At 40.3% G+C, this 144,179-nt stretch overlaps 3 protein-coding genes and 1 long non-coding RNA gene across 6 annotated transcripts in view; 2 read left to right on the top strand and 2 right to left on the bottom strand.

The window, feature by feature from the left end:
- PLXNC1 (plexin C1) overlaps positions 1–43,417 on the top strand; it is a 71,606-nt gene extending 28,189 nt beyond the window's left edge. Inside the window, exons 10-31 of one of the 2 annotated variants that reach the window (XM_075057963.1) lie at positions 2,459–2,598; positions 3,669–3,848; positions 5,141–5,228; positions 6,726–6,932; positions 7,045–7,236; positions 10,709–10,808; positions 11,829–11,930; positions 12,316–12,419; positions 16,269–16,310; positions 16,803–16,927; positions 17,477–17,675; positions 19,061–19,207; positions 26,598–26,775; positions 27,948–28,051; positions 32,339–32,393; positions 33,454–33,485; positions 33,574–33,681; positions 35,609–35,772; positions 36,218–36,365; positions 38,211–38,351; positions 38,441–38,515; positions 40,219–43,417. In XM_075057963.1, the coding sequence (XP_074914064.1) occupies positions 2,459–2,598; positions 3,669–3,848; positions 5,141–5,228; positions 6,726–6,932; positions 7,045–7,236; positions 10,709–10,808; positions 11,829–11,930; positions 12,316–12,419; positions 16,269–16,310; positions 16,803–16,927; positions 17,477–17,675; positions 19,061–19,207; positions 26,598–26,775; positions 27,948–28,051; positions 32,339–32,393; positions 33,454–33,485; positions 33,574–33,681; positions 35,609–35,772; positions 36,218–36,365; positions 38,211–38,351; positions 38,441–38,515; positions 40,219–40,323 (2,736 nt within the window). In that variant the 3' untranslated portion in view covers positions 40,324–43,417. The remainder of the gene's footprint in view (positions 1–2,458; positions 2,599–3,668; positions 3,849–5,140; positions 5,229–6,725; positions 6,933–7,044; positions 7,237–10,708; positions 10,809–11,828; positions 11,931–12,315; positions 12,420–16,268; positions 16,311–16,802; positions 16,928–17,476; positions 17,676–19,060; positions 19,208–26,597; positions 26,776–27,947; positions 28,052–32,338; positions 32,394–33,453; positions 33,486–33,573; positions 33,682–35,608; positions 35,773–36,217; positions 36,366–38,210; positions 38,352–38,440; positions 38,516–40,218) is intronic. The other variant, XM_075057964.1, reaches the window with a different exon arrangement.
- Positions 43,418–44,607: 1,190 nt separating this feature from the next.
- Positions 44,608–72,438, bottom strand: CEP83 (centrosomal protein 83). 2 transcript variants are annotated; one of them, XM_075058117.1, is made up of 16 exons: positions 72,366–72,438; positions 66,368–66,624; positions 65,871–66,021; positions 64,518–64,610; positions 64,109–64,240; positions 60,146–60,397; positions 58,692–58,823; positions 54,834–54,948; positions 53,215–53,359; positions 52,931–53,080; positions 52,212–52,287; positions 50,962–51,119; positions 48,050–48,179; positions 47,068–47,171; positions 46,190–46,370; positions 44,608–45,491 (listed from the first exon to the last, which is right to left on the bottom strand). In XM_075058117.1, the coding sequence occupies exons 2-16, from the start codon at positions 66,514–66,516 to the stop codon at positions 45,300–45,302; spliced, it is 2,160 nt and encodes a 719-aa protein (XP_074914218.1). In that variant the 5' UTR covers positions 66,517–66,624; positions 72,366–72,438; the 3' UTR covers positions 44,608–45,299. The 2 variants fall into 2 exon arrangements, 1 of the variants encoding a protein (XP_074914218.1); XR_012654495.1 differs by lacking the exon at positions 47,068–47,171 and having other exon boundaries at positions 45,469–45,491; positions 46,190–46,366; positions 48,046–48,179.
- A 130-nt stretch (positions 72,439–72,568) lies between these two features.
- Positions 72,569–82,392, top strand: LOC142045016 (uncharacterized). The gene is made up of 3 exons (XR_012654496.1): positions 72,569–73,156; positions 80,497–80,779; positions 82,261–82,392. It is a non-coding gene; the product is annotated as an uncharacterized LOC142045016 (long non-coding RNA).
- Positions 80,733–133,061, bottom strand: TMCC3 (transmembrane and coiled-coil domain family 3). Its single transcript, XM_075058118.1, has 4 exons — positions 132,872–133,061; positions 88,973–89,871; positions 87,335–87,470; positions 80,733–84,561 (listed from the first exon to the last, which is right to left on the bottom strand). The coding sequence occupies exons 1-4, from the start codon at positions 132,947–132,949 to the stop codon at positions 84,259–84,261; spliced, it is 1,416 nt and encodes a 471-aa protein (XP_074914219.1). The 5' UTR covers positions 132,950–133,061; the 3' UTR covers positions 80,733–84,258.
- Positions 133,062–144,179: the final 11,118 nt, after the last annotated feature.

Raw genomic sequence — 144,179 nt, 5'->3', positions numbered from 1 at the left:
GACCCTGCAGCCATGCTAACCGCACCTCTGAGGTTGTGGCTGCCACTGTTTACCCAGCCCCAGGGAAGCGTTAGGCTGTCCAGGGAACCGGGGGCTGCAGCTCAGAAATGCGGAGCTCTATCGAAGTTGACAGGGCCGCGCTGATTTACATTACCTGAGGACGTGACGCACGCTTGCTGTAGATCTCTCTGCGTGTTTACGCTGCTTTCATCGCATGCCTCGCAACTAGTGATTTTTATAAATATCCTTCTGCCTCTCCGCTGTCTCCCTTCCCTCTGGCTGCCGGGCGTCTCTCTCCCTGCCACGCAGCGACGGGAAGGTCAGCGGCTCTCTGGCCCTGTGGAAACGAGCATGGCAGAGCCCGGCGAGGACGCTTGGTCCCTCCCGCGTTCCGTGAGGAGATCCGTGGTTTCTCTGGCTGCTGAGGAAAGTATCACGGACCAGGGTGGTCGAGCCGGGAAGCAGACTCTTGAGCAGCCGAGGCCAGCTCGCCTCAGCGCTGCGAGTGACTGCGCTGACGCCATGAGTCCGGGGCGGGATGCAGCAAGGGAGACCGTGTCGTGTAGCCGCAGGGAAGGTGTGATTTTAGGGGGGTCTGGAACTTCCAGAGTGAACCATTCCTCCGGTGATTTCTTCTTGGTGTAAGAAAAGAAACAAGGCAAGCTAAGCCGAGCGCCCTGTGGTGTGTGGTGCCTGGCAGAGAGACCGGTGGGAGGCCTGAAGTGCTGCTGCACCCTTGGGCAGGAGATGTCTGGCGTTGCCCTCTGTGTGTTTGTGTGACACTGTGTTATTCCTGGCCCTCGGGGCTCCCGGCTGGTTACCAGTGAGAGCCCCAAAGCAGGGGTTTCCTTCTTTCCGTAGTACTTGGCTTCTGGGTTTGTGTGGGGATATTGACTGTCCTTTGTCTGCTGGAGGCTGCGCACAAGCGGAGGGATGGGACGCGGGTGGAGAGAAGCACTGGTGCTTCGCTGGCTTTAGCCTCTCATTTCTGCTTCAGTTGTCCTGCTCACATACTAAGGGTTAAACTGATCGCCAGATTGCGGTGGGAGTGAATTCTCCCCCTCGGGCTGTTTTTGTCAGGGGTTTCCTTTGCCCTCCTCCATTATCCGTACCAGAGGTCACCTTGGAGGCCCTTTTGCAGGCCCTCTGGCCCCAGCCTTTGCACTCTCTTAAGTTGCAGCTTTCCATCAGCTGTGACAGGTCTCACATTTGCTCCGGCGTTCAGCAGGCTGTGGTAGCCTGGGGACAATGTGCCGGGGACCTTTCTGAAATGGACAAAGGCTATGTTTGCAGAGGATGGTGATGTGACCCCAGTGGTCCCCTCTGGCCGCCGGCCCGAAGTCTTGGTTCTGCTCTGGGTACATGAAAAGATCAGCGGGGAGAAAAACCCTGTGGAAAGGACTTTCCTAGAGATTTTGCACCAGCGCCCTTCTCGGGGTCTGGAAGGCTGAACTGTCCACAGGTGCACAGCAGGAATTGGGATGATCACAATACTCTAAAAACTCACTTTAAACTAGTATTATAGGCAGTCTAAATGCAAGCTAGAAATCATTTCCTTGAGAAGGTCCCAAACAGTTTCACATGCAGATTTTCCTGGTTTTTTGAATGTTTTCAGTTTGTCTGAAAGATACACAGAGGGGAAACCGTCTGTGTGATTGTAAAACTGTGGAAGCAGCAAAACTGATTAAACATGAGATGCTGTCAAATGTATCAAGTAAATATGCTAGGGAAAAAAATCTCTCTTCTTGCTTGGTAGTGTTAGTAAGTTAGAATAAGTAAATATAAAGATACACAAAGAAAAGCATGGTATAAAAATTGGCCACATTTCTGCAAGATGGTGACAGCATCAGAGCAAACTAGGATTACGCTTAAATGCTGGAAAATAGATTTGTCAACTTCTTAGCATGAGAAATGGGATACCAAAAAATCCCTGCAGTTGTGTTGTACCTTTAGTTCTATGTATGACATTGAAAAGACTTTTTAGTAAACCTAATTCTGGGGCTCTCTCTCAACTTTTCATTGTAGGGTTTGACCCTGCTTTCTCTTTTCAGGTCATGAGAGATACCACCATTTGTTTCTCTGATCTCTCATAGTGACAGCACCATGGGTTTTGTCTTGCGTTGTTTCTTAGTTCTTCAAAGGTTACACAAAATGTATTATTTCAAGCAGGGTTTTTATCACACTTACCTTCCAGTATTTCAGATTGTGATTCCTTTGGGCAACTTTGTTATGAGATAAATTGAGATATAAAATAAGTAGGTAAAAATTGTTGGCTTGTAAATAAGTTGTAATTGACAGTACTTCCCAGGATCAAGCTTAACAAGATTTGAAATTAATAAGAAAAATGTATTCCAGTGCCATAAAACCCGCATTCCTGAATGGTGGTTGTTTTTGCAGCTGTTGTTTAACTGCCTAGGCTTTTTATAACCCAATTTTGTTTTGCTTTGATTTCTAATAGCATATCAGCATTCATTCCATTGAACCTCTGTGGATTTCTACATTAGGCAAAAGCGAAGTAACAGTCAAAGGAGAAAACTTTACACATGCATCAGGCATAAAACTGATACTGACTGGAATCACTGGCTGTAAACCAGACGTGTGAGTTAACTATTTATTTTGCATGGTGAAAATTATGCCCATTTTGCCCTAGCAGTACAGTTGCGTGAACAGTTGTCATGGACCTCTCCTCAGCAAAGGGGGGATGTTCTGCACTCCTTTAGTTATACTTCCACTTTAAATGCCCGAAGGATAGAAATGAACTTGGTGTTTGGGTACACTATAAGGGATGGGTAGGTAGGTGGGCAGCTCTCACCGGTAGTTATGGCAGTTCTGTACCTGTGGCCCTCTGTGCCTTGCAGCAGGCAACAAGAAGTTAGGTCACAGGAAAACCTCAGCTTTTGTTCAACTCTCCTCTGCTTCAAAATATCCCCCATATATTCCAGGATTTTGCTTGTGAAAGCATAGACATCGTGCCAGGGAAGGGAATCTCTCATGCAATAGCATGTACTTTTCTCTGTTGATGATTGCACAGTGTAACCCCCTAGATAATTAGGCTATCTTATTCTGAATCAGTTGTTTTCAGGTGCAGCTGCAATGGCTGCCTGTGATTACCAAGCCCATTTTACACAGCTAGCGCTTGAACAAGTATTCATGTGGTACAATTCAATTTTTCGTTCAACCATTAATTTCTTGGGGATCACAGAAAACAAAGGAAGAGAAGGGTGGAGAGTGGGAGAGGAGGGAGAGAGAGGAAGTAGAGACAAAGAGGAAGGAGAGAACGGGAGAAAGGGGGGGGAGAGAAAAAGAAGGAAGAAAAGGAAACTGAAGATTCTCACTCTCGACTAGCTAATGTGTTGGTAGCACAGAGAAGTACACAGCAAAGTACACCGTTTACACAGCAAAATCACACATTGCATTACGTAGCCTCATCCCAAGGCTGTACCATCTTCTGTGATTATTGTGACACATAGCAAGTTCATTCAAAAGATGCCTTACTTCGTCTTTTCAACTCCCTGCTCTCTCTTTCCACCTCCATCTGGCAGCTCAAAGAGAGATTCATTCCTCTTCTCTCATCCTTTGCTTTAGGTTATAGGCTTTGTGTAGTAACACCAATGCGTGGCATAGTGGCATCTGTGTTTCAGCATCTGACTGTTTTCTTTCTCTTCCAGCGTTAAAGTTAGAAATGTGCTAAACGATACACAAATGACATTTGCTCTCCCACCAACACGTAAAGAGGCCAAAAGTATATGTATACAGGCTAATGGGAAAAAATGTTCACCACCAATGACTCTACATTATGTTTCACTGCCATCGTGTTTTGGAATCACACCAAATACCTCCTGGATCAGGTAAATTTGTCTTTCTATACTTTTTATGTATTTATTAAAAAGTGGTCCCACTGAGTCAATATGACCCTCCTTCCTTGGCCAGACTGCAGCTGATGTAAACTTGGATGACTGCTGTAACCTGTTGTGGGGGATGAATTTATGCTGGTGAACTGATTTAATGTTTTAACATACAGATAGGATCATGATAGCTCCAGGACGGATTCCATGTTCTGCAGGATTCCGTAAACTTCTTCCTGCCCACCCTAAGTCTCCTTTGTAGAAGTCAAAAATAGTCTCTTCATACAAAAGCTAAATCCAAAATATGGGTAGCATGCATAAATTCAAACTCCAATTAACTTTGATTTCTTGATACTAATATACCCTTCACCTCCACAACAGTGTAAAGTATCAGTGAATTGGAAATGAAGTGAAAATAATCACCACTGCAGTGATACATGCAGACTTGCTTTAGGACTGAGTTCCCTAAAGCCAAAAGAGCCCTTTTCAAGCCTCTGCTCTGTTCTGTGGGAGACTCACAGCTCCGGTGAAAGACTTCCAGGGTGGTTTTAAGATATTCCCAGGCACAGGTTTCCACCTGTCCCTCTGCCTGCACAGCTTTTACCCACTTTCACATTCTTAATCTGATATCTTGGTGTCAAGCAGTGGCAAGTGTGGATTTGAGGTAATAAGTTGGGCTAGCAGCTGCAGCAGCTGAGCAGCTAGGATGCATGCCCTCATTTCCAGGTGAGAGGCAGCTCAGGCAGCTGGAAATTAATAATATCTTAAACCACTGCAACTGTGTTCAGCAGAGATTGTGAGCCAGAGCCCTCAGACACAAGCACCATTGTGTGTGCTGAGACAGATGGTCTGAACACTGCCGAGAATGTTTCCTGTGAGGTGCCCGGCACCATCAGTTCGTCCTGAAGAAATCAAGAATTAAGCACAGGCAGGGCTCCTCTGAGGCAGTGAAAGACCATGATGCTCTTTCTTCAAGACAGATTATTAAATCATGGTCTAGTTCTTTGGCTGCATGAATAGAAAACAAGGTGGAAAGTCCGTGAAAAGGAGTATGCGTGTGTATGCTATCAAGTCTTTTGGTTTTGTGGTAGCAAAAGTATTTACCATTACATTATGAGGAAAGAATATAGCTCAAATTATCTTGTCCTGCAATCTGACTTTATTATACTGGCTGCTACCAAAGCAAAATGCACATAGGTAGTTTATTCACGGCTGAAGCCTTAATGCAGGACTTATCTGTTGGAAAACAGGTAATATTAACCTCCCTTTCCCCCCCTCCTTTTTTTTTTTTTCAGTGGTGGTCGCAAAATTACTACTATTGGTAGAAATTTTAATGTGGTGGACAGTGTGATTATTTCAGATGACCAGAGATCAAACCTCACTGTAAGTCTTAATCTCCTTTACAATACCAGATTGAGGACTCTTGAGGGATTAGGCTTTGTTCCTATGGTTTCAGGAGAATCTCAGTATTTTTTAAACACTTGCAGGCACACATCAGTCACCCTGCTGAAATAAATATGACCACTTGTAGGATTACAGTTTTTTGTGGTTTAACTCCAGCCAGCAACTAAGCACCATGCAGCCACTTGCTCACTTCCCCCCCCCCCCCCCCCCAGTGGAATGGGGGAGAGAATCGGAAAAACCCCTAAAACTTGTGGGTTGAGATAAAGACAGTTTACTAGGACAGAAAGGAAGAAAATAATAGTGATAATAAAAATAATAATAATAAAATGACAACAATAGTAATAAAAGAAGTGGAATATACAAAAGAAGTGATGCACAATGCAATTGCAGACCACTCAGACGAATTCCCAGTTAGTCCTTGAGCAGCGATCCACCCCTGCCACCTCCCCCCAGTTTATATACTGGGCATGACATCACATGGTATGGAATACCCCTTTGGCCAGTTTGGGTCAGCTGTCCTGGCTGTGTCCCCTCCCAACATCTTGTGTCCCTCCACCCTTCTTGCTGGCTGGGCATGAGAAGCTGAAAAATCCTTGACTTGGTCTAAACACTACTCAGCAACAACTGAAAACATCAGTGTGTTATCAACATTCTTCTCACACTGAACCCAAGACACAACACTATACCAGCTACTAGGAAGAAAATTAACTCTATCCCAGCCAAAACCAGGACACAGTTGCACACATTGTCAGTACAAGATCATAGGTGCACATAAGGTACCCTCCTGCATTTTTCTATGCTCTAGAGACTTGTTCCAAATCTGTCCTTTTTGAGTCTCCCCAACCTCTGTATATGGGTCTGTTGGAGGAGGGGGTGGCATACTTCTCTCTGGCTTCGTGTTGAGAACCCAAATGGTGCCACTGCCTCAGCAAGCTGTGGCAGACTGGAGCTGATGTTGGGATGAAACCCTTTCTCTGAGGCTATAAGGAGGTAAGCACCCTGTTGACACCTGGGCTTGCAGCACAGGGACCAGAAAAGAGCAACACCATCCCATGGAGTAGACAATGGGGTGACTGTAGCACCCCCCCTCTCTCAGGAGTTAAGTCGGGGAGAGCCAATACTCGGGGTGCTGGAGAGCTTGTCCTGCTCTTCTCTTGTCACCTGCATGGAGGGGAAGGAAGGAGAAATCACTGTCGCTGTTCCTGTCTCACTGCAGGAAATAGCTGCCTTAGCAGTGTGCAATCAGCCTTAAAGCAGCGTGCAGAGTGTGTGATAAATGTGCTTAAAGGTAGACACAGGCTCGACACAGAAATTTTCCCAGGTGCTCTGCATGCAGCCCTGATCGCAGAGAAGAGGTTTAGCAGATACCTGTGTGAAATCAGGAAGACATTAAAATGATTTTAAGTGCTTCTGTTTGTAATTGTACCCACTGTTGAGTACTTAATGACTGTTACAGCTTTGTTATTGCTTTTCTAGGTGTCTAGGTGTCCTGGAAATAAATCTGAATATCATTACTTAACGCCAAGCCTGAGCCATGCAACAGAGGGTAAAGTTGTTGATATGATGTTAAAAGTGGAAACTACCTTTATACCATGTGTCAAATTACACTACCACCCTGACCCAGTGTTCATTAACTACCAGCTGCACACTGAGCTGGATCCTGATCTGGAATTAAAAATATATGTAAGTTTGAAAGTAATAAACTATAATTCCTTATTTTAAAAGGTTGTTGGGGATCATTTTATTTCTTACTGTAGTTAGTGACTGTTTATTATCTTCAATTTTTTCCCTCTAGAAAGAAAATGACAACTTGAATATTTCTAAAACTGAGGTAGAAGTTTATCTGTCATATATGAATGGTGCACAGACCAAAAAGATATGGTTCAGTGTCCAAAATATTACCAAAAAGCCAGACCGTAGCACCATACTGTGCAAATTCAAAAGGGAAGCAACAGACAAGATTGACTTTTCCACGGTGAAAGTTTTTGTAAGTAGAATTCCCTTTTGTTGCAATTCAACAGTGTTTGGGTGTTTGTACAAATGTAGTAAAATGTAACAATAATGCTCTTGTCATGAACATTCTTTATAGAGGGAGGAACTGGATGCATTTTCTGCTCTGCTGCTACTTGCTAGTACAGTTCTCTTCCTCATATCTAAGCATGCCTGCCTAGCTTAGGTACCACTAACAGTACTGAGTTCATTTACTGTCTCGTTACTGCTGTAGTGTCAGAGGGTAGGCTCTGCAGCCCAAACTGAGCTCACTGCTGCTGAGCTCCGGGAGAGCAATAGCTTGTCACACCTCTAGATGCAGCATAGACATCACCAATACAGCATCACTGGCTCCAGGAGAGCCCCTCATCTTAGATCTGTAAGCAATCTGCTACTGCAGTGTGGCCGTGAGGAAAAGGATTGTATCCTTCCATTCACTTTTTCCTACTAAAGTAGATAAGGATCTTGAACACTGCATAGGGATGACCACTGAGAAGAAAAGGCATTTCTGGATGAAAAAGGGGGTGAAATTCAATGTGCACTGGGAAGGCCAAAATGCTTTGAACATATGGCACAAAGCCAGGCCCAAATATAAGAACATTAGCATGGATGTCAAAGCTAAATGGCAGCTTAAGATATTTGCTCTGTGAATAAGGTGAAGATATGAATTTTTTAAAATGCAATCATCACCATTTATGAGGGAGAAAAATTATGCCAGACTTATTGCGGTGTATGGTGGTATAAAACTGAAATAACTCTATTGACTTCAAGGCATATGGCTCATAGTAAAGATTAACGAAGCTATTCTCGATTTCATATCACTGTTAACTGATCCCCCATCTGTGGATCCTGCCGTCTGAGCCAGTTATGGCATGGAAAAGCCTTTCTGAGATTGGTGTTGCATTTAAATATTAACATTGCCTTGCAATATCACATGCCCATCCTGCAAGCTTCGTAGGAGTGACTGTCATAGAAAGGTCACCACTTCACTAAGGCAAATCAAATGCAATAGTTATAATGTAACGTTTCATTTCTGGTACCTTAAAAATTATTTTTTCCAACATCAAGAAAAATGTAAAAGTAGGAAATCATCATGTGTTTTTTCAGTCTTATAAATAAATCATCACAGAAGAAGTAGGGCTGCTCTGAAGAAAGGATAAGCTGGGTATAAAAGACAGGTATGGCCCAAGAATAAATGTATCTCTTGCCTTAGTTTTCAGGAAGAAAGAGGATATTGAGTGTGGGGTCAAAGACAGGATGATCAGTCTGAATGGAGGTGTCAAAGAGGAAAATGCCGTTCATGTGACAGAAACAAGATTCAGATAGATCAAGGGGCTTAAGACAGCAGGAACAGGATCATTCCCATCACAGCACAGAGAATGAACTGGCACATGATATTGTAGGCTTTGCAGGAAGATTTTAAATAAAACTGCAGTCAGGAGACATACAGTATATGACTGGAGAGCAGCAAATATAAAACCAGTATTTAAAAGAAAAAAAATAACTAGGCAAATGGAGGCTTGCTGATTTAATCCTAGCTCTGTGTAAAGATTTGTAATGTATTTTGAATGAGGGACTCATGAAAGACCTGGAGGTAAATGGAAAATGGTATAATTGTCAACTTCTTTTTAATAAAAGGAGATTGTGCTAGATGTCTTTATTTTGTAAGATGAGTGATTTCCACAACAAAAAAGTGGTAGATCACATGTACCTGGAAGTCATTCAGTAAACTACTTAACATGGTGATTATGAAGATGCTAGGGATTAGAAGAACTGGATGCTGTGTATGGGGAGCTGCCTCTGGGCAATGTTGATTTTCATACAGATACTACTTAATATCGCTAGTGATGAGCACCAAAGTAAGGCATGCACTAATAACGTTTGCTGATGATATAAAGCTCAGAGGCATTACCAGTCTAGAGGAGGTTTTATAATGTCATGCAGGAAGAATGAAATGAATTTAGGAATAGAAATCGGATGTATTCAGGTGTACCTGATTTAGTCCATGATTCATAAGCAAGATAAATAAAAGATAAGGCAAGAAATGGGGCCACTAAATAGGAAGGTTATGGTGATGATTAAAGATAATCTAAATATGAGCAGAAAACTAAACGAATGCTTTGTCTCAGTTTTCAATAAACAGGGATGAGTAATAGGAATTTCTGCTTCAAGAATGCTTTGGTTGGACATGACAAGTGGAGAAAGACAGGTGTATTAGTCACGGGATGATTAACGTATTTAGCCACCAATGCATTTCAGCCTTGGAAAAGGCAAATGGAATCTAGGAATGCTCAGACCAAGAGTACTTTGTATAGAAATTGTGAAAACACATAAGCAACTGAGGAAAAAATAACATTTGATGAAGGAAATAGGTCTGCTTTGTCTTCTGTTCTTTGTAGCCCCAGAAATACGAAGGCAGTGTCCTTCCAGCCCTGTGGGGTTTCTCTGCTTGGTCGTGTCCGTGTAGCTGTGATGTGACTATCCAGTTGGCAGACTCCAGCTGCCCTGGCTGCTCACCTCCTGTGACAAGCCAGTGATTGAAATCACCAGATCTCTGCCTTCCCTGCTGTAACCCAAAATAATTTCAGTTCAACTCTCCTTTTCAATTATCTCAGGCTCATTTCTATCCCTGGCACTTGGTGGTATTCTGTTTCTGTGTCAAAGCATATTTTTACTTCTAGTCTGTTTATAGGCTTAGCTACCCTTTATTTATGTGTTTTCATAGTCCTCTGAGATCCTCCTTTGTGAAATTTCTTCTGCCATAATTATCAGTGGTGAATGCTCCAGTTTGGCATCTGGCGGACCTAAGCACTTTCATGTATTCCTAAGAATTAATGCCTGTCCTGCCTTTGACAAGCCCAGTGGCTGTTGGGGGATGTTGTACATGTATTGTACGTTGTATTTGTTCTTAAGGAACATCCTACACAAAGAGGTTGAAATTTCTGCAAAGAAATAGGGAAGAGGGCTGTGGGCCAGGCATCTATTAAAAATTTTACTTCCCTCATTATCAGCTTGAGTCTTACCTTGCTTTTCTGCTCAGCAGAGTAACACTGAGTGCAAAGGAATGTTTTTAATTATCAGCATGTGCCCTCATTGCTTCAAAATGCCAGAAAGTTTAGCAATAATTCTGAAGTGCATGAGCTACTTGGCCAGCTGAAGGTGAGATCCTGCCCTTCATTTGAGGGCTCTTGTTTGCAGTGAGAGCAAAATTTGGTGCTTCATGAGGACCTCCAAAATTTTCTCTTGTCAGTGCTTTGTTATCCTGCTTAAACATAAAATACAGCAAAAGCTAAGTTCGTGTTGGTTTACATATGTTTTCCTAAATTGCTGCTGTCTTCCCAATAATCTGGAGAACAAGGGTCCTTTACGTGCCTCAGATACATACATACTTCTTTTTAATACATCAAATGTCAGTTTAAGCACTGATATAATACCTGTCTTCTATTAACACAGACATTATTTTTCTTCAGGTCAAATTAGGAAATTTTGAGCACGAAGTCAAACCAACATCATCACACATATATTTATATGTTCTTATTTTGCTGCCTATTGTAGTGGGTGTCATTATAGGTAAGTACAGTAATGTGTTTTCAGGTTTTGATTTGCTGAAGGGTATACTCATGATGCATAAACACATATACACACACAAGTACGTGTGTGGAACTGTCACAGTCTGGTGGTTTTTCCCTGTTCCAAGTAAGAGTGGACAAAGTTAACTCTGGTCTGGTGACGAAGTCCATCTTGTCAGACTACAGCATGTTACAAGGCAGTCGTTTTGGCTGTTCTGCTGGGATTACTAGCCATCGTTTAGTGAGGCAAGCCACAGGACTGACATCCTTGTGTCACAACTTGGGCCCTTCCAGCTGTCAGAGCTGGGCTCCCCTCCTGTCCCTGGGGCAGATGTTCCCTAACAAACTGCTTATCCTCAGGCAGTGTTTGTGGTGTTTCTGCTCAGTCTCCTTTGGATCATTCATGAATTTGTAGGTCATTACTAAACTGAGGGGGGGAAATAGTTATCCCCTCCTCTTTTTGTCACACCTTTTTTCTGAATGTTTTGGCCTGCTTATATATTTAATAAATTTCCATTTATTGTAATAAGTTTAGGAGTTTGTTCTTTGGTTGGGTTCCTTTTTAAAAAGCACATTACCTTTACAGGAACCATATCTCATGCCTTTACTCTCTTAAAATAAACTATAGAGAAGTTAACAATTTGGAAGTGGATTTCCTGTTCAAAACAACTGTTTTTCCTGTTTAATCAGTGCTACTTTAAGTAGAAGTGGTTGTTAGATTCTGTGTCTCTCTGTGCAGGTTGTACATAGCAGGGTGTGCTGTACTTTCAAATAAAGTTGGATTGACAATTCTAAGACCTTGTTAAAAGGAATGGTTTTTATTAAACATTGGAGTTTAGATCCAGATAACTAGGGCTCATGCGTACTAGCACACTGACAACAGTAGAAGCAGTAATCCTCCTGCAGAGTGCAAGTGTATGTTAATCTTTCTGTTTCTTAAAATAATATTAAAATATGTCTTGTATAGGGGTTGTCTGTTCTGCAATTTCTGTACTCGGAATCATTTTTTCTTCCTTTTTAGCGGCATTCATAGTTACTAGATACAAATCCAAAGAGTTAACTCGTAAACAGAGTCAGCAACTTGAACTGCTGGAATATGAGATTCGGAAGGAAATACGCGAGGGTAGGTCTAAAGAGCTTTATAGTGCTTAAGTACAGCATAATTTCTGAACTGAAACTGTCAAGAAGCTCACATGTAAACATTTTAATTTTATAGCTGTTAGAATATTTGTGTGTTGTATCAGAGTTCCTCTTTAATGTTGGTGCGCACTGCAGTAGCAGATAGCACTGAGCTAATGGGATTGCATGTAATATTTCCTTTGACAAAAGTGGGGAAAAAAATGGATTGGTACTTTTCCGCTCATAAGAGCTTCAGCTAGAAAAACAACCTCTCTTCCCTGAAAACTGTTTTTTAAGGAACAGCTATTGGGGCCAATTTATAATTGTGAAGATGACTTTGTGTCAACTAAACTAACTCTCTGGGTTGGGGGTGGGGTGTGCTTTTACAGGATTTGCTGAACTGCAGATGGATGAATTAGACGTGGTGGATAGTTTTGGAACCGTTCCCTTCCTTGACTACAAACACTTTGCTCTTAGAACTTTCTTTCCAGAGGTAATTATTTACAAGTCTTTCAGCTGTCAGCCCTGCCTAATAATGAAAAAGCTGGGAAGGTCAGGATCAAATAAGTAAATGCTACACAGTAGTTGCACATTGTTTTCACAAGAAACTTTTCTTGAATCAAGAATTACTAAAGAATACTTAAGGCTGTACATCTCTATATTCAACCAAGTCTAAATGTTGTAGATAAAGCACCGTTGTTGAATTTTCAAGGGTTGTGTGTGCATCCATTTCTTTTTTGCCCAGCCTCACTAAGCTGCTTGCCTTTCAGGCCATCCTAACTAAGCTATAATTTATCCATTGCTTTTTTTGTTCTCATGCTTTCACTTTCCATGCTATAGCTAATTAAAGTAACAGTCAGGTTAGCTAACATGCTAGCTAACATCATGACACTTCCTAATTAGACCTGTGGGATGAAGAAATGGCTCTAAGGTCGTGCTGACTTTCTACTGCAAGCTGTTAACAGAAATGGTAAGACCTTGATTCAAAGGAATGCAGGTCAAATGCTCTAAAAATTGCATAAGTACTTAAGTGCTGTCCAGTTTAGAGGTGGATATTTTAATTGTTCTTTGGAGCAGTTTGTGCCACTGTGTCAGAGGACCGAAGAGGCCTTCTCTTCAGTGTTTTACTTCTCTTGCTATTTTTTTGCATATGTGGCACATTACGATGCTGATAAGTGCATTTGCCACAGCTTTCAAAATTCTGTCATGATGGTAACCAATACTTACCAGCATTTACTGATTGGCAGAAGCTGTGATCTCAGCTGGTGATATTGTGCTGTGTAACTGACACCAATGAGTAGAAACCTTTGGTTAGTGCTGTTGTGTTTTAGTGTATAGCTTGTATGTATGTGAATTATCTGCTAGTCTTCATGTGTTACTCATCACTGCTGTGGCCCAGTCCTGCAGTCTTATCTGCACACTGCTTCACTTTATCGCTGTGTGTGATCCCACTAAAAGCTATTGTGATACAGTTAAACACATGTGATAGTGCAGAATCAGGGCCTTTTTTTGTACACCACCAAATACCAGATACTAAGGCAGAATAGTGTTTAACAATTATATATGCATCATCTTTGTGCACTTTGAGTCCAGTTCTCACTGGGAAGGAAACTGGGATTATTTCTTCTGGTACTGCTGTGATGCCCCCACTCTAATTTGTAAGGGGTCACTAGTAGGTTTGAAAAAAGTGGACCAAGGAAACCTTATTTTCTGCATCTCTCTCCTTTCAGTTTATTTTGTTGCCAGGCATATTAGCATTAAAATAGTGGTTTTATTTTTAGGAATATATCTTTCCTTAGCGATAGTCCCCTGTCAAAACAGTAACAATCTGTAGAAGCTGTCTGGGTGGAAATGCTTTGCTTTATGCAAATAAAAAGGAAAGAAAAAAAGGCACAAAGTCTGCCACTCTGTTGCATTATGTAAGGTCAGAAAGGAAAGGGCTCCTGTTTCGCCTTGGCGAGCCTCATGCCACTGCACATCCTGGAAATGGTTTCAATTAGATTTTGTCTCAGTTTGAAATACTGATATCGCGAAGGTAAACTTGCCACTGTTAGCTCTCTACAGTCAGGCAAGTTATTTAAGGTATCGTGTACCAATTTTTCCTGCTAAGTACTTACCGTTTACATTGCAGGAGTGTCCAAACATGCCTTGGGCTGAGAGCAGTGCTCTACTAAACAAATATTACAGATGAACAGAAAAGGCAATGGAGTAGTAGATTGCAACTGGGTATCAGAAGGGTCGAAGTGACAAACCATCACTTCCCTCACTGACCTCATGTGTTTGAATGATGTCCGTATTGTACTCTTTCTGCCTTCCAGTGTGTTCAATGGGCTTTGTCTCATTTAATCTAAGCTGTTTAAACACAGACATCAAAGATGTTCACTGAGCATCTTCTGTAGTCAGTGCAGAGACAGGCAGCTCAAGAAAGTGATTCATCCCATTTGCCTGAGACATCTGTCTCAGGATGGGATGAGTTGCTTAAAGAGGGAGTCAGATACCTAAAATTGAGTGATGGACCCCATCTTCATTTTTAGTTTCTCACTTCCCGCTGCTTCAATTTTCTATATTTAATCTGGCTTGAAAACTTTTGTTTTGTGCTTAATGCTTGTAGGTGTTAAGTGGATATTACATCTATTCTTAAAATATTCCTTATGTTCAGCCTGATTTTTTGCTTTACTTGTTAAATTTGGATTATTGTTTCTGTTTGCCCTTAATTTCCCACATCGTTTGGTTTAATGCTACCATGCTTGTTCCCTGTTCACAAGCATTTTTAACCTTTAATGTAGTTCTGGTTGTTTCACTCTGTGTGTGTGTGTTTTATTGGTAGGTGGTGTTAGGGATGCTGAAGAAGTTCTGGAAAAATGGGAATAGCCAGTGGAGGAGGAGGAAGAAGAGTATGGTAGGGGAGAAGAGAACAAGAGATATGAAGAAAGGGAGGGATGAAAAATCAGATACGTAGATGAAAAATTAGATGTGAGCCGGCAATGTGTGCTTGCAGCCCAGAAAGCCAGTCGTACCCTGGGCAGGCCAGCAGGTTGAGGGAGGTGATTCTGCCCCTCTACTCTGCTCTCGTGTGACCCCCCCTGCAGTACTGCATCCAGCTCTGGGGTCCCCAACATAAAAAGGACATGGACCTGTTGGAGTGAGTCCAGAGGGGGGCCACGAAGATGATCAGAGGGCTGGAGCACCTCTCATATGAAGACAGGCTGAGCAAGTTGGAGTTGTTCAGCCTGGAGAAGGGAAGGCTTCAGGCAGACCTTATTGCAGCTTTTCAATATAAAGGAGGCTTATAAGAAAGCTGGAAAGATACTTTTTACCAGGGCCTGTAGTGGCAGGATGAGGGGCGATGGTTTTAAACTGAAAGAGGATAGATTTAGATTGGACATAAGGAAGAAATTCTTTATGATGAGGGTGGTGAGACACTGGAACAGGTTGCCCAGAGAGGTTGTGGCTGCCCCATCCCTGGAAGCATTCAAGGCCAGGTTGGATGGGGCTTTCAGCAACCTGGTCTAGTGGAAGGTGTCCCTACCCACGGCAGGTGGTTGGACTAGATGATCTTTGAAGGTCCCTTCCCAGCCTAACCATTCTGTGATTCTATGATTCTATAAGGAAACGAGGGGCTGCCAGCATCACAGATATAGCAGATGGCAGTAAATGGTACTAGTGTGAATTTATTGCTCAAGGGTGCTCCTTTGGGAACATGCAGCTGTGTTGGGACCTTACAGGCTGTAAGTGTGGGACAAGAGGCATTGACAAGGTATTTGAGAACTGGAGGCTTCCCTTTGTTGTGAGAGCTTTCGCTGGGACTGGAAGTGTGGTGGCACCTGTGCCTCTCAGGAGACTGACAGCATGGACCTCCTGGAGAGTTCATTAGTGAACATTCACTAAATGCCTTGAAGTGAATGGAGGCAGATGAACTCAAGTGTCACTGTTACAGAAGCCCTGTATGCCAAAGGGTATCATTGCCATCCAAGAAGGATGCAGCCTGCAGTGCCCCTTGCCCACCAGCACATTTGCAGATGGGGCTAATAAACAGCTTTTTCTATGGAGTGTTAGATGATGGCTGTGTTAGTGCAGCTCAGCCCCATAGGGTAACATACACAGTAACATGGAAGTCAATACCAGGTCACCTTTGAGAGTTCACTTTTCAGTGAACCTTGACAGCACCTTTGCAGCAGTTATTGTAGAGTGTTTATATTGTAGCTGCATTAGAAGCCAGCATTTCCATGGTTTTATTTCAAGTTGTATGCCATCAGGAACATGCTTGGCATGTTTAACCTACATGTGTTAGAAACTTTTGGTATACGTAAGAATGATAAATATCACCTGTCTTATATTTTAGTCAGGAGGCTTTGCATCCATCTTCAGTGAAGACATGCCACAGGTAAGTTGATGTAGTGTGATATGCCTTAATTAATAAACATTTTTTCAAGAGTGATTGTATCTCTTATCTCAGTGTTGTCCTAGAACACATCAGATTGCATTTTCAGTATGCTCCCATTCCCCCATGAGGAGGGTTACAAGGGTTTATACATAAAAAGAATTTGATATATAAGATGCTGTTATCCAGTGTATACTATGACTTATTTAAATAAAATAAACAGAATCTAGTCATGGGAAATGACAGGCAAACTTAACTATCAGCATTACTTTGTATATACGACAGAAAATGTGTGCTCTGCATGTGCGTACTCTGTTGTACACAAGCGCAAATGCATCTTTGGTAAAATCCTGAGACCCATGAAATAAATGCAAAATTCCCACTGATTTGAATGAGGCTAGGATCTTATCCCATATGTTGCTTACCATTATTCTGAGCATTAAGAATCCATCATAGCCAAACTACAGTTTGCTTATTTTTGTTTAACTATTCCAGAGCAGAGACCAAACGAGCAAGGATGAAAGCTTCAACATGTTGCATGCTTTAATTTGTAACAAGAACTTTCTTGTTACTCTCATTCACACCCTTGAAAAGCAGAAAAATTTCTCTGTGAAAGACAGGTATAGTATGATTATGCTTATCATCTTCAAGACAAAGAATTAGCAAGAAAAACCAACATGGATTGTAGCACACAGATGTAATTTCTACTTCTTGCAAAACAAGCTTGCATTACTCCAGAGAATTTTTCCATCTTCTCCATCTGCATACACTGAGGAAGAAAAAACATTGCCTTTAAAACAAGCCATTAAAGAGAAATCAGAATGTTTGTACGTGTAAACAAAGAGGCAAAGGAGCAGGAAAACTCACTTCAAAACTGTAAACACTTCCTGCGGTTAGATAAACAGTTCTACAGTTTAGAAATGTTCTGTCACTGAAGCAGGTGTTGTTCTGCAGAATTAAATTTAGAGACACAAATTCTGTGTTTAAAAAATAATCACAAGAGCAGATGGACTTGCATTTTTATATTTTTTTAGAGATCAGTGGACAGTTTCTGTGCCTGAGGAGGGAAAACTTAGAATATGAACTGCACTAAAGTGTGTTTCATTTATTAAAGATGACTGGGAAGAGAAATTCCAAATATTATAGCATTCTTTTTTTTTTTTAAACAGGTGCTTGTTTGCGTCCTTCTTGACTATTGCACTACAAACTAAGCTAGTTTATCTAACCCATATTTTGGAAGTGTTGACAAAGGACTTGATGGAGCAATCAAGTAATGTACAGCCTAAGCTCCTGCTCAGACGAACCGAATCTGTCGTCGAAAAATTGCTGACAAACTGGATGTCAGTCTGCCTTTCTGGATTTCTCCGGGTATGTGTTCATCTTTTCACTGCATAAGATACACAAGATTTTAACTGATTTCTTCTGCAGGAACTGTTAGAGGGATCAGTTTAAAGCATTCATTCTAACATTTAACATTAATAATGTGTGCTCCTCTAGTTTAGGTGACTTAGCTAGCTGTCATCAAAGGGATGTAGGAAAAGAGCACGTCTGTAAGTGATGATCATGTCATTTATTTGGCTGAGATTTGGGTAATTTTGCCATTCTAGCATATCCTTTTCTCATGTCAGACATTATTTCATCTCCATGAGATGAATTGTGCTCATACTAAAAGACTGACACGCTTGTTAAAATGCAGCTGTACCTTTCTGTGCAAGCTGTTGGAAAGCTACCACATAACTAGTTTTAAGGAATACTTTCTTTTGGAAAACTAAACTTCTTTCCAAACTTTTTAACCTCCAAACAGCATTGCAGATTTTGAGACCTAAATGATTTCCAATGAAAATAAAATAAGCATTTTCTTTCATTTTACTGTTTGTTTATTTTGGCCCACTTGGTAGCACTTCGTTCTTGGTTTCAGTGCTTGGTTATGCTTCCTGTCTCTCTTATCGGTGTGATGATATTGCAGTGTTGGTACCAGTCATATCAGTCCTTGCATTAATACAGCAGCAGAATTGTTTGAGGCTCAGCAGCTCGCACCGGTTTCCTGAAACCCCAGGAGCGAGCCAAGGAATTGTCAGAGATCTGTTCTCGATACACCAGTCATCTTTACAGAGCTGTGCTAGTGAGATGCCTTAGCCAGGCTGCAGGAATGGTGTCACGTGGAAACAAAGATCCAACCTTCCTTTCTCAGGTGCTTTCCTGAAGCCTGAGGTTCAGGCAGGAGAGGGAAACCCCAGTTTCATTCCCTCCTTCGCTGATACACCACTGTATGTCCCACCACCTTGCTCCCAAGGCTTTTTTCAGGAACAAGGAGAGACACCAATTCAAAAGGAAACTAGTTGTTAGCTTGTTTTGTCGCAAGACTGAAAAAGGAAGAAATAGCTGAAGTAAGCATGTGAACACATGCACGTCTCACCCCCCACCCGCTCTTTGGTGGAACTAGGAAGCGTCTGCCAGGTGGAGTAGGAGCAGCTTGTCTGTAGTGTGCTTGTGCGCAGCAAGGGGCTGTGAGCTATCTTGCCGCACACTCCAGCTGTCCCTTGCTATTTGCGTGAGACTTTCACACCGAAAAGCAAAGGATGGAGGTTAAACAAATAACTGGATAAATCTGCTTAGAGGGATTTTCTTTTCTAATTGCAAGACAACAAGTTAGTTAAAAGGAAATACTTAGTTACACTAGATTTTTTTATAGTTATTCATGCCCATTTAATGATTACAAAAATAAACATGTTCCTTGCGTTTGCATGTCCTAGGAGACAATTGGTGAACCTTTCTATTCACTGGTGACAACCCTCAATCAGAGAATAAACAAAGGACCTGTTGACGCGATAACTTGCAAAGCCCTGTACACGCTTAATGAAGACTGGCTGCTGTGGCAAGTGTCTGAATTCAAAACAGTGGTATGTTTGCCAGTTTGTGTTCCCTCCAAACACGGACAACTACAATGTTTTCTCTTTTTCTAGGAAGTTAAATTAAGGCTTTTAGACACTAAGATGATGGTTAAGTACCCAGATAATAAAATTGTTATTGCTGACAAAGTTTCAAAATGCAATAGAGTTTAACTAGCTGGTATTTCACCAATATACATTTCACAAATAGCACTCACTCCTTGCTTCACAGCATGCCTTAATCGCCAAAGGTTAGGTTTAATGAAGTCTCAGGGTATTAAAATTCCTTCTTATTTTAAACTGTACTACAAAAATGTAAACATATGCTTAGAATTTAAACTAAATTACACTTTCCAATGAATGAAGGAATGGAATGCAGAGGTTTTATTTTTCTATTGTGTTTACTTGTGGCTACTCTTCAGGCAACAATAATTTGCTGTGGGTTTCCATGTTACTAGCTCCAAATTAGCAAGGCTACAGTGTGGTGGATTTTAATTAGTTGCTTGGTTAAAAACTAGGTATCTGGGAAGCCTAGCTAACTTTCTGAACTTTACCATAGATTTCTAGCCTTTCTTAAAGCAACTACAAAGTGCCTCCTATTTTACCGTTACACTCAGAATTCTTTGAAAGCTGGAATTCCCTTACTGATTGTCATTCTGACACTGAGAAGAGAAAGGACAGTGAGGATTATTGCACTTTGGAGCATGTAAAAATTGGTACTTTTTGAGTAGGAGGTCTGAAAAAGGTTTTCAGTATAACCAGAGCACTTTTTTTTCCCCAGAATTTCCAAGTGATTTTGAGTCTGAAATCTGCATTTCCAGTCATTTCCTTAGCTTCCTTGCTTCTTAACTCCTGGCTTCCTGTCAGAGTTACCAGACATACTTAGAAATATGAGAAGTGTGACTGAATAGTGGGCTTCAGAGCTTGGGAGCAGAAACTGCCAGGGTGGCAGGGACACTGCAAGCGCTGGCAGCTTTGGAGGAGAATTCAGTCCTTTTCAGAGCCCATATCCTGAGGTAGGGCTGGAGCTTCCAGATCTGCCCATCTTCCATTTTTGCAGGAAGAACCTGGAGGTCCTAAGATGCCACATGCTAGAGGAGACTACATGACCCTGGAAATTTTGGCTGGTCGGCAATCTGTTGGACTTAGCTCACTGGGTCACGTAGGAAGCTCACTGAAATGACAACCTTTCTGTGAAACATTTCTGAATTGTCATTTTCTGCTGAAAGCTCTTGGACTGACAAATTTGTAGTCAAATCTTCTTATAGCTATTTACAAAGCTGTTGTTGGAAGCTTCATGTGAAGGTACTTCAAGCTAAGTTACCACAGCGTGCCTTTGGAAAGGAAGTTGGTGACTAAAAATTAAATGCATAATACTGTATCTTTGGTTTCCTTGTTTGTGCGCTGCATTCTGGCATGCATTTAGGATCTGGGGTAAGTTTAAATATATTGCTATTTATAACCATAGGATACAAAACCCAGTAGTTATGCAGAGCAGCAATTTTCAAGCAAGCTCAATATGCCTACTACTAGTAGACTGTGCAGGAACATCTGGTCCTGTGGAATTGATTGACTTTTCTTATTTATAGCACAAATTCAAATTGAGAGTACCTTGGGGGGATAGCTGACTCTGAAACTGCTGAACACTGCCTTAAATACTTTTCCTAGTGCTACTTCTATGCCTGCAGTTGCTGATAGGGTTTTGTGGGCAGCCTGCAGCAAAGAGGAGAGAGGAGAAGTGGTCTAAAGGACTCGCTGTCAGTGGGGAAGGCTGTCTGTTAGATAGATGAGGAAGTGAGAGGGCAGATAGCCTTTCTCAGGCGCTGTTTGCTGCCTTTGTACTTTGTATTCCTGCTTTTAAATAGGAGATAATGATACTGTTACAGGGTTAATAAGTCAGCTTTCCCCGCTGTCCAGCAGTTTATTGGACTTTTAGTTGAGAAGTGGCTGAATGTTCCTTTTTAAAACCATCAGACAAGGAGAGAGGATCCTGCAGTAAAATTACAGAGATGGAGCCCAAGGACTCTAGCTCTGGCTGGACAGGGAAACAGTTTTGTTTGGTGTTTTGTCTAAGATTTATGCTGGAAACTAAAGCTGTGCTGTTAAAGAGATTTAGGTGGAACAGTGAGCCTTTCTGGGCTGGGGAAGCAGGCCAGCTGTGCACGTTTTCAAGAACAGCATTTAACAGGATGCTGAAGTGGAAGGAGTCAGCTTTTCTTCTCTCACTAACACCACTTCACATGCACTACAATGACATGCAGGACCTGTGAGCGTACAGACAGGGAACCAAGTATTTTCTCTTCTGCCTAAGGGATTGCAGGTTTTGTTTTCTAAATGGAATAAATTCTGAGCTGAGTTTTCAAATGCATTTGCACTTTTGCTCACTGCAGTTACATTCTGAGTCTTGCAGTATCTTGTTGGTATTTTATTTTGCCCATTTCCACAGCCCCACAATAGCAGTACATTAAAACCTACCTGTCCAGAGCAAAGTATAAAAACACAGCCAAAGAGAGGGTGATAGAAAGATACTGAAGCACATCTGGAGACACTCAGTGTCCAGATTTTTAAGCTATATAGGCCCTTGAAGATGCAGGGATGCATCTGATAGGGAGTTCAACTCTCAAATCAGTGGCAGGGCACAAACAAGGGTATAGGCACTCTGCATGCAAATCTGTCCTTTCAGGATTGGGACTTCAGTTCCAAACCAATAACAGCAGGATACAGACAGGCTCCTAAAGATCAGGGGGAGCTCCACAGCTCTCCTCCTGAACACACCACTATGCAGATAAACTCTTGGGGCAGGACAGGGAGGAAGCACTGGGCACAGAGAAAGAAGGAGAGATTTTCTAAAATTCAGGCCATTTGTAACAGGAGAAAAAGAGAACTTAGAAACGTGTTGGTTTTGAATTGTATTAGAGCTGTCTTTGGCTGGGCCCCATGCCTTATTTAAAAAGGCCACCAACCTTGGGACCAGCCAACCCCCTACTGTTACCCTCCTCTGCTGGAAGGGGTCAGATATTGAACAGAAATGAACTACTAAAGTAAATACTTGAGCAGAGGAATTGAAGGAAAGATGCTTCTAAAAGCACTGGTCCAGTATGAGCTGAGGAGCTGTGTGGTTTCATGCTGTGCTTATATTTGAGTATTGAGAAATAAAACTGCCTTGAAAGAGACTTGGATGTGTCGTGGAGCCTTTTCGCAGGCTGAAGAAACAAGCCTGCTTTCTCACAGGCAGACAAGCAGCTGCACCCCTCGGTGGATAATTTGCTCAATGACTGATGAAGAAGCATGGTGCACAGCTGTGTGTTAGTATTTCACTGAAGTGCTTCACTTTAAATAGAAAAGCTACACAATGCCAGCCTGGCATGGGAGAAGTTTTCGGTGGAATCTCTCCTGTGGAAAACCAGGGGAGACCTCTTCATGTGGTAGACTTGGTGCTCCAGCATTCTTTTGAATAGTCACTGCTTATTTTAAAAAAGGGATTTGGGCTGTTGAATTCTTTGCTGAAATGAGTTTGCATTTTTAGATGGGAAGAAATGATCTAATTCACCTGTTCAGCTGACAGCCTTTTATTGAAAGTGAAGCAAAGCTTTATGAGTTAAAAGAAGGGCGTTAAAAGAAGTGGGAGGGCTGTAAGGGAGTAAAGCAGAGACAGGGAACCCAATTTCTTAATAAGACGCCATGGTTTTGGTATTATTAGACACAATTTGGGAGAGATGAGGAAGCTATTAAAAGCATGTGACATATGGGGATTTTCGTCAGCAGAAAAGGACACAACAACCCTTGCTAGGAAGCGAGCAGTGCAGATGTTGGCTACAGGAGAGTCTTCTGAATTAGATACAGATTGAGTACCATACTGTAGCATCAAGAGTACAACCCTTGCTTTGTGTAGTGCCCCTCTAACCTAAATTTAACTCCTGTAACATTTTCTATGCCAATTTGTTAGCTGTGCTCTTCATGGTAACTGTTCTGGCTCCTACAGAAGGATCATACAATCAATCTGATTTTTCCTGTTTATTGTATTTCATAATCTGGGAGGCAGGAGAATAGGTTTAAGGCAATTTTGTTGTGTTGTACATCATTGTGCTGTCTCCTTTACATAAATTCTCTAACTTTTACCAATCAAAAGTTTTTCTTGTTTTTTCAGTCTGTCTGAGAAATGGAAATATGCCTTGTTCAGATGCATAGCTGAATAGAGAATAGGGTAATGAATAAGAGCACTTGAATATCCCAGATAATTCTTCTTCACTTCTAAGAAAATACAGTATTATCACATTTCTTTACTAAACCACACCTCATTTATTATCTGCTATGGTTATTAATAGCTTTACTAAATAATTCATTGTTTGAAATTCATTTTCAAGAAAACTACAAATCTGAAAAACCATCTGCAAACATTGTCTTCAAATGTCATTATTTCTGTCACTGCATGAGTGAAAAAATGTTTTTAAAATTTGTTCCTGTCTTTTAGCTGGGTTCCAAGCTAGTTGCTATACAAGTAGTTGCAAGATGCTTGCCTTGTTCTCCTTAAGTAGCCTTTAACAATTCTTGCAACCTGTGTTGAGCCTTTGCTGAAGAGCACTGAGACTTTGTGTTGCTAATCACTAATTTCTAGTGCATGAAGTCTCAACTCTAGATATTACTAGGTTGAACCACATGTCCTGTAATTCCTCCGGAATCTTTCCCTAAGTTATCTTGTACTTTCGTTTCCTTTGCAAAGTGAGAGAGCTTAGAAAAAGGCCTGATGATGTTTCCTCGTGCCTTCCATGTGTCCTCCTGTGATTTCTCTTAAATGTTTTCTGACCTTCAGAGCTGATCATAAAAAGGCTTTCATAATTTTACAGTCGTTTCTGATTCTTTTTCCAGTTCTACACTTTGTGTCTAAATGCAGTGATTGTGACTGTCAGCTGCTGATTAATGGTTTCTACAGCCAGGGATTGTGCTGTCAGACGGGTTGAATCTGATCTGTGAAAACTTCAGCTACAGAGGGAAGACTTAATAATAATTGGCTTTCCTAGCTCCCCATCAATTGCTTCATCACTTAAGATTAACCTCTGCAGGAAATCATATCAGCAAAACTGTCTGTCTCTCTTGGTTTAGAGACTTTTATGCATTTAAATATTTCTTCCCATCTGACCACTTCTTTGAGTCGTCAAGTGTTGTTATTTTCCTCACATTGTGGATACTTTTGATTAAGAAGTCCATAAATGACTTGTATTCCACCTACATAAAGGACTGCTGCTTTCTTTTTACAGTCCTGTCATCCGACGATGAGTTGAGTGGGGATGGGAGGACTCTCACATGCTAATAATTAAAGAGGCTGCACATTTATGTGCAATCTGTGTGAGAGCATGTGCTGAAAAGGAAATGCAGCAGAGAAAAAGACAGTTTCTCTTGACAGTCTGAAAGAAAGAGGAAATGAAGGAGAAGCAGGAACATGAATATTGCAGTGTAGGAATAATGTTAGGAGGAAAGATCAACTAAAGGAAGGAATGCTTCCAAGGATGTAAAGACAAATCAACATCAGCTGAAGTGTGAGTAGCTACTCCAGAAAGATCAGTTCGGAGACTAGAAGAGACAAAGAATTTGATTAAAATGAGTTTTCCAAAGACAAAATACAGTTAGTCTCTGTCCACATTTTTATCCTACAAGACCATGACCTCAGGGCAATCAAAATCAAGGACAGGACTGCTGTCTGTTCAGTTGGTCTGTGGGCCTAACCAAGCATGACTCCCTCATTCCTGTGCCAATATATTTTTTTATTAATTTTCCGCATGAAATCCCAACCTGAGGCATGGCATCCAGTCTGCTTCTCCTTCTGCAGGCACTGTTCCCACATACCCTCCTCTTCCATTCCGTCTGTCCTTTCCATGGACTCATTTTCCTCACAATTAAACATCTCGGTGTCCTGATTAAGTTATTCTCAGTGACTTCAGTTACATCCTAGTCTTTGTTGAATCCTGATCTTCATAGTTTTGCAACCCTGTTTTTAATACTACTCTTGATTCTGTAGAAACAGTAAAGTTAATTTCTGTCTCATTGGACTACTTTTTTTCACCACCAGTGTGTCATAATTTCCACTCTTGCTGGGTAATAAAGCAGAAAATAGCATTCTACAACTATTAATAACTACCAATTTTTCTAAGAAGAGAGAAAAGTTGTCCCTTCAGCAACCTGGACAGAAGATCTTTCCTTCACATGACAGCAGGGAGAAAAAATTTTTTTAGTTGCTTCCTCTTTTAATGATAGCTCCTTCACTGAGTCATACCCACAGTCCTCTCATTTCAGTTAAAAGATATGTATTATACCAGAAATGTCCAACAGCCAGAATGGTTCAAGTATGTAGGTTTTCCTTTGCCACTTGCGGTCAAGTGCCAGCACCTACAACACTTGTTTTAAGTCTGTCCCAAGGCATCTCCAGCAGAACATCTGTATCCGTGTAGCTGAACAGTGATTTCTCTGCAAGGAGCAGGCTGTGGCACTGGAAATGATTGCTGTTATCGTTTGGCACTAGCAATTCTGTGCTCATCCCTTTTTCCCTGCCTTTTGGCAGCTGAGCTGCCTGACACCACCAGAAATAAGACCCGACTGAAAACATTCCCTGGACATGGTCACCCAGTCTCACTGGCACCTCCCTCTAGCCCGTGCTCACCTTGTGTGCAGCCTAGCAGATGAGTTGTGTCCCAGCTAAGAGTAGGTGTGAGCTAAAGGGCAGGGGTGTTGTAACTGGGCAGGTTGTGTGGGTGTTTGACCTGGAGTAATGACTAACAGAATAAAGCACACTTTTCTGTGCAGATCTGGACCACTTTGGGTTCTGTCTGCTGCAGCATGCTTTCCCTTCCCACTGCTTCTGCAGTAGCCCTGTCTCTGCTGCCTCTAGAGACGCAGCTGTATGCAGACAGACACTGATGTTGCCAGGGGAGGTGTATTTTTTTGTATGATATAAGGCACTCAGCATGATCTGCTGGTGCAAATATGCATTTTAACACTGATTCCTATCCAGTCAAAATCAATCATGCTTACCATGACAACTTACTGAGCAACCTTATCAGATCTCTAGTCGCTTACCATTTTGCTTTTAAGGCATTCCTTTTAAATAAAATGCTTTTTTTAGAACATGCATTGTAATTCTTCCTGGTCTCCTGTCTTTTTTTGGTAATTCACTGAAATAGATTTGCACAAAAGCAGAATACAAAATACACTTTTGGAACTATATAGCTATATATCTTTGATTCTTCAGACATGAGGAATTCTAAATGCTTCATTGTGTAATTAATTAAAATAATCTTTGTTTGAAATAGCTTTAATAATAAATATGCTGAAAATATGCTCCCAGGAGTTTGTAGGTTTCCCATGCCAGGTATTCCCTGTAAGTCAGAATAACATGTGTTTCTTTCCCCAGACAGTGAACATTATCTTTGAAAAAATCCCAGAAAATGAGAGTGGAGATGCCTGTCAAACTATCCAAGTTAATGTTCTGGACTGTGACACCATAGGCCAAGCCAAGGAGAAGAGCCTTCAGGCTTTCCTTAATAAGAATGGCTTTCTCTATGGTCTGCAGATGGATGAAATTGGTCTTGGTAAGAGCATGTCACTGTGTTTTATATTTTCATGGAGTTCACTGGTCTGTCTGTGGAGTTTTCTTGTTAGGAAATCCTACCTTTGGCTTTGATTTTTTTTTTTAGCATTTAGGCAGAGCATAGTTTTTGTAAGGAATTTCTAGGGAAATACTAGATCATTTATGCTACCAGTTAGAACATTGGAACTACATCTGCTTCGCTTCTGCATGGGCTTCAGCATGCAGTTAACAAACGCATGTTATTTATTGAACATGTCTAATTTATCTGTTCCTTTTCTGAGTTAAGTAAGGTGGCCTGTCCACCTAAGTACAGCTGGTTGATAAATTTTGTCAGCAGGTAAGATGATACATCAGGATTACTAAGTACTTTAGTCTCTACCTATTATCCCTCCTACTGCCCTTCCTTCCAACAGGCCTACATTTGTGTTGATCAGGAGAACCCACAAATATAGTTTATTTACAGTCAGATTAGGTTCATATAATAGTTCACATATGACTCACAAAGATACATACAATATCTATAGATGTAAGTAAAGCCACTCCAGCAGATGAGTTGAGCTGCCTTTCCTTGTTGGGTTTTCAAGAGCCCAAGGTCAGATTAAAGTCAGTAGTTGCCATCATACCACTTCCCACGTGCTCCAGTAGGAAATCTAACAAACTCTACATTGTTGGCATTTGTCACCTCCTGGACTTGCTCCCTAAGGTGTTGATATTTCCTCACCTTCTCAGACGCTATGTTGGCAAGTGATGATAATTTACATTCATATCTGATGTTTATATCCACCGCCAGTACCTGACCACCCTTAAATACTATGTGAATCTTGTACAGCTTGTGAAACCTTCAAGTGCCAACGTGCCCGTAACATCAGGCCACGCTTGTGCAACTAGCTAGATTAGGTGAAAGCACCTCCAAAAATTCTGCTTTGACCAACACAAAGTGAGGCACCAATAGCCTGCAGTAATGGAAGCCACCCAGGCTGTCACCCCAGATAAGGAATCTGTAGTGTGGGAGTGCAAAACCACTCTTATGTGACCTAGCACAAGGACAGAGAGAAACAGCTTAGTTGGGAGCCACTGGTCCAAAAATAATTAGGTGTTGTTTTTCTTTACAAACATCTGTACAGTGAGAATGCCATTGGGATGTAATTGTTTTCTCTTGCTGTCATACTGCAGAACTTGTGTCTGAGGAGCAGCAAAGAGAATTGTTAGATATTGATGGTTCCTCAGAGGTGATGGAGGATGGGATAAGGAAGCTAAATACCATCGGTCATTACGAGGTAAGCACGGAAGCCATACCAATGAATCGAGAAGCAGTTTCTCCCCAACTCCTAAATGCTGTCTGCATAGAAGTATCTTGATTGATCAAAATCTTGAAGAGATAGCTGAGCATCGTCAACAGAAGGAAAATGTGTGACACACAACTTTCTTGCCAATGAGTCATATGTTTTCTGTTACTTTTCAGAGGTTTGCTTGTTGCAGGGTTGCTTGGTTCAAGCATACCAGGTAAACTGTTACCTCTGTTGAGCATTTCAGTTAAAGCAACACCTGATTTCCAGCTGTGAACATTGCTTTGAGTCTTTTCTAGTTTCTGCTGCTGAGGTTTTGTTGCACCATGAGCAATTGTTTACCTCTTCCCACCTCATATTTTGATTATCTGAACAGGTGGTAGTGATACTTATGAAAGCTCATTGGGAGTCAGAATAAAAAAGGACTGATGCATTTGCTTGCTCTTCTCTTGAGACCTCCCGTGTCAGTCTTCTTCCCTTTTTCTCTCTGTTTTTGCTTCCACCTACTGTCACCACTTGTACCACAAGTTTTCCCCTCCATTTCCAATTGCACCTGTCATTTTCAATGCTGCAATAATCTGTCCATCATTGCAACAACACACAAGGCTGCAACTGGTGGCAGAGCCCTTCTGGGTGTAGCACATTGCAAAAGATAGCAAGCAGCCTTGCCCGTCTAAGGAGTTTCTACTGGCACTAGTCAGAGGCTGAGGGGCTGGGGTGAAACGTGCAACAGATGATTGGCCTCGGGTGATATGGTAGCTCACATTTTGATGCTTACAGGTAGATTTTGGAAATGAGGTTAGTGTGCTGAGTGCTTTTGGTGAGCTCTCTTTGTGCCTCGTTGAATTTGAAAGCCTAGCTCTTAACATGGTAAACAATTTTTATTTATTTAGAAGTTTTGCTGATGAGTGTAGGTCTGTGTCATGCAATGCAGTATGGTCCTGAGAAGCCTGAGCCAGCCCTGAACATTGCTGTCTGCATGAGCAAATACAGTGCCATCCACAGAGAGGAACAAAGACGACTAGCAGGACTGTTTGTAGCTTGGGCAGAGCACAAGGCTGCTCAGGTCTGGAGCAAGCTCATTTGGATTCACTTTACAGATTTCTGTAGGCGTTTGTTGCTCTCCGTACCTCCTGGGGAGGCAGCAGTGAACCCAGATGTCCTGAGTCACCATCCAGTGTCTCAAATACAGCTTTTCCTGTGCCTCTCTAGAGTCTTGTGTATAGATTAACGTGGGACTTCCTCCACTCCACTTGTAAAGATTTTGTACAAATTAGGACATTGCAGTGTTGCAGTCAGAATCTATGCAGCAAAGGTCAACGTAGATTTGAATCTGATCAGACGTTTGAACTTCTGTCTAATGCGATAATACCCACCCTTCTTACCACAGGCAGCTATTGCAAGTGCTCCCTGATTTTAACTGGCAGCTTTTTGCACTTCCTGAGCTCATGGGTGCCATACCTCATGGCAGATGAGTCTGCTCCAGTTGGTCTTTGTCATCTCTGGGTATCTTTGTCCTAGCTCTTGTTTTTGTCTGAGGTTTCTACAGGCAGATGCAAGTTAGGTTGGAGGTTCAGTTGTTTTTGCAAAGCTGTAACTACACTAATTATAGCTTAGCAGCTGCCTTATGGAAATCGTGCTGGGTATCTCTGTTAGATATTTTAGTTCACTTTTTCTGACACTGACAAAATAATGTACATTTTAGGCAGAAGCTTAGTGGCGTTTTAGGCAGTGGCTTAGTGGCGAGTGTCAGCCATTAGCATATCTAGTTTATTTTCTTGTATGCATATTAATGCAAAAAGGATTGTGCAGGTGTCTAGTTAGCAAGAAAAAGGAACACTGCATACACAGTGTGAGAGTAGTAACATTGCCTGAGGAATTCCAACGTACATTTCAATAATGCCTGGAGTTTTGTGGCAAGCCTGAATTTTTCTTTTTGGTTGCCAGGCTTAAATGCTAGAAAATAACCAGATTTTTGAAACTGGGAAGTACTATCAAACCTTTTTAAGATACTGGAGCTTGAGGGTTGTGGTGTAAAGGTCCCAGAATCACCAGGGACTTTTGAAAAAGCAGAGGTTAGTTTCTACACTGATTTTTAAAATGCACAAGTAGGGGATGTTTGAGTTTTTGTGTGGTGTTTCTGAAGGGAAAAAAATTCGCTGTACTCTTATTAGACTTTCATGTGTCTCTGACTTTTGTGCTCCTTTTGCTCTTAATTTTTTGCTCCTAGTAGGGTTATTGATCTGATTATTTATGAGGTCTGCACTATGGTTTGCATGAGAATAACCATAAGCCTTGACAAGAAAGTTGCTGTCCTATGGATGATGTCCTATGACATCATGATGTCCTATTTCCCATGCAAGAAGAGAGCTGGAGAACCGCTTTCAGATCTGCTCTCCAGTCACAGATCTCCAATTTCTCAACCTGTAGCAGCATCACGCATTCCAGGAGCAGGCACAGTCCCGGAGAGTGAATTTGAATGCGTGATCCAAAGAGCTCACTGACAAGAACTGGATTATAGGGAGGACAGGGAGCCCGGAGAACAAGGAAGAGGCGTAGAGCCACACTATTCCATCTTCTGTTTTGCAAAGTAGCTGTACTCCATGTTGTGTGGATCTGAACAGATCTCCCCTCTCCCTGTTTGTCCCCCTCAGTAACGCAGCTGACAAAGGTGTTTTGAGGGGCCCATGGGAGCAGCCCACCGTGAAAATTGATTTAGGCAGCAGGACACAAAAAGGCGGCCTTGCTTTTTTTTTTTATTGGATCACACTGAAAGAAACAGCAAGTATGTCTGCTGCAGTAATGATAAAGGAAAGCATATTCCACTTTTTTTTTTTCCACTAAAAGCATCATTTGTACCAGAAATAAAACCTGAAGTAGGGGCTTGGATCATGGCTGCACTGCACCAACACCTCTGGTTCCTGGAGGGAAGCACGGTTCTTCCTCCAGGCTCTGCCCATCTCCCTCAGGACAGGAGCCAACACACTTCAGCATTGAGCTGCTCTCCTGCTTCTTGGAGAGGGAGTTGAAGCAGCATTTTGCCCACACCGCTCTGGGAGGGGGTAAGCTGCTGGGTAGCCCTGTTCCTGTTTACCTATCTTCAGGGCCAAGTAGGAGGACTCTCTAGGTGTTTGTGTCACCTCACAAGCTAGCCTTAGAGCATATTCCTACTTGCAGTGTCATTTTAAAGTGCTCTGTGTTATCTGAAAGAGCTCTGAAACACTGTATGATAAGTGGAAACGCTGCAAAAAATCATACTTATAAAATAGATTGCATTTACTTTCCAGGAGCAAGTGTAAGTGCAGATTTCTTTGGCACAAGACACAGCTTTTGATAGAGTATCTTAATGTTTAAACTGGTTTCTCACACAAGGCTGGCTGCCAAGGTTTAAAAAACACTTAAATTATTTTGGCAGAGATCCCTTCCTAGAACTGGCCAGTTGTTTTTGTAATTATAGAGGGAAGTACACTAGCACTTGGCAAGACCCAACATTTGACAGCAGAGCAGTGGTGTAGTTCTCAGTGGGAACCGTTTTTGAGTTACTCTTTGACAATAAAAGCATGACCTGCCAGTTTCTTTTAAAGATAATAGTTACCATCCTGGCAGCCCTATAAATTCAGGGAAGGAAGGGGGTAGATTTTTACTAGAAATCCCAAGGTAGCTAGATATGGATCTTGACCTTACAGTCCATGGAGTGTAAATATTTTGCTCAGTTTGAAAATAGTTCTTGGGAGCACCAGGCTAGACCCTCAACATGGCCCCACCGTAAGGCATGGGGGGAAATGGACTGAGCTGGAAGAAAGGGGGCTGGAAGAGAAATCATGCTTGTGTTCTCCTCCCTGCCTCACCTTCCCGTAAGATCCTATTGCACTGGAGCCAGAGAATTCAACCTGGGCAATCTGTAGAACGGTGGGTGCAAGAATTATAGAATCGTAGAATCGCTTAGGTTAAGAAGCAGCACAAAGCAGTACGTGAAAACAAAAATGGCCAAATAGGGGCTGAACCAGAAAAACCAAAGAAAGGGAAAAGTCTGAAAGGCCAGTTTGTCGGAAGAACTGCCTTCCCACCTTGCCAGGTAAGGCTAACAAACTGCAACTGCTGCCTGTGCCTGAAAGCCTGGCCCTGGCTGCCTGCTGAGAGCCGCGCACACCATGGTGAGAACAAAGCGGGCTGGCAAGCTCCTGCGCTGCCACGGACTTAAGGACAGAGGAAATGAAACTGAGGGTTTCGTGAATTGTAGACACTTTTGTTTCAGCATATGTTTGTTTTTGCTTTCAGATTTCAAATGGAGCAACCATAAAAGTCTTTAAAAAGAAGGCAAATACCCGATCAGGTAACAAAGGGACTTCAACCTATTTAATCTTTGGAGAATGGGCTGGGAATGCAGAGAGCTGAGTTATGACAGGTTGTATCTTGGTCAATAGGAGGTCAGAAAACTTGGCACTTTGATATAGCTGGGCCAAGTGAAGAGCCATGTTACCCTGGCTCTGGGCCTCTGGCAGGCACAGTGGGCATAGGAGGAGGGAAGAAGGCAAAGGAAAGAAGGACAGAAGGACTTAGAGTCCTCAGCAAATGAATGCTTAAAGATACAGACTCACAGGCAGGAAGGCAGGGCAGGGAAGCCCAGGTGACACAAAGTGCTGACTGCTGAGACCAACACAGGGAGCATGCCCTGGCATAATACAAAACCACAGTTTTGGAATTTTCCTTATTCTCTTGACAGTGTTTCTGAAAACTTTGACTCAGCTGTCTCAACAGCAGGTCAGGAGTTAAAGGGTGCTTACAAGGGGTCAGTTCATCTCACCTACCCCTGTGACGCAGGTTGCTCCAGCCCAGCTGGTGGCTTGGGGAAGGTGGACTTTCTGCAGCCCCTGGGCAGAAACAGACGCTTCTAGCCTGTGATTCACCTCCCCATCAAAGCAGACATCTAAAGTTAGGAGAGATGTGTCCCTGAGGTGCAAGTCCCTGGGATGGCATTGTTCTCTCCCTCAGCAAGACCAGGGTTGTCTGTTCTCAGCCGTTACTTTCAAGCCTGACCTCAGCCAGCCTGCACTGAGTGCTCTTACAGACTAAACCAATGCAATCGTCTCATCTGCTGTCTGTTGTCCTCCTTTCAGAGGAGCTGCGATTTACTACCAGCTTACCCCAGCAGCAGATGATGATGCCCTAGCTTAGTGGTCTGAGCTACAGGTTGGCACTGGGGAGGTGAACCAGGACCTGTGCATTTCTTAGAGGCTTCCCCCACGCTGCAGGCAGGAAAGCATGACACCCAGCCTGCTTGCTCGGCATCCTGGCATGTACCCTGCTGCACAGCCCAGAGCCCAGCAGAATTCACAAGCTTGTAGCTGTGTGTTTCATTAATGCCTGTTTGCTCTCTGCTTTCTGGTATTTAGATGTGGAGTACTCCGATGAACACTGTCATTTGGTGAGTTCAGTCATTACACTGTTAAGTGGTAGATTTAATGCTAAGCTGTATTTGTATCTGCGTAATCTCTCTAATCTCTTCACAACAGATTTTACCAGACTCCGAAGCAAACAAAGATGTGAAAGGAACAGGTCACAAAGGAAAGCAAAAATTCAAAGTGAAAGAAATGTATCTGACAAAGCTTCTGTCAACAAAGGTAAACTGTAAAGCCTTATTTTGGGGGAGGGCTGGTGTTAGGCTTGGCTAGTTTGGCACAACAGAAATAGAAATTAAAGCAGAAATTACGCAGACTTCCTGCATGTATATCAAATGTTAAATAAAAAGGTAGCCTACAAAAATCACTGTGCTAACTATGGATTATAACCATTTGCAGTGATAGACACATTTCATGTGTTCTAATGCTAGAGTTCTAAAATTGTCTATTACTTGCCCTCTCTATCTCCTCAGTAAGCACAACCTTTTTTCTCAGGTTAAAGAAAAAAGGTAGTTATTGAGCTTACAGAAAGTGAGTTTTGCCACTGAGTCCCATAGAGCTAGAACGATTCCTCTTGGAGAGACAGCTTTCAGTCAACAACCTCCTCACCCTCTACTACAGTTTGCCCAGCTTAGAGACAACTTCCAAGGCCTGAGTTTCACAACATGCTGCCCATGAAATGAAATAATCTTTTAGGGTCTCAAATTAAGCATCCAAAATAACTACATAAATTTTAAAACCAAGGTCCTTAGGATTTATAATACAATTACCTTATTTATACAATGTGCATTCCTTAGGAATAAGCCCTGCTCACTCCCTCCAGTAATGTCATCTTGTTTCTGACTTACTCAAAAGGGTTATAAAAACTCTTTGCAACAGCATAATACTTAAAATATTAATCAGTGCACAACACTGAGAGCTGTGCGATACAAGAGGCCTGAAGGGATGATGATTGTGGGCTTCTTGCATTTAAAAATCTATCAATCATTATTTAATTAGATTGTTGATAGCATCTGAAGTAATTTGGGACACTACCCAAAGTGAGAGTGAAGACTGGTCATTTCTCATTAGCTGTGGAAACTAAAATAAGCCCTTAGGAATTGCTGGAGTAAACCAGTAATATCTTATGGTGGAAGACTGAAGTACAAAAGAAAAGATCAGGCTCTAAGAAACAGTCCTTTTAAAGGGCTTTAAATTAATCATCTCCTTCTCCAAAGTAGGACAGTGCTCTGAACAACAGTGCTATAATATCCTTCACTGTGGAATTCCACCCATGATATGCCGTGCACTAAAGGAAATTGCATCGAACCATGTCTCCCTCACCCATACATGCACACAGACACAATTGCAGTGTTCACCACGTGAAATGAACTGGCCAGTAGCGCATTGAGGCCCTGGGATACACTTCAATCCTTCTCGTTGAGAGAAGATTGGGCTGAACTGAGCTTCAGAACAGATGTGAAGAAAAAAAGCGCAGAACAGTGTTTTGCTTTGTTTGCCTCTACTTATGAATACTCTGTGCTGATGTCAGCGAGTCCATCAGTAACTAAGTCCTTGCTTTCGTGAGCCAAATAGCTTCACTTCTGGATCAGAAATACCCAGTTTCAGTTCTTCTCTCTAATACTAATGTCTTTGTATGCCACCCAAAGCTGTTATCCTAGAATTAGATCGAGCGCCACAGTCACTTGACTGTGAAGTGTTGATGAGCACATGTGTTCAACATGTGTCGCAGATGGCACCACAAAGACCAGTGCCCTAGAAAACTGGTTAAACTCCTTTTGCTCACCTCCCTCTTCCAGTCACAAGTTCCAAATGCCTTTACCAAGGGTGCCAACAGTATCCAAACAGTTGATGTTGTCTTTGTTGGAACGAGTGATTCCTTCCACCTACGATTTATCACAAAGTTCACCACAATTCTCCTGAAGTGATAGGATGTGTGACATTTGAAAGCAGCTCATTATGGTGTATTTGTAGTTTCATTTTTGTTATTGACTGTCTTGTTTGCCAATAACCTATGGCCTAGATGTTTACCACAAGCGTATTGTAATTTCTGTGTGTGGTTGCCTTGCGGCAAGCTCAGCTCTCTGAGACAAGAAATCCTACTCTTTTCTTGTGTAATAGTAGCACTATTAATTTTCTTACTTTTCAGGTTGCAATTCATTCAGTTGTTGAAAAGCTCTTTAGGAGCATTTGGAGTTTACCCAACAATAAAGCACCCGTTGCCATCAAGTACTTTTTTGACTTTCTGGATGCCCAGGCTGAGAGCAAAAAAATTACTGACCCTGATGTGGTCCATATATGGAAAACCAACAGGTATGCCCATATGATATGCGCAGGAGTGCATGCACTCTCTGAAAATGTAATGTTGCAAAGATGAAACATGTCACCTGTGATCAGAAGAATAAGATTTTGGCACGTCTGGGTGAAGATGTGGTTTGGCTTTGTGGATCCTAGTAATTTTAGCATATTGATTGGATACCGATACAAACCGCCATAGCTTCCAGGACTTCAAAGTCTGCACACTGACTTCACACTCAGAAAGAAGTACCTGCAGGTTGAGAGCGTTATTTGAAGAGGGAAGGGTGACTAACTGATGTGTTTGCTCTGTAGCCTTTGTTCCCTGATCCGTTTTTTACATGAATAAGCAGCCCAGAAACGTGCTTCTTTCCATGAGTGCAGTGCAATTAAACTGCCATTTTAAAGCAGTTGTGCTACCTGAGTGGTTAATTTTAAAGATGCTTGTTCTTTCTCTCTCTAGTCTTCCTCTTCGCTTCTGGGTGAACATACTGAAGAATCCGCAATTTGTCTTTGATATTAAGAAGACTTCACATATAGATGGCTGTTTGTCTGTAATCGCACAAGCTTTCATGGATGCCTTTTCTCTAGCAGAACAGACACTGGGGAAGGTAATGCTGCCCTTCCAGTCTTTTGCTAACTTCTCAAGCAATGTCTTTTGCAACTGTATAATGATTTAGGGGATGAAGTCCTGGATCTGATGACATTGGAGGCCAAACTATCAGTGGTGTAATTAAGCTGGGTTTCCATTCCTTGTTGCTCCAACTCATGTGACTGAAGAATTCACTGGAGTAGCCAGATACAGCTACTAGAATGCCATATTGATAGTTAACTGCTGCTTGTCTTCTCTGCAGTTAGTTTCTGCAAAATGTGTTTATAGAATTTGTGGAAGAGGGTGGAAATTGTAAGATTTTAAGGAAGTTTTAAAGAATTTTTAAACACCGGTCTTAAAAGTATTAACGTTATTTGGTAAGTAGTCCAAATTTTGTCTGCCACACACCAATGTGCAAAAAACACACAGTAAGCTACTGGGAGCTATAAGAACACTTGAAAGAGCTCTGAAGTTTGAAACAGTTCCTTTCACATCTATGAGCTGGTCTGTTTTTATATGCAAAATTATTTGCTGGAGCAATGAGTCCAGAAATCTTACATTCAAAAGCTCTTTAGTACAGTGTCCAGAACTCTGGGGATCAGGAATACTTCGTTTTTCCCAAGGATATTTTCCTTTTCTTTGGACCAAAGCAGGAAGCATTTGTTCAGGTTCATACTACCAAGAAAAACAGGCTAGAGATTTTTTAGCCTAAAAAAAACTCATATAAAAATGGACTAATTTCCTATGTGCTCTGAACCAACTGCTCATCTGTTAAACGTAGATAACAAATAATGTGCTTATTTAACTTATTTTAGGAGTGAAGTGCCATGAATTAAAACTAACCACATCACTTGATGGAAAAACTGCAAATGGCCTCTTAGGTTTCTGTGCTTAACATCCAATGTGAAGTACTGTTGATACAACAGCTCCCATTAGCCATGTGAAAAGGGATGCTGAAACCTGATAAAGGTTTGCAATGCAGTAAACATCTTGTGGCCTTTTAGTACTATAATGTATTTCCTTTCAGATTTTTAGCATTTTATCCTAAAACATTCTTTAGCCACTTAGAAAACAAACATTTAAATTATTTCATCACACAGTGGAAACAGTAGTGACAAGATATCACATGGTTGTGTCATTTATTCCCCAGAATTTAAACTAGAGCAGTGACAGGAAACTACCAGCCCCCACTTTTACATTCTGAAAACACAGTTTCCAGGTGGGGCTTTGGCTCCTACCACAAACATAAGCATTTACGATTTCAGATGAGCCTCATGCTGCCTGGTAGGTCACTGCTGACCTGGGTTGTTGAAGCCCCCAGGGGAAAGAATAAATCCCTTTGGCTGTGCATGCCTGGCAGTCAGCTCTCCATGCCCTCAAACCCCCAAGCGAAAGGAGTAGTAGGGACCAAAGAGTTTCAGGGGAACCTCTGCCAGGACAGGATCTAGCCAGGTTCTCTGGCATGTTACCCTAGGGGAACTTTCCACAGCACTGCTTTATCCTGTACATTAAATAGGGTATCAGCCTCAAGCCCTTTGGTTCAGCTTTCACAATCTTTCAGTTCCGGGGAGGGGTGAGGAGGAAGGAAGAAAGAAAACTACATCTAAGGGACAAATGTTCATCACTCCTGATACCAGTAGAAATAATATGGCAACTGTCGTGAAACACAATGCACTGTTACTGAGGTCCTGCGTCTGTTCTTCATCTTTATTTCATAACCTTGATTCCTTGCATACAATCACTGCAAAGAGAAATGAGTCACACAGAGAACAGACACAATTAGATGCAATTAACTATGTGGAGGTGGAACCTTAGGAAATCTGTGCTGTGAAAATTGACAAGGCTTCAAATGTTTTCTTTTAAGGAAGCACCAACAAATAAACTTCTGTATGCTAAGGACATTCCGCTCTACAAGAAGGAGGTGAAAGCGTACTATAAAGCCATCAGGGATCTGCCTCCACTGACCACTTCAGAGGTTGAAGAATTTCTAACTCAGGAATCTAAGGTATGGTTGAGAAGCAGCAACTTCATTTGCTTTTATGTTAAGTTGTTTAAAAAGGAGAACTATCTGACCAGAACTGTTTTCTGTTTTAGAAACATGAAAATGAATTTAATGAGAAAGTGGCCTTGATTGAAATCTACAAATACGTAGTGAAATATTATGATGAGGTAAGCATGTCTGCTATTCCTGCTTAACCCCTTAATGTTAACTTGCTGCCTCAGGCTGGAAAGTTGGGCTCAACAAAGTAACCAGGGGCTGGCCTGGTGTGTGACTTAATGGCTGACACTCCAGAGACAGCCCCTCGGTGTCAGAGCCGAGGCCGCTCCTCCTGCTGAGCTGGGGGGGACCAGAGCAGTGCGGCCCCCGGGGCGGCTGGAGCCCCCGCCTCTCAGAGGGGTCACAGGCCAAAGGTCTGTAAATGCACCTTTACTGTCACCACTCTGATTCACAGGGACAGTAGCAACGAAATCTTCCCTGCAGTTTCGAAAGAGTTCCTATCTTGTCTAGACTTCTTGTTTTACTGTGTGTGCAGAGTATCTGCTAATGCCTGTCACAACTCCGGTGCATGTGCTCCATTTCCCTCCCGATTCAGAAATCAGATTAGACTGTAGCACCAGGCCTTTCGATTTAACAGGCAGTACAAACACCTCAACGGAGCACACTCAGCCTTACAGCAAGAGGTCTCTGCCTCTTTCCCATCACAGCCCTCTTACGCTCTGCTCTAATAGTCTTTCCCTTGAAGAAAAGAAGCTGTAGCTTCCAGTCCCTGCTATTGCTAACAAAAGAAATCTTTTCTCAACTGCAAGCACTTAGTCACAGGCTACCTCTAAGCTGCTTTGTAAGAAAATCCCTGCCCTCCGCTTTGCATGATAGGATTCTCCACTCCATTTTGCTCGGCAGCATCCTTGACAGAGGCTGCGAGTGCCTGCGCAGGGACGCAGATAAGAGCCAGCTGGGGGGGTGTTGCCTGAAGGCCTCCTTACCGCTTGCAGCAGGTTGTCTGGGTCTCCCAGCAACCAAACCTTTCTCTCTTTCATCCCCAGCAGCACAGCATCAGCACTTGCTGTAATCATCCAGCTCTCAGTCACCCGTTAGCTAGCTTACCACTTCTGGTCTCTAGTATCTCAAATTATCTGGGCTTGGCATCAAATCTTTGCCTCTTAAAAAAGCTTGGGATGATGCTCAGAATGGCACTACACTTTATTAAGCTCATTAGAAATGTTGACAGAGGAGACTTCAGAATACTTTCTAATCTTAGGGCCCATTTTTGCGTTTTTTAAGCTAGTACTGGCTAAACTTACTCCATCCTTAGAAGGAAACCCTCCCTCTGCTCTTCCCTCTCTGGCTTTTGACTGGGAGCAGCTAAACCTCATTCATTGTTTGCTGAGACCTCAGTCACTTTGTAGAGTTGCCAGCAAAGAGTTTTCAGACAGCAGTAGTGCTCCTTCCTATCACCTGGGCCGGTGCCAAGTGGGCCAGTTAGAGGAAGAGAAGCAGTTTATTGCCCTCAGTTTATAGGGCAGAGGAAGAGAAATAAAATACCATTTGCAAATCTGCTCTCGGGTAAAACTGGAGCACTGGCCTTGCCTCGCACATCAAGAGATGAGCATGTGTTGGATTTGTTTTGGTATTCTTGCTTGGCTCTGTCATTCCTTTGTGGAAGTGTTGCAAATCCTGTAATCACAATGACTTGAAAGGAAAACTACCAAAATAAAGCGTTCAAGTCAGAATAGAATGTTTACATATAGCCAGGCATTCAGATGGATTTTTCTGCCACTAGTTGTTGGAATGCAGAAAAGCAGGCTTTAAAAACAGCAAGTAAAATAAGCACTAAAAAAATTATTCTCTTTTTTTTGCTAATTGTTAACAGATTGTCAGCAAACTTGAGCGAGAACGGGGGTTTGAAGAAGTCCAGAAACAGCTCCAGCAAGTAAAAGTGCTATTTGATGAAAAGAAAAAATGCAAATGGCTTTGAGCAGAGCACTGACTCACAGCGTCACTGTGGGGGATTTTAAATAAGCGCTGCTGCTCCCCAAACTGTTTTGACTGACTATATGTACAGGGTTTGAAACATTTGGACACTCTTCTCCACTCTGACCATTCCAAGTAATATCTACATTTGGGAATGAAGTACGGGCAGGGGTAGATATTCAAACATGGGCATGTGAAAGCGAAAGTGAGTCTAGTGTTGGCCGGGCCAGCATTTTTAGGTACTTGAACACATGTACCTTTTGGTTCAACAATACTGCCTAAAAGTAAGCTTTCTGCTTACTTAAAAACAAGATTGCAGGAGATGTGCAAACCACATTGCAAGGTCAGAGTTGCCCATGTGAACTTGTAAGTTGCTTAGCTCTTTTGGTTTTTTAAGAGAGAAAGCTGATGTTTTGCCACATCCTTTCAGCAGCCTTGGCAAACTGTGAGGATGAGCTCCGGCTTCAGAATACGGGTCAGCTGCAGTTTCCTTCCTTCCAGACAAATGTACACTGGTTCCTGTTCGGGGAAAAAAAAAAAAACAACCAAACCAGCACCAAAGTGACACTTAGGACAAGTGCGTTTAGCAGAAAAAGTGGGTCTGAGGTTTGAAGGCCAAATGCCCCATGGCAGGACTTGACTTACTTACCTTCCTGAGGTTAGAAATTCCACCTGCAAAGTGAAGCCAACCACTGAGCGGGGTGGAGCGGGGAGGCTTTTGGAGAAAGGCGCTAGGTTGGCATCAGTCTGTGTTTACATTTCTACCTTTCCATCCTTAAATAAGCTGTGAAACACTTGTGAGCAGCTTCACGTGTGAAACCTCCGTGCAGCTGCACCGCATCGGAACGCCGTTGTGATTTGATGAAGCAGCTGGCGATGGCTGCACTTTGGTGCCCAAACCTGGACTCTGGCGCACGATAGGCCCCGATGTATCAGTGCTGACAGTCCTGGCCAGTCTTGCCATGGGTGTACAGGGGCCTCACAGATCTAAAGCCAGCGTTTTTGGTTTTTTTTTTTTCAGGTTGTCCACACAAAGGATTAGTTTAATATGTAAGAACAGGAGGGCTGGTGTATGTAACCTCTGGCTGTGTCTGAGAAACTGATACAAGTGTGCTAGCTAGGGTTGGGGGTGGGGAGGGGGTAACTAACTGCCTTTTAGTGCTGCTGGGGTGTTTTTTTGAGGCTTGGCAATTTTAAAAAAGGAGGCTGTCCATTACATTTGCATTGATGGCTAAAGTTAGCCCAGCTGGAAAGCAGGTGCGTGGCCATGCTGCTGAGACGAGGCTGGCACAGTGGCTACCATGCACAGCCACGGAGGAGCAGCCGTGGCTCTGGCTCTGGCACGGCATCAGCACGGTCCTGTCCCCCGCTACGGAGCTGAAACGTTTTGTGGCCGCCAGGCTCTGCTTCGGTCACGTGGAGACACTTAACTAAGGCTGCCGCCTGCCCTTAGAGCTGAGGTAAGGTGTTGACGAGACGTTTCCACATGTTCCCGGAGGGATCCACCATGGGAGGTGAGCGGCGTAGCGCAGTGGCCCACGGGAGAGGGAAGAGCTGTCCCCTGCCTTGGCAGTGCCACGGGCTGTGAAGGGCAGAGGTGGCCCAAGTTTGGTATAGAAAGCCTGTGCCGGGGCTGTGCCGGCACCAGGCACGGTGCCCCGGCATGCGGCCGGCCGGTGCCGGTGAACGTTAACCATGCTTTGGTAGAAGCAAGGTCGCCTGTTAACGTGGAAGAAAAAGCAAAACCACAAACATTGCCTACTGGTCTGCCCCCTCCCTACTATGTGATTGCACAAGTTGTACCTCTTGCGTAGCCGAGAGGGCAGCCACCAACCCATACTGTGATGGCTTTTTTTTTTTTTTTTAAAAGTCTTACACTTGCTCTTAAGTTTACACTTTATACTTGATGGAATGTATGGCTTTGTTCAGGAAACTGCACTACAATGTTGCAGTACTTTCAGCAGTTCTCTTCTCTGCCTGGCACAATAGATTTTGGTAAGTTTAATTTTGATTGGGAAAGAACTCACCCCCAACCCTAACCTATCTTGCCCTCTGTCCTAAGGAGTGGACTATGGCTTAAGTAGCACTTAAGCTTAGAATACCTGTACTTAAGGGCTTGATTTTTATCATTCTTAACATTTTAAAGCAACATCAAATAAATTAAAAAAAAAAAGCACAGTAATTTAATTAATATTAAAGGAAGGGCATGAGCAGATTACTCTTTCCAGTTAGACATCTCAGCAGTTCTGTTCCACTTCAGGTGTTTGCTGGCAGTGCATTTGAATGAACTGCGATAGTTTTGTTCAACAGTAACCTTCTGTACAGGCAGAAACCACCCCCTCCCCCTGCAACGTTTCTGCTTGGAAAGCTGTAAAATATAATCTGTTTGCGTGGGTCTGATCCTGTGAACTTCACTGTATGTGTTTATATGATGAGGAAATGAAAATCAGTCCTATTCTGTATTTGTACTACTGCTTGTTTGCTACACTAGCTTTAATGATTTCTAGAGATTAAGTATGTGTTGAAGCAGGCCCTGTAGCCTTAGCCTACAGCCTGGAATAGGATTATTGCCTTTTATTCAAGCCTCCTAAACAGTGTCACTCTGTTAGTAAACCATTTAAAGTCATGCTGGGACTTTGTAACCCATCGAGTGGATCTCACAAAGTGATGTGAAGTATAATTAAGTGATTGTGGCTCTTTTGGTAGGTTTGGGTCAGCACACAAAACATTGGCACACCTTCCATATCTGCAATTCGCCGTTACTGTTAACACAGACAAAAAGAACCACCTCTGACTAAAGCTGTATGACGGCAACCCAACAATTCTAACAGCGTTCTCCGAAATGAAAGCAAACTTCTCTTTAACTTATTTTCACATGTTTACAGGCAAACTACTATGGCAAACAGTATATTTTCTAACACTAGCTTACAGAGCATTATTTTGCAGTCATCTAGTTTAAAGTCAAATCTTACTAACATGTAAAGTAATTCCTGTTGTACAGAAGTTAACCTGTTGTTTAAAATGAATGGTTAAAAAAAAAGTGCAAATGACAAATACATGTTGGTGTTTGTAAGGGTTTATCTAGAATAAAATGCATTTGGAGGTTATTTTGATTAACTTGTGTATTTTAAAGTGTTTAAAAGAAAGCAAGCACAGCTTGTGGCGGTCCAAGTCGCGCAAGGAACAGCAAGCGAGACACTGACTGGCGTTGGCTGAGGAGGACCACGGCCGTTCCAGCCCTGCAAGGCTCCAAGGCAGAGCCACCCACCTCAGCACCGTGTGTTACAAACCACTTCCACCACTGAAAGTTTTGTATTTGTTGGGAACTACAAAAAAAGGAAGGTACGGTGCTGGGGGCAGAGGGGTACTGGCCTGAAACTCAGCAGCCGGCCCTAGGGCAGGGGGGATTCCCAGGGTGGGGGATTCCCGGCAGCCTTCTCACCTCTGGGAAGCTGTGCAGGCCAGAGCCACACTACAACTTCATGCTTTAAGGCTCTGAGAGTATGATGATACTTCTAAAAAGCTGTTAAAATAATGTTAAAAACAAGGAGCTGAGACAGACTGGGAAGGGGAGCCCACGAACCCGTAGATAACCATCATTCTTCCTCCTGCTAGTACCCTTTTTCTGCCCTCCAAGGCTTCCCCAGTTTGTCTAACCCACCCTCCGACATCGGATGAAGTCTTGCTGAAGACCACGTAACCAGAGCCAGGGACAGAAACGCCAGGCTGCTGCGCGCCAGCTCTTTGCAACCATGATATACTGGTTAAGTGTTAGTGCACGTTACATTTGGCAAAGCTGGCTCAGGCACAGAGAGTTACTTTTTCCAAATTAATCCTGCAGGAGACAATAGAAGTAGCTGCTGTTACTTCTAATAGTTACACTGTTTTCCTCAGAGAAGTCTAACAAATTCCCCAAGAAAGTACAGTACAATCCTTATGTACTGCATGGAAAATCAAAAATGCAGCCTTCGGATAGAAAAGTTGAATCAATAACAGTATCACCATATGCAACGTAGTTAATCAGTTGTCATTAGACTGTAGTAATAAAGCATACCTAATAAGCTATTAAAAAGAAATCACACTGCATATCTCACTGTCTCATACTTTCACTGCACTATTTAAAAAGCAAAAACCTCATACAACAACCAAACAAACAGAAAAAATCACTCCTACACTTCCAAGACAGTTTTCACTGTCAAGTCAAAAAAATTAATTGATCATTTACAAGTTTCTGTTAATAAACTGATAGTGAAGGAAGAAAAAAGATTTTAAATAAATACACTAAACCTTGAATAAATAATTTAATTGTAGTTAAGTAAACAAATTACAGTAGCAACAAATAAAAACTTACATTTTCATAACGTGAAGGCACTTTATTATACTTCATCTTGACTACATCATATTAAAAAACCTGATTATTGCTTATTCCCATTACAAAAATACAAGAGGCAGATTGTCAAGGGTAGCCAATAAAAGTTTCCAGCACTTCCTACATTTCATTTCATCCTCTCTGTCTGCCTGGGAACTTTGAAATAACAATCCGAATGTGGATTACAGCATTGTTAATCAAAACAGCAACCCAGCAAAACTCCACACTGATACAGTAACTTCTACATTGAAGGAGTAAGAGGATATTATCAAATAAGTTTCAAAGGATTTACCAAAAAAAATTTATTTTAATTTTTATTTTAAATGTCAGCATAAACCAAACCTTGGTAAAAGTTTTTTAAAGTTTCAGGTGATAAGATTATTTCCTATGTTTTGTCTTCTAAATAATTTTACATCATTTATATAAAAACATTTTAAAATGTAGTTAACCTTTCAATGCTTTTGTTTTGAACCACTATATTTGATAATTTATGACAGCCTATCAAAAATAAATACAAAACTATGCAGAATATATTTTATGCTATGTAGGCACATACAAACATGTTTTTGGCAAAATATTAAAAGCACGTACAAAGGAGAAGCTACTGAAAACTAACAGCATTTGGAGTCCTCGCTTTGTGCATCACCTTCTCTAGCATGCTTGGTTCCAGCCAAGTCCCTGTATGCACCCACCATTGCTCGCTCTCTAGATGGTCCAAGATCTTGCAGCTGTTTTCTCTGTGTGGTTTCTAGTTCTTCCAACCGCTTGCGAAGCAGGGAAAGCTCTCTTTGATGCTGTTCCTCCTTGAAATTAAAACAACAACAACAAAGTGGCTTTATTATGTTTGCACACCTACAGGGGACCAAAATGGGCACTAATTTCCTTTTCTTTAATTAATGATTTTAAAATAAAAATTGTGAAGTCCAAAATATCCTCATTTGTTAAATTTTACTCAGCAATGTTTTGTGGGTATTGTTCTGACGTTCGTGATGAACAGCATCGGCAAGAAATACACGTGTAAGCATTCCTCCTCTCAAATGAAGAGGCACGCAGACCTGAGGTCACTGTTACCAAGAATCTGTGATCAGCCTGGTCAACCTCAGCCAGAGATATTCGCCCTCAGAAGCTCACCAGAGTAAGAAAAACTCTTTTAACTACACAAGAAACGAAGAGCAGCAATACTGCTTTTTAGTAATGAAACCATGGTGTGAGAACACCACTATGGTATTTCTTGCCCAGAAGGAGCCATTTAAAGCCTCTCAGAAGGACAAAGTATGGAGAACTAGGTTAAAACTGCCCATTTGTTACATTCTATAACGTATCATTTATCTTTCAAGAACTCCTTCCTCTTGTGAGGAACAATGCTAGAAGCATTCCTCAAAGTTTCCTTCCTCTGCCTAAAGATCAAATACTCTTTCGTTAAGACTGAAGTCTGTAATAAAGGACTGTTCCAGTACCCTCTTTTGTGCTATTATTTTCACAACTTGTAATACATCACCACCTGAAGAAGGGGGAAGGACACTTCAGGACCAGGAGGCAAGGCCGATGATGACATTATACTGACTGGATTGAGTGACGGTATGTTAGGATTCAGAATTAAACTCCGGAATTCATTGTGCCTACGTTGCAAGTCCTTTAGTCTCTTCTGGAGGCGTGCATATTCTTCATGGGAAACATTCTGCCTAAAATAAGAGATTGTTTATTGCTCAAAATCTTTATTACCCCAGCACAGAAGCACACCTCTCCACGCGTACTCTGCTGTTTACTATCACTATGAGGGAAAACTATATACCAGAAGAACTGGAAGGTGGAAGAGCTGTGTATATTCTTCTGCCTAAATGTCTATCTAAAAGTCCCTCTACATATTAAGGTATCTGCTGTAGTACAGATTAGAATTTACATCGAATAAATTAAGCTTTTAATAGCATTCACAGTAGTGAGTCACAGGAGCCACATTAAATTAAATATTATCAAGCCACATTAAATATTATCGAGCCCTCCGTAGGCACTCAAGAAAGAGGAAAGGAAAAAAAAAGAAAAAAAAAAGAGTTTGTCTTTCAAAGAGGATGTTAAATATGGTTCTTTCGCAATTCTGAAGTCTTTTTCACTTCCTTCTTTTGAAGGGATTCCTGCAACTGCATCTATCAGATATTTTTCCTTTATTTTTTCCTCAAGAGACAGCCCTGCAGTTGTCTTATAAGCTCTCAGCTGCCCATCCTAAATGGACTCCATTCAAAGAATTCTAGTGCTGAAAATGCCATCAGACTGGACACCAGTTACTAAACTAAGAGTCATGTATCTTCAAAAATACTTCGTATTTTTAAGTCAGATCTTGGGCATATATCATTTTTCAAGCCAAGAAAAAGCAAAGTTTATTACCTATTTAACACCTGATTTTCTTTTTCTAGTTCTTCTATCTTGGCTTCCAAAAGTTCTAGTTTCTCTTGCATCCTCCTTTGTTTATTATCATTGAGAGTCTTTCTCTGTCAAACAGACATTTCAAACAGCTAAGTAACACCTTGATAGATTAGATCCTGTAAAAATTAAATCTACACTGTACATTGTTTCAAGCTATGAGTTTTTAGGATTTTCCTTCCTTAAGAAGAGGTGATGTGTTGTTCGAAAGTTCTGAATCCCGATGATGAGAAACAGAAGAGATGGGAAATGATCCATAGCTGTGACTGAAAGATGCACAGCTGTCAGTCACTTGTTGGGTCAGTGACTAACTGTACTAACAAACACTAACTATATTTGAGAATTACAAAACTCGTTCTTTAAATGACCATGTATAAATAAGTATAAACATGACCAAAAAAAAAGTATGCTTTTTTGTTGTTGTTGTTTTTCCTCATGTTAACCTCAATTTCTTACAACCTTAAGAGCTACTGGTAGGTTTCATAACCTGTGTATGTCCAATGTATAAAATTGCCAATTAATCTTGAGATTTTATAAACAATTAGCTTTTCCTTTCAAGTTATTTCATAAAAAGCAAGCTTAGGAGAAGATATAATATTTCAATATTCCATCAAGGAAAAGTAGAACATCATTTGTCTAGTATCCCAAACATCATCCTTACTAATCAAGGAGTCCACTTCTTAAATAACCGTATACAGACACACACATGCATGCAAAAAAAGCCTCACAAAATCTTTGATGGCATTATAACAAAGTAGTTGGCTGTAATATTCTTTTGCTTATCACTTCAACCTATTTCTATGCTAATCTTGACAAACCTGATATATTTTGTTATTATTATAGAGTAGACTGCAAATAACCCTTAATATTAAAACAATTCTAGTTGGCCAAAGTAAAGCTGGACTTCTCATGAGCTGGATCATTCATAAAGGAAGAGTCAACATGCCTTTTTTTGAGCAACAGCAGCTCGACATAGCTTGTTCTTCACTTGGTTGTATTTCTCTTCTTTCTCTGTGATGCGCTGAGTAAGCACATGCTTCTCCTCCAGCCATTCTATACGTTTGTATTCTAAAGTCCTTTGAAAAAATCAGGTTAAAAGATTAAGAGGTTATATAGACAAACAGTGTGTTTGATTAATGCCTTAAGGCTCTTAAAATAGATGCATCTTTTCACAACTCCTACTTTTATATACTTGAAGGATCTGATTTCAATTTGATTGTGCTAACAATCCAATTGTGACTAACAACATTCAAACCTGTGCATTATCATCCTAGGTTTTGTTCAACTATGAGGCAAATTTTGAAAACTGATTCCAATAAGCTAGTTAATTGTTGGCTGCTTGTTGGTTTGGCAGTGTGCCACCTCATCCACGGAAAATTTCTAAATTCAGATCAAATAATCACACTGGAACACAACAGTAGACACCTATGCCAAACATCAGTGGTCAGAAGGGCTGACAACTACCTTCTCTGTTCGGGAGGTAAGATGCAAGAGAATAGGTTGCTGCCCTGTGCAGTCTACTACACCGCTGTAACAGAGAAGTACAGACTTGACTAGTATGCGCTCACGGCCAGAACAAACACCAACACAACAGGAAGCTCCACCGACGTAGTTCCTAGACAACATTTCAGCTGAACACGCACTACTGACGGCATACGTTATCTGTTTAGGTCTTTGCATGGTTAAAACATACTAAAATTAGGCTGTGTTCTCTAGCAGTGGATAGGAAAGGAGCCAGTTTCTCTCTGCTGCCTTGTTTGCGCTATCTGCATTGTGGGTTAAAGCAGACAAGAATTAACTGCATACTTAACTACATTACTATTAAAAAAAAAAAAAGACACAAAACCAAATAGTGAGATTCTGTGCAGCAGTTTTTAAGAAATGCAGTCCAAGGCTTGGTATCAGTGTGTCCATCCCACTCCAGTCCTGGGCTGATGCAGTTTTCCTACAGGGACTATGAACAAATCTCCATAAATTTCTCATCAAACAGCCTTTCCCTTCCCCACAGTAGAAGTATTGGGAATCATCCACTCTCATATGCAAACCAGGATCTTGGCCCACTTAGTAGCTGTCACAGTTCTTTTAGTAGACCCAGTGGGGTTTGTGACTTGCTGTTGACTATAAATAACTACTACTACTACCCAGGAAACAACGAGCTTTCTCAAAAAGCACTCCTTAACAATAAAAGAATTTCAATTGAGACAGTGGTTAAAAATGCCATGAGCTTTTTCTTTTTTTTTTTTTTTCCAAATGCCACTAATGCTGTTCCTGAAATACTTAACAAGTGCCAGTTTGAGCTCATCTCTGATCCGTGTCAGTCTCATAGTTTGCCTTCAGCCCTTTTTCTCATTTCACATTTTCATTTCCAAGCCTAAGACTGACACAGCCAGGCAGGCAGCTGCTTTGCCTACTTATGGTTCAGCTGGCATTATTTGATTTATCTGAAACTTTTTATCTTCGGCTCTCTTATTTTTTGGTTCTTATTTCACTTCCTCTTTAAGCCAAGTTGCTTTGGTGCAACTTAATTCTTGGGAGTTCAAGCTCGTAAGAATTACTGAACTGAGGAAGGAAGTCCTGTCACCCACAGAGTCAGAAAAAGAATGGAAACATCTCCCAGGGCTCCCAGGGTAACAGTAGGACCGACCTGGAGGACTTAAATGTAGGTTGCAAAGCTGCTTAATTTCTGCGGTATCAGCCTTGGTGCATCTCCCCTTATCTACATACTTATACAACGATCTCTGAGGACTGCCAAGTTCCTTCCACTGCCTTCCCAGGAAAACCTACTCCTGACTGGTCTATGGCCCATAAATATATAAGTCACATTGTCACTGTTATTTGAGTGAGACTGTCAACCTCACTCAAAATATGAGTACACCTTCCTAAAGTAAACATCCGAAGTATTTAACATGCTACTGACAACGGAACATACTCTGCAGTCCCAATGCAATAATCTCTTCAAATGTTAAGCTGAAAAGCAATACTTAAACTAATGAAAACAAAACAATTGCAGTACCAATTAGTAGCAAAAGAGAAGCTAGAACAAAAAGCCACCACATTATATCTTCTGGAAGTTTTCTGTTCAATCTGGGATGCTGACTTTTTTTAAAACCCACCACAATAATCCAGCACAAGTTAGACATGTATTTGGTTATTAGGCGAGGAAATACTAAACAGCTATTTCAGACTGACTGACAAATTAATCTTTAAATTTCAGGAAAGTGTTCATTGCTATATGGAGTCTGAACAAGATTTGGTTTCCTTCAGCATTTATTAGCATATTTTGATGGTATGTGGTCAAGCTTGTGCAAAAAAGGAAAGTGATTATTTTTAATTTTGACGAGAGCAACTAGAAGATATCCAATAAGCTTTTATTTGCCTCGTATCAGCTAAAAGGATCGGGGTGGGGGTGGGGGGAGTACATACACACATATACAGACTGGGTCCCTGAAAACTTATCAAGGCATAATACAATGCTTTTTTCACCCTTAATGCTTAAACACTCTTAAAAAAACTGTGTGTGAAACTCTAGATCCACTTAAACTAATATAAGTTTGACATTCACTTCAGTATCAATAGGATTTCATTTTATACAAATAGTGTATTTCACTAGTCAATAAGTAATTGTAACAGACATGAATGGAAACAAACCCCTATTTTTGAAGTTACCACAAGCAAAGCTTTTATACATTCTGCGTAACAGAATGCATAGCTATTTTTTACAATTGTCCAATATGCCCAGTTTATTTTTAATTTCTGACTTAACTATGGATTGTAGATTCTGAATAAAGGAATCCACACAAAAGGAACACAAGCAATATGAAAAGGAAAAGTAAAGCCAAAAGGAGGAAAAAAAATTACTTCTCTGTTTCCAGTTGAGCTTTTTCTGCCTGAGTCCTTGCATGTTGACATTCTTGTTTCAATCTCTCTATTATTTCCTTCAGCTTCTGATTAGACTCCAGCAAATCATTTTCTGATTGGGAAAGTGAGGCAAGCTGGAGCTGCATGTCATGAACTTGCTACAAAAAAAAAAAAAAAAAAAAAAATAATTCCATTTGAGAAGGTATGCAAATAACCAACAATTAATTTTGAGATACTGAGATAAAGCAGAACGAGGACACCAATTGGCTGCATTAGCTTTTCATAAGCTTTTCTTATTTGTTCCTTGTCTTCTTACTCAACAGCTTCTCCAGAAGCTTTACAGTAAATCACTACTAGACAAAGAAGGTGTTCTACTGTAATTAAAATGAGAAAGGGATGCAGGAGTCTTCAGTCATTGATGTGTCCCCCAGAACTTAAGAAATCCAACATTAAGCCCCAGGACTGAACAGAACTAGAGCACCACACAACGTGGAGCTACCCAGACTCTTCTGTCTCATAACGCACAATGCGTTGTACCAACCAGTTCACAAAAACAAGTACAGAGTCTGAAAAGTCCAACCTCTGCAGCCAGCACACAGAAAGGATGATTTCCCTTTCCTTTTTCTCCCTCCACATGGACACTAAGATACCTCAGTTTCTGAAGGGAAAAAAAAATACTGCCTTGAACTTCAAGTGCACACAGCTTGCAGACTACTTTGATGCGCAGCTATGTTCTTGCCTACTAAATAACATCATGGGTGAGCAGGAGTTAAAAGAATTAGGTTTTATTTTCAACACTGCCGTCAATTTACTCTGCAATAGAAATATACCTCTTTACACTAGTTTATTCATTTATGAAACATCTGTTAAGCACTTGAAGAACCTCAGATGAGAGATGCAGTGTAAATGCAAAGCATTACCTAGAAACAATTTATAAGTCTCCATGGAAACTGAATCTCCAGTTAAATAGTGCATAACCATATTCAATACACCAGTCTATAAACATTCAGCTTTGAAATCCTTGGTACCCACGAAACACATTAAGCAAAAAGCTGTAATCCACTTATAAAGGTCCAGGAAAGCATGACTGATTTCTGAACACTTTCGCTTTTAACTATCTGTTGTGTTTTGTCTCTCAGGAAAAAAAAAAAAAGCCTTAAAAATTCAATCTAATCTTCAAACACTGGAAATGATAACTGCAGGAAAGATTGTATTTCTCTATAAAACATTACAAGGCAATAAAACCTTACCTGTTTCAGATCAGCACTTTCACGTTTCTTTTCTTCCAATTCCTCTGTCTGAATAGCTTGCTGTTGAATTTTTAATCTAAAATTGTATAAGATATCCTTATTTTTATTTAATTAAAACATAGATGTTAAGACAAATTGGTCTGACAATAGAATATATTGCATAATTTGAAAGTCTGGTAAATATTTAACTAAACGATGATTAAAAATGTATTTTTACTGATTATTAGAATTCATATGGGAGTAGATTTGTTGGCTTTTGGAGTCTGACTTTTGCTCCTTTTATCATATTGACCTTCATACATATACTGTAGTAAAACAACTTCACCGAGAACTGTAATAACCAACTCAAAGAGAAACTGTATTAGGGTCCCAGTTGCTGATATGGTGCCATTATGGAAAGAGGAATGGTTTACTCTAACACTGGGGCTATGCCAGCAGCCAACATGGACCCAATTTTAACAAACATGAGTATTGGAAAATTATGCCTTAAAAATGTCAATTAAAATAATGTAATTTTTAAAGGTTTGGATGAAAAATGTTATTCTTTTTTAAACAGCACATTTTTAATTCTACTCTCTTTTTACACAATGCAAAAAAGATAATTTTGTTTAATTTACCATAATGAACATGTATGTATCTATGAATAGTAAACTTTTATACTGACTACTATAGGGGGGGAAAAAGAGAAATTTGTGTTAAGGTTAGAAAAGCCACACTACCGCAAACGCTGAAGTTCCTTTTTGCTAGAATCTTCCGCCATCTGTACAACACGTAGTTTCTCTTCATACTGATCCTTTTCAGACTGTCTCCAAGTATCTTGTTCCATTTTCATCTTCTCTAGATCAGCTAATCTGTTCTCGAGTTCTAACCTGAGACATTATTCAACATGCACACAAGAGTCATGACAAAATGCCAGAAGTGTTTAGTTGCTAAGAATGACATTTTTAAAAGTTACTCAAAACACTCCTCTTTTAGAAGTTGAGCAGTAAATCAAAAAACATACTTTTCATCCTGTAAGGCTGCAATTTTTTCAAAAAATTCCTCTTTGGCAGCTTGCACTTTACGAATTAGCTCCCGATCCTTTTCTACTAAAAGCACCTTATGACGTTCAACAGCTGCCTTAAGAATTTCCTTGTCTGACAGCAATCCTGCATTATACATTAAAAAAAAGTTAAAATGTCATTATTGATGTCAACCTGATGAAATCCAGTATTAAAATAACTTTATAAATTGATATAAGGGACCTAAAAATCACAATTCACATGACAGAATGAATGAAAGGGAAAAAAGCCCAAGAAAAACAGAAGAGACATGGCCTTTCTTAGTATAACAGCAATATTTCAAAAGCTTTTGAAGAGTAACTGTTACACTGGAATCTCTGTCTATGAAGGTTTATTATTTTAACATACAAAAGTAATAAAACAGCTGATATTATTATAGATTTAAGCTCTAAAGCAATTCCTGCTAAGAAGCTGTGTCTGGATTTAAAAAAAAAAAAAAAAAAAAGTTTTCCACAATAGCTATGAGAAGGTCAAAGAAGAAAATCTGTTATTTTCTTTTTATCAAAAAGTTTATGGTAAACAGTAACTGCTTACCAGTGAAACCATAGTAACCTGGCTACAACAAATCCCACATTTTAATCCACTCATATTACCACGAGGCAATTCTAAAATTACTACTCTACAGGCAGTGACAAAAGATGCAAATTAAAAACTTGTGACCAAGACACCTGTGTTCACCAGCAAATAAGCCAACATGCTATAACAATGACTCCTGGTTGTTTAGTTAATTCAGTGGTGCAAACTGGATTCCACAGCAAGTTCAGGTTAGCTTAAATCTTGTCTGTATTTAGTTTTGTATTTCATAGGGTCCAACATTTTTAGTTCGCAATATACTATAAGCGCATTGTCAATACAGAAAACACCACTTTTACTTGCTCTTAGAGAACTTAGTATTAAAGCAAGTGAACAGAAACAACTATTCCAGGAAGATGAAGGTACTATTTGGGGGTTATGGCAAATCGGTGAGGACAGTCTGCTTAAAAGCTGTGTAGTGACTTAAATCATCAACACATAACTAGTACTAGAAAGCTTTGGCCTTTTCACTCCAGAAAGCTATTTCAAGTTGCCTACATACTCAACTGTATTAGGTAGCTTAGAACATTGCCTATTTTCTTTAAAGAACAAGCTATAAATTGTATTTTGTTTCACATGGCAACCTTACCCAGTTGTTATCGATTCCATGGACACAGAATCAGAAAACAAAACAACCACTGAAGCCCTATGGTATGTTACAGTTTCAAGCAGAGTGTGAAAGACACTAGAATTTGGCATTAATAGAAAAAATAACCATATGAAGTACATGATTTGAAACAGATTATGTTCAGATTGTGTCACAGATTCACTAATTTACATAAATGCAAAATTGTTCATAACTGTTCTTAACCTAGTAGACCAAGTGAAACAACACAGTTATTTCAGATACAAAATTAATTGTCAGATCTATAACTTAGACCAGAAGTAGAAGGTGAAGGCTGCTGGGGAATGTTTGGAGGAAGAATAATTGTAGTATTCTAACTAGAAGTTACAAAAGAAATCATTAGAAATTAATTGCACGTTTTACCATCCATTTCACTTTGAATCTTGTTTCTCTCTCTTTCTACCTCACTCTTTGTTCTTGCTGCCTCCAGTTTGACATTTGTTACTTCCAATTTATGTGAATGTTTAAGTTCTTCTACCTATGAATTAGAAAAAAAAACCAAATCAAGTAAAATAAATATATATATTATTCACAGCTTTACTGTAAGATTTTCATGTGATACCTTGCAAACAAGAAAGTCTGCCAAATAATCACGGACTATGCTTATTTTAAAAATACCTTAAATAATTTTTTCTTCCACTGCTTTCCTGAAGCCAATCCAGAATATCCACTCCTGTAGATAATTTCTAGTGATTATATAGATACTGTAACACAAAAGCTATTGGCATGATCTGATTCCCCAAATCATAATCAGTACTATTACCGGTTTTTATTAATTCCTCAAGTCACACACTGAAGATTACTGAATGAGTTGTCAGTCATGTTGAGATGCAAGTTTTATATATTCCCTGATTAAAACAATCAAAGTGCTGAAACACAACATATATTCCAGGAACCAGGCTCTCTAACTACTGACATGTATTTCATCTCTAATGTCCTGGTTTCAGGAGGGACAGAGTTAATTTTCTTCCTAGTAGCCGGTATAGTGCTGTGTTTTGGGTTCAGCAGGAGAAGAATGTTGATAACACACTGATGTTTTCAGTTGTTGCTGAGTAGTGTTTAGACCAAGTCAAGGATTTTTCAGCTTCTCATGCCCAGCCAGCAAGAAGGCTGGAGGGGCACAAGGAGTTGGGAGGGGACACAGCCAGGACAGCTGACCCAAACTGGCCAAAGGGGTATTCCATACCATGTCATGTCATGCCCAGTATATAAACTGGGGGGAGTTGGCTCAGGGCAGATCGCTGCTTGGGAACTAACTGGGCATTGGTTGGCGAGTTGTGAGCAATTGCATTGTGCATCACTTCTTTTGTATATTCCAATCCTTTTATTATTATTGTCATTTTATTATTGTTGTTGTTGTCTTTATTAGTTTCTTCCTTTCCATTCTATTAAACTGTTCTTATCTCAAACCACAAGTTGTACTTGTTTTTTCCCCGATTCTCTCCCCCATCCCACTGGGTTGTGGGAGTGAGCAAGCGGCTGCGTGGTGCTTAGTTACCGGCTGGGGTTAAACCACAACATCTAACCAGCCAGTTATTACAAGCTACAGTGTAGAAAAGTTACTCTTTGAAGAAGCGTTGGTGACATATGCACAGATGTGCAGGACTGCCTTTGAAAACTCAGTTTCTGAATAAATACTATACATTCTACAAGCTAGCCTCAGAATACTGGGGCATTTCTGAAAAGACTACTCATTGGAAATACCTTGCTATGACACTGATCCAAATTGCATAAGACCCTGATGCCTCGCTAACTCAAGCATTAGCATGTCAGTTTACACATACTTCACTTCTGACTAAAGATCCCTCAAAGTCAAGCTAAAATAAAGTTAAATTTAATCTCCCTAAGTAAAACAAAACAGTAATATGCAAAACCAGATTACCAATTGCTCCCCCAAGTAATTTCAATTTGGTAAATACTTATAGTCCTCCTGACCTCCTGGAGTGCTACACTACTTCCTCAAAATCCAGGTCTTCATAGTTTTAAAGTGCATTTTAATTCAAATACTTCTCTACAACCGTGACACACACATCAAATGGCCTCATAAAAGCAGGAGCTTTAAGAACATCAAATCAAAGACAATTACTGCTAGCATGGAAACTTTCTATAGTTTAGGCATTTGTATGGAGTAATTACACGGTCAATGAGAATTAAATATCTAGAGGAAAGCACTTATAATAAAAATCCATTCACAATGACAAATGTAATTACAACCTGCTAGCATATACAAGTGGCAAAAGGTTAAGAATGACATAGTAGCTTATTAAGTAACTACACGGTGGATTTGGTTGCTTAAATACTAAGTTGAGAACATTTCAGGGCAACTTGCAAAGATTTAAGGTGGCTTTTTTAAGGCACAAAATCTGGAAGATCAGTGCGTGCACCTGTGCTCAGGAAGAAGTTTGAGTGGGTGCAGAAGGGGGTGGAGGTTAGTATAGAAATTAGTTTCTACTTTCTTCCTTTCAAGAAACACCACTGAACGTTTTAATTTTCTCCTACTTCTGGAGGTGAGCAAAGAACACCAGTTGATACAAAAAGTAAAGACTGTAACAGTCTTCTATATATTCTGATAGACAATTGGTTACTAAATGTTTAACAGAAGTTTTCCCCTCCTATTTATTTTTCACGTGAGACAAGCATGACACATTGTATAAAGAGGTTTTAAATACCGGTATAGGTATATCCTGTTCTTAGGCTAAATGAGACGTTTTTTTGGATTAAGGACCAAAATGAAATACTTCACACTCATAAATGTGCACTGTAAAGCCTGTTTTGAATTAAATCTGAGATTGTTAAAGAACAACTATGGTAGAAGTTAAAGTTTTCTTCCTGTATTGTATCTTTCTTGAGGCATATTATGACAATATTAACTACCGTACCCATTCAAAGCACATGTCAGTGTTATTCTGGAAAGTATATTCAGAAGTGCAGGATAACTTTAAATCAACAGAGCTTAAAATAATTCTGCATTCAGCTAGATTTACAAGACCAAAGTTACTGGCTTTACAGTTAGTTCAGAACTAACTAAAGCCTCTCCAGAACGGTAAGAAAACACATGGGATTAAATTTGCTACCAGGAACTGACAGATGTGATAAAAATTTATTACCCAGTATTCTCTCCAGAAAGGAGGGAATAAGAGACAGCAGAAAGCTAACATTTACCCAAGTAACTACTTCATTAGGACTAGTATCCTGACTCAGATTTACATAAAGTAATGTAAGTATTCTGCAACATTTAAAGGTAAAACAGTTTACTAGTCTTGTTTTGATTTTTCTTATTTATTCAAATAATCACATATGAAAATGCATAAAGGATCTGTCTTTAAGTTGTATAGCTGAAGAGTCACTGCAACCAGATAAAACTCTGAATCTGACATCCATACTAAACTAATTACGCTAAAATACTAAACAGTGTTGTCAAGTTTCTTAAGCACTTTCAGGTTTTCCCTAAACTTGAAGCTTTCTGATCTTTTTTATCTTAAGTATTTTTCTAGAAATTTCTCTAAGATCTCAAAAAAAAAAGCATACAAACATAGAACAAAATCTCTCAGATCTGGTGCCAACCCAACAACTAAGATACTCAAACATGTTGCAAGACAACGATCTACTTAAAATGATATGATGCAGTGCTGTACAGAAATGTTTCTGTACAAGCTATGCTGGCATTAGCCCAAGAAGAATGCTATGTTAATGTGACTATCCTTCTTCTAATATAACCTAAATCTCCACAGGTGATTCCAATGCAGCTTGCTTCCTGTAGCTAACACAGCCCATTCACAGGATACTTTTTAAGATCTCTAGAAGCCATAGCTCCATTAAAAAAAAAAAAAAAAATCAATTTAAAGCTCTATTGCACTTTGCAGACTTTATGAAAAAGTAATGCTTGTTTCCATCAAATAGGGCTGGCTATTTTCATGAGTACTAAAATCATGAATATAAAGAAAGATACCTCTTCAAGCCCTGTTATGTTTAGAAAAAAAGATCTAGAAAATGAAATAGAAAGAGCATAACCTCAATCTTTAGAGATAATTTTAGGGATGATGTTTTTCCTGTAAAGTCACGTATTCTGTATCTTCCAACTGAAATTGGGAAAAAAATTCCAAACCTATTTTAAGTTACAGCAGAAGACATTATTATTTTATTCTTAATGTAAAATATACAGGAAAACGTAAACATAACAGGATATGAAGAATGTATTTCAGATACCATAAAAGCACTTACTTTAGTAGCCAAGGCATTGACTTCTCGTTCAGATTTGTGAAGTTTGCTAGTTAAGAGAATGTTTTGCTCATGACTCATCTGCAGTTCTTTCTCAATTCGATCAATCTGTAGTTCAGCAGACTTCTTTTCTGCCTTGAATAAAGGAGGTATTAGTAAGATTTTTTATTTTTTTTTTGAGCAGGGCTGTCTCTTGCTATTCACTTGAAAGATTCAATTGATCTGGGCTTTCAGATATTACTGACTCTTTATATTATAAATATTTATATATTATATTATTATATCTTTGCTCAACAATATGTTCAAGGGGTATGTACAACAATATGTACAAGGGTCTTGAATTTTACTCAAAAGTTACAACTGTTTTTACTAACGCTGCCTGCACAGAAACACACACATTTTCAATCCTACTTCACAAGAGGCAGAGGTAATTTGACTTGGTTAGGAGGCAGCAGGTATTCCTACCAGTAAATTACTGGGCCGTAAACACCAGTATGACTCTAAGTGGTGCTTAAAAAGTTGTCATATTTTGGCCTATACAGTTATACTAACTAAAGAATTAACATCATGGAGAGGAAATAAAATGCAATTACTGTGAGTATTATAGACTCAAGATCTTAGCTTTACTAAGTATCAAAAAGGTAATCTAACCTATGATATCACCTTTCTTTTTCTGAACTGACCTATTTCCAGCAGGACTTTTTTTTAAGTTTTCTAAGTTAAGAATATTACAGCACTGTTCATTTTAAGTTGTGATCACAGCGTTTTGTAACAAAGGTATACAGCACTGATAACAGTAAAAAGGAAAATGAACCATCTATCTGTATGCTGCAACTCTGCAAGAAATCTACATGGAAGGACTCACTACCTAGAGAGATAGCAAGAACTGACAGGAGGACTGAAGACCACAGATGAGGAATACAGTGGAACCCTGGGAAAAATACAACAGGCCAGAAATATGAAAGCTTCTTTAAGGGAGAGCGACATCCAAGAACTAAACGATAGCAGTAACATGTTGGAAAGAGGAGAGACACAGGTAGGCAAGAAAGAAAACACGTGAGGAAAGAATTAAAGGAATAGGGGAGCATCTCATGACATTTTTGAAAAGAATAAAAAATTTACTGTAGCAGATTATTAACATATTGTCATCAGTTTCTAACTCCAGCCAAGTGACAAGTGCTGACATGACCATCTTACTGACTGCAAACATGGATATCACTCGCATGTTTAGAAACAAGATCATTCAGCAGAATCTCTCATTTGAGCTCTCCACCTTTCCAAAGTCGAATTGGCAGTACGTGACTCCCAATTTACTTACAATTTGTTTTTAAATTTGAAAGGTACAAATTCAAATTGTAGAGTCAATGGCAAAGTTATCAGTGACTTTAGTGACAGTTCAAGTGCTATTCCCACTACACTCTACAAGGAGGCAAAGTTAAAAAAAAAAAGAATCTTACCTCTAGCGACCTTGTCATAGCCTGCATCTCAGATAACTGTCGTACTTGTACTCTTTGAACATTTTCTGCTTGCACACCACAATTGTCTCTTTCTGCTCTTAGTTCTGCTACTTCTGCTTCTAAGCCTTTTAATTTCTGATACAGTTGTGCCTTTTCTCTAGAGAGTGCCTCCACGCGTTTACTGTCCCTCGTGGGATCAACACTCAGCAGCTGATTATGGAGTTCTTCTTTATCCTTCTCCAGCCTTGCAATCTGATAGTTGTTAATCAGAAAAATAAAAGCTTTTACATTAGTTAGGTGTCAGGCAGCAACAAATACAGCAGTTGACAATTCAGGAAAGAGCAGCAGTGTTCATTTAAAATACTAAGAAATTACATTCACAGTTATTTTCTTTCTTAGAGTAGGAAAATCAACAGACCTATTCTTCAATGCCTTTTTTGCTTCAGTTTTCACTGATAAGGCTTGTCCTCAGGCTTCAGATGTCCCTGAGCTGCCTAGCAGTCTGTGGGAGTAAAGCAGTACCCAGAGTAGAGGAAGAAAATGTTAGGGATTATTCAATCCACTGGACACACACAAGTCCTTGGAACAGATCCAAGCATTTTGAAGGAGCTCACTGGTATCATCGCAAGGCTATTCTTTATCACCTTTGAAAAGTCAAGGCGATCAGAGAAGATTCCTGATGACTGCAAAGAGGCAGACAGCACATCCATCATCAAGAAAAGCAAAAAGGTCAAGAAGAAGGATCCAGATAACTACAGGATAGCCAGCTTCACATCAGTCTCTGTGAAGGTTATAAAGCAAAACGTCTTAAAAGCCATTTCTAAACACATGAAAGACAGGTTGATGGAAAGCAGGGTTTACCAAGGGCAACTCATGCCTGACTTCTCTGCTTTCTAGAAAGAGGTGACTGGCACTGCAGACAAGGAGAGGGCAGTGGCTCTTGTATACTTTGATTTTAACAAGGCTTTTGATACAGTCTCCCATTATCTCTCTCACCAACTTGGTGACATATGGGGCTAGAAAAGTGGACGATAAAGTGGGTGGAAAACTGGCTGGGCTGCCAGGCTCAAGAAGTGATGATCAGTGGTGCAAAGCCCAGTTGACTGCCTGTAGCTAGTGTGGTCTTTCTGAGATCAGTACAGTGTCCAATACCGACTGATGTCCTTGTTAGTGACCTGGATAATGGGATGGAGTACAGTTCCAGCAAGCTTGCGGGTGACACCAAATTGGGGGGGGGGAATGGTCAATGTGCTGGGAAAGCAGAACTGCTCTTCAGAGGGATCTGGACAGGCTGAAGGAATGGGCTGACTGGAACCTCTTCAACAAGAGCAAGTCATGCATCTGGGATGGAGTAACCCAATGCAACAGTACATGCTGGGGGCAACTGTCAAGGAAGCAGCTCTGTGGAAAAGGATCTGGGTGTCCTAGTGGACAACAAGCTGAACATTAGTCAGAGTACCCTTGCAGCAAAGATGGCCAAATGCATCCTGGCAGATTGGCAGGAGGATAGCCAGGGAAGTGATCCTTTGTCCCTTTCCAGTACTTGTAAGACTGCATCTGGAGATTGTGTACAGTAGATGAAGAATAATGACAAACTAGACCAAGTCCAGCGGATGGCCACCAAGATGGTCAGGTGGTTGGGGAACACGACATAGAAGGACAGGCTGAGATAACTACACCTCTTCAGCTTGGAGAAGAGAAGGAGATGCATGGTGATGGGAAGAGAGGCAATGGACACAGTTGGAATATGTGAAATTCCAGTTAGGTATTAGGAAAAAAGTTTACCATGAAGATGGTTAAATACTGGAATAGGTTGCCCAAAAATGTTGTGGAATCTATCCTTCCAGATGTTCAAGACTCAATTGGACATGGCCCTGAGCAACCCGATCTCATTACACTTCAGTATTTTAAGCAGGATGTTGGACTAGAAGGAGGTTTCTTCCAACTCATATGATTCCACAATTCTACAACCACAACAGAACTCAAATCTGTTAGTAATTCAAGACAGCCAACACAATTGGGCCCTGTCAGATAGAAAATAAAGAAAAAAAAATATCTTTCTGTTACAAGGTAGTACAACAGGTACAAACTAACCTCAAGACCGTAACTAAAAAATGTATTATATAGATTCCAGTGTTTCAAAATGAGTTATGTGGACTGAATGTAATACTGGGGGCAAAAGAGTGAGAAAGTAAGGTACGTAAGAGTTCTCTTGGTATTTGGAGACTAGTCCAAACTCTGATCTGCAGCAGTGCTTTCAGAGGTTGCCTCAGTGATCTATATTGGAGCAAAGCCAATTTCTACAGCAAAAGCCCTCCAAATCCCTTTTATGAGGAGATTCAAACACTTATTGCATGATGTGCCCAAGACTTCATTTAAGAATTACGATGTTTTTGTAGCTTCCTTGTGCTAAATGGCATAGAAAGTTAAAAAGGATCTAAGAGAAAGAAACTAGATCACATTGTGCCCTGGGCTCAAGGTAGTTTCATTCTCTGTAAGTGTGCTAATTAGCTGCAGGACTAGCACAAACTCAACAAGCCCACAAGAGAGGCAGGCTGTAAAGCAGCATGTGGGTTTAGCTCCGGGAAGGACAACTGTTACGTTTTTAATGCATTCCATTTGCAAATTTGGATTGATTTTGAAAGTGATGATTGCTTTGATTTGTGTCTCATGTTTGGATTAATACATTCAAATCTGGCATCTTAGGATATATGCTCCCAGACAAATACTTAAATGAATATGCAAATGACATGCACCACTCATTTACACTGCTGCATATATTTAAAAGATAAATAAGCTGGCAATTTATTTAGCTACACTTTTGAAAGTCCAATTCTGAAACAGAAAATTCATTAATGTTTTTTTCAAGAGTTAATACAACTGAAATAAAGTTACCAAAGTTTTCAGTATCCTTTTGACCGCCACTGTCATGATCCAACTTAGTTGCAAAATATACCCTTGTCTGGTTGTCGTGGTTTAACCCCGGCCAGCAACTAAGCACCACACAGCTGCTCACTCACTCCCCCCCCCCACCCCCCCCAGTGTGATGGGGGAGAAAATTGGGAAAAAGAAGTAAAACTCGTGGGTTGAGATTAGAACGATTTAATAGAACAGAAAAGAAAAAACTAATAATGATAACGATAACACTAATAAAATGACAACAGTAATAATAAAAGGATTAGAATGTACAAATGATGCGCAGTGCAATTGCTCACCACCCAGTTAGTCCCTGAGCAGCGATCCCTGCCCCCACTTCCCAGTTCCTATACTAGATCTGATGTCCCATGGTATGGAATACACCATTGGCCAGTTTGGGTCAGCTGCCCTGGCTGTGTCCTGTGCCAACTTCTTGTGCCCCTCCAGCTTACTCGCTGGCTGGGGATGAGAAGCTGAAAAATCCTTGACTTTAGTCTAAACACTACTTAGCAACAACTGAAAACATCAGTGTTATCAACATTCTTCGCATACTGAACTCAAAATACAGCACCGTACCAGCTACTAGGAAGACAATTAACTCTATCCCAGATGAAACCAGGACACTGGTATTAACAATATCTTCTGCTGCTGCCTTCTTGAATTAGTTGCCACATAAGTAATTTAAAATCTAAACTTACATCGGTTGCTGAGATAATTTATTAATTTCAGATTAGCGTAATGTCTCAAATTCTATCACAAATGCGATTAAAAAAAGCATTAAGCAAAGCTACTGGTTGTCATTTGACAGAAGGCAAGTCTATTCTTACTTATAATAGCACAAATGATATTGCAACACATCACTGAACAAACCTACAGAGACAGCTCTAGGCTAAGTCATAAAAGTGTTTTGAGAATTAAGAGAACGGAAACAAACACTATGTTATGAAATGGTGTCAAACTGACAACGCATCAAGTACCAATGTTTTCACAATGTTGTAGCAGTTTTGTCATCAGATACATTTTAAGCTACTGTAACATTCTACATACCTCAGACTCATATTTTATTTTCTTCTCTTCTAAAATACGTGCATGTTCTTCCTTTTGATGTTCAAATTCTGATTTCAGAAAAGTATGTTCATAACGAAGTCTGTTATATTCTGTTCTGTATTTTTCCACTTCCTAAGTTAGGCAAAAGAACCAAAAACATCAATCAGAAGTTTTCAGATTTATTTCCTTCAAATGTCCATGCAATGCTCCTGTCATTTCACAAGTTATATCTGATGAACCGAATCCCTCCTTCTCCTTCTTCTAGGGTTTCAACCTTCACTGCCTGGGGCAACAGTACTAGACAAAGAATGACATACTTTGCTCCCCTTTCAGTTTTAATTTCCTAAGGTTTTAGGAACCTGGTGATCACTACTCTAAATGAAATAGAATTTCAATACTTACTACTTACATTTTCTAGCTTCCGATAATGTTCTGTCATAGGAGATTCCAATTCCTGCTGTATTTGTGCTTTTAACAGTTCTAATTTTTGAGGAGTTAGCACCTTAAGACAGAAAGGTATCATAAATAACTAGTCAAATTCATTTATTTACACTGCGATAGGACAAATAGCCAGGAACAAAGTTTTTCAAATATGGTGTTAGGAATGCTGCTTAATTTTCTGTTTTTCTAAAGAACTTTCAATAGTAGTTACAGAAGCAAAACCCCATGATACTAGTGAACTAAAAATATTCTGGGGAGATAACAGAAGCATTTAAAATGTCAGTATTTACTGGTAGAAGCAATACAAATGTCAAGCTGAATTGCCAAGAGGTTTATCTCCTTTGTGGGGGAGGGGGGGAAGGAAAAGAGGTCTCACATAAAAGATAAAGAATTAGCGTTTGGAAAAAAATTAAACAGTAAGTGAACCAACCCCAAAGAATCACAATGAGCAATACCAAACCAATTCTTTGTAAAACACATTAGATACACATTCTCCAACAGATACATGGGTACTGGTATGAAATGAAAATGGAATCAGGAAGGATTCCCTGCCTTACACTCCATGCTGACATGGCATTTTGTTACCTTTTTTTGGGTATGGTTAATACAGCAAGCTACCTACCAAGAAAAAGTGTTTTAAAAAAAATTTCATCCACAACCTGTGATATATTCTAATTTATTCTACTTTTCTTCCACATATCTGAGCCCTGAAGTCCCTGTAAACTGATTCTAGTTATGATACTGAGGCACATCTCCTCCATTCAGAGTCTGGGATCCTTTGTTAGATGCTCTATTTGTTTTCTAAGAACATGTCCTGCATTATTTTAAGGAAACAAGCAGTTATAGAAAGTGTCATCCAAATTATCTTAAATGTTGGAGGGGCAGGGGGTGGGGGTGGTGTTTGGCTTTGGTTGGTTGTTTTTGGTTTTTTTGTTCTTTTTAAATGAAGCAAGTTGTCATCACAAAGAGAAACAAATACCTATTTTTCCAGTCACTTATCCTAACAGGTTTAGGCATCTAAGTCATCCTTCAGGGCAGATGATTCTCCCCATAACAGAAGAGCATGCACAGACAGAGACTGAGGGTCTTAACTATTAACATTGCATATAACAATAGGATTTGGAAGGTTCAGTTAAACAAGAAAACAATAATTTCAACCCATAGTCACTCTAGAGAAGAAACATTACTCGGGTTGGGTGAATTTCAAGATATCTGAAATATATTCAAGCTAGGTATATACATATTACATAAACAAAAATATATGTATGGCCCTACTACAGGATTAAAATTCATATTAAGTCCTGCCAGTAAAGTATTTCACCTGCATCTTCAGTTTTTCCAGCTCCTGTGTTTTACCCAGCAACTCCTCTTGATATTCAGCAAGAAGTAACTGAAATTTGTCATGTACAGTCTGCTTTTCAACTAACAACTGCTTCAGTTCATCTTGTGATTTTGTATATTTGTCCTGTAATCTGCAAGATAAAATACATATTTATATTTACCCTCTAAAATTAGATCTTAAAGCTCAGAAGACTCATGTGTAGAAGCAAACATGCAAATACCAAGTTAGAACTAAGTTATTAATATCCTCTTCCTGTAATATACTGGAAAGTTATCCCATATTTACAAGCATAAGAAGTATTGCAGAAACTTAATCTGCAATGTCTTAAGGTATTTTCAATTGTTTATTTTCTAGTTTGAACAATGCTCAAACCTGTCTTTAAATACAGAAATACCTAACAGTCAAATCCCTTCCACCTGCTACTTAGCTTCACCTTTTAACAACTTATACAAAGAAACCTGTTTAAGTTAGTGTACCTTAGATGTTCTGTCTTTATGATTTGATAATTTGCTTTATGATGTTCACATCGCAATTTTTCATCCATCAGGAGTTTTTGTAATTCTTCTGAATTAGCCATATCACCATTTCCAGCCACGGGAGGAAGGAGACTGCCCAAAGCATCCATTTTATGATGACTATTCACGATGAATATGGAGAGGACAAAATAAAAATTAACTTATAATTAATCCACAACGCCATCCACTTCTGCTGACATCCCAGAAGATCAAGTCACCTGAACAAATACAAGGACATGTAATTAGCAATCGATTGCATTCACAGTTCAAACATTTCACACACTGCTTTTGCCTTCAGTACAGAAGAATCCTGGCTCTGCTGTAACTCAGGTTAGAAGCTTCTACTGAGAGGGCAACTATTCTCTGCTCATTCTGCCTACCCTAAAAAGTAAAAGCCCTTCCAGGGGCACAGAATAAACTTAAACATGGAGATTATTTGAGTCAATACAAAATAAGCACAAGCACTTCTATCTGACAGATTACATGAAAAGTTATTTTTACTTATGCTGCTCACTGAGAATCAAACTATGATGCTAGTAATGCCCTAATGATGCCTTGTGAACCAGAGTTCAGCAGAGGCCACAGACATCAGACACATATAGCTTTATTTATTACAGTCATAGTTTGTCACACTATCCTAACAAGTTGTACTACTCATTTCAGCTAGAAGAGGAGCAGATAATTCTCACTGTTGAATTCCTATCAAGCCCTCTCTGGAGAAGAATTAAGGTTTCATGGACAGTCTGGAACATACTTGCCCAAAGTTCAGCCCTGAAATACATCATTGATACGTGTCACTTCCTCGTTTTCAAAGTTTATCTCATGGTTTCTTGTGACCTTTCCAGAAAGAGTTTTGCTAAATGTGACAATATCAGATTGGTGTGAGAAAGCTGCAAATCGACAGATGCCGAGAAATGAGGAAGTATTCTAATATGCCCCATTAGTTCTTTTCGATATTAATCTGATCATTACTGACACTTCTAAAGGATCTGGGGGCAGGAGGACTATAACTGAATTTTAGGGAAGTTACAAAGCTTTGAAACCAACCTCTCTGCCATTTTAGCTTTTGGCATAACTGGACCGATGCCTAAGAACTCCATGGTTGCAGTGTACAAAATGTAATTCAAAGTTACAAAGTGTAACTTTGTACAAAGTAAAAGTCAAACATGAAAAATGTTAAATCTCCACCATCACTGCAAATACCTCACCTTCTCTACATATACAGCTAAATATATAATGTTTTCTACCATTCCACTCTTCAAATCTTTCACGGATCTATCTTAAACACTTACCACTTGATTTTATAAACCCCTAAACTATAAGCAAGATGAAAATCTATCTTCCATATAGGAAAAGAAACGTTGCATGTCAGTGCCTGTTCCACTAAGATGTACATAATAATGTAAGAAAGTCTTACGTTTAAGTTTTCTTTCCCATTTTTCAAATCTACCAGAGTTACACCACTAGTATAGGCAAAGTGACAACAGCAACTTTGTATTCTGCTTTACCCAAATTTGCTGAGAGAACAAGGGGGAAGAAATCAGAATAAAGAACATTCTCCTCAGTGACTGTCCTGGATGCACAACCAATTTCCAACATTAACAGCATAAGCTCTGAAGAACCTTCTAATCAATACAGTATCTATTTTTGATTCCTGAATTTTGTTGGTTGTTGAGAAACAAAGGACAACAGCAATTTCCAAACTCAATATAAAGACATTTTCAATTGTTAAACCAACAGCTGTATGAGGAGAACTGGTCAGTGATCCTAAGGACAATAAACCATGTGAGAGGACAGAAAGTTCTGGTCCACAGAGAAAACCCAAGGCAGCACACCCCTAAGAATTTCTATGCATACCAACAGGGTTATCATGATCACTGAAAAAGAATACAAAACAAAAAAACCCCAAACCAAGCAACAAACCAACACAACCAACCACCAGGCAATAGTACTTTTCTCTGTCTCAGGTCTTTGCTTTCATAAGCCACAGATACCAAATGTAACCATCAAACCATAAGCCAAAGCTCAGAAGGAAGAACACAGGATTTAAAGTTGGGTCTGAATCCTGCAGCTTACTCGAGTAAGAAGTATTTCTGAAGTGGCGTAACAGATACAAAGTCAAAGACACCAAAAAGCCCATGGTGTTTTCTGAGAACATATCAACCAAAAGAAAAAGATAAAGGAAACGCAACCTTTTGTACTCTCAGTTCCAAGCTGCTGCGGGTGGGAAGTATATGCTCTCCTCACAGCTTTTGCTGCTATGAAAAAGCGCACAAATTATAAAGCAAGACACACACCTGGTCACGTATTCATCTGCATGAAGATTTCATGAAAAAGAAAAAAGGAAAGAAGAGAGGGCAAAAATTGTAGCTTACAAAACAATTGTTTTGGACTGCAAAAACCCAAGCAGTATGTAGTTAAGGAAACAAAACTATTTTGGCTTGCAGGGACACCTAGTGGCAAATTTCATGATTTGCATTCCTGGTGACAACTGTGAACCAAACTACAGTAACATAAGAGATTTCATTACTTCACATAGAGCTCTTTCCTTGAAATTATTAACAGCAACTTGTAATATTTAACCTACTCACATTCTTACAAATAAAAAAAAACTTTTTTTTTTCTTTCCCCCAAATCATAAAATAATTCCTGGCAGCGAACTGTCAGTAGTCAACATTGTTTAGGGCTACAAATATTGTAAGTATATTACTAAGAAGAATTTCTTCTGTGCTAATGGCTTACAGTACTTGCTCATAGTCAATGAACAGACCTTAAATAATCTTCAAAATTACACAAGACTACACTCATAATTTTTGAGAAATACTTCAAAGGAACACTAGTTAAAATTTCTACCTCTCTTGGAAATATGTTCAAGAAGTAGAGAACCATAAAACATACTTTAAAGAAACTAAAACCAGATCATATCTAAAGTTAATTCTCCACCTATATATTCGCCAAATTTTGTCATGTTACAGAACTGCAAACTTGTATCAGTTCCCCAAATGCATACTATGAAATCTTAACATCATTTTGTGCAGGTATACATATAAAGGTATTGGTGCAGAGTCCTGATACCTAGGAAATGCACACTCAGTAGCTAAAATGGCAATATTTATTGTAGAATACCTAGCTAAGTGAAGTAACTTAATTAAGTTTGCAAGAATGACCTTTACTTTGCCTTTCTTCTCCAACTGTTTATTTTCATAGAGAGAAACACCGCTTAAAGACCTATTTCACATCTCTCTCTTCTTTATATCTACACATCATGAAAGAGCTTTTCTTCTTTTACAAGATTTTTCAGCTATATTATTTTAACCTTTTGTTTACTACAAGCACTTAAAATGGTGAGAATACTTGCATTTAGAGAAAAATATGAAGATATCAGGATAATTGTACTTATTTATATTACAATTTTTATTTTTATTGTATGCTGTTTACAACAACAAGGCTTCCTTCTAGCTTACCTGGCATAACCAAATTACATGATTTCAGCATGTACTGATAATTCACCTGGGTAACATAACAACTCACTCATGGCTCTGCTTTCCATACCACATCCACACTTATATTTGAACACTGTTTTAAACAGTTAGTTGATACAATGAATGTAATTTTGCAGCTATTGATGAAAAAAATTAACAGTACTTAGCCTTGTGCCATGTTTTGCTCAAGCAGTAAAATTCTCAGTAAAATCTGTTGAAAGCCAAACAGCTGTTTCACACAATGTATGGTTTAATCCATTTGCCTGTTTCTGTCAGAACTCTAGACCTCCTGATATGCTCTTTCTCTTCTTTTTTTCTAATCCAATCAGCCAAGGTCTTGTGAAACAATAAACTATTTGCCTGAAAGAATAAGTGAGACACTCAGAAGCAGCACAGCCTCATGACTCTTCAAACACTACTCCTTCTCATCCCTGCTTAAGAGTCTACAGTAAGACTAGATAATGAACTAATGAAAAAGTGGAATGCAATACAAGAGCTCACTGTCACCAGGAACGGGAGGCTCCACTCCTCCTTTCTTCATCCCCATTCCTAGATTTGTCATTCGTCAGACCCTTCCATGAACTGATATAACCTAAGAAGCCAACACACTTAAACAAGCAGAAAACACTCAACAGTTTTTCTGTGAGGTCAGTTAGTCATGCTAGCTCATGGAAAACTCCAACAGGCTACATCATCAGTGAAAGCAGGCAGCTGGTACTGGCTAGGAGAAAGGAACAAAGAGCCAAGGAAATAAGGAGGATGGGGAGCAAGGCTTTCTTCTTTCAGGAGCAGAGTTGTCAAATCATGAGCTCAGATGTTCAGGAATCACAGCCTCGGACTAGGTAACTGTCTAAAAGCTAGCTAAATGAAACAAATCCTACCTTAAATGACTATGCAACACATTAATGAGAGATCAGACTTCCCATGAACATCAAGTGAATAAAAACCAAAACAAAATTATATATAATTTGAGAAATATGATAGCATAGCTCTCATTACTTTAACAGTCCACATTCTACTAATCCACCATCAGCAACTTGCAATAGCCAAAGTAATCACCTTAAAAAAAAAAAATAGATATCTATATCTTGGGGGGGCAGTTATCAGAGAGAGACATGAAAACCTTTATTATAGGAAGTTCCATAATCTGGATAGTGCTCAGATATCATTGTAGAGAATCCAGTGAAAATAAACACTTAACACTTTTGCATGCCTACGTACAGAAATTTTGGAGAACATCTGTATGACTTCTACATTACAGAAGACATCAATCTCACTCAAACTACAATCACTTCCTCCACAACACTGTTCAAAGTACAAATTCCAACAACAATTAAGCATACATTATTTCAGTGTCCATCCCTACACACAGCATACAGTATCGCACTTTCAATTGCTGTCTTATTCTAGAGATATGGTTACTTATCGGGTGAAAAGCAACAAACAAGTTTATATCTTAACTCAGGATTAAAATTTTTGCTTTAGCCACTTAGACTATGTCAAATTGACAGCAGTTACTGATCAAACTGAAATTTTGTATGGGAGCTACAGCTGGTAAATCTAGCTGTACTCAAGAACAGCTAGTCTACATATGCCACGTGTTTTCCACTGTTTTTTCATGACAAGAGACCTTCAAACACACAAGAACTTCTGCTGATTAGAAGTGAGCATTCAAAGTTTTACTTGGACATACAGATGGCTGCTTGTCGCAAATAGTTCTATAGTCCACAGCCAAAACTCTTCTGAAAAATCACTTCCCTTTCATATTGACTTAAAGATGTTCAGACCGGGCATAGGTCTCATGTTAGTATATGTATCCTACACCTCCTGTAGGCAGAAATATGATTATATGCACCTTACAGTATGTGGACAAAGAGCATACGAGAAGCAAAGCGAGCCGTGTAAGTCACCATGACATTTTTACAGTTAATTTTCCTATGACTTATGGACGTGGGAACTTCGTCAGAGAAGCCACGCTAATACGGGTGTCACACATCCAGATGTGCAGAAAAATAACCATTATCCTCAAACTGCACATCGCCAAGGTCCACTGGTGGAAAAGAAAGCATGCAGACGTAAATATTTGAAAGCCAGGCAGCGAGCGGGCCCTCCCTACCCCTCAGCTTTGCCCCCCCGGCCTTGCGCTGGGCGATTCCCAGCCCACGACCAGCCAGGAGAGGCCGCAGCAGGCTGTTAGCACCAGACGGAACACGGGACGGGCTGCCGGCCTCTCTTTCCCGGCTCTCTGCTCCGTGACTAACAGCCCAGGGGAGGAGCGAGCGGCCACCGGAGCAAAGGCCGAAAGGCCTCCCACCTCGTCCGCCGCCAGGTGAGGACCCGAGGAGGAAGGACCCAGTCCACCCACCCGCCCGGCCCGCCAGCCTTCCCTCAACGGCACGCCCGGCCCCTCACAACCCCGACCCGTTCAGCCGGCGGCGCTCACCGCCGGTGCGAAGAATTTAAAAATGGCGCCTCACCTCCCGCCGCCGCCGCCCGCCGGGGTCCCGCGAGCCGCGGAGCATCCTGGGAACGCCGCGCCGGACGAGGGAGGGCGGGGCGGGAGAAGACGGGACAGCGTTGCCGGGGAAACGGGCTCCGCCGGCTTGCCCCGCCCCCGAGCCCTCTGGCACCGCCCCCGAGCCCTCTGGCACCGCCCCCCCCTGCGCGAGCGGGCGGGGCGGTGCCGGGCGCCAACGGTCGCTCGGCCGTTCGGCTGAGGCGGCCCAAATAACCCCGCTCTGCGTCAACGTCGTGTATTTAAAAATGCGGGTTTTTTTTTTGTTTTTAGCGTGTTTGTACGGCTGTTTTAAAGTCCCGTACCGCGTTCTGACGGGAGGTTCTGTGGAAGGAGAGAGGAGGACGGCAGGCCCGGCGGCGCGGACGGACGCCCAAGCGCGCCAAACCGTGTGGTAACGGGTAGCCGGGGGTAACGCTCCCGAGCTGAGGGGAAAAAGCAGGCGTTCCGTTTCGTACCCAGCGGGACTGAGCGGCGATTTGTCCGGCTGCTAACACCGAGCCGAGCGCTGGGGCTGATGTAGCGGTGCAGAAAGAAAAACGCGGTCCAGGCGATCCTGGGAACGGGGGCTGTTTTCTGACAGAAACCGGGTTGTAAAGGGCAGTTGAAAGAGCGTGACCTTCTCGTAAACTTCTCCATTTCTCTCTGGCTGAAGCGGGAGATTGATCATCCAGAGCGGTATTGACGATCCCCTAATGAGATTAACAGTCCTTTAATAAGGATTAAAATTGGCTTCAATTAGTATATTAGAAGGTGGGTGTTACTGATGACACACGCACGTCCCCAAGGAAAAAAAAAAGAAAAAAAAAGCCAAATATTAAATTTGCCCGTAGTTTTTATACGGATCCGGAGATTATAAAAGCAATTAGCTCCCCTAGAGGTGGTTGTAAGCTCAGTTAATAAGAAGGTGTCCAAAACATACTGCAGTCACTTCCACAGCCTCAATGAGAAGAGTTCAGTACGTACTGCACTGGAAGGCTGACTGCGCACACTGGTGCTGCTGTACGGTTTTACGTGTATACTGTGCTTGTGGCCCATACCTTTGCAATGCTAGAAGTGAAATAGCAACAGTATTCGGTCTATACCAATGTATCCTACACTGAAATAAGTAACACTACAACAGCTTAAAAGTTCGCCTTCCAAAATTAATTAAATCAAATTTAATTTTGATGCAAAACAGATTTTGATGGGGAAAAAAAAAGCTGTAGTTCTACATGGCTTCACAATGCAAAAAATCTTTTAAAAAACTATTATGAAGTTGCATGCCTGACTTTTGTTTTCTGTATCAAATTTCCTCATTTTTAAATTATTTTTTTTGCTATCAGCGCTACAAATATTAATGCTAACTGAGGTCAATCAGAAGTCTTCCTCCCTTGTACAGCTTCATTAACAGGAACGGTACCATGGCCCAGATTCTTTCTTTGGTTCCATTAGTGTTTGTTCACATCAGGATTACACAGCTATAATCTATTGGAAAACAATTAATTTACTTGAGAAACATGACGTCAAGAATCTAGGTCACTTGGTATGAGGTCTGCAGGGGACATAGCAAAAAAATTACAAAAGCTAAAATTATTTTGGTAAGTAAAATCAACAGACAGGGTTGGGTGTCTCTTGCCAGCTAATCTGTTGGATAATGGTACAGGTTTTGTGTAATCATTTCCAGTGTGGAATCTTGTTCTAAGAGGATGCCTCAAGATGGTTGGAAATCGTGTTGCTTTATTTTTGCCTCCAAGTTTTTCACATTGATCAAAAAAGGGTACTTGTTTCCTTCTGAGGCCCACTGAGTCAGGTGATTCTAGTTAATCACCTGATAGCTAGCATTTTTGAAGTATGAGTAGTAACGATGCTCCTCTTTGTCACAGTGACCGTCTCTCTCCATGTCTCACAGCAATGCGAGAAGCTTGCTTTAAAAATAGAGCTGCTGTAGTGACTCAGATGGGCTTGATCTGGGAATCTTGTAGAGTACAGGGAAAGAGAGAGAAAAAGCAAGAGACAAGATGGAGTTCAAGGGCGCAAGGAGGAGATGGCTGAAGGAAGGAGGAGTAGAAAAGCAGGTGCGTGGGGCTTATGGACACAGCAGAGAGGGAAGAGCGTCAATCAAGAGAAGAGCCTACAGAGTAAGAGGGAGAAACAGCTAGAAAATGAAGACTATAAATATTACATGACAAATGAAAAAATAATTGAGAGAAGTAAATATGAAAAGAAGCCATCCTGTTGAGGAGAGAGAGGAAACATATTGGGATTTGTTTGTTTGTTTTCTCTTTGTTTATGTCAGTCTTACTCTTCTAATTAAGTCAGTACCTAAAGGAAGCAGGAGTAATACCTTTATAACATGTTGGATTATTCCAACAGTGGCAAATTTGCCTTTTTGAAACATCTCCCACAACACATGTTTTTTAAAGAAATAGAACTTTATGCAACTTCAGATCTCAGTAGTTTATTTTACAAAAAAAGTCTCTTTAAGGTACACTATTTAAATTCACTGTGGCACTCAAGTAAAAGTAAAGAGATTTCATTTAGAGACCTCAAGGTTTTTGGTTGACAGTATTAGAGGTTATTTATGTCTCTTTAAATGTCATCTTATATTAGTTCCGGGTAGATCAGCATTTCAGAGAGCAGCAAGGTTCATCCTCACACAAGGAAAGCAACATACAAAGAGCTGTAAAATATGTAGAGAAGCCCAGGGTAGTATTTCAATGCATTTTGCAGATGCACTCTTTGGAGGAAGACACTGTGTAAGTATGGTTAGAAAAAGTCTTGATGAGTTTGAAAGCTTGTTTAGAATTCCTTGCTGTCTCAGCTGAGCAAGCTGAAAATAGTTGCTAGATTAGATAGATCCTCAAGCTCCTGTAGCCCAGTGGCATATCTTTAGAGAAGGGTTTTGCTGTTATGCACACATGCTACTGGTCATACCTGTGGTTTAATCCATGCTTAGTTTATGTCACCTTGACCTGAATCCAACCTAGCAGGATAGAGGCCAAGTGGGGAATTAGTGTTGGGAGTACGAGCTCTGTTCAGCCTCTGAGTCAGCAGAGCCTGAAAGTGTGCAAATAGTTTCATCGTCTCATACAATTGTGGCAGAGATGTCTGTGACCGAGTAGTGCGCTCTTTGTGGTGGAGAGTTAAAACCATACATTGTTGTGTGTAGATTGCCTGAGAAAAATAATATTTTTGGTACTGCAAAATCAGAAGATGAAACTGCTTTTAAGTGCCATAGTGCTGTGGTAAGAGTCTTCCCTGATTAAACTCGGACGGGTTTTTACCATTGAGCTCAGTAGGGCCAGAATGTAATTTTTAGCACATAGGACATCAGTAGATATAAAGCATGAATTTCTGGCAGTTTATGAATACATTACTCAGATGTGGCATATGTGTTGTATGGAACTGCTGATCACACAGGAGTTGTGTTCTCTACTTCTCTGTTCAGCATGTACACAGAGTATCTCATGCTTATAATTACTGATCCCCTTTTAACCCTGCGTCTGTGGCTATGGGGGGAAAGGATGTTTCCCAGACCTGTACCAACTTATTGAAATGGTATTCAACAGAAAAATACAGAGTGAATTCATTGGGCTACAAGGAGATCTCACACTTATGTATATTGTTCTGACATATTACAGCCTTCAGTCCTGACTGTGCTTTCATTTCCATTGGATTGACTCCATTCTAGCCCTGCTAACTAAAAAGAGTTTTTCCAAATTTACACTTACAGATGGGTAGAACCACACACTCCTCACCAGCTGAAGGGATCACGACTACCTCAAATGCAAGCTCAATTTCTAAAGTTTTTGTCAAAAGCATGTCAATGCTTCTTTCAGCAGCTTAGCACTGGCCAGCTTCAAGCTTGTCCTAAGGCAGGGGAGTTCAGCCTCTCTGCTTTACTTCTGTCTGAATCTGGTAGGCTGCACATAAAAGGTAACATGGCATCGATCCACTAGGTAACTTCACAAAACTAATGTGTTGTCACTTAAGTCCACAGTCCAAACAGGAATTGAGGAAGATACAGCGTAGAAATTTCTCCTTTCAATTACATCAACTCTGCGCTAGTTGCCATGGGAGGCAGAACCTGGCATTTGATTGCTGCGCTCTCCCACAGTAGCACAAGCAGAGCGATGGCACACATGCATTCAGGAAGCATTTATCACCAAGTTTAAACTGCACTGCTAGCGGTATCTGAACTAGCTAATTCAAAGAAGTTTTTGGTGTTGCAAAATGAGTTGCAGTGCAGTAGCAGATGAAGTCTTGGGTGCCTTCAGCTGGTTTCTGGCACATTCGTACAGCTTTGGTTCTCAGAGGTATGAGGCGCACCAACACAAAGTATTTTCAGTGTATACTACTGGTAAGGGTTATTTGTCTTGTCCGAAGATTGCTAACACTGTACAGTGACCACTACTTGGCTATGAGTGACGCTTCTCTTTCTGTGCTAAGTTAAACAGCACTGTTGTATTTTCCTCTCTGCCTTGCTATTTTTGGGTGCTAAAACAGTTACCAGGGTGTGTTGTGCACACTTCAAACCAGAGTTATGAACAACTGAGAGAACAGATGATGAGTGAGATGCCTTTTTTTTACGCCTGGTTTGCCAGTGTGTTAGCAGGGGTTATTCAGCCCATGCCAGAAGTGGGCAAAAGTTATCAGCGGCTGCAGGGGAACCTGCTGTTTGTGAATGGCTTAATATAGACAGAGTTCCAGGCACCCCTGTGAAACTCAGCATGATGAGACCTTGGACTGTCTGCAGGTGACATGGGAGCTGCTGTATGCCATTTCCTCGAAGAGGACGAAATAGGAAGTATGGCATGACTGCAAAGCAACACGCTGTTCTTGGTATAAAAATAATATCGTTCCCAATGGCTGCTGGTGCCAGCTGACAAGACCTCTGCTTTGTGAAAAATAAATGCAAGTGTTTTGCTTTATGTCAGCTATGTTAACTATTAGGCATGTCACTATCACATTTTTGGCACATGTGACCAAGATTTCTGACAATAATGTAAAAATTCAGCTTAGGTTTCTAATTCAGTTTTCCCAAAAGATACTCCAAAGCAAGTCCAACTGCTTGGCGCAATAGCACCGTGTTTGCATAGCATGTTCACACAAGCTCCAGAGAGGAGCAATGACGATACCTCATTTGATGCTTGCAGTTTTGCCATGTCATAGCTGTAAATAAAACACAAATTACCGGTTTCGGTCAAAACTGCAGCAGAGCAGAATGCTCAGTTTCATCAGTATTTTAAAGCTGGGGCTTATGCTCAATTGAATGACTTTGTCACTGTCAATTGAGTAACTTAGTACGGACAAAGAAAAACTGATAGTGGTTTGAGTGATCAGACAGTAAGTTTAAGAAACAATGTTCATCATCAAATAAATGTAAATATTTTTATTTTAAAAAATGTTAATGGCACCTTAGAGGCAGTCATGACTACACAACAAAATATACAAAAATTACATTTTTGTAGTTGCATCTTTCCACAGTGCTGCACAAAATGAAAATGGCATGAGAAACATTGTAGATCACATACTGAGACAATTAACTTTAGTCAATAAAACCAGACAGTTTTTGGTACACCTCGATACTACCAGACCCAGGTTCTCTGGGTAAAAAGGAAAGGTGGCTTTGTGCAAAACTTTCCAACAACAGTACAACTTAATATGCTAAACATACAGCAAATCAACCGTACAAGACAGTTTGACTAGTCCTCATGCAGTCTTTATATACAGCATCATCTCAGTTTGCTTTTCAGGGAAAATAAGCAATTCCATTAACTAAAGTTTTCTTAGTCTTTCACTGTTGTAATGTAAAAAAAAATTCTTTCTGCTGGATTCTACTCAGCATCAGAGAGATCTTTCAAACTTTATCTGAAAACAAGCCTTTTATAATCTCTTGCATTTTAAAAGGGAGCAATGTAATTAATTAAAGGCCACATTCTGGCATGATGGTAAATGAAAAAAAGCAGATAAATATTTGCTTGATTAAAAAAGAAGAGAATAAACTTGCCTGATTGCTATTCCTAGATGGACTTTCAGAAGTGATTAAATTCTGTTATCCAAATTAAAGTGTTTAATTACATTAATCTGTGTTTACCTTCTGTTGTACCATTGAATCCAGAATTAAAAAGTCTGTATCACATCGGAAAGGGGCTTAGTTTCCAAAATTGGTTTCCATACCACCTAAATGAACAGCAAGCTTCTGTGAGTTGGGGTTGGGTTTTTTCCCAAAATAATTTCTTGTTCGTCAATTTTAATTCCAGAAAGTACTACCTGTGGTTATGCAGTTGACTTTGTTATCTGACTTTTTGGGACAGAGTTCATTTTCTTTCTAGTAGCTGGTATAGTGTTGTGTTTTGGGTTTAGTATGAGAAGAATGTTGATAACACACTGATGTGTTCAGTTTTGGCTGAGCAGTGTTTATACCAAGTCAAGGATTTTTCAGCTTCTCATGCCCAGCCAGCAAGAAGGCTGGAGGGGCACAAGGAGTTGGGAGGGGACACAGCCAGGACAGCTGACCCAAACTGGCCAACGGGGTATTCCATACCATGTGACGTCATGCCCAGTATATAAACTGGGGGGAGTTGGCCCGGGGGGATCACTGCTCAGGAACTGACTGGGCATCGGTCAGTGAGTGGTGAGCAATTGCATTGTGAAACACTTGTTTTGTATATTCCAATCCTTTTATTACTATCATCATTTTATTATTGTTATTATCATTATTATTTTCTTCCTCTCTGTTCTATTAAACTGTTTTTATCTCAACCCATAAGTTTTACTTTTTTCCCTGATTCTCTCCCCCATCCCACTGGGTGGGGGGAAGTGAGTGAGCAGCTGTGTGGTGGTCAGCTGCTGGCTGGGGTTAAACCGTGACACAAACACCAGCCTGAACTGATTCCTTTGAACAGCAGCATTCAACTTTAACTGCAAATGTTGGAGTCCTTGTTCATGTTATTCAGTAGCTGATAATTAGCTTGTAATCCTTGTGATTACAAAACTGAAGCTTATGCTTACACTGGATTTGCCTAGCTTCAGCTTGTAGTCAGTGGATCATGTATCTTTCCTACAGCAAACTGCCTTCACCTATTGAATTTTTATTCCCCAGATGAGCAGTCAATGATTTGTTCAAAGAAAACCCTTGGCTTTTAAATATCCTTCATGTAGTGCAGATATCAGGTCACTATGTGACGGTCCTGCAGCAGAGGCACTGCGTAACACAAGCATTTTGATATTAAACTAAAAAGCAGCCAGATTTGATAGTGCTTCTCTAAGAAATCAGAACAAGTAGACATCACAGGAGCACAGTAAAATAAGTTGCACGAACGCATATAACGTGAAGCAGAAAGGAGAAGGAATTTAAACTGGGTCTCATTCAGTGCTGTCAATGACTAAGTGGATGTCCAACAATAATGGAGTTATAGTTGAAGTTAGTGGAGGGATCCATTATATAAGTTTTAGAGGAAACCCAATTTAGACCTGAATGCTGAAATGGGAGAGGTCAGGAAAATTGGGCTGACCTTCACAAGAAACTGAATCTCCAGAAACCTTTGAGCAAAAAGTCTGCCAAAAGCCTGTAGAACAGGTATTAACAACTAACTGAAGGGCCTTTCAGTTAGAGAGTTGCAGTCAAAGTGAAGTGAAATAATTGACTACCAGGCAGCGCCAAGCAGAAAAGACACTGTCTGGCAACTTTTTGTTGAGTGGGAGTGTTTCAAAGGCTCACGATGAGTAAGCGTAAGGAGTACATTGTATACTAAGAATGTCTAAGGTGTTGTGTGAGAATGTAAAATCAAACCGTATCCTGATGGAACACGGTTAATTAATTGATTGAGAAGCTGAACAAAGTTGTCGTTAAGAGATGTCTTGCAATTGTTTGGGGTGGCCTAGGCATGCTCTCAGAGCAAGCAGAGCTCTGACTGCAGGTCAGATACGTACACTCGTATAATCCCAGCCTAAGCGGAGGAAGCAATGCTCATACTGATGCTAGTGGCACAGGCATCAACCCTGGCTAGCCCAGCCCAGCCACCAGCCTGCTCTTGGTCCTGGGTGCAGACAGAGCCGGCTAGCCTGTGCTGCCACATCCCAGTGCTGTTTGTATCTGTTCCCTGTAGGCAAAAGCTAGGAAGAACCTTTCTGCGCTGAAGCTGCCCCATCATTCTGCAGGGAGGCTGCCTAGAGTACAGCTTTAGGGGCAGCTAATGATTCACTGCAGCAAGAAAGAAAAAGGCTCATCTCCCTTTTTGTCGCCACTTTGCACGCACAAGACCTTTCCGTCAGCCCTTTAAGTCTCTAGACGTGGAGAACTAGCCAGCTCTTTCGCTACGTTTTTCTTCCCAGCCCAGCGAGCTAACATGGCACACGCAAGACTGCAACACAGACCAGCATCAGCACAAGGTAAGAAATGGGAGGGTAAAGGCAGGACGGGAGACCTCCCTCCCCTTCGGTTGCCCTTCCACTTGGCCGAGCTCCTGGCACTGCAGCCTTACTCTGTGCAAAACCATAGCAGTTTCACCCAAAAGCAGGCTTTTGCCCTTCACATCTTTTATTTCATTTCTTGATGCATGTCACATCCTCCAGTGATTTAAATCCAGCAGGGAAAATAACCTAGAGAAGTGCTGTGCCCATTTACCAATTAGGGTTGTTTTAATTTGCATGAATAACATTATGCAGCCTTTTACAGCTTTTTCTGTGTCCTCTGCCAGATATAAAGCCAATATGGAAACACAAGACCCTTTTGTTTCCAATTTGAACCCAGTCAGATTTTATCAAAACAGTGAGCAATCTTTCATAGGCCCATTGATTTTATGTTCTACCCTCATTTTGCACTGAGGTCATCTTCCAGGATTGTAATAGGATGCCCTTGGAGCAGAAGCCTTCACATCCCCAGGTCACACTATACCAACTTCCTTTGTTATAAGAAAAATGACTAACCTTTTTTCCTCCCTGACCTTGAGACTATCTGACATTACATTTTTAACCACATACACTAGCACTGGGAGGATTATCTCCTTAAACATATAACCATGCAACAGGCAAAGGAGTTTTTCCTTTCGTAAAAATTAACACATGGTATTCCTTTCTTGCACACGTCCCCTTCTGAACCCATTTAACAAAATGCTAGACAAACAGTGTTTTCTCAAGTGGCCAAACCAGAAGGTGGCTGTGCAAATGGAATAGAAGGATGGAAATTATAATGAAGATGGCAAGAAAACACCATGAAGAGTCACAGCTTTCTAAGGAGCAGTACAGGACTCTTGGTTTTTTGTAATGGATGTACAATCTTGTGCCCTACGGAAATGGGGTGGGGGGGAAGAGTCATAGGGCTGATCAGTAAAATGGGTGGTGGAATTTAGGAAAACACTTCAGAAAGGAAAAGACTCTGAATAGAAGCATGCTCATTGGCTAATGAAATGGAAAATACGGACTATAAAAAGATATCATACGCCTTTTTAAAAATGAAGATAGGAACAAATTGTATGGAAACAGTGGAAAAGACGAAGAGGATCTCAGGAAACATCAAAAGGGCATAAAAACAAACCAAGGGAAAGCCTTTCTTGTGATGTAAAGGCCAGGAAAGAGCTACTTCTTTTTTCCTTTTAATCTTTTTAAAATTGTGGAAGGGACTTTCCTCTTAAGATAAGTTTATGAGCTGCAGCGGTAGAAGCAATCCCCTGTTTATGAGCTGGCTGTAAAAGGAGGCTAAGTGCAGATACTTGGAAGGTGTGGGTGAAGGCCTGTTGCAATGCACGCATACAGTGCCAAAATGGGTTAAAGACATGAGAAGAAAGGTCTCCCTGAAGCGAACAGCAGCAGGAGCACATGCAGCGATTCAGACAGATTTTTGTAAGTAACACAATACCTCCTTCCTTCTTCAGGCGATACCAGGAATACAGGGGTAAAGGCAAAGAGAAGAAAAAAAAAAACAACCAACAAACAAACCCCCAAAAACAAACACTAAGGAAAAGAAGAATGTATCTATATAATAATTCTTCCTGACACAGCCAGGGATAAACCAATTGGTAAGTTTGGGCTTTATAAAGTCATATGCCTCTCAGCAGGACTTGCTTTCCACTACCTCCCTCTGAAGATGAGGCAGGGCTGGCTTCAGATAACATGGGTGTGCCTGATCTGATCCATTTCCAGTGCGTGCGAGCCAGCACAATCCTTCCTGATTTCTCTGTTCAAAGATGTAGGACATATAAAAAAATTCTTTAATGATTTTTAAAGTGTTTTAATTGAATTTTCTAAATGCTTAGTCATATCCCTATTCATGCAGTTAATTCTGTCCTTCCTTCAGTCCCTGAAGCCACAAAAAGTAACTGTATTCACCATTAATCCAATCGTGGTAAAATGTCAAAGTTCTTCCCTTGCCTCCCCTCCCCCACCCCCTTTCCTCAGAATAAGGTCTTCTGAATTTCTACACCAACTATTGCACTTGATTAAAAACAAATACACACATCAAGTAATCCCCCTCCCCCCACTGCCATAAAACCAGCATAACAAATACTGCAACTGAAAATAAAATCTGTCATGACAATTATTTTCAAAGTAAGTAACACTGAACATCAAATAACTGGAGACACTGTCTTTTCATTTAATGGAGAGCAGAGAATAATTCTGGTTGTGGTGGTTTCTTTTGGTTTTTTTAATTAAAGATCTTGTTTTACATCATGGCTGAAAGCCAAGCAGATTTCAGGGAAATTTTTTTTTGTAGTTCTTAAATCAAGCAAAATAAATTCCAGTAGGAAAACAAAACCAACCCTGTCTCCTAGTAGTGGTATTGTATGCTAATACATTATTTTCAGGAATGTTTGTCAAGAGAGTCTGCACAGTGTTTGTATATTTACGGAAGTTTAACTCCCTGCTCCCCTAAGAAGCTGTTCCCTCATGCTTCTTCCACATTCCTTAATCTGACACAAGAAAGAAATCCACTGTACCCAGAGTCCCACCACCTACCTGCTTTGCAATCAGTTAGAGCACCCCAACAATTCAGTGCTAACAAAGGCTAATCTAGATGTTGCCTCTCTGTGTACTTCTTTCCCCTTGCAGGTTGCAGGGCTTGAAGCAAGAGAGTGCTTTGGTCTGCGTGACCAAACTTACGCACCGGTTATTTGCTTCTTTACAAAGTGGCCTGGTGATCTTGTCATTCAATTCGGTTCATCTTTGGGAGTCTTATGCCACATTTATGTGTTTCCTGAATGTGATAAGGAACAGTGCCAGGATAGAACAACTGCTAACTGTGGTCAGTAGTCATCACTGGTCTAATTTACAAACAATAAACTCCCTGTGCAAATGGTTACTAGCAGAAGCATCAAGTTTTGCTGCTCCTGAAAACTAGAAACCCCATATACAGATACCCATTAATTTAGAATCAAGAACTATTAATATATATGACTGTATAATTTGGCTTATCATTCTAGTTGGATACAGAGAGAAAATTAACTTATTAGTCTAACAGGGCTGATACACACTATGGTTCACTCCCTCCTGATCATACTCTTTGCACTCCAGTCTGGTAAAAAAGCACACCTGACACTTGCAGTTGCTTGGATCCCTCCCAGAGCATCACACCATCTTTTGTGGGTGTGGGTTTGTGAAGTGGAAAACCCTTTGGATTAAGGCAGAAGACAGACATAAGCGAGCAGTTCATCACAGACATAGCCAATTAGACATAATTGGATTGAACAGGCAAATGACTGCCAACAAGTACGCATTTATGTATTTACACCTTAAAGTCCAGGAGTCTTTGTAGCCTTCTCCATCCAGTCTGCACATTTAAACCAACAAAAAATGATTTGTATACACACAGCACTTAAAAAACTGGAAAGGGAAGAGGGAGGGGAAAAAAAAAAAAAGCAGCCAGACCAGCAGCTTCATCTTGGTATAATCATCCTTTCTATGGCACAAATGATATGATCCCAGTTTTTACAAAATATTGCCAGCAGCGTCACTGCGAAAAAAGTGCAGATGATATGAAAACGGCTCTTCATCATAGGAGCAATGAACTTTGCAATAGTAGAAACGCACACTAAGATGACAGTCATGAAGGCCAGGATAACATTTATACATTTCCCCAGGAGCACTTTGGCATTAACTGTTTCAGACTGCTGTGCTTGCTGTTCTTGCTGATGGAGCTCCAGCTTTGAAACCCGGGTCTGGCATGATTCCAAGGCTTCCTGGAGACAGAAAACAAGAATTAGGGCAGCTGTATTTCCATACACCACTTTTCCCATTTTAGCTGCAGAGCCATCCATCAGCTAGATTAGAAATGTAATTTATTATAGACTCCTAAAATTTGAATGAGCCACCAACTTTTTAAAAAATAAATGCACATATATACCTGCATGTGTGTATCACTGCCTGCTCAGGCACAATCAAGTCTGACAACACTGTCCAAAATGTAGTTTTTACATTCTTCATGCTTGAAAAATAGTATCATAACTTGAATGTTCATGACAGATGTTTCCTGCATATACTGATGAGATAAAGTACTGGGAAAGCTGTTGCCTTGGCAACTTTCACTGGATTAAACCAGCAAAGTTAGTTTCTTTGTATACGCTGTAGAAAACATTAGGGTAGTACAGGCTTGCTGTGATACTAATTACATCTACTTTGCAACATATAGCATTTGGTTTACAGCATCTCTCTGGTCTACATTTTCTCTCAAAGACACCCATTGTACAGTGCTGGGCTTGAGTCTGCAGTAAGAGATTGCCTTCTCCCTCTGTCAGTGGGAAGGCTCATTAATCCACACTCCAAGTGGGCAGTGTGCAGTGGAGACAGCGGAGAAACCTGCGGTGATGCTTTTATGGGATTCTCTCTCACACATGATATATCCAGCTTCACATTTTGTTCTAAAGAAAGCAGACCTTTCTCTTCTGCTTGAGGGTAGACTAAAAATGGTCTTTGAGTAAAACAGTTCTTAAGTCACTAACCCCACACTTAAGCCCTCTCAAAGTGAAACATGGAAAAGTTTCCGACTGCTTCACTTGCTTGCCAAAATGCCACTTTTTGACAGAGTTGGGATTTGGGCAACCCTGTGTAGCACGGTGCAAGGCTATAATTTAATGAGATCAATCAACTTGACATAACCTTTTACCACTGTGTAAACAGGAAAAAATTCTGCTCCAGCATCCCTGCTTCCTTCCCCACTCTCAAACTCCAAATATTTTCCTTGCACTGGCAGGGGTGTTCTCCTGATCACAGAGTAAGCCAGTTCAACCCAATCCTCCATGTAAAAACAAACAAAACCACTGCACACAGATTATTAGCTTTCTTTTGCTGGGTCAGTTCTCTGTTGTTTTGGCAAGTTGAACTGGCTTACCAGGTGACGAGCCAGGCACCAAACTCAGTGCAAAGCACATGGCATAGCACCTTACAAAAGACTGCTTCCTTTCACTGTTCTAGGAATTAGTAATAATACAGAAGACAGTTCTTAATGGGTGGCACAAAGTCCCTTAGGGTTCATGCACGGTCTCCACTACCCACTGAAGAACTTTCCTGGTCCTTCTTCCACTCTGACCATAATTTATTCTCAAATCATCTCGTGCTGCTTTAGAGAAAGTCCAGCTGCAAAAGTTTGATACCTGCAGCTCTGCATTGAGAGGCTGAGCAAGTGTTTTAAACGATCTGCCCATCCTTTAGGGACAGAGTGCTCTGAAGTTAGGCTGTTACTTAAAATATCCACAACTTAAATGCTTTTACTCTATTTTAGATTATTTGCCAACCCCACCAAAGAAACAGGTTTAAACAGGCCCAGCTGTACAGAGATAAAAGAAACAAGGCTGTAACACTGCAATTAGTGTTAAAAGTCTCTGATACCCCTCCAGGGTTCTGCTAATGAGTTTGTGAACATTTCACAGCCCTTCTGCTGGGGAACTCAGGTCTCACTCAGTTTTTACATCCTCAAGATGCCTTCACAGAAAGAAGTCCTGCACAAGAGACCTCTCTTCTTTAAACCTACAAAGGAACCTATTATATGCCTGCATTCAGTACTATCCCTTTGCCACTCTGTTCCCTGGAGTTTCCTAACTCTCACACCAATCAGGAAACAGTGTGATCATCCTCCTGCTTGCGTGCTCTATGTTAGAAATGTGAGCACAGGGGTGTACAGGACAGGGGTTTTGGTTTTGGTGGGGGTTTTGTGTTTTTTGGGGTTTTTTTACCATCTGAGTCAATATGAAGACAGTCTTTGAGGATTCCTTAGTTGTTAGTGAATTTAAACCCAAAGTAAGGCAAAACAATGTTTTCACCATTTTTCACCACTTGCTCAGACTTTGGGTAGAAATATTATGTATTTTATAAATGCTTATATTGTATATAAATACTCAAGTATGTAACTACATGCTGTCAGGACAAACTTGTAGACATTATTACTGGCTTTTGATTGAAGTCAGACATGACTACAACTGATCACCGAGGTGCACACACCCTACAGCGTTGATTATAGGGGCCGTTGTGACCATGGATTAGAACTCTGAAGTTATAACTGGCAAATCTACAAGTCTATTTATCAATTAGCTCTCTCACTTATTACCTTAAACTCCATTTATAATAAACCTTGCCAGTGATATGACTACATATCAGAGAAAGTCTGAGCAAGAGGTTTGTGTTACAACATTGTCAAAAGCGGCATTTTACACAATACAAGGAGACTAAATTCCCTCCTCCTCTGGTGCAAGAAATTAAAACAGGTCATTCTTCACCCACAAGTCTGCCTAGGACGTATCATCAGTTCCAGCAGATAAAATTCTGAATCCATTGAAACAAAAGGAGACCATCACTAATTTAAACATGCTGGGTTTTCACCTTAAAACAGACAAAACATGGGCTTAAATAATTCCCCAGTTTCCTTATATACAAAGATGTAGGAAGATGCAAGTGTTTTTCACCACAAGATTTCTACAAAACATCAGAAGTTGATGATAAGGGGAAAAAAAAAAGAAGTACCTGAACATCACGTGATCGCTCATATGCCTGATACGCCACTTTCTCCTCTATGCTGGCTAGCTCTTGTTTCAAGTTTGCTGTCTCATGTTGATGAAGATCAGTGAGATCATTTAACTGGTCTTCCAATCTTTCATATCTTATTAGGAAAAAAGGTCTAAATTTAGTGCCTTCTATTAAAGTAATGCTAAATCATGAAAATAATTACACATTTTAAAAGGCAGTTTTTCAGTGTGCTATGGATTCATCTGACTAGCATTACAGAGCACATAGAGAAATCAGTAAAAACTTTGGAAACTCTCCACAAGCATTTATTCAGCAAACTGAAAGCCTTTTCTGAGTGTTTCTTGCTGGCAGTGGGTGTTAAAAAGCAAATATTTGTACATAATTGGCAAATTATATGAACCATAAACAGTGCCTAAGGGTATCCAACTTACATTTTTCCATTTCTCACTCTTCATTTAGACAAGAAGATATGGTTTCATATGTAAGCCTGAGCCAGTTAACAGCTCGCCACTAGTGAAAGGAAAAATATGTTCCCTGGATCCCCTCTCAAACACAACTGCAAGGTCTTGCCATTCATGCACAGCCTGTTTTGGCACGTCTCTGCCTGGAAAACCAGTTCGACTAAACCTTCAGGAAACTAGAAAATTTTTTTTGGTGATTGTGTTTTAAATCAAGTTACAACAACAGGCAAACACTGCAGTTGGCACAAAAATGATGGAGGCAAAATTGTCTAGCTGTGGAAATGGTGGCAGGAGGCTTAAGATCTCAATGGCAGCGAGCTGTCAGAAGAGGCTGCTCTGCCTTCTCCTGAAACCAAGTCCTGAGTTCAGTAGGCCATTTGCTCTGTTCTTTCCTCCCCCACATTACCACCTGATATCCAGCCTTCCCTTGTATTTTAAGAACTGTACAAAAGGAAACATTAAATATTGCATTTCCTACTGAGTTTTTGCCCATTAGCATAGTAAAGATTTCAAGAATCAACACTTACTTTAACAAGCAATATGACAAATGGGATATAGGTACAGCAGGTGCAAGCCCTCTGTAGAACATATCTCACTTCCCACAGTGGCTGATAAAGGAATTAATTGCCAAGTACCAAATGCAAGAGGAATTTGTGCTACAGCACTTAATACTACATTTCACAGCTGCGTGTTACATCAGGGTACAAAGTGACATCGCATCCACAAGATAGGAATGTGTCTGAGAAGTATTTGGACAAGGTATTTGGGACTAAAGGGTATATTTATCAGCTGTAAATCAGCTCTGCTACACCGTAGACTGATTAGCATTTTCAAGTCACAATAAATCAGAATCCTTCCACCAGTTACAAAACAATTGGCATCTCCTATACGCAGCATTCACATGATACACTATGTCAGATGAGAGAATTTTCTGACAAGCCTTTGACAAAAGGCAAAGAACTACCACATTATTTGATAGGAAATATTAATGTTCTACATGTATTTTCAATTATTGGAAGGAGTGGAACATCTTGGTAAGAGATATTGATTGGAACTATTTTTTCCTCCTGCTTCTGAAATATCACACACACAAGCACACACCCACATTTACACTTTCCAAATAGCTTCTATACCCATTCAAAAGTAATTTCAAGAGAACAGTTGAAAAAAATACCTATATCTTTCCTCTTGTAACATCTGAGAAATAAAGCCATAGTCTCTTTTAAATTGTGTTTTTAAATTTTCAATATCATCAGCTAATTGGGACTGTGTCTCCTTGATTTCCCTTAGTTCCTCCAAAATCATGGAAAGCTTTCCTTGGCTGTCCAGGGTACTTGCCACGGCAGGACCAAAGGAAGTATTTCCATTACTATCTGCTGAGCCAGAGGTTCCACTTGAGCATTCATCATCACTAACATATTTTGGTTTGGCAACAATGGTGGCACTGCCCCCATATGTTCTAGAACTCGTTTCTGGCCGAAATTCATCCAAGGTATTTTTGAGATGAGCAATGTTGTCTGCACTACCAAATTTGTTTCGGATCAGGTTTGCAAACTCTCTAGACTTGCTGAAAACAAAGACAGGTGGTGTCAAAGATACACCCGGCACACCCGACTTGCCGCTCTCTGTTCCATGCCCAGAGGTACGAGACTTTCCATGCTGACTATCTTTCAAGTTATCTTTGGAAGTATCCTTAGTAGTTTTGGAAGATCCATTTTGTTCAATATCCTTGAGCTTTTTGTGATACTGTTCCAATTTCTTCTGCAGCTGGGCAATGGAGTGGGCAGATTTCTGGTTCTTTTTCTCAAAGACTTGTTTAATGCGCCCAGCCTGTTGCTTGTCTGCACTGTTTACCAGTTTCAAATACTCAGCCACGTTTCCATCTCGAGCTGTTTGTTCAACTTTGATTTGTTCTGTAACCTTGAGGATTTTCTGTTTCAAGCTATCTGCACTGAGTTTGACTTTGTGAAACTCTAGGACCCCATCTGGTACATCAAAGTTCAGGTTGGTGTCAGAGCCTCCACGGCGAATGTTAAGCGGTAAACTCAGGGTATTCATGTCATGTCTTTCCACCTGAGAGTGAAAATAAAAAGAAAAAAAAAAGGAGATAAATGGAATTTGAATTTTACTTTTTTAAATGTAACTTCCAGTTTCCTTTTCTGCATGTAATTATAACAAGTACACAATATAAAGTAACTTATAGTAGCAAAATAAAATGAAGTTTTCTTTGAAATTAAGAAGCATTTTTCTTGACTTCCCTAGGTTGATAAACAGCCCAAGGAACTGCCTGTCTTTCTTAAAAAAGCAGAAAGATGAATTAGAGTGAAAATTATTCAAGCACATAGTTTTTCAAAATCATTTACAGTTATTCACAAAACCAGAACAATGCCTAATTAGAAAAGGTTCCCAAATATATTGTCCATTATTAAGAGTTTCAAAAAGATCATGATGGATAATCATGCCATTTTTCTCTTAGAAATGGTCAAACACTGACAGAGGCATAAACAGATTTTTCCCCACTACAGTAGTGTTATAATGTTCAGTATATTCTACCAGGTTAAAGTCCTTTTTTGATACATGCTCCTCTCATGCAAATCTGTCACACAATTCAAAGTTTTTCCACAACTAGCTGAAAGTTCTTGGAAATTTACTGCATACTTCAGCAGGAAGCAGCTGCTAGTTTTTAGCGCAGAGAGCATAGAGAAATAATTGACCTGCATTTGACTTTCCATGCTTGATGAAGATGCTCAACAACTTGATCTGCTGTAGCTAAGTCTGTTTTAATAGCAAATTCACTGAGTGGGATTTACAGAAAAAGAAACTCAGGAAAGAAAACTGCATTCACTCAGTACACATTAACAATGCTCTCAAGCATAACAAAACCAATCAGGTAACTTGGTCACAACACAAACACAACAGATTATTCCCCTTTCTCAACTGGAAGGCAAGATAGTCTGACACAAAACATAAAAAGTATTTCCTCATATAAAGTCAAAGTCACATGGGAGCCATGAGACAAGAATGATCTAAGCAAAATAGCTCCATCCCTATTATCATCTTGTCCTAGCCTCTGTGACAAAGGAGGTACATTTCATTAAAGCTGCCACATCATCATATCTATAGAGACTACTTAAACAAACGCTCTGGCCATGATGGGTTTTCAGAGCTTTAACACCAGAGGGAACTAATACAATTGCTCAGGCAAGACCATTGCAGAATACAAGGCAGAAGCTGAACAATGCATTTGTGAAATGCTTTAACTACTCTTTGCTTCAAAATCCCTGAGATACTATGTTAAAAGTTTGATTTCCAACTACAGTATTTATTATTGTCTATAATACCGAAGATCTTGCAGCACAACCTATGTGCACATAAATGTGCAGTGATGACCGTTCAATCTTTTTCTTGATTAAAAAAACCCAAAAACAGCATTAACCATTGCTGTGAGGTTTGTCTTCCCATCCTTGTACAATTTTGGTGGCTCTCCTGGAAATTCTCTCCAGTATTCCCGTATTGCCCTTAAAATACAGGCTCAGGAATCAGACATGGTGTCCTACGATTAATGACACGCATCATGCACAGATTGATCAGGAGAACTATTCTCACCCTGTGCCTACTATGATGGGTTTACAAATACAGAGGGGGTAATACAGCCATAAAATTGGATCTGTACTTGACCATTTCACAGACAAGATCATCTCTACTCGTACTTTATATTCTTATCCTTATATTACTGAGGATTACAGTACTTTTTTTTCTTTTTCCTTTCCTTTTTTTTTTCTTTTGCTACTGCACTGCTCAGGGTGCAAACCAGGTAACGTAAAAGTTCACATTCACCAACCTCTAAGAAAAATGGACACTTGAAAAATGCAAACTGAAGACTTCTGGAGTTGACAATTGCTTCTGGAGAATATTGGTTAATGGTGACCTTTAAGCCTTGGACTCTATTCCAAGAATTAAACCAGTGCTGTGGCCTAATAGCTTTGCACTTTACCAGTTTGTTAAAAATAATTTATATTGAGCCATATGCTTAATAGAGGTGTAAGCAATTTTTATAAATATATAAAATTTGTATATGATTTAATATCATCAGTCATGTGTGCTTCACTGAAAATCTACTTTATTGATGAGATGTCATTTTAGTATTTGCACGGATATGACTCACATGGATGGCATTCTATATTTAGGTGATACCTAATTTAAAGAGTGACTGTCCTGGGTTTGTCTGGGATAGAGTTAATTTTCACAAGAAGCTGGGAGGCGACACACAGCCAGGACAGCTGACCTGAACTAGTCAAGGGGATATTCCACGTCGTGTGATGTCATGCTCAGTATATAACTTGGGAGAGGGTGGGGGGGCGCAGGGAGGGAGGAAGGATTGCAACTCCGGAATGGGCTGAGCATCAGGCTCCAGGGTGGTGAGCAACTGCATTGTGCATCACTCACTCAATATATTCTTTTATTAGTATTATTGTTACTATTATTTCTTCTCTCCTTGAGTTGTCCTGTTAAACTGTCCCTATGTCAACCCATGAGTTTTTACTTTTTTCTTCCGATTTTCCTCCCCATCCCACTGCGGTGGCGGTGGGGGGGGGGGGGGGGGGGGGGGGGGGGGGGCACAGAGGGGAGCAGCCCTGTGGTGCTTAGTTGCCATCTGAGCCTAAACCATGACAGTGACAAAAATCACAAGTGTGAAATCTAACTTCCATTTTTATTGATTTTTTTTTTAATTGAACAAGTCTTAGAAATATAACTAATGGGAAAAAAAAGCTTTTACAGATCACTTTTTAAAGTGGTAACACTCATAATATTATTGTGGTAGCTAAAATATGCATTTAATATAAACAAAAATAGTTTGACATAGGATACCTGTATCTTTCCAAAGGCTCATACAGCAATGAAAAGCGATCAAGGCAAATGGCTAAAAAGCTTAGATACAAGATCTGTACCCCATATTGCAAATATTTATTTAAATGGATTTACTGTGTCTGGACAAATTCAGTAAAGAGAAAAAGCTCAGTATAAAACAATAGTTTCCTGAAACAACTCAAGACATTTTTGAATAAGCTTTGGCACAAAATTATACTGTCATAAATTACCAAATTGCATGTACACACAAGACAGATCCATCACTGATGTCACTCAGGACAAGCTGTACATAATTCCAAGAATGGGTGGGTCTCTCTAACCTTTACACAGCATTAAGTGTTTACTTCCTTAGTACAAAATAGTCTAAAAATATATTGTAATAATAATTGGATAGAAGCCCAAACCAGATCCCTTCTCCCTAATGTCCCCTCCCTCACTGGACTCTCTAGCGGTCAGCAAGGTCTATCATCACCAAGCACCCTGTGCCTTCCTGGAACTTCAAGGTCACAACAGCAACAGAGATAAAAAGAACAATAGTGTTGGGGCAATACGTCTGCTGAAAGCTGCATTGCTTTTGGAGCTGAGGAAATCAATCAGCATGTGGCAAATCTACTTCTGAAACGAGTAAAACCAATCACAGGGCCAGTTCAAATTCAGTGAAGTTTAGAAAAGAATTGTCTAAATTCACAAAACATTGCTAGGAGTAGTTTTTTTAGCTTACTACATTGAGAGCTCACCAAGGATACAGAACAGTCATATCTAACACGTTCCTCTGTCTGATTGTATTTGGCCAAAATGGCAGGTGTCCTCTTGCCATCATGTTGTAAGGTTTGGTCAGGCAACAGAGGCTCTCAAAGTCTTCTGTTGATGTAACACACTTTTTTGTTGGTGGTTTGTTTTGGGGTTTGGGTTTTTTTGGGGGGGGAGGGAGGTTTTTTTGTTCTTGTTTGGTTTTGGGGGGGGTGTTTTGGTTTTTTGTTTGGTTTTTTTTGGTTTGGTCAGTTGGGTATTTTTGGCTTTTTAAATCAGAAGCAAGCAGACACTGGAGGACCCAGGTATCTCTAAACAAGTAGTCTATCACCTGTCTTCTACCTTGATGAGGTAGAATGGTTTGACAAAGATCCATTCATGATTGCTTTACAGCTCAACACTAATGTTACCCCAAGACACCAGAGGTCCAACTTCAAATCCTACCCCAAATCCTCCTTGCTGCAACAGTCTCATCTTGAGATGAGAAGAATTACCCTCTGCGTTAGTCACTAATGCTCCTTCCTGAAGCACTGTAAGTGTACCTTGTTCTTCCTGCTGTATCCAATGCCCAGTTCTTTATACTGAGCAGAAGACCATCCGCAGGAGTCCGAGATGCTACCTCATCCCTGCAGGGACTGGCGCGCTCTCCTGTGATGTGGGCTGAAATCCTCCCACATGCAGGAGACTGAACACGCATCCCTCTCAAACTATGTGAGTGCTCTTACAACTATGCTATGGGAAGAGATGTGAATGCCATCCATGCTATTGTTCTTTCTGTGACTCTGGGGTCACCAGTGCCTTACAAGGGTGCCAAGCTGTTAATACTAAAGAAGTTATTGAGAGCTTGATTTGTTTTTTAATATTTTCATTATGGTTGCCAAGAGAAAAAAAATATATACACACAGTAGTGGCCCCAATAGCCAAAAAGTGACCAGCCATATTTTTGGAAGTGAGAAGCGCTTAAAGAAAAAAGAATGGAACCATCATACATCTCTCCTGTTACGATAACAATTAATAGGGAGCTGGGGATTACCAATAGATGAGAGGAAGCAGTCCTGAAACAAGTGGTAACACAAGGAAGACAAAGCACTAGCCCAGAGTCTGAGGAAATAACAGAGACATGCCCTGGATCTGGCTTCTAGGGAAAAAAGGGGGAAAACAGGTTACTGGGATAGCCATAGCTGATGTTAGCTTGAAAGAAGAATCTGGGGCTTGGAAAGACCACTGCATTTTATGAAGCTGCCTACATATACACTTTGCTACAACGCAGCTGAGAACTAATTGTATTGTTGGTGCAGCTCAAAGACTAGCTTTTAAGAACAGTGATTTACAAGTGCAGCAATTCAGGCTCTCTGCCTGCAACAGAGCCAGACACCGCAGATGACTAGATAGGTACCTCTCAGAGGTAAAGCAACTTCCTTCTGCCCCAACCCCCCTTCTTCCAAGGAGCCATGCAGATCCTCGGCTGCATGGTCAGGCTGTTCATGCAGCCCATCCCAAGCCAAAGTCCACAGCTTCAAAAGGGATAACAGAATAACTGCTTGCTGCAATGAACACAGGCACATTGCTAGGAACCCTTCCTTACGCATGAATTGGCAGGTATACTTTCCATCTTAAATGGCAAAGTGGAGGGCTGGGTAAAAGGAAACTTGCCATTCATAAAGAAACATTCAGATCAACCCAGTCACAGAAGCAAGGATAGGTATTTTATTGGCATCATAATGATCCACGTTTTCTCACTTACCACCTGCAAAAGCAACCCAAAGCTCAGATTTGCGGGTCACGCTAACAATGAGCCCAGAGCACAAAAGGACCCATGTGCCGAAATGCCACAGGTAAGACTGATGGAAAAGGGCTCCATATGGACAGGAACTGCTGAACGGGGAAGAACACGTGTAACAGCCTGTATAGGTTGGCCATTATATTCTCTGGTTGCAAAACGTAAAGCAGACATAGAAGGTTATTTCTTCCCAAAGATCCTGCATGGGATCCATTTGGGAGAAAGAAATCGACAGTGAATAGAGCATAGAGAGCATGCAGCCCACCCTCAAGCACACATCTCCTGGCTGCTCAGATGAATCACTTCCTCCGTTCCACTGACTGTGTCAGTAGCTCTCCACCGATAAGTAAGAGCTCAGCCAGCTATGTTTAGGTGTCAAACTGAACTCTACTGTTTATTTCATAGATTTGTCATACTCTTTTAAGAAGTGGCTGAAAGAAGCACAGAGAAAAAGCATTTGCAAGACAGAGTCATTGAACTGCATATACGCATCAGGATCCAGAAAGCACACATCTTTGCATCGCCTCACTAACAGAAGCAAACTATGAAGACACAGTGATTATTTACTCAAATAGGCTCGATTTAAAGGTGGTTCAAGGTTGTTGGTTTTTTTTCTTTCCCCAGACAGCCTCATTACTATCACCAGCCATAGCTGTGCAAGCTAAACAAAAGCTTATGATGATAATTTAAGCCTATCTTGCAAGACTTTATGAGGGGTATCTGACTAGTGCTTAGAAAACGAATCCCGTAAGAAACATAGAAGATGGGATTAAGGCAGCTTTAAAGCTTTTAGGGTTTAGCAATAGCAACAAAAATAACCAGGAGTAATTATCTTTTTGTCAAGAAATATACATATACTAGAAGCACAGGGGTTTCCAATGGGTAAAAGAGCATGCAGAGGAGGTTTTATTCCTTTTTTCAGCATATTCCAAAGCAGAAATGTGTACGGGGAGAGAGTTTTACCATCTCTTTCAAATTCACTGCTCCTAAAATCCACGGGAAAGAATATTTCATAGAAGGCTTAAAACAGTGCTTAATCATCATAAAAGGTTTTAGTTATATGAAAACAGCCCCCAAAATTACTGTACAGTATGTTACAGCAAAACATCTTCTGCTCATGTTTTTTTGTTGAAGAGTTACTTAATAGTAGTATCTAGAAGTACCTACACTCAGAACATCATACTAATAATCATGCAGAGGGTTGAGAATAGAGGAATGGAGGGAGACAGCAAATGCTGCTTCTACTTTTTACCAGGGAAATCAGAGATCCAGGGTGATTTGTCTGAAACCACCTACTAAACGCTGATGGAGTCAAATAACAGAAGGTGATTCTTTTACCATCTACAGTTCCTCTATTACCTATCAAAAAGACAAACATTAAAGCTGTTAGGCATCTCACTAACACACATTAGGGGTTTGTTCCAAGTGATAGTCAAAGATAATCCCAGATACACTTTGGCAGGTATCTGCACTTCAATATTCAAAGGCTGGGGAGCTTCAAGGCCATTTCATGAGTAAGGCATCACACAGAGGCAGACTAGTCTGTAGAGCTTTTGAAAATTTTCCCCACTATGCCAACATGGTCCGGTAATAATAAAAATTCAGTTGTTATACTAAGCAACTTAGGCAAGAGCTCAGATACAGAACCCACTCCTCCTCAGAGTCAGTTTGACCTTTCCCTCTATTTTAATTCTTTTTATCAGCACCACAGAGTTGAGACTGTAAGCACAGGCACCTCAAGAAAGATGTAAATGTGCTTGTAATTTTAGTTAAAAAAAAAAATGTTTAAACTGCTTTAAAACAAACTCTGTAGAAAGTAACTACAAAGAAAGCAGATACACATAAGTTCTGGTGTTACTAGAAAGACAGCTTTTACTCTGTTGGTCTAATTCGGTCAATGCCAAATAGCTATGTATAATTTGCAACCCAAACAGCCAAGTTCACACCAACATTTTTTTGCCTTGAATCCTATGGACATGCCCAGTTCAAACTAGGAGTATCCCAGAAATAACCTTTCATCTAATTTCTAATTAAAGACTGAACTAAGGCCAAATTAGCTAGGTCACTGCTTTTGTGTAAATAAGTCTTCAGATATGGTACTGTTTCAGATTAAACCAACAATGGGAGAAGAGAACAATGGGGGGAAGAGGCAGTCTTCTGCTTCATTGCCAATACCAGCTTCATCAAAACCCAACAACATCCACTGAAAAGTCTCCCATGTCACAACTCGCACTCAGTCCTGTTTCCAGGTTGTTCCACAGCACAAAACTGACATGAGCAAACCAGTTCCAATACAAACAACTTCTGTGCCTAGACGCTGCAAACTTCAACAGGTCTTTATAAACGTAAGCTAGCTACTTTCCATTTACTGTCCAGCAGTCATGTAAAAAACAAACAAACAAACAAACTTCACTGTCCTGGCTAGGGAAAACAGTAAGTTTCTTAAGCAGGCCAGAGGTAGGCTCCACACCCCACAGTTAACTATTTTGCTTCAGATCAGTCCCACACTTTAGGTAAGTGCCATTAATTAAGAAGGAGTCATTAAAATATTGTCTCCTAACTTCTTGAATCAAAATAAATGTCACTTTTATGTGTATACTCATTCTGTCTCAGGTTTCCATAGCAATATAAGGAAATACTTGGGAGCCTCAGGTGCTACATGTGTGGTTCCATCGGGAAGTGCTTATGAGAAGCCTGCACTCCCCCCTGAAGGAGAGTGCCTTTCACCTGACACAAACCCCTCAAAATACTATGAATCAGTGTGGGCATAGCATATTTTTGAAGAGTGATGCAAGACATTCTGTATCTCTTCTTCTAGACTAATTGTTCAACTCACTTTTAGTGTTTCTAATAAGTGCTTTTCTTCCCTACCTCCCCAGCTTTTATGGATTTTATTCCCCTCCGATTCAATAATAAGCTTTTTTTTCCAATAGATGTTCAAATACGTGGCAAGAATGAAATTTTCCAGAATACTGTGAAACACTCTGTGAGAAGCCAGCTGCTATACATTTTCAGTTATTAAATCCTTTTCTATGAATGAGAGTGTGATAAAAAGCCAGCCACATCCCCGCTATGACAAACCACCTCTCATAGTCACAGCATATGCTTCTGATTTCCCACCACTTGTGATTTAGAGTGTGCTTTCCTTCGTATCACTCCATTGTCTAACTTCACACCACAAATTATCTATTCCATGTTGATAAAGCTACAACAGGTTACCTGCTCCCTCCACCCAGTTCTTTCTGTTTCACAGTCAACTCTTTTAATTTCATTGCTATTCAGATTGTCTAAGCATTTCCCGAAATCCCAGCTCCTAGAAATGTACAATCATACAAGAGATTTCTGGGGAATATTACTAAGTTTCTTGCCCTCAGTTACAGAGAAATAACTCCCACATCTAACTTAATAGTCAACAGCCAAGTCCTACTGCCCCCAAAATACAGACAATATTAAGGAAATTTTAAATATATGATTTACAGATCTACAAAAATTAAACCCACAACTGATTTTAGAAAGTCTAATTCATTACTTTATTGCTTTGAGCTGGCAACACTTATATAAAACCTGTTTTGTAACAGGAACATTAAGACTTTACCCTAGCAGGGAATTTTTGAAGTGCTACCATTCAGAGATAAAACATTGCAAATCCAGATAGACTGGCCATCATAGGCAAAAGGCCCAAGTCATGGGGTTTTTATTTGTTTTAACCATTGCAAAACTTCCATTTATAAACAGGAGAACAATAGCTCCATCACACATAAGAACTTTTCATTTGCGTTAATGCTGCAGCAGCACATCCTGAGCATATAAACAATCACATCTTGTCCTGTACATGAACTGAGTCACTTATTCAAAGGAGCTTGCTTACTTCTTCCTTTTTTCCCCCCTTCTCTCCATACTGGGCTGATGAAGTAAAATCTCAAAAATACATTTCTGTTACATCAGCAGTTCTGCCTACACACAGGACTTTTAGTTCATTTTTTGATATGAAGGCCTAATCAAAAGAGAAGCTCTGCTTCACTACATTGCGTGACTAACAACCACAGGCTGCCTAATGAGCAGCTTAGATGTCATTTTTCACTATTACAGGAACTATTGGAAGGCTTACAGCTGTGGCTTTGATCCCTCTTTAAGACAACTTCACACATACCTGATATTCCTCCCCTCTCTAACTTTTAGGTATTAGGAGCTCTAGGCTTTGCTTGTCCACTAAGTTCAATACCTGGTAGCCCTCCTTCCAGGTGCCAGCAGCAAACAAATTTGAACTTGGAAGTGTGCTGAACAACACAAGATCTCTCCTTTCTCTCTCCTCCCCCTCTCCTTCTCCCCACCCCTGCCCTTATACTTCAGGATGCTCTCTAGGAAAGGATCTCCATTTTGAAGAGCATTTTATTTACCTCTCCGTAATAACTAGTACATCTCTTGACAAGGCAACTTTATTTTTTAAAGCTTAGTTACTTATATACACAAGCAAACTTTCACTATGTGCCTCATTACACACATGAGTACATTTTTTTGTTCCACACCTGATATCCAAGACTTGTATTTGTAGCTAATACCAGAAATAAGCCCAAAGACAGAGAACTGCAGGGAGACTGGGCCACAAAAAATCAAAAACTTCGGCCATACTTCATGATCTACATATACTGAAAGGAAGAAAAAAAGAAAGAAGACAAGCCCAGAAAAGAAAGAAAGGAGAGATGAAAGGTTTTATTTTAAAGCCTAATTAAAAAAAAAAGTTTTAAATTATTTTTATTAACAAAACTGTATTTCATTATGCAAGAAAAGGACAACTAAAACTGGAATCACACAGATGCATTATTATACAGGTCATTTGTTATTCAAAAATACTGCTGCAATAATTGTTTTTTAAGCTACTATACATAACTGATTAACACTGCTCTGAATAAACTCTGGAGAAAACATCTTAATTGCAGTGCAGTAGGTGCCAAAATTCTCTGCAGATTCAATGGATTTAACCCTCTACCTCCTGAACACCACAACAACAGAACTTTAAAGCATTTTCTTATTTATGTTTCTTTCTAAAATAGCAAAAATCTTTTCCTTTCTCTTCACTGAAGAGGCAATATAAAGCATTAGGCAACAGAACCACAGTTTCCTGCTCAGGCAGTACTCTTTGCATATCCTCCTCCTGGAAGAAAATGAAGCATTGTCCCCCAAATTAATATAAATAACATTGTTTTGAGAAGTAAAAATATAATGGAACAAGGTTTTCTGCTGCTGTGACCATGCTACTAAACTGGGTCACAGGCGATGTTTTCTATTTATGAATAGAACTAATCAAATCTCCTTGAGAGCAACTGTAACAATTCTCCCTATTCTGGAGACAATGTCTTCAAATATTATTTGTATGCTTACTATCTTCTTATTTATATAAATGTACACATATAAAAATGTTTTTATAAATATTTTTACAAATACACATGAAATTATTATTATTATAAGCAAGTACAAGTCCACAGAAAATCTCATATACATACAAAAAAAATAAAGCAGTGTTTCAGCTGATGTGCACCTTCTGAGAACCTCCTCTTGGCATGGTATTTTAAGTTTACACCCTAACAATCAATTCAAATAGTTATAACTAAATATGAATTCACAAAAAAGATGACTTTACCAGAATAAAAGACACAAATAGCATACATTTTGAAGACGAGTGTGCCTCTACAAGCAGATCTCCCTGAATCCTCCTTTTTGAAGATGCTCCACATGCACATAATAACACATCAGAGTGAATGACTGCTTCAGCTAGCGTTTTGTGCGCTCTCCAGAAACATGTTCCGTATGTGCACCAATTTCCTATTTGTTAGTTGCAAAGGACAAAAGTCCTTTTAGAAGCCTACAAAAAATTTTAAATAAACTCTTTGGTTAAGTGTCTTGAAGGAATCACTGTACATTAAAACACTGTCTATAGCACATGATTTTGAATAGTTTCTCACACAATCTTTTCATATGCTTATGAGTTTGTACTGGCATGAATCATTCCTATAAGAGGCTGAGGGTTTGTTTTTTAAAAAAATATTTTAAAAAACTTTCCTATCAGTCTTTTCTCTCTGAACCAAGTTCAGCTAAGACTGCTGTAGGTTATTTTAGTTCAATAAAATTGATACAATTATACTTAGTGATGGGTCATCTCCATACTCCATTTTTTCCTTTTTGTTTCAAATTTTTGTATATACCATATGCTTCAAACACTAATGCACATTACAGCAGTTCTCAACCCATAAAAGAAACTGCATTGTAGAGAAGTTCCACAAGTCAATAAGAGAACACCAATTAATTAAAAACCCAAAATGCAGAAAGCTTGTCTAACTGCAAAGAAAAATCAGAGACTCACCCAATTAGAGAGTAATAAAACCCTAAAGTAAAATTTTTGTCTAGTCTTAAAAATATTCCTATCCTGAGAACACACTTCCCCAATTAGTGATATTTATTAAACTGAATTACTTTGAGATGGCAATTCAGACAATTCTGGAAGATAAACTAGGCTAAATTATAGTTATATCACCATATTACTTGTAAAAAAAAATTGTGAATTAACAGTTTTGTTAAGTTTTGGGGGTAAAGAAAGAAACTATTTTTTAAACAACTGCCTTTAATGGGGATTCACAAAATTTTGAGAGTATGGTACAAAGCCTCTGATGTAATTTTGAACAAGCTTGAGTAGTAATTGTTATGTATTGCCAGGGTAGTAATGGCAAATGAAAGCAGCCTTTTACTCTCAGAGATATTTGCAAACTGAAAATACATCTATCTCTGTTTGGCCAGAACTAAAATGTCAAGGGTGGAATGAACTGCTGCAGATACTAAAGGCTCATTACAAAGCTCAATGCCTTCTATTCCAACTATAGGGCATATTGGGTGAACATCTCTTCATGTAGTATAAATACACAGAGGAATGCACATTATGCACAAAATTTAGACACAAATTCAGTGCTCATGTACTAAATAAAAAACCAAACCAAACAAAAACCAAATGAAAAACCTGCTCCTTTCTCTCTGCCATCCAATGCAAAAACCATTCCCAAATGCAGGACTGTAAGATGAGAATCACAGGCAACAAACCACAGTGACTTTGTTTAACAGACTACTGGAAAATGCTCAGAAACTGTACAGTTGCACAGCACATTAAATTGCATAGAGCAGAACAGATTCAACAGAAGAAAAACGTGTTCAAGTTGGTCTTTCCTAATCTGCTAAAACCATGTTCCTAATCTAAAAGTCATTTAATACAGTGAAATTAAAACCCCTTATCTTAGATACTGTAATTGAGAGGGTTGATAAAATATTATAGACCAACTTCATGCAACTTCTTTGCTACATTAGTATGTTTATGCAAAATTGTGCTCAGTGTGGCACAGATCTAGTCAAGAACTATCATAGGAGACAGCAAGGCTAAAAAGGCAACACCAATAATGTAACAGCAAGACTAAGAGTCACATTAGAAAATGACAAGCAATGATGGCTTTGCAGCCTGTATTGCTTTTTCTGTCTTTTCTTGCCTTTGGATAATTGTTATAGAGCCCTGTCCATATTCAAGGCCTTTCAGGTTTTTTATTGTTGTTAAAACTCCATCTAGGACAGAGGCGATTAAGGCTTTTGTAATGTTTTTAGAGTTACAATTTAACTTGGATCTCAGCATCATTAAGGATATCTTGGGTGTTTCATTCTAGCCCTCCAAAGGACATGATGGTGTCAGAGGGATTATTTATTTAATTCAATAGGGCAATACTAAAAGTGTTTTGTTGTTCTGCGATAATGTCCCTCAGGTAATGATAAAATTATTCCTCAAATAATATTTGTTGAGACATAATTAAAGTTCAGAGAGGTTTACTTTACCAAGATGTTTATATGGCCAGATGCCATACTAACCATAATTTAGACTCTAAAGACAAAACAGGCAAACTTGTCAATTCATATAAACAAGGACCACTGGCTAATCAAACTGAGATTTTTTTGGAAGAGGAAATCTTAATATTGTCATTAGAATATTGTAGTACAGTCAAATTTACACAAATAAAAACAAGTATAGCTTGCTACAGAAATAATATCTACACTGACAGTTACATGCTTATTCACACTCTAAGTTTGTATATTTTTCTTTTCAGTTATATCTTTCCTCTTATCTTCTTGCTTTTGCTCATCTAATATTTGCAACTTCATCTTTTTATCTGAAATTAGTTTAATCATGCTTTTTATCCGGGATATATTTTAACTGGTTGTTGTGGTTTAAGCCCAGACAGCAATAAAGCACCACGCTGCCACTCGCTCGCTCACTCCTACTCCTCTTCCCCCCACCCCAACCCCAGAATGAGGCGGTGAAAATATAAAGAAAAGCTTGTGGGTCGAGACAAGGACAGAGGGATCACTCACCAATTGTGGTCACGGGTAAAACAGACTCGAGTTTGGGGAAAAAACCAAAATCAATTTAATTTGTTACCAATCAAATCAGAGCAGGATAATGAGAAATAAAACCAAATCTTAAAACAGCTTCCCCTACCCTGCCCTCCTTCCTGGCTCAACTTTATCCCCATTTTCTCTACCTCCTCCCCACCAGTGGCACAGGGGGACGGGGAATGGGAGTTGGGGTCAGTTTGTCACACCTCGTCTCTGCTGCTCCTTCCACCTCAGGAGGAGGACTCCGCACTCGTCCCCTGCTCCAGCATGGGTCCTTCCCACGGGCTGCAGTCCTTCAGGCACAGCCTGCTCCAGCGCTGGCTTTCCCATGGAGTCCCGACCATCTTGGGGGGCATCCCCCTGCTCCGGCGTGGGCTCCTCCCTGGGCTGCAGGTGGGCATCTGCTCCCCCGCTCCCCTCCATGGGCTGGGGGGGACAGCCTGCCATCTCACCACAGGCTGCAGGGGCATTCCCTCCTCCAGCACACCTCCTCCCCTCCTTCATTGACCTGGGTATCTGCACAAGGGTTTCTCTCACATATTCTCACCCCTCTCTTCTCTGGCTGCTGTTCCCCACCAGTTTTTCCACTTCTTAAATACGTTCTCCCAGAGGCGCTACCACTGTTGCTGATGGGCTTGGCTTTGGCCAGAGGCGGGTCCGACTTGGAGCCGGGGAAGCTTCTGGCAGCTTCTCACAGGAGCCAGCCCTGCAGCCCCTTCCCTGCCATCAAAACCCCACCACACAAACCCAGAACACTGGTACAATACTTGCCAAGATTTAAAAAAAATTGCCAGTCTATGCATTAATGTTTCTTAAGAGTCTTATAGAAGGAGATACAGGAAATTAAGACCATCCCAGAACAATCTGTCTTTTTTAAAATAATAATGATGATTTATATCATGTCACACAAACAAGTGTTTATTCTGGATACTGCAAACTCCAAAGCACATGATTTTATGGAATCCATACATTTCATTTGAATGGATACTTGACACAACAACTGATAATTTTGCTTAATTAATAAAATACAATCTTAAAAGAGAATGAATGGATTTTTTTACATCCTCAGTAGTGTCCATTATTAAATCCATAGTGATGGGTAAGTCAACTGGTATAAATACATATGATAAAGACACAATTTTCAAGGTAGACATTAGTATAGATCTCTCTTTTACCCAAGAATCTCTTTCAGCATTGCTGGTAAGCTTCACATGCTATGAAGAAACATAAAGCTACCTATATTGCCTAAGCAGAGATGGTAATAGAAGTTATTCATATTATATCTAACAAAAACTTCATTAAGCAAGTAGGTATTTCAGATTCTTATATAGCCATAACTCATGTTAGCTAGACCAGGATAGCACTTCTGAAACAAGAGCACAGGCTATTACTTTTCTGCTTGCTCAAGCTGTCACACAAACACTCGCCACCCATGACTTGCACCTTCCAGAAACAAACTGAGTCACAGAGTTCACCAATCAACTTCTCTGCCGTGTGTATGAAAACAACAGAAGATACTTCAGAGCATTTTTAAGAGTTATTTTTCAGCTTATTGAAAGCCACTGCCTCGCTTACCTAATCACAGAGAATTGGGAGAGCCTCTCTCGAGCCACTGCCATAATCGAACAGTTGGACTCATCTCATTATAACATTTTTGTATGAAGCTACAGGCTGCCCAACTCAAGTAAGTTTGTTTCTCATGTTCTTTGGCCATTACAGCACAACAGAACAATTTAGAGGAGGATACAGAAGTTCAGTCATGTGTTTCCCTACCTACCTTCCCCATATAATTTTATTATGCCATAAAATACTGCAATAAGCTTGATGGTCTTTTTAAGGCAGCTTGTAATCTGAATTCAGAGCTTTTTTAAAAAATTATCAACAGAAAATGGCATGTGTTTAGCTTATATTCAAGCTAACCATGCAGGGTTTCTCAAAAGCACACAGATATAAACACTAGTTGCCAATTCTCTTTTAATGCTAGTTCCTACGTATTAAACTCATATTAGATTTTCCTATTTTTAGAGTTGTGGAGATGTTAGCAGCCTAGTCACCAATATGATTTGATTAGAAATGAAGCCGCAATCAATATTCCATTCCTAGCCTGTCTGCCTCCCTCCCTCTCCTTTGAACTTTCTAAATAGAATCTTTTTTTTTCCTCTCTCTTAAGTTTCTATTCAGACAGTCTAAAAGGATATGCTTTATCACATGGTTGACTTTGGTGTAAAAGATTTATAAACATATTACCATATTCAGTCATAGCAACAGCACAGAAAAAAGGAACAAAGAGGAGCTCAGTGGGAAAGGAAGCAGACAAGAGTCATGCTGTCCTTGGAGTCCGACCACGGTTACTGGCACTGCACTGAGCCAGAGCTCTGTACCTGAGCAGTGGGCTCTGCTTGGCTACAGGCTCTGGAATCCTGTAGTAAACAGCCTAACATTCGACACAGGAGACCTCATATGTTTGCAAATGGAAAAGCAAAACAAAACCCAAACCACAGTACTCATTTTAAGAGATCAAGGCATTAGAAAATTGTCTAAATATTTTTTTGCTCGCTCTCTCATTTGGTCATGTCCTTAGAGTAATTTAACCTGCGTAAACTACCATCTATAAATCAGATATTTAGTGGTCTCAGCAGGCAGATGAAACTCTATATTCACTACTAAACCCTCCAAAATATGCCTCCTGTGGGACGGGCCAAATGATGCTAGCCTAATTACCACTTCCACACAGTGAGTTAATATTCTATGCTGTGTTACATGTTGAAAAAACATTTTCCAGATACTCTTCCTAAAGAAACAAACTGACAAATACACTCACTTTCTGCAGTCAGTTTCTTGACAAGTTTGAGAAACACATAAATCGCACCATAGCTCTTTCACAAGCCAATGGTGCCAACAGTTCCTCAAGCAAGTCCCGCTCTTCCTTTCAACTACTGCTCTTTGCTCATCCACTAAGTCTGTCATGCCTTGACTTCAATTCCATTATTTCTAAGGAATGTTTTTGCCTATTACCTCGTTGAAAATTCCACGACTGTGTCCAGGTTTTGGAACTACAGCCAAGGCCAAAAATTCAGGAGCCACATGGATAGCGGTTACATTGGGTTTCAGAGTCCCTTCCCAGAACAATTTATATTTGCTGCTGTGTCAAGAAGCTTTTGCTGATATAACATTGAATTCAGAGAAAGAGAGGGTTGTCCAAGAAATTATAGTGCAAACTGCAATGCTCCCTAGTTCCTGGTACATATGTTACAATCAAAGCAGACTGCCTGCAGGTAAGCAAGTGGAATAAACAGGTTAGAGGTGTCACCTTCTGTACACAGGAGCGTAACACACACCAACCTAGCTGCCGTTTGAATTTTTGTTCCAGAGTATCGACTATTTTCCAAAGTTGAGAAAAGTACTTGCTACCAGCATTAAACTTGGACAGAAATATACTGTAAAAATTAGTTCCTGTAGACTTAACACTTCTTATAATAAAACAAAGGGGGGGGGGGGGTGTTGAAAAGCAGGTAGTAAACTAAAAACAAGAATACCTAACATTTCAGCAACTCAAGGTGGCCTGAATGGCTTATATTCTATGTCAGCTAGGGAGGAAGCTTGTAGATCTGCAAATATTCATTAAATGCTTTGGGAAACTTTAATGAGTTGCAGTGATTTGCACAGGCCAAAAACCTTCCATGCAAACATGAACGCAAGGAACTCTGCCCTCCCCTCCACCTCAACCAGAAGAGCAAATGACAAGCCACTTCTTTAATTGATCTGCTCTCCAAATTCAGATTTTAAAAGTCTGTCTCTACATATGATTCTGGTACTAACCAAGCAACACTGCTCCATTTTAACTGTATGGAATAAACTGACATAGTTCATTATTCATCTCATTTGGTCTGTAGGCTTTTTACTTGCTTTTGTTTGTCTTTCTTGTTCATTTATTGCTTTAACAAGAGTGTTACAAAAATAAAGGTCAGTACAGAAATAATACGTCAGGTGTTATGTTCCTCTGTGTAATTTAACAACATTGAGACAATAGTCATATAGCCTGAAAGTAAAGATACAGTAAAAATTATTGAAAAAGCTTGTTAGGGCTGTCTGCTAGCTGAAAGACAAAGATTCACCAAAATAAAAGCAGCTTTATGTTCAAATATTTTCAGATTTGCTTAACCACAGATACTGGGACCACTACAGTGTACTATATCCATGTAACAACTCTAAAGCACATGTAAAGTAGTTTAAAATAGACTAGTAAAAACAGGTTTTTGTCATTTTTTTAGCTTTTTATTGAGAAGCTGTTTCACTCCTCTTCGTGTGACGAAGATGATGTCTAGTTTCTGGTATTGACTTCACAATACCGGTTTTAAATGATTAATGCACAACGCCATGCATGCATTCTTGTTTAGTGTGCAGAGCTGGAGTTGGGGGTTAGTAGGGTGTAAATAACTTAAGACACTTATGATGTGGCATAATAAAAAAGTTATACCATTTTAACACTGCTTTTCAAGTTCTCTAGATGGCTTCAGGGTCACATGAGGTTATAGAGAAGTTCTTTCTTACTATGTTTAAAATACCACAATATTATGATATTTGATTACCTAATGTATTAAGTTGAAACTTGTGTCAGAATGGATCACAAGTTTTCTTACAGTTTTACTATTATCTGTTGGGAAAGGAAAGGAATCCTCCCGGAAATACCTCCTGGAAAGAACCTTGTTCCAGAAGGTACATAGTTTCATCACAAACAGCAACAACGCTGTAGGTGCTATGTAAGTTTTAATCCAACCAGAGAAAATTTGTTACAGCCTAAAATGCTGAGATCCAACTACAAGTAATTACCTTGCTGCCAAGACAAAAATCTCACAGTGCAACTAAAAGAAAATCTACACTGGTCATGTAAGGGACTGCTACATGTGAATGTACATAAAACCACTACCTACAGACTTGGCAGCCTGCCTATATCCCTTACAGTGAGCAAGTCTAGCAAAGTCAAAATATTTTTAGAGTAAAATTGTCAGACTTGGGTTATTATGCCTTTATGATCACCTTCTGAAAAGTTCTCATTGTTAACAGCAGAATTTAAAAAAGTATAGCTAGTAGTTCTAGATTCCTGACTCTGGCACAACCCGCCAGGATGATTTGAGCTGTACTTCTGATCTGCAAAAAGACAAATCCTAGAAAAACTCCACTAGTTGCAGGAGAAGCCCCAGTGACAAACTGTATCTCAAAGCTTGCATTGAGATAGCCATGCCAGATGTACTCAATGATCTGTTCCATAGGAATTTGCCTTTCCCCCTACCCCCAAAGCACACAGACACACTGGTGGGCAAGAGGAGCCAGAGATGAACAAAAACTAATCACCACATTGTTCTTTCAAACCAGTCACAAGTTCCAAGTATTAAAACATGATCTATTTATTTCCCTTTTGGTCAGTGTTGCCTCCTGAACCTGCTCAGCACGTATTCCTAAAACGAAGATTTTGTGATCTCCTGCTCACAGAAGATCAAGTGTCACGACTGCTTTCTTTGTTGAAACATTCAAGGACTCCTGTTAGGCCAAAAGTAAACAAAGTGTGTCTTTGACTACCACAGACACTTGATCTGTGCTTACATTTAGATGCCACATAGCTCCAGCAGCCACCTCAGGTGAAATTTCATCCTAAGTCTGATACCACAGGCGTTTGACAGCTTGCACATAGTGATTCTGCTACCTGCAAATCATAAGCTAGGCTCTCACCTCTTTGCTTTTTCTCATCCATGGCATGGCTGGCACCCATGAATGATGATGGTAGCCACTTTGGCAGGTGGAAGCTGAACCAGTCACTATTTTGGGTGAAGCAGGAAGGCCTGGAATTTTTCTCAGTGTTAAGCTCAGGGAGGGCACTGCAGGAGCTGTTCTGCTCCTTCCTGGAGGATGGGAGGATGCCACATACAAGGACTTTGCTTCAAATCACAGCTTACTGGTTAAGTACAAGTTCATAAGTTCTATTTGCGTGAACAGAAGCTCATGCGAGTTTCTGCCTCACATGAGCTCAGGCTTTTTCCCTTACCCCTTTCTACTCTTCCTTTATCTCTGTATACTTTTTTGTAACTCTTCAGTTCTCGATTCCTTCTCTATCACTGCTTCCCTCCCACTTTTTGATCTACATACATTGTAATAGGTAAGTACCTTCCCCTCACCCAGAACTTCTGCATTATCTATCTACTCCCCAAAATTTCCTGACTCAATTTAGATTTTGCTTATCTCTGAGCCAAAAGGTCTTGAAGCTAGGATCTATCTTTATAACATTTATAACAGAAGCGTATAATTTGCCATTAGTGGTACAACTTCCTGTAAATCATGTCAGCATCCATTCACGTTAGAAAGTTTGAAGAAAATAATGTCACTCTCCAAGCACAGTATTTCTAGTAGGTCATTCTCAGTCTCTCAAAAGATGCCATATCAAACATACAGATACTCTTTAGCTTACATAACTTTACAAGGAAAGCAACAGCAGGTTTAATTCTAGGAATCTAACAGTAAGTTAAAAGCAGCAATACAATGCAGCTGCAGAAGTAAGAACCAATGTGAATGCCAAACAAGCAGCTCTGTAAGCCACATAAGCTCTGACGCTCAGCCTTTGCCAGCAGCCTGCCAGTGCCTGGAAGAAACTTTTTCCGCTCTAGTCTCTTGTGTACGTGCCTTCACTTCTCAGAAGCACAAGGAAGTATGAAAGTGTTCATATATAAAACCCAAAAGAAACAAAACCCAAACAAAACCAGGCCAACATTGAAAGCTTAAGTGCTAAGATAATATCAGCCATAATCTACTCATGAGTCTATCCAGGCTGCCACTTGTCTGTTAAGCAAAAACAATATCTGCTTTAAAACCTACCATTGCACTGTACAGTAGATACTGTATGAGGGAGAGATGATTGCAACTGCACTATAAAATATACTTCCCAATTTTTTTAGCTAAACTTTTTTTTAAGCTTACAGCAACTAATAGAATAAATTAAAACTCTGTGGTATCCGTATAATGAAAAGAATCAGCAACATCTTTTTGTCTCTCTTTTGTGCCACTCACATAACAAAGATTGGAAGAATGGTAAGTAATACTTCAAAAGCAATTTAAGCTGACTGAAACAGACATGATTTTAAAGAACCTACAAGAGAACTAACGTAGGTAGCCTGAAGACTTTGTACAAAGGCAGATGTCACTGTTTCAAGGGAGATGCACTTAGCCAGTCATTTCCTGAAATTCTTTTTCCTGTTATTTCACATGCTTTAAAACCTGTTTTCTTTAAGTTTATTCCCTCATTCTCCAGGGATCTTTCAGTGACTTCATAATAGTCCACTAATGGGGGCACTGATATCACAATCTGTTGCCAGGGGAATCAGTTCAGATGCAAAATATTTCATGACTTCACTGCAGAAATCAATGGGGAAGAAATACTCCAACGATGAATCACATATTTAGTCATACATACCTTCAGCAACAGGCATGGGGAAAGAAACAACCTGTAGCCTTGCTTAGCAGTTACAATTGTTCATCAAGCCACTAACAGCTGGGTTCTAGGCTCTCTTAAGACATGTTCAAACTCCCAGCTTCAAGGAAGACACTCCAACCACCAAGCTGACAGCTAAGTCAATGGCATTCCTCTGCCTCTCCTGAAGAACTCTGGCCGCTGGATCCTGAGATTTATGGAGAGATTACGGAAGACAGTAGGGCAGTGAGTACATGCCCCAGCAAGGGACAAACCGTCCTCACACCACAGACGTGTTTTGAAGAAACGCGCTGTCACTGCAAGAGGGCACGCTAGCATGTTGCCTTGTGTTCTTGGGCTTGCTCTTGTTATTCTTCAACAGGGAACTTGTTGCCCTGAGCCCCTACAGTGTTGAGGCTAACCTGCCTTGAGAGGCACAGGGGCCTCGGTCAGACTGCACACCTCAAACACAGGCTCCCAAGCAGCTCATCAAACAAGATGGTAGGCAATACTCAGGGTGTCTAATAGATTCCTTTCCTCAGTTCAGCAGCAGCTTACTCATGCTGCAGTATTTCCATGAAACATGTTGGGTCTAATTTCTATCCTATTCCTGTAAAACCATGTTTTGGACCATTTTTTCAGTACATTATTAATCAGCAGGGTCTGAGCCACGCATCTCTCCCATTAAAAGAGCAATTGTGCTATAATGTTCCCCACCAGCCATGACCCGAACGGAGCCTACCAAAAACCACATCCATCACTACTTAATATTGACAGGAATAACTTGAAAAACGGTATTGTATGCAAGTCAGAGTGCTTAAATGGACTGCAGGCAGAACCTGATTTCCATACACTGTTCCTACCTCTTCAGTAAATGCATAACACCAGTAATGCCATCTAGTTACCTCTAAAATCATGGTAGGCTGGAATTGGCTTATATACCTAAATAATTCACCACTGAATAGAGGTTATTGCGCTCTAGTTTGAAATCAAGCCACGAGAGCCTGTCACTGTTGAGACTCCTCTGTGCCTATTTCCCCACTCAGGAACCCCAAGCTGTTGGTTACAACTTTAACTGTTATGCTTGACCACTTCATATTATTTTAAAACTCTACTAATTTTATTTTTTTCTATTAAATATACTCATGGAAGAAATTTTCATCAACTAGTCAGAGGACAGCAAATACCTGCACAAAATCGCTCACATCCTTTGGAACATTTTCTTGGACAATCCTGCTCTATGTATCAGGTATTAGAAAAGTTAATAGGAAAATTTTGAAAGAAAAAAAATAAATCTGTATCAACTGAAGCTTCAGTTCTTCAGATTATTAATTTTAACATGGATGTCTGAAGTTTGGCAAGCAAAAACTGAACCAGAGCTAAAAAGCTACCTGCAATATCCCGCCTTGTACGCAGCAAAGCCCAACACTTATTAAAAGTCAGATTTTTTAATTTTTTTTTTTAATGAAAGTGCATGAAGTGTAGACAAGCTGTTAAACACTTAACACTTGGTAAATTACTATGCAACAATCCATTCCAAAATAAAGCAACATTTGTTAATTTTTTTATGAAGGTCATGATTTTCTTGCTTCAGTGCTCGTGAAAGTGAAATATTAATGTCATGCACAGGAATGAAGCATACTGAAACCCCCTAGAGGTCTGTCAAGACACCTAGTTCCAGAGTTTCAGAAGCAGCAACCAGAGCTACTTCACTAAAGACCATTCTTCCACACTGTGTGGCAGTTAAGCCGTGCAGAAAGGCATTTCAAATATTTGACCAACATCAATTGCTTTTTGTGTTTGCAGGCATGGATGAATCCAGATTCCCCCCCCAAATTATCAGGAACATCACTATATTATGCACCTGAAGACAATGAAACACTGTCAAACAGAATTAAGTGTGGCTACTGGAAAACAAAACAAAACAAAATACCACTAGACAGCAATGAACATGCTGTGTTCATTGTTCTTGGAGAGATAATTCAAAATGTAGATTAACAAGAATTTTCCATTTATCCCCTGCCACATGAAGCATATGCCCAAATTTAGTTAACACTAGTCTTCCGTGAATCTTAAATTAACTCATGGAACATAGATAAAAAAAGCCAAGACCAAGAATTGTTTAAAACTAAAAACTAAGATTTTAGTTTCCAATAACAAATGCAATCATGGAAATGGTCAAAAAGAAAAAAAAAAAAAAAGGAACTAGCCCCCTTCTAAAATTTCAATGGCACATTCTATATGTATCAACACAAACAATTCCATGGCACCTGTTCTCAATGAAGAGAGCAATGGTGTGATAGGAAACAGGCAAATCAAAATGCAGTGGATATAAGGATAAGTGTGCCCATCAATTGTGGCAGGAAGCACTTTGAGTAACACCAAGCACCACACCAGAGCAAAGTGGTCTGCTGACAGTATCTGCTTCTTCACCTGACACGTTTTGCCTTCCCAAAGGCACACCATCTCATTTTGAAGTCCTCTACCTTCCTTCACAGTGGCCACTTATCTGCTGCCAAGAGCACAAGAGTTGGCTGGGATGTTGTGTTCAAATCAAACTTGCCTTCCCAATGCTCCTAAAGAGTGCTCTCTGGCAGGCCCGTTTTCTCTTTCTACCCTCCAACATAACACATGGAAGATGCTAGAGCACCTTTGCCCAAGCATTTATGGCAGACCATTAATAGAGCTTGCACTGTTAGCACACTTTTGTCAATTCATCACTACCCTGCTGATAGGAAAACTTCATTCACATTAGAGTATAAAGCCGCCTTTTGTGGCAGAGCTCCATGGTACAGACATAGACACTATCAGAGGGCACATGTTACACCTGATCAGTAGCTGAATAAGCACCAGTTATCCATCAGGTGGATAACTTGATCCCACATTAACTCCATGCTCCTTCTGGATGGTGTCATTATTGTTAGCAATACAGTGCAGAAGAGACCACAGATGATTAAAAATTTGTTTCCAGAGACAGAACTCTTTTGCAGGACTGGTTACATGCAAACTGATCGTCAACCAAAGATAGCAGCATCAGACTGTGTTTAGAACCAGCAGACAGTCATCTGCTTCTAAGGTTACTAAAGAAGCTAAATAGGAAACCTCATACCTGAGTACAGCCTATATATTAAGCAAGTTGTCTACAGTTCTACAGCTTGAAAGAAAATACCAGTAACTGCTTTAAAGACACTACCAACCCAACTGTCTTGGAACAGACAGATGAACAACTGTAACAAGTTGTATGAATTTTCCAAGAAGCATCTCTAAATCACGGCGAGAAACCACATATGCTCACAAAGCCTAGCCAATCCATTTTTTAATAATACATTGGATGTCCCTGGAACATTAATCCTCTGTTATGCTGTGACTTAATGCTTGAACTGATGAGCACTATGGGCAAGAACATCTACACATTAACATAGCATTATATTTTTTAAGCAATGATTTGCGGTTGGTTTAAATTACCCAGGCGACAAACTCCAGCAGCACAATGGCAATCATATAACTTTTTCCAATACAACTGGAGGATACCAGGAGCAGCAGCTAGGACAGAGGGCTACAGTGAATATGTATTCTAGTCTAATACTTTTAAGCAAAATTAAGGCTTACTCATCACTAAATGGATTGGATTGTTAGCTAAGCAGTTTAACATAATAATTGCATTTGAACTGAAATACAAGTGTCTATATATTCCTGTGCGTGGAAAAGCATGTGAGACAGGGGACCTGGCAGTTCTCTACCACAAACAAAATTTCTGAAAGTGTACCATAATGCAAAATTATCCACTATCTCTTAGAGATTTGAGCCTTAGCTCAACCTGAACAGCAGCATGGAACAATTGCTGTATTCCCTTGGACACATTCAAATTGATAGAGAAGAAGGGGCAGGGACAGTCTGCTGTATAATCCCCCATAATCCAGCAGAAGCATTAGTTCAGCAAAAACAATGAAACATGGTATCATACGCACCTTAGACTCATTTCCTATGGCAACAACGCCAGCAACACCTTCCCAGATCCCCTCACTCCCAATACCCTCAGATTGTCCCTAAAATGCTATAGAATATTTTCTGCTTCCTCCAGTGTCCTTAATTGTCCTTTATAATGGCTCCAGCTTCATTAGTGTCCCTTGCATAACCTTACTGACCCAGCAGATGGGCAAGAAAGCATATTCTGTGGATAATCTTAACCTATCTGCCTACGGACAGACCAGCATACCAGCCAGTGGATAATGGGCAAATTGCCTCTAACTTTCACTTCTTACAAGAATGGATAAGTACCTGGTGAGGACACATGAAATTTATTTTCCCAAGATGTCTGGGCTCATTACCTTTGAAGCCCCTAGTCTCCTGTCAAATTTATTAGGCAGAATATATTCACTTCAACAGACCTGAATGATGCAAAAGCCTCAGGAAACATGTAAAATAATTTCCAGGACAGAAACAAAGGACTTAAAGGAAATTCCTGGCTCCTAACATTGAAGTTACATTCATAAACTTATTAGGCTTCCTTTCCAAAGGAGTCATGTATTTTTCCTGCTACTTAAGTTTGGAAAGTAATTTCAGAACATCGTTATTCCCATGAATAAAAATTTTACCTTGATTTACTACCTCTACTTGCAGTTAGATCTTTCTGTTCTACATGCAACTTGATTTCAGCCATTTCTCCTTGTTATTGGCACATAGGTGCAGGATGACATACATTAAATGAAAATTAATTTATTAGTACAAACTTCCCCTCTTTGCTTAAAGGAAAATTATACCAGACGCTTTGCAAGATTATTAACCATCTCTAACCCCACGTCTCCTATTTCCCTGTCACCTGTGAAATCTCCGACTTCACATACTGTTTATCACATGGCACCATAGCAAGACTTGGACTCAGGGTCACACTCATACTCTAAGCACAGGGAATTCAGCAGACATGGCGTTTACCTTTGCTAAAATAACAGACCATATTAATTGGCAGGATCCACCACTTGTTAAACCAAAAGTTAAATTTATTTCATTTTCTACTTACTTCCAAGTCTTTAATTAAGTCTTCTGTTATTCTCTTCTTGAAAATTTGCTCAGAGATCTATTTGCTTTAAAGCCTTCCACATCACTGAGGTTATGCAAAGGCCCGTATTTACTTGGAGTATTCCTTTCTCTTTTGCAAAGAGGTCCTACACTGGCTGTTCTCCTGGAGGACGTTAGTCCTGCTAAATCCTTGCAGTTTTCTCTCCAGTACAAAGACTGAAGTCCATGTTTTATTTTCACCTTGATTACAAGTACCTCCCATTTCTACACATCCACTCTGATTTGCCATTCTGCCTCAGCTCTTAAACACCAGTGTCTTGCCAAACACTCAGGACAAAAAGTTAACCATTTAAATTCTATGCACATATCTAAATAAGGTTAATCTCATTCCCAGTTTACCTTCACTGGCAAATTTACCTATTCTCTTTTTATTTACACAGCAGAACATACTGTTTCTAGTTTTAAGGGATTAAAAAAGTAAATACTTTGGAAAGAATTATCCGAATCATTTAATAAACACATTAAAGGTATCAAAGAGAGATGCAACATAATGAAACAAAAGAGCTAAGAATGTATTAGTCCAAAATGGAATGGATGCAGAGGGAAAAGAAGAGAAAGGTTAGTCTAGTAGGTGATGAGAAATCTGAATGCTTCAGACTGGGAAAAAATGCCCAAAGAATCTGAAGAATGATGCATCAGTTTCATAAAAGCTCTGGACAGGATGTACAGCTGTAACATGAGGAATCTTTTAGGGCTGTTTAGAGGATTTCTGGGTTTTCTTTAATGTTATGAAAAATCTATGCTGATATGATAGCACAGGTTCTTTGTTACCAAACCTAACTACTGTCAGTACTACAACCACCATATGCAATTCAATTTATGAGACTTCTGGCTAAAATCATGGTGTCATATGCAAGAGTAGGAGCAGTTTAGGCACTCAAATACTAATGTTTTAAATTAAAATAATTAATACATGTTGCTATTATAATTCATACTGGCCATTAAATCCCAAAAGAGGATATGTCTTGAGCCAACAGCAAGAAAATTCTCTTTTCTTGTGGCAGCTTGCAGAAGAACAATGATTAACAGCAACTTCCCAATCTTCATAGCACTCACCCCTACTCTCTCAACTTTGTCCTTTCATAAAGAAGTTGATAAACTACAATTTCTATACAAGTTTTCCCAGAGATGGAAAACTGCAGGACCTGGTATGAAATATGGCTCCCAGAGAAAAAAGAAAAATAGTTACATTCCATGCATTTCACACGGTGTAATTTTACAATAATTTCTTTCCACAAACAAAACTTTGGAGGAAAAGATCAACCAGATTTTCTAAGACAAATACAGTATTCAACCTTCAGTTCTGTTTGTGCTCATTTTTCTAAAAGGAAAATAAAGATTAAATACTTAAAATATAGAAAGGGTATGAATATTTTATACATGCATATATATGTGTGTACATATGTATAAAATAAAACACACAATGGCATATTTTATGACAATAAAATTACATCTGTGTCCTCTTTTCTTCCACAAAACACAGACAACATCAAGTCTAAAATTGTTACTACTGAATATACATATTTCATGCAAACTGGTCATTTTAATTTAATGTCTAGCAATTAGGAAACTCCATTCAGCACCTACAAGAGTATCATCTAGCATACCAAGAACATGGAGTTCTGAGTCCGTTTAGGAAAAAAGTTATCTTGAGAACCATGTTGCATGAAGAACACACTTTGCCAGCAAAGAGCTTTATACAGTAGAGACAGTCCATTACTTTGGTGGGAACAGGGGGATGACTTGACATAATTCAGAGTAAGATTAAAAACAGGAGTGTGTCTTTTGGGAAGTTCATATATCAGAGCATTGCAATATTTTCACACTGTCAATTTGTTCACTTCTGAAAAAAACGATATAGAAACAATGCAGAATATATAACATACTTACAATTTCAAATAATGCATGAGCATCATCTTTAGTCATTCTCCCTTTTTAAAACGACAAAGGGCTGTATAAACAATGCAAAGCCTGCTCAGGCAGAAGCAAGCTGAGCATAGTGTTAGCCTAAGGAATACTTCTGAGCATTCAACATTCAAAAAAGCAAGCACATCTGCTGTGATAATGCTGAGGGTTTTTTGTGTTTCGAAGTGAGCTGTTGAATTGAGGACACTTTGTACCTTTGTTAACATGACTGTCTCCTAAATCTTATTGCTATTGCAAAGATAATGACAACCGATAGACCTGTCTGTGCCAGGAGGAAAAGACTTTCAGGGAATCACGCAATTTTATCAGAAAAGTCTCAGAGCACTCAGAACTGAATCTTCCCCTTATGTTAATCACAGCACTGGATGGTACCAGGCACTACCCTTCTAAAATTAAAGCTTCCCCAGATTTAGCAAGGAATATTTACTACAGGAAATAAAGGTATTGCTTCATATGTTAGCTAGTAAAATATAGCACAAGTTCACTGCGCCTTATATGGAAATTTCAAAAGCTCAGTTCAAATACAATACTTCCAAGCCAACTCTAACTCTTTAGCCTTAAAACACACTGATACAATGATCCAGTATATTAAGACATGAGACTGTTCAAAATCATCTTGGAAGGAGATTTTCTTCCCATTTCCAATTCACTAACCCTACTTTTATTAAAGTATGTATTTATCAGTCCATCAGCCTGTTAAGACACCAAAAGAGCAACACCATAAGCAACATATTTGGCCCTACATAGAAACATACAGTGATAAATTTTAAACAAGTATTCAGACACAGCTATGAAAACTTTGTCTCACTAAACCATGTGGAGTTCACACCCCTAAAATTAGCAAGCTACACTGGATGTAACCAGAGATAAAAATTTCTTCTTAAAAATAGAAATTAAGACTCTATTGCAATATGCAGGGGATATAAATAAAGTGATTTCAACTCTATGTGACATTTTAAAGCTGTCTTACTAGGCAGTCTACAAATTAATTGTAGCCCTTTATTTTTCTAAAATCAGACATAAAGGTTTAACAACACCACCACCACCACCCAAACCCAAAACAGTATTAGGGTTCTGTTTTACACATAAAATTACTTTCTCCACTTTTAAAAATGCGAATTCCAACCCAAGTCTTAAGACTTCAGTTTCCATATTAACAACTTCAGTACAAGTTAATTCAATCAGCAGCTGCAATAATGGTATAAGGCTGAACAAGCTTTGTTTTCTCATTGCTAGAGAAAGACAAAGTGAGGGAAACTAGCAAAATAAGCCATGAGTCTGCAGGAACAGGGACCAGTGCTGCAACTCCCCTCATACTTGCCCGTCACAAACAAACAGGCACAAATATTAACTACACAGCTACACTTAGGAGTAATGAGCATCAGACCCAAATTTCCTTAACTCACAGACACCGATTTGAGCCACAGCACTGTAGATAAAGGGCAGAAATTTCCTCTTTCCCCCATCTCCCTCCTTTCCCCCATTCTCTTCAAAATGTCCATTCAGGCATAGTAAAAGCAACTACATACTGAAGATTATAGGGCACATTCTGAAAATAAGACATTACAGTTTTGGGAATTCACTGACAGATTATGCTGAAGAAGCAGTTACAAGGGGAACCAATGCATTCTTACTCTGAGGCTTGGAATAGAGGAAATTAGAAGATCATCATAAAGACTAAAAGTTTCAAAGGAATTAGGACACAGTACCATCTGTCTTTGGAAGGCCACAATTTATGCAAGTTAAGTTACCTATTTCTCAAGCAACCTCTAGTTTGGACCTCTGTTGGAGCCACTGAGTACAAATTCTATACATGCTTTAATACAACAGCAGTGCTCCAAGACAGTCTTTCCACCTCAAACTCCAAGCTTTCTTTGCCCTTCTACCCCTGCCGCTGTGCTATACAGGTTCCTTTTTCAGCCACACCTGCTTCACAAAATGAACATGACAGCACTAATACTTGCCAGTGTCTGGGCGTAAAGTAGTCTCATATAAACAACACATAAGAGTGACATTGAAAACTTACCACACAGCACTTCTTGACAAGATGTGAAGACTCGCTGCATATGCTCAAACACTATACAACTTTACATTCTAGTCTTAGAAAACTAGACTCCATCTCCTTAGGGAGGATTCATTTTAACTGGCAGAACCTGCCAAAAAGGTTAAGCTAGACTGAGGTCTGACAGACACAGGAGGAATAATAAACTGTCTAATATGTTCTAACAGTATATCTTTTGCTGTAGGTTAGGCAAGGCCAAGGTGAACTCCTTAAACCAACAGAAAAATGTACTGAAAAAAACCAGCTTGCTTCAAACCCAAAGTAGTACTGTATATACACAAACAAACAAGCTCAATCACACTTTCCATGTTCTAAAAATTCCTACATAAATTTCTGCCTTAGGCTTTTTAAAAATCAAGTTCTGAATTTCTGAATCTTGTAATGCCTACCTTCCTGAAAGAATTATTTATTTATTTATTTATGCATAAGCAATACCTGTAACAATACAAATACTTTACACTGCGGCTGTGTGCTCCCAGTTCCTATCACTAAAAGCTTGTCTCTTTCTGACTGCTTACTGACATGCTAAAAGTTCATAAATGCCTGTTTTCATTAATGAAATTATTACAAATAGTGTCTGCAGAAGGCCTAATCCTGCACCACTGAAATTACACAGTGTTGCTGCTGATTTACCCAAGAGCAGGACACAGCTGACGGGAATGCCTTGGTGGTGGTTCCATCTGCTTGCAGCCTCAAGTCTCCCACAAAACAACACAGGAAAGTCAGTATCAGCCTAATTCCAATTCACTGCACCACTAAAACTGCAAAACACTGCCAAAATTAACATTATCAGAAGCATATGCTGCTACCAAAAGTAATAAGAGCCCTAAAGATTTACAGAAGCAATCTTCTACTTTCTTGCAGTAATGATAAGGTAAACTTAAGATTACTTTCCTTCTTTCGAAGTCACACAATGGTATTTTTTCACCTTTCTTTCTTTATTAAAAAAAAGGAACCTTTCCACAATTTTATTCTGGCTTAACTACACTGAGAAAAATAATGCACTTCTGTACAATACTCACAGCAGGAGCACTCTATAATAATCATAATAGAGCCAAAACAGAGGGAAGAGGGGAAAGGAAAGGTAACATCCTGTACTGCCAAATTTCTGAGCAACTGGAGACCAACAATGGCTTCTATGCATAATGGCAAAGCTGGCAAAAGACAGAGATTTTTTTTTTTACAGTTTTCCTAAAACAGTACAGTTATGCATAAGTGAAATGAAGATTCAGTAATATTAAGAATGCACTGTGCAAGAGGGAGAGCCAGAAAAGCCTTTTGCTTTTCCGCCTAATAAAAAGAACTTTAAGTCCCACTCAAGAGTAAAGTTGATTTGGCACAGATGCCTAGATATTCAGTACATACATCTAGTTCTGTAACGCAAGGAAAATGGTGAAACTTGAATCTTTTATGCAGTGCCTGCAATATCCACTGCCACACAGCTATTTAGACTGGATTTAGTCTCCCCAGCTTCAGATGCCTACCTTTATGTGATTTAGTTTAAGTGTCTTAAGTTTCTACCAAATCAACAGACGAGACAGATCACCTGCAAGAGCTGTAGTCCACACAACTACCTTAAGAGCAAATGCCCAATTTCAAACAGTTACACAAGACTTACACAATTTTGGGGGAAGAAGCATCTATAGTAGGTAGTATTAAAGTCTGCCTGATGTGAAAAGCAGGAATGTGCATTCCCTGCATATTTTTGGATCTCCAGAAAAAAGCCAAAGTTTTGGGGTTTTGTTTTGGGGGTTTTTTGAAGCATCCACCCAGATGGCTAATGATTCTGAAATATATATCCTTCACTGTATTTATCCCCTCCCCTATGCACGTTGGGAGAGGTTAAATGACTCCCATCATCACACAAGGTGAAAGCTGCCACAGTAGCCTGAACTCATGTCACCAGAGCCTTAGGCTAACATTGTCACCACCACTCTAGACTTCATTTCAAAACATAGATTCTCTTCAAGCAAGTCACAACTTCAACCTTCTCTGACATAACCGCCACACCACATAATGGCACAGAGCACACAGGATTATTCTAGTTGACTTCCTCAAATCCAAACAAGAATAACCAAAACAAGGGCCTGGTTATTTGTTTCAAAACACCACAAGTAGGTGTATCTTCATTGCAAGAGTACTTGTTCAAAATTAAAGAGCAATTCACATATATGCTACAGTGTAATGTACATATTCACTAGTAAATGAGAAATTCCACTTAAAGTATGCATGAAAAGTGGCAACATAGGTCAAAACATTTTGTGAAAGAGCAATCTGTAAGCTACTGCACTCAAAGCCCAGCTTCCCAAACCTAAATGAATATCGTAGCTTCTGGCATCAACAAATCACAAAAAGCTTGACACCAAGTTTTATGAATGTCACTAGAGATTCCACTTGATCACTTTCAGATCGGGCTTTGTCAGTTCATGTCTTTATCCTCCCAAATCCACCTGCAATCCAAGACTTTCCAGTTCCTTGGTAAAAAGAGAAAAAGTGTTCCTTGGAGGCAAAGAAAAACACACAAAATAGAAAGGTGTATCTTTTTTCTACATTAAATTTATATTGCAAGACATAATGACACCCCTTAGGTAGAAATCCATAGGAAACCAGTTTCATAAGTATCAGAAATAGAAGATTTGCTCAATAGGATCTCACTAGGGAGAGAATACCATAGGAGTTAACACTGGAAAGACACAGTGGAATGACCTGATAGCAGCACACCTCCTTTACCAGTAAGCATCTAGCTCTTGCAGACAGTAATGCTCCTTGGCGCTTCCCAAGACAAATTACTTATGACCACATCCATGCAGTTTATGGGAAAACATGCAAGGGCCAACAAGGACAGTCTCAGAATTTCTGCATTGATTGTCAAAGATCTTCTCATTGTCTTCACTCTTCTTTTCTTAAATCTTCTTCAGGTCTTGTTAATAAATGCTTTCACTCTCTCTCATCCCCCAGCCTTCCCGTGCCTCTGGTACAAAAGTCTACCAAATCCAATCCATTTGCACAGGACAGAAGGACCATAATTCTTGTACAGATCACAGGCCCACATCAGGACCAGCGGCACCTGCTTGTGATGAAGTTGTACATCAGAAGGGCCTGCGTGTCACCCATTGCATGAAATCATGTGTGAAGAAAGGATTCCACTGTAGAGACCTTCACAAAAAGCTGAGCAGGACAACAACTTAAGAGCATGGCAAACTCGCTGTCAACCTTCTGGACACATTTTAGCACAACAGGAGCCTGGCAGTTACTGAATCACTCTGCTGCCATTTACTACCTGGCTTTAAAAGAGACTCCTAAGAATATCCCTTTAACTCTTATCTTAGGAGCAGGCTGTCATCCTTCACTTGTTAGAGTGAAATTGTGCAATTTGCTCCAAAAAAGGACTGGTTACAGGTGAGAAGATGTAGCCAGATTTCTTCCTTAAGATATGGGAGGAAGGGGGGGTAGAACAAAGATAACCACTTTTTCTGGACATAGCAGAGAAGGGGGAAGAAAGAAATCAGAAACCTGATGAGGTGAAGAGATACTTTTCTGATCTGGCAACAAATATCAGGGACAACCATAACACAGAATTGTGTTATTCCTGCCAAAACCTCTAGTAAAAGAAAGATTCCTAACATAGTAAGAGCCAGACACTCCCATACTATGCACATGCATTAGTAACTGGAGCAATACCAAGCATTGATGCATTTTATTTTCAAGTCATCTGTGCGGAGTCAAGAAGGGAAACAAGAAAATCACACCTGGCCTTCGGAATAAATTTTTGGCCTGCTTCTAGCCAAGTCCACATTTGTCACACTTCAACACATCGCAGATTCTTCTTAGTGGTTTAGATACAAACAAAAAAAAGCAAGCCAGATACATAATTCGAGTGCAGTCAAGTTTATTTCATGAGACCAAAGAGAATCCAAAGGCACATGATACAGGATGCATCCTCTTCATAACCCAATATATCAGAACATTATTGGTAAACAGTAGAATTGAGGCAGGTATGAGAAGAAAAGGTTCCAGAAGTTGACATTCAATAAAACTTGACTCATCACAAGAGCAACGTACATTTCTTTCTTAACATTTTTACTGTATTTAGTCATACTCTCACTAACAATATTTTATTACCTTTTCTTCCTTTTTTTTATATGTGTGCCCCACCCTCAACACCAAGAAGCATTTCTCCTGTCCTTTCCTGATTACTATAAATTTCAAATTTGAACTCATGTTTCTTCTAAACTTAGCAAGATAATGAGAATTTATTATTTTATAATAATAAAATAATTACAATAAATTGACACTTGTATGACACTATTGACACTTATAGTTCAGTGTCCACATACAGCACAAATATCAAAAGTGTGGATTCAAAGACTCCAGACCAGTACATTCAAAATTTACTGCAGATGGAATTCTGTGTCTCACTCACAGTATCTACAACATTTAGACACTTCTCTTAAAGAAAAAAAAAAAAAAAAAAGGTGAAAGAGAGAGACAGAGAAAGTGGAGTGACTCCATCCTAGGCAGAGCATGTGAAGTCCCACCACTATTCCTCTCTCCATCACGTCTCCCTACTATCCTCTCCATTCCTTGCTATTGCCCTGACCATGCCCAAAAGCAGCTGAGAGCTTCCCAGTCACACACTTCCCCTGCCCCTCAGCCCTGGGACAGCAAGTGAGGAAGCTTGGCACAGGGAGGGGTGCAGAACCTATAAGCACAATATGACCACAGTGGGGGTGAAGGAGCCCCATGCTAGGGTACTGCTAACAGACTTGATACAAGATAGCTCTGAGCAGCTTTGGGAAAGCTGGCAGGGTGAAGGTGGCAACCTGCAATGCTGCAGACTGGACGCGAAGCTGTGAATGAGTGCACCGTCAAAAGTCATCTTTAAGTAAAAAGAGTTCCTCACACCTAACCTAGGCAACGCGCACTCAACAAGATCTGTTCTTTAGTTTTTTCTAACACTAAATGTCTCTTTGAGACTAGCACTGGGTTTGATCCTACTCGGTTCCAAAGCTTCCACCTTTCCTTGCAGTTGTCTGCAGCCTTCAACCAAAGCTTCTTGTCTACTGTAATCCAAAACACAGTCAATGGCCACTGGAGTCCAACAAACAGCCACCTCCTGTTTGATACAAATTTATCTCCTAGGAAGTGAGGGTGAAGCAGTGATCTTCGGCAGTTCTTAGCACACTTACACTACAGTATGCTACTAAGCTGTACTGCCCTGAATTAGAAAAAAACATTAAGAGTCAGTTCTAATTGGTCTGTCAGTTTGATCTTTGGGTGTCACTCGCCTGTACAGACATGCTGGCATAAAGCAGCACATTTTCTGCATATTTATATCATTTTGCATTTGAACAATGAGCACTAGCTTAATTGTAATTTCTGTATTACATGTACTGGAATAACTTGGAATAAAAGGAGTGAACACTGTAAAACCAGAGAAACTTGAACATCAACTTACCCTAACAAGGCTTCTCTTCCTGTCACAGTAATTCTTGTAGTGTAGCACTGAAAGCCCACTTAGAAATTCACTTAGATTTAAGAACTAATAATCTACAGACCCCAAAGCACTGACTGCTCACATTTCCTGTAAGCTGTGTTACTTGCTTTTTAGGTGATGGTAGGCAATATCAGGTTTTTCTCAAGAATGGAGGACTTGCGCTTCCACCAGCTCTGCACAACACTTTGTCTCACCTTATAAATCAACACCTCCTGTGCATATAAACTGACTCCAGAGCATTGCAGTCTTCCCTATCTTTAAAACACCAACTTCCACTGTAATGCTTCATCTTCAACCCCAAAGCCTTGCTTTAAACACAGATTAGCAAGTCAATAGAAAAAAAGATCTTATTTGATGCTTAAAAAGCCAGTGGTGTAGGATCTTGTAAATGCAAGAAGTTTTTTTGAAAGCCATTGTCCTATTAACTTCAACAAAAATCACATGACATAATCAGAGTGTTTAATTGTTGCAATCCTTAGATACATATACACACACACAGAGGCTGCTCTTTTTGTCACAACCTTTGCCACGAAACTAAACAGGTTTCCATACATTTTTAGCCAAACCCACTACAAAAGCATTTATTTACAAAACAAAAACAAAGATAAAAACCCACCTACACCATCCTGGTTTAAGTTAGATGAGACTATAATACGCACTGGAAGTAGCATCTACCATCCTGTAAAGAACCCTTAATACGCAGAGAATTTTCCATAAGGCTGTTCTAATTCACCTCAGATTGGTTCCATAGGCCACTGATGTCAATCAAAAGTCTCCAATGGATTCAGCACTACTTGGATCACATTTTTTATTTTAATTCAATAGCACAGTGTTAATTCTTTGCATCCCCAATTAACTTCTTCATCCAGAGCTACTGAAACAAAAAATTTACAAAAAAAGGTAACCATTACTAAACTGTGCACAGATAGGTAAACAAGGAAAAGGTGCCTACTATAGTAAAGGTTAACCAAGAAGTATTTATAATTGGTGCCAAATATTTTATATCAAAGGTCCAAAAGTACACCATAGTCTCAGTGTCCAATACAGAGGTAACCAAGTAAATATTAGCAGCAGTGGTTTCCATAACTTCTGCCCTCTGGAATTTTATCCAGTTGCAACACCTAAACAGAACTATAATGAAGGGGGCCAGCTCTCAATATTATTAAGCTTTTCTGGAATTTTTTTGAGAACAAAAAGCCTCATTTCAGCTTTCTACAGTAACAGCATCACAGCTCACAATTTGTAGATGCCCATAGACACATCCCTCCACTCTCATGTTTGTCCCTAAATTAAAGCTTAGATTATGTACAATGATATAAAAAACTGCCTTAAAGGAGTTCTCACTTGCTGAGTGTCTGAAAAAGGTTAGCTGCACAGCTACAAGCCATCCCAGTTGCATACCAGGTCCCATATGTCAAGGTTTTAGAACAGCAGGTTTATTTTTGGCTTTGTATATTAAACCTCCGCTCGTCTTTCAGACTAAGGGAAGAGCAGAAAACTTTCAGTAGTAAAGGTATTTGCAACTCTCATTAGCAATAGTGCAAATGCTCTTTAGCAAATTTTCTCTATCTGGATACATAAATGAAAAGTGAGAATTACGTTCCACCATTCCTCAACACTACCTAGAAACTCATCTCCCACGCAGGTCTTTCCCCAAACCCACGCTCACTGTGGGGGTGAAGATGAAAGCTGCACACTTGTTAATGGTGCCAAAACAACTAAAACTGGGCAACGGGCAGTGGCAATCTTTTTAGCCTGGACAATGTTAGCTGTCAAATCCATCCAAAACCTTAAAGGCTCAGCCTCTATGCAGACACTGCGCCAGTTGGTGCCTAGTTAAAGCCTTACCTACAGAGATGACGACAATAAGCAAGCTAGGGATCCAGAGCTGTTGGCACCCCCCTACATCACCCCTGGCAACCTGACAGAAGGACAATTACATGTCCTTCAAAAAGAGAGCAAACCAGAAGGTTGGTGATTCTCCCCCGGTGACTTTTTTTTTTAATATAGCTAACGTTTAGAAGGTGTAATAGATGCCCTAGTCCTGCAAGCAATACCATCCACTGCACAAGGATGAATCAAAAGCACACCAAAGGAAAGGAGACACTGTACAATCTTCAGAGACATGAATTTTCCAGGTGGAGACCAAAAACTATGAAAGGTCTAAGTATAAAACTTCCAAACCTAAAAATCAGCTTAAAGCTTGAAAAGAACATGCATCCCCACTTCTATTTACTGTTTAAAACTGTCATCTTGGGGTGGAAGGGAGAAGATGGATTGGGTGAAAATACCACCTTTATGGCTTATAACTCTAACAAAGAGGTTCACCTCACAGGATCAGGGGAGCACAGCAATACTATACTAAGCTGTACAGCAACAATTTCCCCCTTTATTTTGTTTGACAACATCAAATTACACCTAACATTGACCTTTAGCTTTTAGATGTATTTAATCCCAAAATTCAAAGTATACCAAAAAAGAAGATACCAACTTTGTCAACTTGCTAACATTCCTTTCTGGCACTAGCAAGAAAAAATTAAGTCACGGTTTTCCAAACAGTTCTACATGACAAAATCATCTAAACATGATTACTGTTTTAAATGAACAAACCAGGCTTTTCTTCAGTTCTAACCAGCTAATTTGTCTTTTTGGGTTCACATTACAATTATGGCTTCCCTCTCTTATTCCCAATACCTCTGCATCAAGCAGCCTACTCTTTGACAGGTTTCACAGATTTCTAGATACACCATGGATTAAAACCGATGCTTGGAGGTATTAACAATATACTGTCTCATCAAATTATCTTCATCTTATGTCAAAACATGAGGGAACTGTGTGCGTAAACTCTTTGAGCACAAAATATCTGGAGGTTTGGTTACAAGTCACAAAAGCCCAGAACAAGCATTTCTCCTACAGTGATCTTTGCATTTAAAGGAGCACCAGGAGATTAAATCTCCCTTTTTCCTAAAACTATGGGTGGGGTGTTTTTTTTGTTTTGGGTAGAGGTTTTTGTTGTTGTTTGGTTTGGTTTGGTTGTTTGGGGGTTTTTGTTTGTTGGTTGGGTTTTTTTGTTTGGGGTTTTTGGGGTGGGGGTGTGTGTTACATTTTTTAATCCTTCTAGGTCCCTTTATGTTATTTCCTTTAAACATACTAAAGATTTTAAGAAATAAAGGGAATTCAAGGACAGAAGATGAAAGTGATTAGAGGCTTAGAAAGACTTCCATATGAGGAGAGATTATTAAAAAGACTGCTTCGCTTATAGACAAGATGAATGGGAGAGATCATAACAGAGACATGGAAAATGAGAAGAGACATTCCACAGAATGTTTTTTTTCAACAGTAGAAGGCAAGTGGCTTTCTGTATTCTTCTTTAATGTAAGCCTTTGTGTGTATGTGAGATCACGCAAGAATAAGTTCATCCACAAAACACTGATTTTATCGCTAGTTTCACTAAGGTTGAAAGCACAAGATGACTGAAATTAAGATTCTCTATTTGTTAATAAATAAACCACATCTGTTCCAGGTAACCTTTTTTTTCTCTTAAATAAAGGAAGAATTCTTACCATTTCAAATTTAAGTCTGCCACTAATAAAGAGAAAGATCTGAATAGGCTCCAATGTGCAAGAAATTATGTAATTAGGACTTCCTGCATCTCTCTCTAAAGCATCTGGTACTTGTTAAAAGCAGTGAAGGAACTCATGTGCTTTAGTTGTACTAGAAGAGGATTTTTCTCCTACAAAGCCATACGTATAAATTTATAAACCTGATGAAATGTGGAGGATTCTTGTTCTGTAAGGGGTAAAAGATCAAGAGTGAAGAGCAATGCCCCAATTAGCAGCAAAAAAATTGTGTACACAGGTTTCTGAGGTCTAAATAGGACAACCTGGTGAGCATTCAGAGATGACAGCTTTGATAGAGCCTTGAAAAGTAGTTCTGACACAATACTCTAAAAGCAAAAGTCAACACAATGAGGCATAAGTTAGCATAGCCAAGCTAGTTTGAGCATCAGGAATGTTACTACTGCAATTGCATAGACCTCTGCACGGTACTGCCCAAGAAGCACAGTGTAGCCAGAATCTGAGCACCTCTGGTTTCCCACAGTACCGACTGCAAAACCCAGTCCCTTAAGAAAGCACCGTGACACTCTTTAGCTGTCCTGCAAGCTACATTCCACCAAGAACAGTACTTGGTGCATGACAGCTAAAAACACAACCCTTGTTCCCAAATCTTGTCCTACTTCATGGTTTAGGCCCTGATTTTGAAAGATTTGGATTAGTTTTCAAAGTGTTGCAGGAATCAACTAGTAGTAGACGTGAAGCACAGTAAAGCTGTAGCAACTGGCATTAGCAGAGGTGAACTGAAACATTTTGCACAGCTCTATTGTCCACATTGATTCTACCTGCGCCACCAGAGCAGCCTCTCCCTCAAAATACTTGGCCCCCTGAGGCAGCAGTGACTCCTCCATGTTAAGATTGGCTCAGCTGTTCTTCATTAAAGTATTTTCACTCTTTCAGGCACTGGGAACTTTGCACAAAAGGTGACATATGGTTCATTGAAGAGTTGTTAGCAGAGCCCAGGATATCTTATACTTCAAATGGCCTCAAAGAAGAAGGTATTGAACAGACCTGTTGCCTTATACTGAAGGAGCTTTTTAGCTGCAGCAGGACTTTAAAAATCCTTTTCCCTTCAGATTCTACATTTACAAACTCAGAAGGCTATCTTCACAGCAAGTCGTTCTAGCACTTCCGCAAACTGAATTTGATGATGCCTTCCTACAGTATATACAGCTGCAATTTTGAAACCGTCTTCTTGCTTGTCCATAGAGGAGGCTTCACTTTCTCATGAGAAAAATCCTTACATGAGATTGAAAGGCACAGGCAGTAACCTATAGGGCTGGAGAAGGCCTTCAAAACCTGCCCATCTAAAAACCGGACTCAGCAACCTATATTATACAGGCTATGAGATCCAGCAACTACTCCAACACCTTTCTTTTCCCCAGGCTTTAATAAATGGATCTCATGCTACTTACTATACACTGTCCCTATCCTGCTGACAAAACCAGCTCTAAGACTTTCTTCACACAAGCAAGTCTCCCTAGTTTGTTCAGGTTCTCTGAGTGTCCTCCCATCAGCTCTGCATTGCTGTGTTCATGCGCTGCATTGTTTTTCTCCATGAATGTTTGGGAATGGCAGCTTTAACTCCAGCTTCACTGACGCTTTTTATTCAGTCTCGAAAAGAAAAACAGTATCCTGCTTTCTTGCTTCTTTCCTACGTAATACCACCAGTTGTTGCTGCTCCAGCGCCTGACCATTTCCATCCCGCTGGTTAAAGCGGTAAGAGGAATGTTGAAGTTATCCAGACAATTTACCCGGGAAAAAATCCTATTTGTCTGGAATAAGGACAAATGGATTTAATGCAAGCTCTTGCCATCATCTGGAACATACAACCTGCTCCTACCACCTCTAGCAATTATATTACAAGTTCTGTGATATCTGACACAATTTGTAAAGCCCAAGCCCTAGAGCAATGCAATTACATACAACTCTACAAACTTATAATAGAGTTATATTTCCAGTTCTCATCATCGCAAGAAGGGAAGGAGAGGCTAATCCTGATTAAAAAAAAAAAAACACAAATCAGAAGCCAAATACTTTCATAAAATTGTCTTAAGCGTGAGATTTTTCTTTTATTTTTCAATACACAAGTACAACACACAACACTGAATGTTAGCCATGACACTTCATGCTTTTAAGCAGATCAGCTAGACTACAGAGCAGAGACTTCAGAGTTAACTCTTAAATACAGTAAAAATCATCCTTGAAGGTATGAAACTTCCTTCCATGGCCACAGTAAGCTAGGTAGCACATTATTCTTATAGCAAGAACGAAGAAAAACTAATCACTTCAACCTTCACAAAGAAAAACAAAGGAAATACGTAAAATTTTTAACTGGGTTATGACCAGCATGTGCACCTAGCTTACGGTATGAAGAGCACTGTAGACTCCAGTAGCAAAGCTACAGCGTATAGGGTTACCTATTTTTAAAACATTTCATTATGCAGCAACTATCTGAAGCACACCATCTCCTTTCCAGCACTGTCAACTAATGGGCTGAAGGGAAGTACCGCTAATGTGCAGTACGGGGGCGGGGGGGACGACGACAGGACCAAACCCAAACAAAGAAAAAAAAAAACCCAACACAAAACCCCCAAAACCCCAAGAACCACCCTCCCCAAAAGAACCCCCAAAACCAGTCTTCCTGCAGAAATAGCTAATCCCTACACTTCAAACTATAAAGCTCATTTATTGACACATGGAGGATCTCAGCATAGAAAAGAAGTCAGAATTTCTGCTGATATCCCAAGTCAACTAGAGCAACCTCCTTTTTCTTCACATCTTCCTGCAGTGCATGAGAAGAAGAGCAATTTGGTTTATACCTGTTTGAGCTGAGCATTTAAGTGAGAATTTGAAATCTGTGCATTAACTAGAGAGCCAACTGCCTTCATCAGCAGGACATTCACCACAAAGGCTACTAAATATATGAAAGGATCATGAGCATTACCTATACATGCTTATCATATATTGTATGAACAAACCATCAAACTAGTAAGATAAAGAAAGATGAACTTGACAGCAGACCATAAGAAAAACTATCCCATAAAGCTGTACGTCATGGATATACGGTATACCCTTACTTTATCCCTAGCACACACAGATACACCTTTTCTGCTGATCACCATCCCTGCCACAGCCCTCTTGCAAGTAACTTCAGGAAGGGAACCGTAATCATTCTCTGCTGCCAGACATAATCACCTGATCCACAGTTTATTAGACAGACCTTGAGAAACATGACCAAACCCAACTATTCACCGGTGTGATTTCGACGCAAAGCCACTTCATTAAATCGTCAGCGCTGTTGACTTTGGTGAGTAAGTTGTGTATTACTCTCGCCTCCAGCTAGTTTCTATTGTGGATGTATCTTGAACATCTGTTTCTGTTATGTCAACAACCAGTTTCATTTCGTATTCCAAAGAGTATTTAGAGTAGGAATATGAAAGAAGCACAGATTAAAAAAAAAAACAAACCAAAACAAAAGAAAAAACTTCCCTTTAAATCGACAACCTGGCAAACGCGGACACCTCCTCGGGGAGAACACGCTGCAGGTTTCTGTCTGCCCCTCAGAGCTCGGCACCCAGCCCCACCACCCTCCCCTCCTTCCAAGGATAACCCTTTTCCCTACCCTCATCTTACGACGCCGGTGCCGCTCCGGGTCCGAATACGTCCTGTCCACGGCCAGCGCCGTGTCGCTGCCCGGCATGCTGCCCCGCCGCCACCTTCTCCTCACAGGCGCCCGCCAAAAACGCGCCCGCCCAACGGCCGCGGCACTGAGGGGAACGGCGGGATCGCAGCTGCTGCTGCTGCCGCCGCCGTGCGGGAGGGCCGGGCACGCCCGGAGGGCGTGCCCGGCCCTCCCGCACGGCGGCGGCAGCCGCTCCGGTTCTCCTGAGGCGGCACACCCGCATTAACCCCCTCAGAGCTCCGGCTCCCGCCGCCAAGGGGCGAGGCGGGCGTCGGCTGTGGTGGTTTCCCTCCCTTCGAGAAAGGGAGGACGCCCTGAGGGGAGAAGAGGGTAGGGGGCGAGGTTTAGCCAGCGGGAGCGGGCTTAAATCGTCTCTTTTTTAAAAGATTTTGGAGGTCGGTGCTTCTGAGGGGGTAGCAGGAGCAAGGATGATCTCCCAGAGGGGGGACAGTCCCGTTCCTCCTGCTGACAGCCGCTTCAGGCTTTTGGCTAAAGCTCCGGCTCTTGGAAGGAGTTACCTTCCAGACAAATTCGAGCGACTTTCTGCTCAAAGAAATCTAGACCCCGTGGCTACAACGAAGCCCCACAAAACACGGCACATCCTAAAGGTTCGGAAGGGAAAGAAAAGAAGACACCAGAGGTATTAAGTGTGTTGTTCATCCTGGGGCAGGCTCACCTGTAAGGGTTTGACTGTTGGCAGTAGGATAAGGCACTGCGGACGCAGCTGAGTGCTGCTGCAAAACCCTCAACACCCAGAGCTTCTCACAATCAACATGTTAGAAAGAATTCTCTCAAACCGACTAAATAATCAGAGTCTGCAGTTTCCGAAGTGGTCAGTGGAGCATGGCAACCAATTCAGCCCCTCTTTCTGAACACTACGCATACGAGAGAAATCCTTCAGTGCCCTCGCACAAGGGAGCTTCAAACCATACTTGTGAACACCCAAGGAAAACAAGTTTTCCAGGGCACGCTTATGCCAATGTACTTAAATTCCTAAGAGTTGAGCAGAGCTCCTGACTGATTTTTGCATTTATCTTCAGAATACCTATGCTGAGGAATGCGTTTAAATCAGTAACACTTAACACATTTTAAACTACTGTGAAAAAAGTGTAAGTAGAATACTGTTTTTATAATCGCTCATTAAATTGTACAGGAAATGTACTTTTTTTCTTTTCTGGAATAAATAGAAGAGTTGAGTTACCACTTGTACCGTGTTACAAAAAGTAAATCTGGACCTCCTCTGGACTGACTCCCTTGCAACAGCAGCGGGACTTACCTTTTAGGTACAGTTGTTACGATGCTCATGTATGAGTCACACTGCTTTTCTTCTCTAGTTGGAGACAGCAACAGTCCCAAGGCATGTGCGTGTATAAACACCCATAAATCAACACAGCTAACTATCCGGGGCGGCGGGGGGGGGGGGTTGCAGATTTTAAAAAATATTTCCCTGCCACCATTTACTTTTTTTATTGGAATCTTATGTTCTGAGGTAACACTACTGTCGGAGGTTAATTACCTGACACAGGGGCCTTCCTGATGTTTTCATGTAATGAGGTCTTCAAAAAGGAAAGACCTGAAATTCCAAAGTAAAAAGAAATACTAGACCTCACCTTCTTGGCAGGTGTTTCTTCTTCAACTCTAACACCAGTTTTTACAAAGTTATCCCAAATTAAGTAGTGAGTGGGTTTGCTAAGGGAAGCATTATTTGCCCAATGCAGTATTCAAAGTAACCAAACTAACACAGGATACCTGCACACAAGCGATGACTTGCCCTCTTTCCTACACTCCTTATGGAGCTGAATGAGATAGCTGAAGTTGGAAGGCTGCTGGGAAAAAGCTTTAAAATGGGAATTGGATTTCTTCAGTTCTTCAGCTCAGACATGAAATTTAATTCGTGACTCAAAATGTGCCAGAGGGTGGGGGACTCTGGAGGTAAAGGTCAGTAAGAAATTAAATACGCAAATATTGTGGGTTTGGGGTTTTCTCTGAAGTTGTAATTGCACACTTCCAAAGGGGACTGTGCAGTTTCAAGCACCTAGGATGAAACATCCTTATTTCCTCAGAAACTTTCAGGGTTATTTAAGCCTTGCCAGATGCAGTTGATCAAAGCATAGACAAGGTAAGTAGTTGGAAAAGGGGTACATAAAAGGCTTCAACTGCTTTGCTCTTTAGTAATACAAGGCTTATTATAAATCACAGTTTACTCAAAAGTTTAAGAGTTTTATTTAAATAATATCAGCTTTATTTAAATAATACCAGCAGACTAGCCACAAAATGATGAAACTTCTCTTCAAGATGAAAAGAGGCAGGGATGCGCAATATGTATTTAGAGGTATATCATGTGTGGTTGGGCTCAGTAGCATTAACATACATACTAATAGATTTACAAAGAAAGCATTCTCCTAATGTAGCTTCTAAAAAAGAGAGGATAATATGGTTAGTCTCACAAGACCTCGGTGTTGTATTAGTCACACCTTCCAATCAAGCCTGTGGATCCGTTTGCTTGGCCGCTGCTCTCAGCGGTGGCAGTTACTGCAGCAACAACAGCTCCCGTGTCCTGCACCAGCAGCGAAAGCCGTGGCACTGGGCAGTTCTTGGAGGAGCTGTGACCGCACTTCGCAAACATCTCAATAAATGGTTCTTTTCATATGCTGGAGTCAAATCATCTGCGTCTTCAGAATGTAAGTTCAGCATATATCAAACCGTGGTGCCATGCAATCCTCTGGGCAGCCAAAGGCTGCTCTTTTCCCCCCTTATCTTTCCCCCTCACTAGGTCCTCCCTGGCCTGTAGCGGGAGCAGAAGGACTTATCCTATGGCATGTTTGCAGAATACATTTCATTTTGCTTGGATGAGCAAAGACAACCCCCCCTCCTCTCGCACACACAGCTGGTTTGTACAGCTCTCCTTCCTCCCTCCAAAACAGAGACATGACTCCCTGCATGGGGCAGAATGCTGCACAGCACAGTACTTCTGACAGCCTCACCAGGTACTTCTCTCACAGTTATTTTCAAAAGCCCACCGAGTTTGAATAAATGCTCTTCCCACACAGCGCACCTATTTCCAACTGAACCTTCAACCCACAAAAGCAAATCCTTCCATGTATTGGCAGGAGCATGAGGCTGGACTGACAGTGACATAGATAGAAGTGATAGCCCATAGATAAATTCTCTCATCCTTTGTTCTTCCCACAAAGTATTTTTAAATTCATTTCTATGGTTTAAATTAATGATAAAAGCATTAAATCATCCCAGCCATCCATTGTGTCAATTTTAAAGTTCAAATACCTCAAAATCCCTCACTGACTGCCCAGCTGCCCTTAAAGGCACAAAGTAATTTCATCCTCTTCCAGTGCTTTCCCTCACTTCAGCATGCTGACACGACCCACAATGCTCTTGATATTTACATTATTTTGCCCACCTTTTTAAAGTGACCTTTTAAACAATAATGCCAATTAGGAATGGAAGGTCTGGTTAGACTTAAGATCGCTGCACAAGGGCGTACATCACTGTATTCGGCTTCCAGAGGGACAGACATCAATATTGGCTTTGCCAGCATTGCCTGCATTGCATGAATTATGTACACTGATTTATGGATAGGCCATGGAGGGAGAAGCAGCAGCAGTGGCGACAGTGGGATTACTTAGCAAAAGCCAACTCCCACACAATGTAATCCCATGGATGGAGTCATACACACACACTGGGAAGTATCACAAGAAAGGAAACCTTTATGGAGATGGAAGGCATGGAAATTCTGTCATTAGGAGGCTGGCTTGAGGTTTGGCCCTGTTCTCTTTCCAGTTTTATCATGAATCTGGATCTTGGCAATTTACTTCTTTGGACTTCCACTACCACATTTGTAAAAGGAGAAGCATGGTACATCTTTCTTCTGCAGAGAACCTTGAGCTCTCCAGAATTAAAAATGCTATTATTAAATGTTGTGTTCTGGTGTTGTTGGGAGAAATTAAACATGTGGTGTCAAATGTGTATTTCAAAGGCACAATCAGGAAGAAGGTGAAGGTCCCTTTGTCCACAATGGTAACATCTGTACTCTACACAGCATACCGGGGCTTCTTATGAGAGACTTTTTAACATGCCCTCCAAATCTTCTTCCTAAAGCTTGTAGTAACCAGCCCCCAGGGAAAAGGTCTACGTGACAGACTGTCAGTGCCATTTCTAAGTCTGACGGCAAATGGGACAGAGCTGAGTGACGTCAGTCTTGCAGTTATCCGTGAGCACACTGTGACAGTTCTCAATTTATCTGCCAAAGCATGAGCCTTTCACACCCACAGGAAAGGAGATACTCCGCTTCTCTGTACCCAGCACAAACTACCAAGGGATCACACTGAGACTTACAGATTGCATTGCCAAGCTGTGACGTTCATTAAGAAGATGGTGATAAACATTCAGATATCAAACTAAAATTTCAAATCAACTCCTCTCCTCCCCTGTCCTCTCCTCATTAAGAAATGTTTTATGTGCTTTCAGGATGTAACAGCCATGGACACTCTGTGAGTACCCATTTTCTACACAGGAAAAAGCTTCAGAAATAAGACTGTCATTGTGTATTAGTGATGTGCATTGATAGACGGTGAAGGATAGGGAAGCATGTGAAAAATTCCAGTTGAGGGTAACAGAAGTTCTCCCTCTTCTTCCTTTCCCCTGCCTACTATCCTGTGTCCCTTGCTGTGTGACGAGAGGCAATTTCAAGCCCTTTCCTCATTCTCATACAGCCTAGGAAATTTCTACTATGTAATTCCTCATTGCTGCTGCTGAGCGACAGCAATTGTGCAAACAGTACCTACAGGATGGTGGCAGTGTTTTGCATTTCAAATGCTGTGACTAAGAGCCACCTTTTTAGCAGACTTGAATGCCAGCTGTTCTGTATACCCAAGAACTTGCCTGGAACCCAGCTATTTACGTTAAAGATGACCCACGTTGCAGAGACAAGTACAGAATTCTCCCTCGGGCAATGTGAATGGTTGCTGCTTATCAGCGTACAAATCTTCTTCTGCGTCATAGTATGTGATTTGGGGTCCTTCTGGGAACAAGCGTATGAAGGCTGTGTGTCCCGAATCAGACGCTTTGATAGTGCCATGAGGTATGCAGGACCAACAGCTGCAGCCTATTGGTGCATAAGCATGTACCCCATTCCAAAACACGAATGTGAACTTACATCCAAACCGTTCAGACCGCAGCCATAAGACAGCCAGCCTGAATCTCCTATTACTGCATAGCCTGGTGATTACATCAGTTACATCGCTTTACCCCAAATTAAAACAAACAAGCCAAAACTTCAAACTAGACATAGCCCATGAGCACAAGAATTGCTCTCAGGATGTGCCACCTCTACCCACTGCTCAGAGAAGTGCACGCAGCCCCCCTGAAGTGGCATGTAGCTGGGTACCTGACATCTGAGCTCCTAAAGGCTCTGTAAGTCAATACACCACAACTTTCACCCTCCTGCTTTATGGCTATAGCTTCACAGACATCCCAGCTCAGTTTGTGGCTGATGGTTGCACAGAGAGATTGTAGATTGTGCTGGAGAGGAACCTGTCAATTTTATTTGTCTGTGAAGTTCATTGCATGGCTGTGGCTCTGTATAAGTTACATCACGCTAAATGTGTGACATCAATTATTTCCATATCAAGAGACAATGTCAAATGCAGGATTAGGACTTCTTTACCAGTCAACCAGAAAACACAGATGGGTTATGAGAGGACAGAAAAATTAATGATTATGCAAGTAAGCCTACAGCTCTTCCTGGTGAGCATTGTTAGAACGTAGCCCTACGGGTTTCACTGCAGTGACTCTACATCTAGAGATGCAAGTTACAGGGACATGAAGCTCAAGTTCCCTCAGCACTATCAAAGTCGACTACCTACAACTCATCTAGCTGTGGTTCTGCTAAATCTAATTCAATGCAATATGAAAGCTTTCCTTTTAAGACCAGGTGAACAGGGAAGTACGTTAAGTCAGTTATCTGGTGGGTTAACCAGGCATTAATAAAAGCCATTAGATAAATATGGTTGAGCCCATTTAAGATAAGCATAATGAAAACAGAAAGCTCCTTCCAGTTTCCTTCTCGCTCTGGCAGACCTAAACATATGACATTCAGCTCTGATTTGGGTGACAGGGACTTGAAAGATTAACATCAACTATGCAGAAAAGCCCAAATGCCACTATCTTTAATTGGCATAAATTTTCCAAGAGCCTGATTTTCACAACAAATATTTTAAAGGCAGCAAATTGCAAACAAAAAACCACAGCATAGCATAAATATTTGCATTATGCTAAGTAAATTTGTATCAACCATCATTTATAAGTATCCAGCAACACACTCATTTTACTCATCTAAATATAGTAATTTATCAAGGAGCTGGTTCTGGGTTATTATTATGTATTACCATATAATTCTACAGGATAGTTTTCACTGAATAAAGTATTTGCTGTATTTGTTTCTTGGTTGTATTGCTAACAGGTATTACCTTCATTTTACTTTCATTTTATAATGCTTTTTATGGAAAAATCCAGGTCTATCGATTAAAGTTTTGCCAATTGCTTCAATATGCAAGGCCTTTATTGCATATTTCTGCATATTGCACAGCAAATTCACTCACTAGTAATGTCCCAAAGATAAGGGCAGAGCTTCATAACTTCCTGCATGTAAGTATTCATTCTTAACAACGTCAAACTGCAGCATCTGTATGCATACGTTCCTGCATCAGAATTATACAACTCTGAGTACTGGAATCATGATTTAGATTTGAATTTAGATTTAGTGAGTTTAGACATGCGACTGGCTGACCACAGAGGCAAGTGATAAGATATAACATGATTCCTGTTTTTAACTATCCTGGTGCTGTCAGATGCTTCAGAATAGTCTGTGAGAGAATACAGATTTTAAGTAGAAAAAATAAGTCTGAATTTTTAACATATACTCATACTCATCCTTTTGGGCCTTTTAAAATCCTAATTTCATAAGCTATTATTCATTACAAAATTTTGGGGACAATTTCTAAAGATTAAAGTCTCCTGCTTTGTTCTTATACAACCAGTGAAATGTATGAGATATCATACAGTACAATTTTCTTATCCCTGGGACCTGACTTTTAGCAGGAATATATAAGAAGCAGCAATATATAAGCAGCAGCTTATTTTGCAATGTTTTTGGAAACTGTAGCAACACAAGGTAGAGTCTTAGCATTTCAGGGGAGTTTCCCCCTGAACGTCCATGAATGGACAATGTTACAGCATGAGATCACTAGAAAATGCAACAGTGGAGATACAACATTTGCCAATAAAAATTCCTATTCTGTTATATAGGAATATCATTTTCTGGAACAAGAGTAATACCTTTTTTTCCCAGCACAACTGTAACTGAGCTTTTCTTACTGAAGTTATATCCATGAAGGGTAGGATTTCTTTTTCTTTACCTTTTTAACCAACACAGCAATGTTGACAAAGCATTTATATGTAAAGCAATCCTAAGGCAACAGAAGCGTAGAGAACCTCGGTGTCCACAGACGCCTGACAACACTGCAGAAGACGCACTGCAGCAGCCGGCCAGCTCTGCGGCTGGAAGAAACCGAAACCCCTCTGCCCCTTCCAGTGCCCACCGTGTACTGAGTCCTGCCCATCACCAGCGAGCCTCAAGTGTCACTGAAAGATGAAGCTGTCCCTCTTCCTGCCTAAAAAAAAAACAATTTTGGCAGCAGGGTTTGGGTTGGCAAGTAATTGCCTTTGCTCCAGCCCACTTCTTTTTTGTAACCACCTCAGGCCAACAGTTTTACAGATGTCAGATTTTTCAAGCCCAGGCATGACAGTATCAACAAGAATCCCACAGGCACATGCTTACAAATCAAAACAGAGGGAAAAACTGTAATAATTACAGGCTTACTAGTGAAACTGTTCTTTTACAATGTTCCCGTAAATCTATTTGTGTTTGTGTGTGTACCTCACACACGTACACAGCCTAATAAACAAGTTTACTTGAAGTATTATAAGGGGAGAAATTGAATGTTCCAGCTTTCCTATTCTGCTAATAAAGATTAATTATTACATACATGTATTGAAACACTTGTAATTAGGAGTCTCAGTAGAAAGCATTGGAGCAATATATAAACTCTAACAGCAACATAAAAACTCTAAGAGCAACATGGTATAAATCATAAGTAATTAAGAGCTTTAGGGCCCTGGTATATGAAAGTTATGTCAAAATACCACAGCCGAGGAGAATTTGTATTACCAAATCAAGACAAACCCCTCAGAAACAAGCAGCATTGCAAAGACATAGAATATGAAGGGACAGTGCCTACCTTGCAACCCACTCTTAACGCTCACCAATTCCAATGATTTTCAGCATCTCAAGCACACAGGTCTGATACAATTACAAAACAATAGAGTATATTCTTCATTAACACTCACCAAAACCTTGTATCTCTTTCAATGAAAGGTGTTTTTTCTAAACGATACATTTTCTCACGTTATTCTGTCTTTTAAAACAACGTATCACAAACCTTTCACTGTTTGAAAACTTAACAGGAAAAAGCTCGAGAGGTGGGGTGGTTTTTTTCATTTTCATTTTTCACTTCACTTATTTTTCATTTCTGCCACAAGTTTTCATGAAAACAACCTACCATTTTCCAGTAGTTCTGTTTTGCGCCGCTGAAACCCTAGGCATGGTCTGAGGATTTGCTTAAGCTTGAAAGTCACAGTTCTGCCTTGCCTGGTAAGCAAAGTCGCTCCGGTCACATACCTGCAGCTCTGCTGTAACTGCACAGAGTAACAGCAAGCAGCTGCAAAAGGGTGCTCTCTATATATGCCTTTACTGCGTAGATAAAGAATGATCCCAGCTACAGGTGGGGCCTCCTGACAGCACAGTCACCGGCTGACACGAGTGGCCTTGAAACTCCACGCACGGGGAGGTATCAAAGGCCCCAGGGCCATAAACAGAAATGGCCAGTTACTGATACTGGCCTGGAAGCAATCCACGTGAGCTACCCACAGGCAGCGACACAGGCAGAGGAGTGTTCATCCCATGTGTTTAAGCTGCAACAAAACCCACTGACTGCTAGGACACCGCTGCTTCAGAGTTAGTATGTAGAACTGATGACTGGTAGCCTGTAATGCTACATGTGTGTGTATTATGTACCTTTAATGCCTGTGTTTGGTCTGGTATCTTATCCTTGAGGCTGGGTTGTAATTTGGATGCAACGATGGTGAGCTGCTCAGAGAGCTGATCCAACTACCTCTGTCAAAACAAAATAAACTATTAGATTGCAAAAATACATATGTATGAGTTTTATTAACTCCCTCATCTGACTGGCTGCACAGCTCCTCAAGGCATGGTGTTGACTCAGGAAAGCGGGCAGGGAATCATGCCCGAGAGCAGAAGGCAGAACCCGGCAGAAGAAAGGACTGAAGTCGATCATTCAATCGCATTCTTAGTTGCCAAGAGTTTAGCTGTGTCGTAGCATGTTCAGTATGTTTGTGTCCAAAGACTCTTAACATCAATATACTGTAGATCTTTATGAAGATTAATTAGCCTTGTAAAAGATATGGAGTAAGGATACAGTCAAATGTTAAGCCATCTAACATTTATGGAAATCTGTAAAAGCATGGGGACTCCAAAATGAACTATCGAACCTTTAAAATGAACTATTTTCTCATTTTCTAACAGAACTTCAATAATAGTATGATTCAGGCCTTGAAAAATAACAGGCCTTGGAAAAATGACAGCCAGCTTCACCCAAGCAAAAACCAAGTGGAAAGCTTCAGAGAGAATCTTCTGGTGAAGCTGAGATCAGCAATTACATCTGAGTATCATAATACCAGCTGCTGAAATTATGATGAGGGAAAGAAGAAAACTAACAGGACTGCCTGAAGGACCAAGAGTAATGCAAATCTGGCATTAGAACATCTGTGGAGATAAAGCATCTGAGGTAGGGCAAACAATTATCTGGTTTGCTAAAAAAGGGAAAAAATCTTTCTATGTAACAAAAATAAGTAACCCAGCAGGAATATGCTCTTGTCTTTTCTAAGAATGTGTCATCTCCAGGGCATGCTTCACTGTATAAACCCGTATAAACTTTCCCCTTGCTACTGATAATGAAATTTCCTTTAGTTATCTGGACTTCATCTGGTCAGTCCCCAAAAACATAATGTATTTATTTTTCTAAAGTATCCAATATTAAGAAATAAGAGTGCATCAGTACACAACTCAGCTTCACTGATACAGAAAAGTAGTAGATAAGCTCAACTAAATTAGCAGGCAATTCTTGCATTCCTCTGTAGTGAATGGAGACAGGCAGCAGAATAAACATTTAAAACTTAAACAATGTCCCTAAGCATTTAAATAGCTTAAAGTAAATCCTGTTTTTAAAATGAGAACAAAACAAACGTTAACTGCTGTCAGCAAGACATCTTCAGCCCATCTATCAAAATCATACAGCTATTTTAAACCAGAAGAGATTAACAGACCCCAGATCAGCAGGTTTCCCCCCCACAAGGTCTGTTTTCTATTTATGGATAACTTTTTATCTCCTCTTCGCATGCACAGAGCTAAACTCCCTGCAATTTATTTGCATTGCGACAAATCTCTTTCTGACTTGATTCCCCCCAAAACTTCTTGACACAGACCTCTTGTTTCCTTTTGTAACTTCTAGATCTATGCACATACAAATGTGCATTGGTAAACACATGCACATGAGCTTTTCCCCCTCCCCTAGTTTTCCAATATTCCTCAGCAGCTGTGAATGACACTTCCAGCAAACAAATCCCTACTATTTTCAACATGTTTTCATAGTGCCCTGTAATCTCAGAAATAAGAAAAGCCTAGACCGAAAACTTCGAGGCTAAAAATATACTGCTCAAGCTACCTTCTCGTTGTTCATTAGGTATTCTATGGACATGCATATGTATAAACACACATTATTAATTTATGCCTCCCCAGTGCTTACGGTATTTTAGAGGCAGAGCAAGCAGTTTCCACTTGGCACTGCACAGTGTGTAAGGGGAACACACATCTCATGCCTTCTGGACTTCACTCTGCCAAAAGCCTGAGCACTTGTCAGCTGGGCACTGTGTTGGATGGACAGTAAATAGTAAAACAGGGCAGTGGGAGGAAAGTTAACAGTTTCTTTGAAAAAGGGTGTACCAGTCTTGGTACATTTTTACCCAAAGAAGAAAAAAATAAGTGGACTTGTTCTGCATGTTACAGGTTGATTAGAGGGGTTTATGAGCTGATTTT

The sequence above is a fragment of the Buteo buteo genome, chromosome 26 (genome assembly GCF_964188355.1).
Source record: "Buteo buteo chromosome 26, bButBut1.hap1.1, whole genome shotgun sequence".
Lineage (NCBI taxonomy): Eukaryota > Metazoa > Chordata > Aves > Accipitriformes > Accipitridae > Buteo > Buteo buteo.
This window is presented reverse-complemented; position numbering and strand designations above follow the sequence as displayed.

Coding starts and splice junctions, on each gene's coding strand:
- CEP83 (XM_075058117.1), bottom strand. CDS start 66,516: ATGGATGCTTTGGGCAGTCTCCTTCCTCCCGTGGCTGGAAATGGTGAT. Junction 54,949..58,691: donor TCAATGCCTTGGCTACTAAA/GTAAGTGCTTTT, acceptor TCTAATTCATAG/GTAGAAGAACTTAAACATTC. Junction 51,120..52,211: donor AAAGTGCTGATCTGAAACAG/GTAAGGTTTTAT, acceptor TTTTTTTTGTAG/CAAGTTCATGACATGCAGCT.
- TMCC3 (XM_075058118.1), bottom strand. CDS start 132,949: ATGCCGGGCAGCGACACGGCGCTGGCCGTGGACAGGACGTATTCGGAC. Junction 89,872..132,871: donor ACCGGCGTCGTAAGATGAGG/GTAGGGAAAAGG, acceptor TTTCACTCTCAG/GTGGAAAGACATGACATGAA. Junction 87,471..88,972: donor TTACAAGAGGAAAGATATAG/GTATTTTTTTCA, acceptor TTTCCTAATAAG/ATATGAAAGATTGGAAGACC.